Raw genomic sequence first — 140,394 nt, forward strand, 5'->3', positions numbered from 1 at the left:
TTTTACGTGCCAAAACCACTTTCTGATTATGAGGCACGCCGTAGTGGAGGACTCTGGAAATTTCAACCGCTTAGGGATCTTTAACGTGCACCTAAATCCAAGTACACGGGTGTTTTCGCATTTCGCTCCCATCGAAATGCGGCCGCCATGGTCGAGATTCGATCCCGCGACCTCGTGCTTAGCAGCCCAATACCACAGCCACTGAGCAACCACGGCGGGTGGCTGCCGCATGCACTGCGCTGCCATGAAGCCGCATTTCCGGAACTCGACATTCATGTTATCTCGGTGCGCAGGCGCTAACTGAAGCTATCTTACTGAGCTCACTGAATCGGGGACATAAGTCCTCCACTCGGTAGGCTTCCATTTTTTCAAACAAATTTTTGGGCCCTTTCGAGTTCAAATAATCAAGATCCGACTGTAAATCTCAACTTATTCTTCTCATTAGTGTCTTTTTAAGAGATCAATGGCATACAGAAGAATGAGGAACAAATTGCACAAATGACAATATGGGCATGAGATAAAGATGGTGCAGACCATTAACTGGAAGTCCCTGACAGGTCATCTCGCCCACCTCATCTCTTGCGCAATTTGTTTTCAGGTAACACCAACTGAATGCCGTCTCACCTGAAGGTGAAGGCGTTCAGCGAAAAGCTCGACAATGCCTTGCTCCTCCATGAAGATAGGCACATGGTAGATGCTAGGCACGTCATGCATGCAGAGGACCTGTCGTGGCTCAACATGGCAAAAGTTGGAAATCTTATCCTTGACAGAATTCGTGATCTCATTTTCGCTGCGGCAAACAATCTGCAATAGATTAGTCACTTGTCAAAATGCAGCCACTAGAGTTGGTAAAAAACAGAGAATGGGATTTCCCTGTGAACAGGTTTCATTCACACACAATCATAACTCTTCTAAATGTAACATCGAGGTCAACTTCGGTTAACTCAATTTCTAGATGAGGAAAATAGATCCTGCAAATTAAGCTTGACCTCATAAACTGATAAACAGAACTTATAAGGCTGCTTTTCAAGCGAAGCTTGTATTAACTCACAAGTGGCGCTGTCGCGGTCACGCAAACAGCCAGTTGCTCCCAGAGCAGAGCAGCTGCGTGAAAAGGCAGTTTGATGAGTTGACAGCTGCGCCAGAGCACGAGTCATTAGCAAGGATTCCAGATGCTTAGGTGTGCTCTCATGCCACACACGTCACCAATCAGAGCCGTTTCGCTTCAGCCGGGGAAGGAAAGAGCAGGAAAGCGTTTTGCACACGCTGCGCCAGCCTCATTTCCGTTCAGCTCAGTCTTGGAAGATGGATGGGACGGCCACGCGTTGTGCGCTGCCATGCTGGGCCACGCTGACCATTCTTTCCTCGAAGAATGGGCAGCATTTGACATGAGGCCGCGAGAACTTGCCCATGAAAGGGCTTGCCTTTGGCGCGCCGAACTAGCCGTTAGAGCCGCCCGAGCCCAGGCAATCTGACAGCAATGAAAATAAGATCCCGAGTTGAGGGAGCAGGAGGCCGACGCAATCTGTAACCGTTACCTGTTGGTTACTTAACCATGAGGAATGTCAGGTGCATGCAGGACAAGCTTCGCTTACCCCCATTATCCAGTAGGAGAAGGGTTGGTCATTTTTTTTATGTTACCTTTCATTTACCAACAGCAAACTAGCACCTCTGTGCAACCCTCCCTGGCTTTCGCACATTAAATGTTTCTGTCTTACCAAAATGTAAGGGGCACAAATCACAAGAAATTCAGCTTTGACTGCACCACTGCAAAATATGCTCTCTTATCACATTAACGCAAGCTTTCCAGCACATGGATAAAAGGTATGACTGTTAATGTTAAATTTTAAGCACTGCCGTATTAAAGGCTCCAATCTAAAAAGCAAGTGAAGCTTTGACAGCTGCTTACCAAATCCGGAGATAAGCCCAAGCCTCGCAATTCACGGACACTGGCCTGTGTTGGCTTTGTCTTATGCTCTCCAGTGCTCTTGGGCTGCAAGGATGAATTGCTGTCAGTTTTACTTATACAGAACTAGTGGACGTACCCACCGTTAGTAGGAATTGTGCAAACCCTGTTATATTTTCTCTCGTATCAATGCATTTCAAATGGAACATCATTGCAATTGTTTGCATGAAGAGATGAATGACAGTAATTGCAGGTGATCAAATGAGAGTTCACAGTGTATCTGGAAGACCGGCGTAGGATACAGATGTGGAATAGCTTCCTGCCTGACCTCTCCCTCTCCCCTTTTCGTAAGTGTTGTAATCTATGTAACAAACCATAATCTGTGGAACTGGTGGGTGCTGACATCTAGTGAATGCAGTGCGATTAAGTTTTAAAAGACAGCATGCGGTCAGTGATGTGACATGACTTGGTTCTTTGTATAGAACACATGTGAAAGACTGGATTAAAAGTGTGTTTATGCGAATCTCTGTCTGGTGGTTTAATTCTTGCTATGTGGTTAAAACAACCTCTTTATTATTGTTCAGGATGGAAAAGACATCTTTTAAAGCCAGGACCACACCTGCAACACCGCAAAGTTTCTCGTTAATCCATTCAACTAGTCTTGCGCAAGTGACAAGATGTAATTTACAGACAAGCAGGCGAGACCGAAGCTTCTTGAGGGCATTCTTTGCATCTACAGTATTCTTTAAATGAAAAAGTTGCAGATTTTTAGAATTCTCATCATCATCATCAACCTGTTTTATGTCCACTGCAGGACGAAGGCCTCTCCCTACCATCTCCAATTACCACTCTCCTGTGCCAACCGATTCCAACTAGCGACCGCAAATTTCCTAATTTCATCATTCCACCTAGTCTTCTGCTGCCCTCAACTGCGTTTCGCTTCACTTGGTACCCATTCTGTAACCCTAATGGTCCAACAGTTATATAATTGGCGCATTACATGACCTGCACGGCTCCATTTATTTCTCTTGATGTCAATTAGAATATTGTCTATTCCCGTTTGCTCTCTGATCGAAACCGCTCTTTCTGTCTCTTAACATTATGCCTAGCAATCTTCAATCTATCATTCTTTGCGTGATCCTCAACTTGTTCTCAAGCTTCTTTGTCAGTCTCCAAGTCTCTGCCCCATGTAATTCTAAAGAGTGTGCAAATAAAATTTATATTCTTTACATAGGCACCTCGTGAACACTGCAACTCCAAGCTTTTCTCACCTGTGGCACCAGGCTGACATGAACGCAGCAGAAGTTTTCTCTTTTGACACGGAACTGAAACTGTCGGAAAGCCTCCACGAAGGGCATCCCTTCAATATCACCTATCGTTCCTCCAAGCTGCAAGAACAGGTATAAAGTGAGCAGTTAAACATTATTCTGCAGCGCATTGCATTGCCATGCATTACCTCAATAATGCAAACTTCTGGTGTCTGGTTAGAGGCATTGACAGGAATAAGTGCAACTTTCTGAACCCACTCCTGAATGGCATCAGTGATGTGGGGAACAACCTGAAAAAGGTTCATAAAATTTGTAGCTTCTTCATACAGCAACACTGAAACACAACCATGCAAACAGCACACCAAATCTCATGAAAAATTAGTTTGGTGCTCACAGTACTTTCTTTAAAAGTCTATGGGATGCTGCGAACTTTACATCGTGCCTGTATTTGTTTGAAACTAAGAGCACTGCACAGGTGCTATGCGATACACCAGTGAAGTAAAAGTGCAGCACCGTAAAAGCTAGTTTAGCGTTTTAAGCAAATGAAAGTACACTTTTTTTTATTCTACAGCTAAATAAGCCAATGCAAAATACAAACACACTTACCTCGAATGGACTTTCATTTCTTTAGCAACTGGTACTAATTTTCTGGTTACAGTGCCAGGTCTATGCAAGTAACTTGGCTAGTGTTTATCTCAAAAAGGTAACATTTGCTTTTAATAGCCAGCCAGAAGTGTGCTTACATGCTTGGGTTAGGTCTAATGATAGCTTTTCTTAAACATCCCTGTGTTATTTAGTGAACTAAAAATGAATCGAGCGATTTTCCTACTTTGTAAGATATTCACTGTCAATTCACTGTAAAAATTGTTTTTAGCCAGTGTTGCAAACACATAAATTGCGTCAAGAAGACGATTATCCATGGTCACCAAGATATTTTAAAACTGTTTTTATCGCAGTTTCTGCAAGATCTGGTACAGCGTATGTCTTGAGCGAAAGTACCTGCACAGTCTTGCCAAGGTAGTCCCCCTTTCGCTCCTTGTTGATGACATGCTGATAAATTTTCCCAGTTGTTATATTATTGTCCCTGTGTAACGTGATGTCCAGAAAGCGCTCGTAGTTCCCCAAATCAAGGTCGACTTCGCCGCCGTCGTCAAGAACGTACACCTCGCCTACGAAACAAAATCAAACTTTATGTAACGCCACGAAGAAAAACAGAGCGCTTGACAGAAGAGCCATAAAGATGGCTGGGAAAGTTTTAAGTACCATGTTCGTACGGCGAGAAGGTTCCGGCATCGATGTTTATGTATGGGTCTATTTTTATTGACGTGACTTGGAGGCCGCAAGCCTTGAGGATGGTGCCCACGCTGCTGGCAATCACACCTTTGCCGATGCCGCTAATGACACCGCCGGTAACCAGAATGTACTTCATCGCGGCGACTGGAGGCTGGGGATGGGACGGGCCTTACTTTCACTGGCACAAGGAACGAACGCCTGTAGGTGTTTACGTCAAATCAGATTAGCGCGGCAAAAGACACGAGCGCTCCCGCCTGTGAAATTTCCCTCCACGCACGTGGCCTGGTGCGCACGTTTCGTTTCTCCGCGCGATCAAAAGACAGGCAGCTGTTACACACGGCAACAAAGGAAACAAGTCAAATGACACGCGCGGGAACTCGCAAGAGGCATCACGAATCGTGCTTCCGTGATGGCGTTAGCAGAACCCAACAAGAAACGAACGAGCAACAGTGTTCACGCTAATTGAGGGCAGCAAACGAGTACTGCGTGTTTACGCGTTGTACGAAGTAGTGGCCTGCGAAATATAGCACAAATAAGGACACTGTAACGCTTTTACTTACAGTGCGACTCCGTGAGACGTTGTTCTTCGCGATCAGAGTCAGATGTGACCGCACCGTCGCCGCGAGTCGCAGTGCGCGCGTCATTCATTCGCTGGGGCCTGTTGGTCTCCTTGCCCCTGCTGAGCCATGCGGCGCACATTTATATAATCGACATCGTTATCATTTTGTGCCAAACTGATGAAAGTATTGAACGAAATGTTGTCTTAAAACAATATACTAGCTTTTTTGTTAATATTGTCGAACGCTTAACGTTAGCGGTTAGAGTTGCAATCGCAACTATGGTGTTAAATAGCCATCGACAACACGGGTCAAGACGCTTACGTGATGGCGGCACTTCGCGCCGAAATACTTTAGCTGGTGCTTACTTGTGCTGTACGTTTATGTGTCACGTATGTGACGGCGTCAGTTGGAAAAGCAGCAGTCTGCCACTTCAAGAGTAAGGCAGCCGAAAATTCGCGGCAATGATCCTCCGCAACGCCATTGCCGGGAGGAAGCGTACACGACAAAGTGAGGACGATGGCACCGACCACTCGGGTCTCGACCCGGACGACTTCTTTTCCGAGTTAGACGACGGGCTTAATGAGTCGAACGATAACTCCTCAGAAGTCGAGTTCGGCACCAGGTCCCGCGGAAAGCGACGTCGGGTAGGTGAAGGCGGTCGTGGAAGAGGACGCGGGCGCGGTGGTGGCAGAGGCCGTGGAGGGAGACGCAATGCATCGGAAAGCATAACAAGTGAAGACCCAGGCACTCTTTACGACGTGGTCAGGCTTGGTCGCCACTCGCTTACCGCCGTGGTCGACGACTGGATAGAGTCGTACAAGCAAGACAGAGATGCCGCTCTTCTGGACCTAATGACTTTCTTCTTCCACTGTTCTGGGTGCAAGGGCCGCATCACACCTCAGATGCAGGTAACCATGGAGCACAATCAGATCATTAGGAAAATGACTGAAGAGTTTGACGAGGAGAGTGGTGACTACCCGCTCATTATGACGGGCCCCCAGTGGAAGAAGTTTCGGCAGACCTTCTGCGAGTTCGTGCAAATTCTGGTGCGCCAGTGTCAATACAGCATCATCTACGATCAGTTCTTAATGGACAACGTGATCTCCATACTCACTGGATTGTCCGATTCACAGGTGAGCTAAACACATCAGTTTCTTACTGTGCGCCGCAAATTAGGGCCACCATTGAATACGCACTTGCTCATATGAAAAAAGTAAAGCGTGGGAGAGGAAAGACAGTATAGTCCGGTTTGAAAAAAAAAAAAGAAACACGAGATAAACATGTGACCGAAATAAAGTATTGGAAGTGCTCTTTGCCGCGAACGTATTAACGAGAAAATCGTATGAACCGAGAGCTAGCAGGCGTGGTGCTGTTGTATTAGCAGCGACGACCTCTCTCTGTGAAGTGATTGTCATTTGTTAGTTTCATGGTGAAGTATTTTATCCTCCATGTCTGCGTAAGTATTTTTCTAGTCTGGCTGTAACCTAACCTGGCGGAAACATGCTTTCATGCAGGTTCGTGCTTTCCGGCACACATCGACACTGGCTGCAATGAAGTTGATGACGGCACTTGTTGATGTGGCTCTCAACTTGAGCATCAGCTTGGACAACACCCAACGTCAATATGAGGCAGAGCGGCAGAAGAACAAGGACAAACGTGCAACTGAGCGTCTTGAACTGCTCATGACCAAACGCCAGGACCTGGAGGAAAACATGGAAGAGATCAAGAATATGCTAACCTACATGTTCAAAAGTGTGTTTGTCCACCGCTATCGAGACACACTTCCTGAAGTGCGTTCAATTTGCATGCTGGAGATTGGCCAGTGGATGAAGCGGTTCCACCAGCACTTCCTTGATGACAGTTATCTCAAGTACCTGGGCTGGACCCTGCACGACAAAGTGGGAGATGTGAGACTGCGGTGCCTGCAAGCACTGCTTCCTCTTTATTCCTCTGAAGAGCTAACAAGTAAGATGGAGCTGTTTACCAACAAATTCAAGGACCGCATAGTTACCATGACTTTGGACAAGGAGTATGAAGTAGCTGTCCATGCCGTCAAGCTTGTCATTAGTATCCACAAGTTTCACAGGGAGATCCTAACTGATAAGGACTGTGAGCATGTCTATGAGCTTGTGTACAGCTCACACAGAGCTGTTGCTCAAGCTGCTGGAGAGTTCCTCAATGAGAGGCTTTTCCAGCCCGACGAAGCGGCGGTGCAAGGTCTGCGCACAAGACGTGGCAAGAAACGTTCAGTGAACACTCCGCTGATCCGTGACTTAGTGCAGTTTTTCATTGAGAGTGAATTGCATGAGCATGGTGCCTACCTTGTGGACAGTCTAATCGACAGTAACCCTATGATGAAAGACTGGGAATGCATGACTGACCTTCTGCTTGAAGAGCCGGGACCAGAGGAAGAGCAGCTAGATGATCGGCAAGAAACTTCCCTCATTGAGATTATGGTCTGCTGCACCAAACAGGCTGCCACGGGTGAACCACCAGTGGGAAGAGGACCCAATCGCAAACAGATGTCGAACAAGGAGATGAAGCAGGTGGCCGATGACCGTGTCAAGCTGACAGAGCACTTTATACAGGCATTGCCAAGCCTCCTCAGCAAGTACATCGCAGACCAGGAAAAAATTGCTAATCTTATGGTGTTGCCACAGTATTTTGATCTGGAGATCTACACGTCTAGCAGGCAGGAGAAGTCGCTCGACTCGCTGCTGAAACTGATACAAGAGATTGTTGAGCGTCACGACAACACAGAAGTGCTTGAAACGTGTGCCAGAACCTACGAGGCTCTGTGCAGTGAAGAACTAGCTGTTCATTCACGTTGTGCTGTGTCGAGGGGAACGCTGATTGATTCCCTTGTTGGCCGATACAAGCAGGCCCTGGCTGCTTATGCAGAAGCAGGAGAGGATGCTGATGATGATGATATCTACGCAGTACAGTCGGCACTCAAGAAAGTATCGATATTTTATGGGTGCCACAACTTGGGTCCCTGGACCATCTGGGAGGGAATCTTTGACTATTGGGTCAAAGGTGCCGGAGAGCGCAGCTTGTCTCTAGAAGGTGTCAAGCATGCCATTTCATGCTGTTCATCGGGTATCATGTGGGACCTGGCAGTGCTGGATGAAGGCAACATTCAGATGGCACATGTGCATGCCTTGAGAAATCGTCTCCGCGAGTTTATGGACACCATGGTGTATATGCTTCGCCATTGCACTGGTGCTTTGCAGGAAGAGGCCTTTGTGAGTATCTGTGACCTGCTCGTCATCTTCTGCCGGCAGCTGGGTGACAGTGAGCCCTTCAGTGCACTTGTCTATGAACCTGATCGTGCCCTGCAGGCAAACCTTGGTGAGTTCATCCAGAATAACGTTTTTGTGGAAGATGACTCAGCCGCAGATGACGAGCAAGATGAACACCGCAAGATTGAAGAGCTACACAAGCGCCGCAACTTCTTGGCCTCCTTCTGCAAGCTCGTTGTGTACAATGTCATCAGTGTACGTCAAGCTTCGGATGTTTTCAAGCACTACGTTCGCTTCTACAATGACTATGGGGACATCATCAAAGCAACACTGGGAAAAGCTCGCGAGATCAATAAGGTCAACTGTGCACGCACCATGGTACAGTCGCTCACATCTCTCTTCAATGCACTGGACCGAGACCAACTGGGAAATATTGCCCGTCAGGATGAAGGTTTTGTTGCCATCAAAGAACTGGCGAAACGGTTTGCCTTGTCCTTTGGCCTTGACCAAGTCAAGAACAGAGACTCGGTCGCAGCTCTTCATCGTGAAGGCATCATTTTCGCTTGTACGCCATTCGAGAACCCGCTGAATCCCCTGGGGCCACCGCCAAACCTTCCTTTCCTGGAGCTTCTTTGTGAGTTCACAAACAAGTTAATGAAGCTGGACAAGAAGGTCGTACTTCAGTACCTGGACAGACATGTCCAAGCCAAACTGCCAGCTTCGCGAGCTGATGACTGGCAGCCTCTGCTCCTTTACCGCACGAGCCTCGTCCATGGCGAAGCTGAGCAACCTGTGGCGAGAGCACCAGGACGTCAATACCGGGGAAGAAAGCGCCAGCGTGAAGACGATGACCACGCGGAAGAAGAGGAAATAGACCAGGACTCAGACAGGGGCTCAGAATCAGAGTTTCGGCAGTGAGCCGAAGTCATTTCTCATTGTAAACTTGTGTCAGTGTGTATTGGTCAGATCCTCTGTGTGTGACTGTGCACAAATTTGTATTATTGTTATTTTGATCCATGCACAAATTCTTGCATGATCAAGTTGTGCACAGCATGGAAATGTCAAAGATTCCCCACACTCGAGTGAGCCGCCAGTAACATTTTCACACCCATTTTGTGAAATTGAACATTTGGCATTCATGCTTTCGCACCAAGCTTATGTTAAATTATTAGTTCGTTCTGGCTCCTGCAAAATGCAACGAAATGCGGCGAGTTAGTTTCCGAAGTTCTCTTTGTTGCTTCTTGTATAAGGCACGAACTTATTTGTTTCCAATGAGTTTGGAAAGCACTGTATTTGACCATTCTATTGCACAAAATGGACGACCAAATGCGTTCCATTGCTGGCTGTGGCTATGAGAGGCCATTTAATCAGTCACTATTCTTTTTCTGGCATTAACATTGTATGCAAGGCAGTGTACATAAATACTTTATTAAAACATTCAATTTATATCAGTGTTCTGTTTCTGAGTTTAATATAATCCTGATGTATAGCACATGAATATATAGGCATGTGCAGGGTTGTTCACTCTTCGTGAGAACACCTCAGTAGTGTTCACTGTGATGAAACATCTCTGTCCACTTCTAAGCCAAAAATTAGGTTCCCATAATGGAAATTTTGATGTGCTAGATTGATTCATGGGCCTGAATTTCATATTAAGGCTTCTATGAGCACTCAAATACTAAAGATATCAGGCTCTGCCAAGGGAGGCTGAAATGAAGCAGTCACAATGCTGGCCTTCATTTTTAACTTAAAAGTGCTTTGCTCACAGGATGATAGACAAAAGGCATTGCCATGTCACAAGAAAAAAGGATGCCAACCAAAAGGTCTTGTTAACAGGTAGACATTCCAGCTTCTGTACAAAAGCCTTGTGCACTAACACTTAACTGGTCGAAATGGCAAACTTAAGTACGTTTTAGTACCCAACCTAGGCATCTTACGTATTCAGGCAGAAAATTGCCGTCGCAATTCAGCATTTTTTTCTCTGTAGTCTGGATAGCAAGGGCCTTGAGATACTGCCATGAAATCCAGCCTCTTGCCTTGGCAATAATGGAAAGCTTGTTCCCGTCAGTGTCACAATTAGAGGCTGCCACGTGTTCCACAAGCACATCAGACGAGACATTCTTTTTGGCATTGTACATACGTTGCTTCATGCACAACTCGAAATTGCAACTTTTGCTGGTGTAAGCATGGTCAGTTCGCACATGGTATTCTGTATACAACACCTGGAAACCTTTCCTTCTTTAGCCTGTCCTTCATGTGTAACAATTCATGCTGCAGCTTTCGGATAGGAACATGGGCCATAATGACTTCATAATTTCTCAGAAGAGTTGCTATTCAAAAAAGTCATTTAAGCAACATGTGTATCATGTCAAAAAGAGGAATGTCACTTCCAATGCACTTGCAGAGCACATGGCAGCCTGTAATCATGACTCTAAACAAGGCTTTCATTGTTACGAAGGAAAGAAATTGGATGTCACCGCAGTATCTCGAGTTCATTGCTATACAGAGCACAAATGAAACGCTGAATTGCAATGATGGCAATTGTCCACATGCATATGCAAGACGCCTAGGTGTCATTTCAACCCGTTAATTTTTGTGAACAAGGCTTGAGCACACAAGCTAAATGTCTAATACTTATTAAGAACAAATTTTGAATGGCATCCTTCCTCTTCGACATGAGTTTGCCACCCGACCAGACAAGATGTCAAACCATCAATTTCATTTCAAAGTGTATTACCCAACAATTTTCCCTTCCCTAACTAGCAACCCTGCTCATGGCTGCATTTCTTTGCAAGTTTATTGTCAACAATTGCCTCCATTGTAACAAATTGTTTGTAATGTTACCCTGGGAGAGTAGTTTTCCTTGTTTCTCTTTTTTTCTCACCATGAATAGTTAACAATACTGCTGAAATTTTCTCAGTAGTTCGAAGCTAGAGGTTGTTACTATCTTGTATTCCTGTGCGCTGTTTGTATTTATGACTTGTAACAACTTTGCCACAAATAAAACATCTTCGGTTTGGGCACTAAAATTCCACTATATTGAATTCAAGGTTTACACATTAGAATGAATTGATGGGGATTACATCGTAGTGGGGACTGCAGATTACTTTTAAAGTGATTGGCATTGTTTGGGAACTTCACCCAGTTTGAAGTATGTATCTAACCTCTCTAATGTACCGAGCAACCCAAGTTATCTATTAGCTTGGGCCACTAAGTATGTGCTAGCTGCTACCTTGCTGAGAAGACAATTTGGGTCATTGGGTACCAGTGGCATAGCCAGAAATTTCGCTCAGGGGCGCTCACGTTGGAGCTCAGCCTGCTCCTTACAGAATTTTGTCAAGGGATCAAATACATGAATAATAACTGCAGTGCCATTGCCAAAGATGCTGTAAACTAATTCTTGGACACTACACACTGTCAAGACAAGTAAAATATGTATCTTTCATAAAAGAAGATATCCGTATGTCCCAAAAATTGTGCCATTAACTGATGTCAACACTTCCACATTTTTATCTATTTAATAAGTAAAGAAAATATCACACAAACTTTAGAATTATATCAGTTAGAAATCAGCAAAGCAGTGCATGCCGCAGATATGATAAATGTAAAGGCCGTGAAATGAACGAGTTGAGGACAAATATTTTAATGAAACTTAGTCATTCAAGAACCTTGTTTATATTTTTGTACGTATGCAACTGCCAGGGAAAAATCTCAGTGATGCTGTCCTTCATTCCAATGTATTGCTCAGGAGCTGTCACCGGTTGTGTATTGTAATTGCACCAATATTACAATCGCAACAGAGATCACATATAAAATGCAGGAGTTCTGCAAAATATACATGAGAAATGCGAAGAGAAAGCTTGATAAAGGGCAAAAAATAGTCACTGGAAACAAAGTTCACTGTATGTATCCACAAAACCTCGCAACAAGATATTTAAATATGCGTATAAATCTCCAACAGATCTATGTATCTAAGCAAAGTCACTGTACACAAGGTGTCTCAGCTAATTTTAGCCAGTTTAAGAATATGCCAATGCACTCTAAGATGATGTGACCAAATGCATGTTGCACACTTTTGTATGTAGTGTGTCAAGCTACTTTTTGTACCTTGCTTAATTAGATTTTTAGTCGAGATTGATTAACCAACTTGTGAAGTAACGAAGTTAGGAAAAAAATTCCGATTAGAAAGTTGCAGAGCGGTTTGCAAAATGCCCGAATAAACAGTTTCTGTCTTTCTATCTATTAAGTATTAGTGTATTTCAGCTTGCTGATGATGCCCGCGAAATACAACACACCATGTGACATGCCCGCTTACACGTCGTGATTGCATTCTCCCAAACGTTCCGCGCACAAACAGCCATAGGTGCACTGCCACCTAAAAGGTGACAAGGCAGAGACGTAGGCGTTGGCTGTGCCATTTACATCACCGATGTGCTCCCCTCGTGACAGTTCGTTATAGCGATAAGCAGATGCAGCAGTTATCGCTTGTGCTGCTGGAAGCAACAAGTCCATCATTTCGCGACAGCTGTAAGCAAATTGAACATCCCTAAAAAAAAAAAAGTTTTCAGAAGGCCTAAAATGGTAGAATAAGAGTATCCTAAATGGCCAGACACCGTCTTTCACTGAATTTACGTTTATTTTTCATGTGCTTTGCCAGCAAATGCTCAAAGAGGTCACCTTCTGCAGCAATACAACACTAGGATCTTCTGAGAAGGCTTGCCGTCGCTGCCTTGAGCACCGTTGGTGAAATGCTGTGGCAGACTTCAATTATTTTCTCCTGTAAGGATTCTGCAGTCGTCCTTTCCATCATGTATATGTGATCCTTAATATAGCCCCACAAGCAAAAGTCAATAGGGCTTAGGTCGGGTGACTTTGCTGGCCACAGGACAGGCTCGTTTCTCCCTATCCATTGCCCTCGGAAGGTAACATCAAGCCATGCTCGTGCTTGACTGTAGGTGTTGGCTGGGGTCCCATCGTGCTAATACCACTTTGTGTCAAGCCGGGCTAGTGTCATGTCGCAGCAGAAGTCTTCAACCGGCCCTTTGAGGAACTCGCACACCTATTGCCAGTCAGTGTTGTTAAAAACACTGGGCCAATGACTGTGCTGTCATATATTCCACACCAGACGTTAAAAGACCACTGATATTGGTGGCGGGATCTTCCTAGCAAGTGGGTATTTCGGTCACTCCAGTAGTGTGAGTTGTGGATATTTACTTAGCAATTTCGGGAAAAATTCGCCTCGTCAGTCCAGGGTACCCTGGCGAGAAAGTCAGAATCCTGCCTCTCCTGAATCAAAATCAAATTGGCAAAGTCGAGTCTCTTTTGGAGATTCCTTGACTCCAGGCATTGATGCAACAGCAGATGATAGGGGTGCAGTCCAGCTGTTTTCAAAATTCTCCAGGTAGTTGAGTTGGACACACCGAGCTCTGCGCCACACTGCACATGCTAGCGTGTGGATTAACCGCCATGAAAGACAAAACGTTGGAGTAAACCTCATTATTTATGACTGAAGATCTCTGCCTCTTTCTTGTGAAGCTTCTGGTTTGTTAAGCGACTCGTAGGTGTTGATAATCGTCATCCGGCTGGGTCGCGTGCTCGGATGCCAGCTTCGCAATATTCTCGCAGCTCCTAGGACAAGGATCATGTCTGCTTTTTCCTTGTTAGAAAAAGGCATCACGAAATTGCTCACGCTTTAACAGCCGATGCACGATAGTCTGTTTATCGCTGCTTGAAACTATCACTTACCACCACCACCACATCCATCAGTCGTTTTATGCAGCGCAAGCGATAACGGTTGGTAGCTTAAATCGAACAGCCAACGCTTGCGTCGCTGCCCTGCCGCTTTTCTAAGCGGCAGCGCACCCATGGCTGTTTGTGCGCAGGATGCTTGGAAGCAGCGCAATCACAATGCGCATGCTACATTGTGTTTTTTTGTATTTCACGGGCATCTGCAGTAAGCTGAAAAACACTAATACTATTAATAGATAGAAAGAAACGTTATTTGGACGTTTTGCAAACTGCTCTGCAACTTTCTAATTTTAATTTCTTTCCTAGCTTCGTTGCTTCAGAAGTTGGTTAATTAATCTTCACTAATCACCTAATTAAACAAAATACAAAAAGTAGCGTGACACACTGCATACAAAAGTGAGCAACATGCATTTGGTCACGTAGTCTTTGAGTGCAACGGCATATTTTAAAACTCTGGCTAAAGTTCACTGAAACACCCCGTATAGTGCATCAAACAAGGCAAATGAACATGTTGCACAATCACAGATAACAGAATCCTAAGCCCCCCCTCCCTCCACTCGCTCTGATGCATCGCACGCGATGGAAGGCGGCATGCTTTCTCCCCGCTTTTCTCCGTTGCGCACACAAGACTGAACCACCATCGTCGGCTCAACCCCCATCCTGCGCTTTCACTCGCACATAAGGCATGCGGCGCACGGTGACGGTGTTATCGCCCCTGGACTTCATACAGAACACGACAGTGGCAGCGACGACAGGAATGCACCTTGAGTTTCCATATAATTGCTATCGCAATAAGAGTATCCGGCAACTGAAGAGTCCTGTGGCTCATTACTTTCTGCAAAAGAAGAAATAACAAAATCGACCTTTCACCATGCGACAACTAACTGCGCCGCAATGTCTTCTTTCTTTTTCTTTTGTTGGGCAGGGACACCGAAATGAAAAAACGCAAGGGAAAGCATGCTGGCCACAACTGTATGCCTACTTTGGGCACCTAATGAGGCTACCGAAGGAATATTGAAGAAAATGTGAGACGCTTCGTCCACAGAGAACCATATGCATTCTGCTCGTTATCCTACACTGGCGAGAAAAGACTTTCCGGAGAGATTGCGATAGCATCGAAATGAAGGTGATGCCCTTAAGTAAATGAGTTGCCATCCGTCGAATCCCTACAGTGGTGGTGGTGCGCGACCATTGCTTCTTTTTCTTGTCTGCTAGCCAGAAAGCGTCCAAAACTCTGCGAGGCCAAAATCCACTCGGCCAAAGAAAAATGAACGCGCCCCAAAGTGTGGCGCACGGTTGTCAGGGCAACACGTGTAAAACGCATGACCTATGACTGGCTCTGGCAGCCGCAGTTAGAACAAGAAAATTTAAAAGGCTCAATGTGTCCTCGCAAATAAAAGTAAATGTAGAAAAAATAAATAAGAACGTAGTTACCTTTGCTGGTTTTAGTGTCTTGACATGGATGCTTTGGCACAGGTGAAAAAAATGTGGATATTTTTTTCTGTGACATGACAGCACAAATGAACCATCACAATGCTTCGTTTCATCGGACGTCGCTGCGCGCTTTGTCAACTTGTCTGATAGTGTGTTGATTTGGCTTGCCTCGTTGTGTGGTTCGATGTATGACTTTAGAAAAGTCAATGCACCTTTGGCGTCAAATGTTTATATTAAACCCACAAAGACCCGCAATTGAAAAGCTAAAGCACGACTTTGGAAATGTCAGTGCACCTCTCGCATCAAAAGTTTATGTGATCTTTATACCATACAGTTTCGGAATTGAAATCCATGCGCTCCATAGATTCCACAACATCCGCGAGATGCCACGACGAGCCCGCTTGCCATCAAAATACCCTTGAAACTTTGTGCTCAGATGGGGCTCTTTGCATCATGCGACTCCAGGTGCATGGGCGTTGCCACGAAATCCAGCCCGAGTCACAATATTCGCGCCAAAATGTCTTTTCGAGCGTGAAAAATACATTCTAGACAAAATCCTGAATGATTTCCAGCACCAAGGGTTGTTTTGCATGGCAGTGCACGACAGCGCAAAAAAATTTCAGGAGGGGGTGGGTAGCTGAAGCCCCATAATCCCTCCCCCCCTCCTGCCATGGCCGAGCGTCAGACCTGTGATCCTGTGCTCTGCAGCAGAATGCCATAGCCGACAAAACGCGTATATGTACAAATATCCTCTGTTAAAGGGAATACTTGAGTGCAGAGCATGTCCGGATTTTCCTCTCTCGCGAGTATGATCGCCTAGATTTGCAGCAGATAACTTGTAGTTGGTAGCTCTGACTCCTTTCAGCACACTTGTGCAATGCAGTCACATTGATTCCTTAGCCATGCCAGCCAAGCGAAGGCAGCACATTTAATTTTTCTCTCTAACAGTGCACCGCACTGTACTCAATGACTTTGGCACATAGCGATGTAGCAAACCCTCAAGTGTTCCACTTCAATGTTTACTGTATTGTTACAAAGATAATTTTTTCTCACTGCAATTTCCAGTGCAGAAGTGAGTGCTGCAGCATATTCTAAACTAAACGGAATCACTTCATAGCAAACAAGCCAGAAAAGATATTGAGCTCAACCATACCAGACTTTTTATAAGATTCATGGCAATTTTTCAAGAAATGTACTCGCAAAATATTTACTTTGAAAAATTTTGCGGACAAATAAGATTTTAATTGCATATGTATGCCAAAGCACAGTGCACAAAATAACTGAGCAAGGAAACATACACACTGCATTACAAATCTGGAGTGGTCAGGCAAACAGCTCCAGACTACACCTGTGACATCTAGCGGCAGCTGCTGTTTGAGATCAGTTAGTAAAGAGCATAAGCAGCTTGCACGTGGCAACCTGCAGGCTCAGGCCTGCATGTTGCCTATATACAGAGAGTTGCAGCTGGGAAAAAAGTAATTGCTGAACTATCACCGCTGCCTGCCAGTAAAATGTGTGCATGCATTTTGATGAGACTAAACACACCTTACGTAAATGCTCATTATGCATTGTCAATATACTAAGTAAGATCTAGTGATCTTGGTCTAGTGATCTTGAATCCAACTACTGCTGCAGGACATCAAGTGTAGTGCAAAGCTGCTTGCTCAACCATTTCAGGCACATTTGATTAGGTCTGTACTTGTTGACAGGATCCACGTGGACTTGGCTACATTTTATGTCATAGCAACAGGCAGCAGGTCATTCTGCTGACAACAGCTGAAAGAAAAAGAGAAACTATTTCTTAACGACTTTTAGTCCAAGTCATCGCTGTGCATTTAACAAGTAAATCCACATAAAGGCACCCCTGTAGACATTTTCCCTGTTTCAATGCCCTAATCTACAACTGCTACGTGTGGTACCAAGTTGCTTAGCTAAGCATTTCATTTTTGAGAACTCAGGTTCAGGTTCCCACATTATATCTGCAGTCAAACTATTACTGCTCTGAAAAAAAAAAGTACATTGAGTAAGAGCAGTGATAACAGCTAGTGTTGCACAAGCAGGTTATAATCCTGATAAGAGGGTGTAAAGCAATGCTACACTTAAGTTAACTTTTTTTCACACAATGTGACCGACGTTTATCAGAAAGTCACCATACCAAATTATGGCAGGCTTGTATCTCCATTCAAGAAAAAAACAGATGTAAATGTGTTCATAGTGCACAAGGTTAAAAACACTCTGGGATGGCATCATTTTGCTATGACCTGGATGAGAGAATCATTAATCAGTCAGTGCACTAATACAATAAAACACAATTGTGAAGCTAATTACACCAATTTTCAACATATTACTCAAGTGTGCCTATGATGGCCTCAACAAATCAAAGATTCTAGCAGATGACATCCTGTTTTAATATGGTCATTTTTATGTGAAAGTGGCTACAACTTGTACACCAATATGAAATCCATCACCATTCTAAATATGCAGTCGAGTCAGCCAAGCTCTTTAAAAAGTAGTTGTTAATATGTGTGGGCGAAAAGAGTGCCCAGACTTGAATGAGGCCCCCAAGAATGACACTGAGACCGGAAAAAGACATTCTTTGCCGTCCTCAGCAATGCCCAGCTTGTATTGCCAGGCTGACGTTCTGAGTGCGCACCGCCAGCACTCAGGCCATCTTGCACCACATGCAGTCTTTCGTGCAATGGCCATCTAGAGGTGCCCCACATTCGAGACTCATATAAATGCTGACAGCCAACTGCAATGACATAGTAGGCAGAACATTCTTTTGGTTAGTAGAAAGACATATATGTATTAAAAGGCATGAAAAGAACAACACACATATAGACTGTCATACACAAAGCGCTACTTCCAACAAATTTATTCAGAGGTAAACAGACTATTTATACACAAGGAGCTGTCGCAGTGCATCCGCAAAGTCGTGTTCAAAAAGTGCAGTACTTCAAATGATAATGATATGAATGCTACGCTCACACCACACTCGCTTGCTTCAATAATTGTCTCAATTATCAATCCCACCCATTTATCGCAAGTTCTATCAGCAACAGAGCATGCACCAAAATTTGGCATGCACTTTTGAAATGACCTTCTCCGATGTTCCTTACCTTATTCTGGTACTACCACAGCCTATGATTCAAGCATATCTCTGTTTGACCTACATATTTCCTACTGCACAATAAAGGTATTTCACATAGCACGCCATCTTGACAAGAAACGCACTTGTTCTTTACGATGTGGTGTTTTGCAAGGACAAGGGTTGGCCATCCCCCCCGCAAAGCACCAGTCTGCATCATAAACTACTAGAGCAGTTAAGTCTCCTGTCAGGTTGGCATGGTGCTAAGAAATAACATTATTGTGCGGTAGGAAAGACATAGGTCAAACAGAGCAACATTTAAATGTTAGGCTGTGGCAGCGCCAAAACAAGGTCAGGAATGGCAGAGGTCACCTGGCAATTCACCATCAGGATTGTAAGTGCACGCAAAACTTTGGCACACGCTCTATTGTTGCTATAAGTCATGATAAGGCAGTGAGATTGATAAGTGAAACAAGAAGAATCATTGAAGCAGTCAAGCATTGTGTGAATGTAGCATCATTATTGTTGTCACCCAAAGAACTGCACTATCTAAACACGACTGCACACTGAAGCATTGTGAGAGCACCTTGTGTATAAATGGTCTGTTTTCCTCTGAATAAGTTTGTTGGAAGTGGCACTGTGTATGTGTCGGTCTAAATGTGTGTTGTCATTTTTGCACCTTTCACATAGGGCACGCAAAACCAAAATGCCCATACTTCCATCCTAAAGTAGAAAGACAGGTTCACTTCTCAAATATAAATGAACAAAAAAGCAGACGTGCGCTATATATGAAGTCAGACTTTCAGCATAAGTGGTTGCAGTTACAGTGGGTTAAATGCATTAATGTTCTAGCCAAATGATTCCACATTTTGAATAAATCAGCAACAACCTCCAGATTAAAAAAAATAGAAAAGACTCGAATCCACATAAGATGCATTTATTATTTTCCTTCTATACAGGTGGCAAGAAGTTTAACCAGATGTATTTATATTAGAATACATCATGCCAGGCCATATGAATTGAAAGGTAAAAGCATGAGTAAAAGTTTGCATTAGCACAATTAAATAAAATGGCTTAGATCTTGTTGCAAAAAATACAACATAAGTGTAGAAGGTGTAAAGATAAAGTGTGTATATAAAGCACATGTATTTGGCACTAGTATAAACATATTCATAGAGTATTGCTGCTTAAGAACTCTGAGCAGTGCACGGAATGTAGCAGAGAATGAGATTTGCAGGAACAGAGGCTTTGTGAGATCAATCCAAGGCAGGTACTACCAGTACTATATTGCTAACATCTACGTCTACATTGCTACCGCAGTACGAGAACTGCCCCTATTGAACACTCATGCATGGCAGGCCTTAACAGCAAAAGGCTGCCCATAGCTGCCATGGAGCATATGTTAGCAGGTTAACCACACAAGAAAGCTTGAAAAGCTTTTTACTCAGACTGAATGCACCATGCAAGTTAAAACAGCACTCAGAAAGCACGTAGTCCTATATGTTGTGCATACTTTGAACTGCTAGGACGGCATCACAGAAGCTAGATACATACTCGTATGCAAGGATAAACAACAACTTGAGAGGATTTGTAGACCTTAAAAGGCAATTCTCCAGCCACAAAGCAGCTGAATTCACAGCAATGCAAAGTCAAGAGCAATACCTGCATTCTTGCAAAAAGGAACTATTTCAGAGGATGCGCTTTATGAACAAGATGTTCTGATGGCATGAAGGCATAAGATTTTAAGTCAGTGCAGCTATGACAAAATAAAAGACTACGACACTGATGAAAGACTTCACAAAATTTCAAACACACAGACATGATGAACAAGCACTTAAACTAATAACACACACCAAAATATGACCTATCCACAGTGAAAACAAAATAGCACAAATCTACAAAGGCACCCCCTCTCGGACACATTATTTTACACAACAGAAGTTGTAAAATGAAAATAACACACTAGCGAAAGTTTATGTGCTTTGTAGAAGCAGCAGCATGCTGGCCATCTGCTTTGCGCTCTCCTGAACAGCCTTTGCTTGGCAGACCATTAGGTCCAGGTAGGCAGGGGTCTGCAGACCAAGCACTGTCACCTTTATCCCCTTTTCGCCCAGGTTTCCCTCTAAGACCAGGAATACCAGGCTCCCCTTGGTGACCTGGAAGGCCGTCCAGGCCAGGTATTCCCGGTTCCCCTTTGTCTCCCTTACGGCCAGGTTCACCTCGTTCTCCAACCAAACCAGGCCTTCCATCAAAACCAGATTTCCCTGTATCGCCTTTCGAACCGGCAGGTCCAGGAAGGCCCAAGGGCCCAGGGCTGCCTCCTTCCCCCTTTTCCCCTGGCTCTCCCTTCTGCCCATCTGCTCCTCTGGCCCCTTTAATACCTGGTGGCCCCTGAAGGCCAGGCTCTCCAGGCATGCCTGGTGGGCCTGGGGGCCCACCTATCATAGAAAAGTCCCTGTCGTCCATGGCACCCAAAAGAGTATGCCTTGCATACTTGGCTACTGATGATTCCCCTTTGTCACCTTTTTCTCCCTTAGGTCCCTGCCTTCCAGGAGGGCCCGAGAGCCCAGGCGGCCCCATCATTCCTTGCGGCCCATAGTCTCCTTGAATGCCTCTTTCACCCTTGGGTCCTGGATAGCCTGGAAGACCTGGGAGCCCCTGCAGCCCCATTTCTCCAGTTAAACCTATAGCACCAGGTGGTCCCACCTCTCCTGGCTCACCAGGAGGGCCTGCTTCGCCAGAACTGCCCTTTTCTCCTTTCTCACCGGGTACTCCATGCTCACCTTTCAGCCCGAGGTCACCCCTTTCGCCCTTCGCTCCTGGCTTCCCAAAAATGCCAATGCGACCCCGTTTACCTTTTTTCCCTTCATCTCCCTTTTCTCCCTTCGCTCCTAGGGGTCCTTTCAAACCCGGCTCACCTTTCTGACCAGGTGGGCCGGGTGGGCCCTGCACGAACGAAGTGGGAATCGAAACACCATCTGTTGTCACAACCGAACCAGGCTCTCCTTTATCACCTTTTTCGCCGTCCACACCGGGTGCGCCAGAGACGCCAGAGTCTCCCTTCTCACCTCGCAGCCCATCACGACCGTTCACACCGGTGTTTCCTTTTGGGCCAGGTAGACCTGGCACGCCGGGGTCTCCAGGCAGGCCGACGAAGCCGTGGTCACCCTTGTCACCCTTCGGGCCCGGAGGTCCCACTTCCCCAGGCGGTCCCGTTCGTCCGTCGAATCCGGGCAGTCCTGGAGGGCCTGGGGGACCCGGTTCGCCCGGCGCTCCTTTCATGGCTATAACTTCCGTGTATCCAAGTGTGCCGCCGTGAAGCCGCGTGACGGACCTTTTCATGCCTTTAGTAGATCGCACGACGACGCCTTCACCTTCGTCTCCCTTGTCGCCCTTCGGCCCTGCCACGCCGGGCAGTCCCATCGGACCGGGTTCGCCTTTCGGGCCGTCGATGCCGATTGCACCCGGAAAGCCTGGTTTGCCCGGGAGCCCTGGCGGACCGGGAGGACCAAGTTCTCCTATTTCGCCCTTCGCTCCGCGCCTTCCTCGCCGTCCCGGCGGACCTGGAGGACACAGGCAGGCAGGCTCGACGTCGCGCCGCCGTCTTCGCCGTCTCGCTGCGAGGAAGGCCGATGAGAGCTGGTCAGCCGCCTGGCCATCTCTCCGGACTTCGAGCTGGTACGTGCGCTCCTCCAAGCTCGCAACTTTACTTTCAAGGGCGTTCACTCTGAACAAACACAACGCAAGCATACCCAGTGCAATGACCAGTACGGCGACAAAGCTAAACGCTATCCAAGCGGGCACCAACCACACTCGGCATGGCTTCTTGACAGCACTGTCGTCGTTTCCGCAAACTTCGGCTGTGTTGGCAGTTCCCGAGTCCAATGAGGCGGTCTGTTTCATCTTGGATGAGAGTCAAGCGCTGCACAAATGACGCGTACACGTCAGTGAGTAGTAGCGTTTTGCCACACGCGACACGCATCAAACGGAGAATCAAGAGAACGACGTGAGTTGCATAGTGGACGAGGCGCAGTAGCCGATGTCCTGAGTCGACTCCACAGAGCCGCCTCACTCATTCAAGAGTGCTTTTGAAAAAACACTAACGAGCAATATCTTGAGCGTCCACATCGCGCGCCCCACTTAACGCCAACAAGCTTTGAGTGAACCCGTGCCTTGCGTGGGTCGCTCTACGTTGCACCACGGATAAACGAATTAATCAACTTGCGCGCTCTAGTTCTCGGCAGCGCCGCTAGGCGTAGCGTGGCCACCGCGTGGCCTCAGTTTAGTTGTTACGGATTGTTGTTACTTTTTTCACTGCTTACTGCATTTTCACCTCGCTATTGAGAGGCCAATAAAAGGATGGCGTGCTAGTAAACTAGTGATGCACATCAGCTAATCGCTGAACGCGTATTATTGCCTATCATAACACGATGAAAACTTGATCGACGCAGGCGCGATGCGGCAATTCAAGCTCTCCGTAGATGGCGCTACCTCTGTAGCGGTTGTTATGAACTTTGTTGTGGATACACACCGATGCAGACCGATGGTATGTGCTTGAAATGTGCGTTCAGGAGATGAATATCGCAACGTAAACTATTTTAAGATTGCATTGTTCAGCACTTAACACAAGCAAGAGAATGACGCTAAGACCTTCACCAAACGAGATCGACGAAGTCTTGAACTGCGACGAAAAATACCACGGAAGTGATTCGCACAGGAATTCGTTTGAAAAACTGAAAGCTGCCCATGTGAGGTATGTTTTGAGCACGATGTACTGGCTGACAGCAATAATTTTCTAAATGCATAAACATGACGTTTGTTTCTTCAGTCTTCAAGAGGATTATGTGAGGCTCCAAAAGGACTTGAAGAATACTTTACAGTCTCTCCACGACGTCCGATCTAATCATGCCAACATACTTCATAAAGCCGACAGGATTATTTCAGAGAAAGACTCCACAATCAGAGAGCTTCGTGTAAAGGTGAGACGTCTGTCAAGAAATTCGGGCGACAGTGGGGAGGCGTCGGTGACAGTGTGCATACATTCTTCCATTATTATTATTTTTTTTCAGTTAAGTTCCATATGTGAGGACGATCTCCGGAAGGAAATAGAAGAGGAGCTGCGTAATAATTTCGCAGTCTACACAAAGCAACTTCAAATAAACCATGAAAAATGCAAAGTATCCCTGCATGAAGCCAATGTTCAGCTCACAAACATGAAAGCTATGTTACAAAGTGCGGAAAGAAGCCACCAGAGAGGTGTACAAGAGCTGGAACTGAAGCACAGGGCTGAGGTACTGCTTAAGAGCCTTTACATTTAGACTTCTCTTAATAGTAAGTTTAACCAATTACAGCCAACCATTCTCTCTGTTTTTCATTCAATAGGTCAATCGACTCCAAGTGGAGATCCAGCATTTAAAAGCCGAGCAAAGTCCATCAGACCGAGAAGATGTTTTAATGCAACTCCTCAACACACAGAAAGATAATGCAGATTTGCAAGGCAGATTGAAATCTGTTTCTCTTGAATTAAAGGAACTGCGAAATGAAAAACACGGTCTTACTTTGGAGCACCGAGCAGCACTGCAGAAACATGCCGAAGAACTTGCACTTGCTGAGGAGTCCAACAAAATCATAGAAACAAAGCTGAAAGGTGCCTTGTCACAAAGAGAGGCACTGGAGGAGACACTGGGCAGGTATCGACAAGACATAAACCAACTTTCGCAGCAGCTTGTATCTGCTGAAGAAGAGAAGCTCAACCTGAGAAACAAAATCTCCCTGCTTGAACATAGACACAAGGCTGAAATTTTACAGCTGAAAACAGATGCTGTGCATCAAAAGGCTGACCTTGAAGCCAAATATGAGAAAGCTCTTTTGGATCTTGCAAGTGAGTTCTGCATTGTCTATGTACTACTTCAGCCTGCAACCATTTAGTAACAAGGCGGTTTCTTATTTTCCAGGTGCCAAAGCAGATGCCGAACTAGCCATTAAAGGCACCACTGACCAGAGACAGCTGCTGGCTGAGAAAGAGAAAGAACTGGAAAAGAAGCATCATGCTGCAAGGGCCAAGGACTGGGATCGCACAAGAAGACTTGAATCCGAAAAGATCCTCCTGGAAGCAAAGCTCAAAGAACTCGTCACTGCCAAATCAGCCGTGGTTGAAAGTCTTGCTGAAAGTGAAAAGCAGATCAAGCGTCTAAAACAAACACAAGACAGCCAAAGGCACGAATTTGAGGAAGAGTTGCTTGCACTGAGAGCCAAGCTTAAGGCAATATCTGGTGCAAGAGACGATACAAACAAGGTTGCTGCCGAAAATCAAGTCCTGCAGCAGCGTCTGGCTCTGGCTGAAGAAGAACTTGGGAAAAGAGATGCTGCGCTCAAGGACTCCCAAGAACAGAAGGAATTGTTCTCAAGAAAAATTGAGTGTCTGCAACTAGAACTGCAGGTAGCTAAGTGTTATTTTATTTAAGATACACTTGAAAGCCATTTTGCAGAAAAATAAGTGGTCAGAGTATCTGCAGTCATATGATTATAAAGGAAAATGAAGGCATAACTGAAGTCATCAAAGAAAAGCTCCACTTTTTTACAGTGGTAGAATCTATGTACAGTCATCTACACTACTGTCTAGAGCACTGAATCGGTGCAAAAAAATCTATGCATTGCTAGCCAGTTCAAGAGAGAATTCTTGCAAACAGTGCGTGAGATCCGCATGGTGTTCAGCCTGGTACCTTGAACCAAGCACTACTTGTTCTTTGCTCTGCAGCGCAGTGTTCCAGCGCTTTAAACAGAAGTGTGGACGTATTTACACACGCTCTTGTACCTTAATACAACTTGTCACACTTTTTATCTCACCAGGCAACTAGAAACAAATCAGTCGTCACCTGTTATTCAAACATAAATTTTGCACGCCTTTCGTTTGTGCCATTTTAGTGCAGTGAGGTCATCAAGTCTTCATATGCAGAATTGCATCACTGCTGCTACATATTGTCATCTGATGTGACCTAATTTAAGTCTCATGTCATTGAAGCATAGGTAGCAGAGGAAAAGCAGCTAATAAAGCTGTTGTGTGTGGGGGGGGTGTAACATTGCGCCACAAAAATGCAGTTCATTATATTTTATATGCTTTTTAATTAACCTTAGGATAATTATTATTGTTTCACTATCTTCCATAACCACAGGTCCATAACAGGGCTGTAAGTTTTTGGTGTGTTGAACAGTGTCACTCTCACATTCTTTAGTTGCTCTAAAGGTTGCAGGAAATGTAGCGTATTGCAGACAAGAACATACAAAGAGCATATGTACATTCAATTTTCCAACAACCAAGCTGAAATAGCAACATTACTAAAGGTTATCCATGCATAATTCCAGGCTGCTCATGTCAATACGATAAAACTCTCGGAACAAAGCGACAAGACTGGTATGCAGATGAAGCTAGCTTGGGAGCAAGAGAAGTACGACTTTGTCAAGCGAATAGAGGAACTTGAAGGTGAGCTGCGGCAAGTCCACAAAGAGTTCAACTGGAAATTGAGGGCTTTGAAGCAAGTGAGTGGCCTTTTCCTCTCTTGCATTTGTGTAAAACACTGCTGCACAATATCAAATAAGCACTAGGTCCTGTACAATTGGTCATCACATAAAACATTTGAAAATTTGCTCGCTGTACAATGTTCGGCTGTATAGCCCCATCTTTCTTTCTTGACATATTAATTCCCAGCTACAGAAAGATGTCTGCTTTTCACCAATCAGTCCAATGGACCATCATAGATTTTTAACCTAAAATGTTAGGTCATTCTGCAAATATTAGGTGTCCTTTATGTGTATAGTGCAAGCTGTTCTTCCCGAATAACCGTGACCACATTTATAAAACGCATTTTGATTTTTCACTTCATTTTCGGTAGATTGTTCAAGCTTTCCATTTTGTTATGAATGAACCAGAATCCAGAATTCCAGCAGAGTTATTACAAGCTTAGTGCTAGTTAGTTATGTTATTTAGTTATGTATGTTATGTTAGTTATGAACTAGCTAAACTATTCTGTAAACCATACTTCAAAGAACTAAATGTTCAACATATGCTCATTCTTCTGTATTTCAACTCCACCAGGAATGAAACTAGCATCCCAGATTTTTAACCTTAGGTCTCATCCAAAGATGTGCAGAAACAGGAGCACAGATACATTTGTTTTGATAGAGCAATAACGAGATAGTTATATAATTTATCAGATAAAAAATTGATTTTATTTGTGAAATATGTCTCTTGCATTCGTTATGAGAGAGAGTGAGATAACTGTTATTACATTCTTTCTTATGCTTACATTGTGAAAAAACTGAAGTATCAGAGGTCATGTGCACAAAGTTCTAGGAATACTTGGTTTGGCCTACATTTTGTTTCTGATACTTTTACATTGTTGGCTTTGTTTTTACTTGCGCATAAGTTCAAATTGCTTCAGATTAACTGCTATGGTTAAAACAGATGATGTGCTTTTGTTCATTACAAATAAAGAAGTAATAGAAATACATAAATAATTCTTATATGAAGAGAAGCTCATTGTGCAAGTTATGTTCTAAGAGCATCAAATCTAAGCACATCTGATGCAGCTACAAAATTTGTTGGCACAATATGTGCAATGCATTTGATTTTTCTGCATATCCCAAACATTTTTTTTGGCATATTGCTTTCATTTCCATGTCTTTTCTATCTTCCATCATGCAGAGAAACAAGGAGTACCAAAAGGCTATGCATTCATATCGATCAAAGATAAAAAGCCTGAAGTCAGCAAACCATGACATGCATTCTGAAGCTGTTCACCTTAAGTGAGTGAAGTACTCATCATTACAGATTCTTTTGCAGCGCACGTCTCCAACAGAATGTTCAGGCAGCAAAGAGCGGCTGCTAATGGAGCATTTTGCTGGATTCACATCACAAACGTGATCACGGACATATCAGTGGCACGACACATGACGTTCATTGGATCATTCTACAGCCAGCATTCACACGACAGCGGAGAAATGCAGACAATAAAGCATATGACCAAACCTTACTCTGTTCTATATTGCATAAGCAATAGCAGAGATGCGTTTACTCACAGCTACAAACGTAAAAGCATGAGTTAAACATTTGTTGTGTGCATTTTAATTAAATGAGCAATGTGGAGTGGATTGAAGATAGTTACTGGCAGGTGTCTAGGTATTTCTTGCCAAAAATCACAACGGTGATTTGGCTTTCAATCATATCTTAAATCGCTTCATGGAGACCGAGCGAGCAAGGCAGAAACGAGTGATATATGATCCCGTGATACACGACCTCCAAGTTCAAATCGCGATTTGCTCCATCGTGTGAATACAGCTTTTGGCGACCACCCTATTTGTTGGGCTGAGTGTCAGCAACAGAATGCCCTCCTTGTTACCTACCCTCACACCACACAGATGAGAAACATCGGCACTATGATGCCAGTTCTCGCGTTGCTACTTTGTTTAGAACATGCCACTAAATGATACTACCCTCATGTGTTGTGATGACCAATGCATAAAATAATGCTTTCTTTAGGTCCACTTACACAGGCTTTGCCAATCAGCGTGTACTGAAAGTGCAATGCAGTCACACAAGAATACACCCATTTTGAACATGGCAGTACATGATGTCTATGTTTCTGCATTTAAAGACGAGCTGCAACAAAATTTCACTTGGGCTAAATTGGTTATAAAGATTAGTAAATAGACTGAAACATTTTCGTCAAAGCTCCATGTTTAGTAATTGTCCAGTTAACTTATTCACTCTCTTTAAATAGCTCCTGAGTAGGTGACATGTGCGCCTGTTGTTTAGTGAACATAATGCAAATCCCAGACCACAGCCTACAAGGTTTTCAGCATGCGGATGGAACTGCCTAATCGATTCTTTTTATTTGAAAGGACGATGGCAGCCATAGTGAAACAATAGTTGCTTATTAGAGTTATTTCTACAGTTAAGATACAAGAAATTTGCATTGCAGGCAAAATGTACCCTTGGACATCCACAAGGAGCTTCAGGACGAGCTTAAGAAGTTAAGAAGGAAGCAACTCGAGTTTCGTTCACTGCTCGAACTGCCTTCTGCTCCACAAGGGACTGCTGGCTCTTTGTGTCACCCATACAATGTAAGTAGGGAAACGAGGCCAGCATGTTTGTAGACAATGAAATTTCACACGATGGGAATGGTATAGCGCTAGGCAAAATGCAATAAAATATGGTAAAGGAGCCAAGTGTCAGTTAAGTGATGCTATGATGTCTTTTTGATTTCTTTATATGGTAACATGCTTAACCATTCCGACGTGCACAACCTGTTTAGGAACATAAGGATAGGACAGACCTAATTGGTATTAATTTTTCAAAGCAGCACACAGGTTGACAAAAATTTTGCAGTGGAAGGATATGGATTGAGTTTATGCAACAACTCAGTAAGCAGGTATTGTGTGCAGAGTTAGAACTCAGATATAGTGACAGCTGGTAAGAATATTTCCTTTGGATTTCATAGCATCTCATCAGTGCCATCACAATGTTTCTTTGAATAAAGAACTGAGAGATAGAAAAAAAAAAATGTTACATGTCATGGGTGCATTTGAAGCTCAGCCTTATGAAGTGCAAGTTTTCTATAAAAAACACAATCTCTTGATTTCTTTTAACTTAATGTTGTTGAGACAGAGGAACCCACCTGTTAATTGTAATCTCGCCAACTCCATGCATTGCAGTGAAAGCTATGGGTCGTGCCAGTTAACCGGAAAAGAGAACTACATGACAGGCTCTTTTGATCACCCTCCACATGATGCCAACTGAATAGAAGCTTCGCAAAAGTAGTAGTAGTGGAGTGGGCGAGCCTTCCTTTCTTCTCTGGAACATGCAGCCAACTCGTTACTGATGGCTGACACGAGTCCTAACCTTCCCTGCACTGTACATAGTTTAATTCAGATTGTCAGATCTAGTATAGTTAAATTAGCCTTGATGAATTGAAAATGTTTCATGTTGGTATGATAAAATGTACCACTATGATCGAGGTTGCAGTTGGCACAGCAAAAGTTTTAGAAGCTTGTCAAGTTTAGCTTTTGGCTCTTTTAACATCTTTAATCATAAAAGATCAACTGGGCCCAAGCAAACGCCGTCAAGGCCCACAACGTCACGGCAAGCTGGTGCAGGAATTTCAGTGTGGCCATTGTCACCTATCTTTCGTTTTTGCATTTCATATCGTTTCAAAACAGGTTGCCACCTGTTTTCGTTTTCTCTCAGATAAGCCCCCCTCTGCAATAGCCCGATTGGGCTGCAGTATGTACAAATAAAGAAATAAAATAAATATAACTAATATAACTTGCTTTTCCCCTTAGAGTTGCTTGAAATCTTTTGGCTTTGCACATTCTGCCTTAATATTTACAATAATATTACATTTCCTGCCAGTGGTTGGGAGCACCGTTCTTCAATCTTAGCAGAGGTACTATTCTGGACTATGGTTCATTGTTGTAATGTTATAACAATTAGGAAGGCGAACCGTTTGATTGCCCTCGCAAGGTCGGTCAGAATCACGCTTTTGCTGATGAAGCCGCGATTGGTCAGAATCATGACAAGAGGACCTTTATCAGATTGTGTCCTAAAATAGCATCCCAGTTCACCTGGACTGTCTTGGCTATATTAATGGACATCACTAATAGTGTGTAACCTTACTTATCAGAAAAACCTTTTGTCATAGTAAAATTCTCTTTGGGAGATATTATCACAATACATGGGAATGGAGTAATTGTCTTTATCAGCATGTACTGAAGAAATTCGGATGAGTCTTGTTACATTTTAACAAAAAAGTTAAAATCTCCCGATTGTTAGAAACATTTTTATTTTGGCAATCAATATTTTTGAAGAAACTACTGAAAGGGACAAATTCCAGAAAATCAAAGCATTAAGATTATAACTCGGAAATAAATAAGTCATGCAACAATTCTGTAAACTGCATCTATAAATACATCTAAAGCAGAAAAAAAAATTGATGTGATGTTTGCTACTCTGAATTGCACAAATTTGTGAATTCTTTGAAAGTCGCATAATAATTTTGTTGTAAGCTGTAAACTATTGTCCTATTTGTCCACTTTAGACAACCGAACAAATTCAGATTACAGAATTCTGGTGTCTGTTTTTGATGCCGAGTTACGAAATTGTAAGGTTTGTGCCTAATTACATATTTGCCAATTTTCAAACATTTTTTTTTATTTTGATGCCCGAAATCGAAATTGTGCTTCCTGCAGTTGAATTAGCTTGGCATCTCCCTTAAAATGCAACAAATTTCACTGAAATTAGATCACCGGTTGTCTATGAGAGCATTTCAGAAGTTAAGTTTCCAACACTAGCTTTCATACTCAGCGACACTTTGGCATGCATCCTAGTCAACTAAATGTAACAAATTCAAACAAGACATAGCTACACACACAGATGAAAACGTGAAGTGATTAACAGTAGTAAAACAAAGAGCATCTCTGGAGCCAGTGTTTCAACCACTTTTACAAAGGCTTGAAATGTACAAAAGCGTAGAGAGTATTGTTCCGGAGCCCCTTTAATGAATGTGAAGTGACCACTCTGAAAAGGCGTTAATCCTGCGTTTCGTTCACAAACCAGGATGAATTTACAAGGCTACGGTTTCAGTGAGTCCTCCAAGACTTCGCGGACTGTAGCTACACGGAGGAAATAACAATCAAGTCCGGTGGTGGTATCAAACCTCAGTCTCCTAGCACAACAGGCTAATGCTCCAACAAGTAGGCCGCAGCTGCAGGCATACTTCTCTCGTGCCAATGCCAAGTAGCTCTTTAAGATAATTGCTGCATGCGCCATGTCTTGTACCATGTGCAAGCAGTAATGAGCATTACACTTTTCATTAGACGCACATGCTCTCGTGCAAGTGCTTTGTGGCATCTGGAGGTTCAGGTGGCTGTGGTTGGTGTTGGCATTGTGTTGTGTTTCTTTGCCCCATTGGTCAATGGTTGTGGGATGCATTCTTTGCCGAAGTCCATCACGCATTTCTTATCGAGAGGTGCCATTTCATCTTGCCAGTTTACCGAAGGTTCACTAAGGCCAATCCTTGCAGTTCATAGGATCTGTCTGGTTTTCAACTGCAAATATTTCATTCTCTGAAAGCTGCATGGCTTGCCTTTGCAGCTTCATCACGTGGATGACAGTTTTCTCTTTCATGAAATGTACAGCTTTGTGAAGCAGCCTCGAATTTTTACTTATAATGTACCTTTTTCTCTTTAGGGCTGCACATATTGTGTAGAGTGTTTACATTAAATTTCAATATGCCATAAGACAATGGAGTTGCATAATTAATTTCATAACTGCTTTCTTTTTCAGCAAAGCTTGTGGAACATGTCAGAATTGAAAGAAAAGTTGGACCGGTTAGATCTGCAGCAATGCCAACAGATGGACCAGATGATCACATTGGTGAAGAAGCTTTGTGCAGTCACACACCAAAATTCACCCAGCAGTATCGATATCTCGTCATTATCAAGACACAGTTGTAGTTCCAAATCAAGCAGCACATCAAAAGAACGCCATCATTCATCAAAATACGAGTGAAATGATACAGGGCACAGCCTTGGCATCACAGTTAATCTCTTTATCACTTTGTCTTGCAATTCATACATGAACATAAAAATAATGATTCTTCTATAAAACCCTGTGTATATGCACCTTGCACCAGTATTAAAATATATTATTTAAAACCATCGTTATATTAGCATGACATGAGCATGGGATCGAGTCTATGCATAGGTGATGCTTTCAGCATTTTGTTAATGTTTACAGCTTGCAATGTCAGCCATTAACAGGCACAGTTCTCTTCAAAAGTTCGCAAGCCATCTTTTATCTGGCCATGCAATGTGGCTGGCATTTAATGCCCAGCATTGCAATGCCTTGAAAAGAGAATTGTAACCTTGCCCTCGGTTTCCACAGCTTTGGAGGAGTGTCACGGCACCATGTAATGCGGCCTAACAGCTACTCCAGTCAGATACGGAGGGATATGAGAGCTTCCGAAAAGCACGTTGCGGTGCACTCGATGGAGGGCCTACGTACGTGGCCTTCTTTTTGGTACAAGTTAAAACGCACTAGAGACGCGAGCTATCAACCACATGACACTTAGCAATAGCCCCAGCAGAGCCACCAGCACGGTACCGCGCACCTTCCAGTGGGCCCACGAGCCCTTGAGCTGGCGAACGATGTCTTCGACCTGAGCGCGCACGCTGTCCGGGTCCCCGGTGTTGTCAATGACGAAATCGGCTAGACCGCACTTCTGCTCCAAGGGCAGTTGAGACTCGATGCGCTTCCTCGCCTCTTCTTCGGTGAAGCCGTTTCTCAGCATTAGCCGCTCGATCTGCTGCGCGGGCGTGCACTTCACGACGATCACCTTGTGCACGAAGCGCAACATCGTCTTCGTCTCGTACAGCAGCGGCACGTCGACCACGACGAACTGGCGGCCCCTGAGGAACAGCTTGAGGCTTTGGAAGGCCATTTCCTTGTGTATCTCTGGATGCGTGATCCTGTTTAGCTTGCGCCTCTTCTCGTGGTCGCCGAACACGATGCGGCCCAGTGCGGGACGGTTGAGCTGGCCATCGCTTAGCAGCACCTCCGAGCCGAACTCCCGACGAATCTGCTCCCAGGCGGGCCTTCCCGGCTCGACGACATCGCGGGCGATCTTGTCAGCGTCTATGACATCGATTCCGAGCGAAAGCAAGATGCTGGCGACCGTGCTCTTACCGGACGCGATGCCGCCGGTCAGTCCGATTAGAAACATCGCTTTCGGCGAGCACCTGCTACGGGAACAGAACCGAGGAACGAATCCGCACCGTTAGCGGTCCGACGGCGCAATAAAACCTCGGCTAGAATAGCCTCCAGATCCCGCAAGCTTGCCTCAACGGAGGAAATAGGTTGCAGGAAAAAGCGTGAAATGTAAAGTGGCGAAACGAGAACGGGAAAACCGTGAGTACACATATTAGCATGGTCGAGAAGGGGGCGAAGGGGCCGAGTAGAAAGCACCGGCTACTTGGATTGGATTGGCGCGCAAGTGAGATTACAACTCGTTCGGCTCAGTTTCGTTTCTCGCTGATATCACTGGATATCATGCCGAACTGTATCGTGACTGCATCATGTAGATCGTGTTGAGGGTTGACCAGGTTGGCTCTCCTGTGGCAGTCACAGACGGACCTTGGCAGACAAAAAAGACAGGGGTTCCTGCGGTAAGAATTCTGTCCGACATGCAGCAGACTGCAAGAACGAACCAGCATGCAGAGTGGAAAAATGCGAGAGCAGCCTATCTACAACGCCGTGTTACGCTCGTTTCTCACTTCCATCACTTTCTTGAAAGAGAGACAAAAGCAGTTTTGCAAGAGCACAGGCCGTTCTCCAACTTCCGAATGCTCTAATTTTAGCCTCTGGAAGAACGGATTGCGCGCTTGTTTACTGCGTGCACTTGTTTGCGCCCTGTTCATAAAAACAAGCACTGGTAGGTAATGGGAAACAGCTGTCAGAGCGGTGAAAGGGCAAGTAATTAATGGCAGTGTAAACTGGTAAATTGCGAAAAAAGATAGGAAACGAGTTTACGCTTATCTACAAATGAAAGCCCCGGAGAATATCGTACGACGACGCGCACAAAAGCGGGCGGAATCTCAACGAGCTCCGACCACTTTATCGTACTGCATCATCTCGTGCCTCGCGGAGCAGACACGGCGGCCTCGGCAGATTGTGCTGTAACCCGCATACGACAGCGTCAGACACCCCTGCGACAGCGGACGTCATCCCGAAAAATTCACACAAAAAAACACGTGCCGCTTGTCAGTTGCTCAAAACGTGACGTCAATAAAATCTGAGCGTCTGATTGGCTGCTGACGCACACACCTCTCCTTTGCTCGGAGCGAAAACTCCTCAGTCGCCATGGCAGGTACAGCAAGCCGATGTGTATAACCTAGTAACAGCACTGCGGAGCCTAAGACCGCGAGTCTGATGCTTCGTCAAGGACAAGAAGTGGCCTTGGAATCTCACAGGACAAGGCAAGACGCTGCTTCTATTGTTCTGTTTCCCGTTCTAGAGAACTGCGGCTTTGGGGGCAAAGCGGGTAAAAGGGCTTTTCCCGTTGTCCCCCTCCTCTCCGGCTCCGTCGGTCGGGTCGCTTTGCGAATTAATGTATGACTGCCGCAGTATTGAGCGTCGCCGGAACCTGTAGTGATATCGAAGCCCTCCTATCAAGCTTCCATTGTGTTTCCCTGTGGAGGGACAGCTTGTCACGGGTTACTCGGCTGATTCTTGGGTCCTCATCCATAGCAGCAGCGCGGCTTTCGCTGCCGATAGAATCAGCTGATATGCCGCGTCCGGACTCTCCTTTGCTGCTTCATCGCTTTGGTACGCTTGGGCAACGCTGAAACGTCCCATCGACACGAACCACTAGGCCGCGTCGCATTCCCTGTGTTTGCTGGATGCGCTTGTGTAGACGTGAAGCTGGCAACGACATTAAATTGGCCGAAGCATCTCCAACCTTGAGCTCGGGCGGCATCGGGCGACGGAGGATTGCGTAACCCGGAGACAGCTGTTTAGGCTACCATCCCGCTGTTTTTTCTGTAACTAAATGTGATCTGGCAGTATTTTGTGGCGTGTCGGTTTCGCGACACATTCCTTTGCCTGCTCGCTGCGGCGAAACAGTAGCACAGGCTGCGTAACACAATTCGATCGCCATCATTTTCTTGCCGGCAACCGCTTTGCTTGCAAGGTCGTCCGAGGTGCTCTTTAGAGCGGCGCGTTGATATATCGCTGCTGTCGTTCGTGCGAATGCCGTGTGGACACTTAATTTCTTTTTCTTGTATGTTACAATTGCAACTCCACCGCTATCAGCAGCGCATAAGAATGCACTTGCATGTTTAGATAGCTAATTATTCTTCGTCGGAATTTTGACAGCACAAAAAGATCTGAGACCATTGGCCTTTGTGCAACTTGTTCTCTCTCTCTCTCTCTTTTTTTTTGAGTCATATGTTATTTTGAAATAATCCATGCATGCATAACAGATTCCTGTCCTTTACTTCCATGTTGGTGGTATTTTTAATAAATTTCAGCTTGTACATGCCCGATGTATTTTGTTCAACGTGGATGTTTATGTAATGTCTTAACTGGCCACTGTATCAATATGCTTTGTAGGAAAGCCCTTCTTAATGTTAATTTTCTTTTATATATATATATTGCAGCCTATGAAACCTTATGCATTTGTGCTACCAGCAAGTAGACTGGCATTATGGCTCACTTTGGTCTGCTTCTCGACATTGACGGGGTCATTGTTCGAGGCCGGAAAGTGATCTCGCATGCTGTCAAGGCATTCCAGAAACTGGTGGACTCAAAAGGCAGATTCCGAGTACCAACAATATTTGTTACAAACGCTGGCAACTCTCGGCGACAAGACAAAGCTGATCAACTTACAAGATGGCTAGGAGTCCACGTAAGCGAAGCACCCAAATTTATTACCTGATTGTATGTGGTGTTCTAATGCTCTGTATGTACATACCTGTGTTAGCAAACTGCCAGCACAGAGAATACAGAATTGCCAGTGTGTGAACATACACTCATTTAACATGTTAAAGGGGCTTTTACATTGTGAGGGCTAACTCAATTGTTAGAATACTCTTGTACAAGTGCGCACTGTGTGGTCAGTTCATGTATGAGCTGTTCACCTTGTTGTGTCATAAAACTTCACTTTCTAAGCGAGCTTTGCTAGCTTTAGTCAGATCTTTCTGGATCAGTCAATGGCTTTTATTTTATTTTTATTCTGAAAAGAGGAGACTGAACTAAAAGCTGAGGTGCAGCTTGATGAGGGTCCTGCCCCCTTTTATAGTCTACAGCAGAGCATTGCAGAACATTTTCAAAACAAAGGGAGAAGTTCAAACAAAGCAATACACGAAAAGAAATACACCTTCAACAAACACACACAGACATATATATGAACCGAGTTGCCCGATATTTATTAGTTATATCATGAGAAGCCAACAAACTGGCACCAAGGACAACATAGGGGAAATTACTTGTGCTCAATAAATGAAATAAAGAAACGATAATGGATAATGGAAACGATAATGGATATGAAAGTGGATGAAAAAACAAATTGCTGCACGTGGGGAACGATCCCACAACCTTTGCATTTCGCGTGCGATGCTCTACCAATTGAGCTACCGCGGTACTGTTTCCCCATTTATTTTATTGGGTATTTATGGGTTGCTACTAGAGCTAACCTTGGGAGTGTTAGCCAGCACCACTACTCACAAACCTTGGCGGCGGATGTGGGACATCCTTTCTGCCGCCAAGGTCACTTTATTTCATTTATTGAGCACAAGTAATTTCCCCTATGTTATCCTTGGTGTCAGTGTTCGTTGGCTTCTTATGATTATATATATATATATATATGCACCTGCAATATGGCATGCTGTGTACAAAATTATATACAGTATTAGTCCTGTTCTTGTCTCTACTGACAAAATAATCCCATTGCATAAAGGATCGATCTCTGCCTTCATGAGTTCAACAAACTTTAGAACAATTGCAAGCACTCAAAGACTTTAAGTCAGTGCTTTTTGGGTAGCCAATGCTGTGTCACATGTGCTTGCATAAGTTTATCAACTCCTCACTGCTAATGTTACAACAACAACAGAAAATCCTTAGGACAGTGACTGCTTCAGACTTTTACTTTTTTTTTCGGACTGTTTAGACTTCCATTGTTCTCCCAAGGGCTTTTCTTTCTTCTTGAGAAATATTGTCTTACGAAGCAGCAATAGTTGTATTCTTGCGCTCTCATTAGGTCATCATGTGCACTGTTTGTTTGAGCACCTCCTTTTCATAAAAGCAGCGAGAATATTAAAAGGGGACAACTTCTGCACCTTCTGAATAGTCATCCATAAAGAAGAGGCCGAATTGGTTGGGACTTTCCCTTACGAACTTGATTGGGGAGGTTTTTACACCTGTTGTGTTTCACCCTGCCTGACAGATTTCTTTCAAAAATGTTTAGGTTTATGTAAGCATATTGGATGACAATAACTATTTCTTGCAGATCACGGAACAGCAGGTGGTCATGTCTCACAGTCCACTGCGCATGTTTCAGCAGTTTCATGACAAGCACTGCTTGATCTCGGGACAGGGTCCCATCGTCGACATTGCACATGGGTAAGTTTTCTTGCATTTCTGGACTCTTTTCTGCTTCCCTGTGTGGAAGCACATGGGAGAAAAAAAAAGAATTTTGGGCACAACATGAGTAATGGACCAGTCAGACTGTTTTCTCATTTGCTAATGTGAGAGGTTTCTCTTGTGTCGGCAGCGGCAGGCAAGTGGGGGCCCCCACCCAGCGAACGCGCGGCGAGTGCCGACGCAGTGAAGGAGGACACGGAGCCAACTGCTCCTGATGAACCGGACAAGGACTGGGCCGGCTTGCGGCCGTTTATTACTAAAAAGGACTTCACACGCCAGATGACTCCTCCTGATTGGTCCCAGCTCATCACATGACAGAAGAGGGGTGTGCCATCTAGCTAAACTACTACGAAACATAAATTTATGATAACACAGATCTGGCAGGGGGCGACACTATACTACAGTTTCCTTCTTTATTTTCTGTCTTTTATAACTTTGGCCCGTTCTACTGTCATGTGTAAAAGCAGTCAGTGGTCATTGCCATGCTGTTTAATAAGACACGTGCATGAGGGTTCTAGTTGTCTGTGATAGTCACAGTGCCACAGAGAGTTATGTTCAGGGATCTGGCTATAAGCCTTCGTTCCTTCTACAGTCAAACATTGGTATAACAAACACAGATATGCCAAATTATCTGATATAGCAAACTTAAAAAATTGTGATCGCCACTATCTGCATAAAACGAATATGTGTTCATAATGAATATCGGGTATAATGAAGGTGATTTCTTGTCGAGTACTACTTTCTCATATGTATGCCTGTATATCTTTCTCAATGACTGGCATAGCCTTTAGCTGTGTAGCTAGCACTAGAAGCACAAGAGTTGCAACAAAAGCGCATTTTCTGTTGTACATCCAGGAATTCATCTTTTGTGTGCCAAGGTGTTGCTTAAAAAAAGTGCAGTAAAGAAGTGTGTTCTAGCTATATTATTTATTTCAATTTCATATAGATGCGCTGGCCACTCCTCCTCACCCCACCGTGCAAGCATGCATGCACGCACGCATGCACGCGCACACACGTGCAAAAGCTCTTTTTTATTCTTTTAAATACTCTTAATGGGGCCAATCTTCTTGACTGCCGTCCTGTGTGCCTTGTTTCCAGGCTAGGCTTTACAAGAGTCTCTACGGTCGATCACTTGCGATCTCATTTTCCACTCTTGGATGCTGTAGATCATAAACGAAGACAAACTGAGGTAAATAGGAAACTTTCTCTTTATGTTGTGCCTTTAGCAAGGACTTCTATAAAGTTCCAGGAGGAGATGTGTATAATTTCGTGCTTATGTAGGTTTTAGCAGATGACTTTGTATAGCTAACGCTATTGTCCAACAAAATTCATTGGATCTTTCTCTCTTAGAGTCGGCACAAATATGCAGTGATTGATTAAGCTTAAAGCAGAGCCCCATCCTAGCGAGCCAGTAGGTACTGAGCTAACTGTATCTTATATAACTGGAAATGGTTAGCTCGGTCCCTACTGGCTCACTTGTCAATTTGGAGTCTGATTTTATACTAAAACCATTCACACCTTAATACCAGATGTCTGGCCTTTATCGCCAATGTCTGTAGTATCCGCAATAAATTTGTACTGGGATATGACAGATGTATGTTGTCCAGTGCGGGATGTTTATGTAACACCACAACTAGCCACTGTTTTGATATTATTTGCAGGAAAGCCTTTTGGGATTAGAATGTTTTTGTTACAGCCTAGGAAAACATGCATTATTGCTGCTAACAAGTAGACTGGAGGTTTATTATATTAAGTAACAGCTTGACCAGCCCCAAATACCCTTAATACAAAAAAAAATAGAAGAGAGCAGCAGAGCGGAAATATTACATATTCAAGCACTACAACATATCATGCATACGCATCACAAATCAGGCGAGGAAGAAAATACAACAAAAGCAAGATGTGAGCAAGCAAGCAAAAACACAAAATCTCACTGCACTTCAAAAGCATATAGGCATTGTACAACTGAGAGAAAAATCAAGAATATCAGAAGGAGAACAAGTTGCAATATCAATTTTATTAACAATAAGATTGTTTATGTCCTGTAATTCACAACATGTCTATTTCCACCAGCCTTCTATTGAAAGGCAGCACACACCACAATACAGTCAATTTTAATGCTCCACCCCCTTCCGTCTTGATATTCAAACTTAAGGAAATCATTTGTTATTTTTATTTTACTACGTCTAATTGGCCATGTTAAATTAGACAATTTTTCACAGCTGGTGATGATGTACTGAATGGAATGCACTTCTTTCTGATTGCTTACAGCCTTCACCCTATGAACGATACTTTCCAAGGGTTGAAGGTAAGCTCAGCACTCGACCTTCTGGCCTACGTTCACCAGCCATGGTGGCTCAGTGAATCTGGCATTCTGCTGCTAAGCTTGAGGTCATAGGTCTTATTTTCAGCCATGACAGCTGAAATCCAAGTGGGGCAAAATGAAAGAATGTTTGTGTACCAAGCTTTGGGTGCATGTTAAAGAACCCCAGGCGATAAAAATTTATCCGAAGCCCAAAATTGCTTCTTTTTGTGATCTTAAAAATCAATGAGTCAGTCTGTTCTGTATTAACGATAATACTTATGTAGTCCGTTGATGGATTGCTTGTGGCAGTCCATCTTGTTTAGCAACAGCTTGTCCGAATACAAAACTTCAGCTTTTAGAGCGCAGCTCTTTGGCGTCCGTTCCTGGGTTTCGCGTCGGCGTTGTCGTCGGCCTCGTAACCAGCTCCGCCCCCCTTTCATCCCCCCAGCGCTAGCAGCGACCGACTGATACCGCTGGATGCCGCTGACGCCGCTAGAGAGTCAAGATAACGTGACTGCATAGAACACCGTCGCCGCCATGCAGAAAGAGGAGGAAAGGGTCCCCCCCCCCCTGGTTCTTAGCGCTGCGGAAGCGAGGGTATCATATTGTTTGTGTCGGCATCGGCGGCGTTGTCCCTGAAACCAACTCCGCAGCTGGGGTTGACTCACTATCGGCGTCAGCGGCATCAGTCAGTCGCTGCTATCTCTTCCCTCCTCCCTTTATCGTGTTGTCCGCTTGCTGCACGCGCTTCTGCCCCCATCGTTTGCCGCTGGGTGTACACGCCGCCCCCCTCCCACCCCTTCCTGCGAGTCTCCGGTTGTCAAAGCGCCGGCTCCAACTTTGAAGTTGGCGAACTGTGCGCCGCAAAGTTGCCCAACGGCTTGCTGGTAGTAGCTGCCTACTTCGCCCCTACCGCACTCACGAAAGACGTCGTGCACTTCCTGCAACTCGCATTAACCGTCCATCGATCCACACCGATGTTAGCAGTGGGGGACTTTAATGTTGACATAAAGACAAACAGCAATTTCCTAACACTTATGCGGGAGAACATCCCGTTCCTCTCGCTCGTAACGCGTCCCACGGCTGTGACAACCTCGCGAGGCACTTGTATAGATCTCGTCTTTGAGAATCAAGCGTTGGTGTACCAAGTCGAACATATATCAGTCTATTTCTCCGACCACAAAGCTTCCTTCATGACTGTCAAGAACTGTTAGTGGAGTCTTTGTTAAAGGAATACCTACGTGTGAAAAATAAAAAAAAAATTCTGTGATAGCGCATACATGTGTTGCTCGATTTCTTTGCCTCAATCTATCGAAAAGGTGAAACAGCTTATTTGCTGCGCTCAAATTTCGCATTAGGAAGTAACGTAATCGTCGGTAATTTTTTTCATCTGTATCACCTTCAAGGAATACCGGGTTACTAGACATGGCCAGCAGTAACAATGCCAGTACCGACTTATTGCGTAACTTTGTGCAACAAACTGCATGTGGATGATCGTCATTGCCAACACTTTACTACAGTAGCAGCTAAGTAGAATATGGCAGCTCACTGCAATACTATTGTTCTTTATTTAATTCTGGTTAAACCCTACACCACAAGATGGCCCCACCAACACGGCTGCTCTCACGAACGTCTCTGATAGCCTGGTGTTTTGTGGACGGTAGCACATGTACAGACAGAATAAAGCTCTCTAATTAGTTGATGGTGGCTGCCTGAACCTCTGTCAAGCTTTTTCACTACAGCTTTTACCTTAAGCAGCCATCCAGGCCATTTCTGGTCTATAAAGTGAACCTTAAATAGACAACAGAAACTTGTTCCAGCAGAAGCTTGGGAGGTAGCATAAGGCCAAACACATCTATTTTCCATCATTTCCAGCTGTGGTGTTGTTTGGTGAGCCGGTGAGGTGGGAGACAAGCCTGCAGCTGATAATAGACGTGCTCATGACGAACGGTCTTCCATGCACTGCCGCACCTGCCATTCCTTACCCGCACCTGCCCATTTTGGCTTGCAACATGGACCTGCAATGGATGGCTGAGGCATGTCTTCCAAGGTGAGCATGACGAACATTTGTGCGATTGTCTTGATTTGTTGGGTTTTTTTCAGCGCTGTGGAATTGTCTTGCTGTGAAGGTGCTGGGAAAGGAAGACATAATAATGATGTAATGGACTATCGTACCATTAACCCTTTCTATGCTGCCCAATATTACAAAAATTTGCACCAAGTTTCCCAGAAATTATTCCAGTGCAAGCATTCAAATGCTCAAAAAAGTAAAAATTCACCGGCGATTGCAATACTCCATAATGCAAAATGTGAGCGCAGCTCTATACATGTTCTTATTTTGCATGTCAATATTCTATATTATGATTACATAGGTACATGGTTTATATTAGAAAGAGAACGCTGTGAGTCACGTGCTTTGTTTCCATACAGATGATGCATGCGACTTTGCCGCCATATCGTAGCAGTCGTCGCTACACAGCCTTTCTTGCATGGCACTACGCTTTTCTTCTCACGCCTTCGTTCCACCAACAACGAGAGCAGCCCTTCGTCAGGGGAAAATTGTGCCACCAGTGTCGGCGGCGACAATGCCCAAGGGAGTGTCACATGAAGCGTTACTGGTAGCCGCTTGCCAGCCATTGCCCCTTGCAGGAGCAGTGATCCCTATCGCACGCTGGTACTGTGGACTGACCTCAGCAGCTGACGCCGTGGACAAGCATAGCCCTCCCCATTTCATGCCACCCTGGCTGCCTCTCTGAAGCGCAGATGAGATTGTCCATGCGGTGGCAGATGTCGTAGTCACTGGCAACTCGGCGCGTGCGCAGGCCATTTCCCCTCTGCTCCTCCTCTACTTTCTGGCTCATACTTTCACTGTACTCTCCTCCTCCACTTTCTTTCTCGCACGCTATTTAATTTCGCGCTGTGCTCCGCATTCGCTTTCCTCTTTCGCTGTGCTCGTTTGCTCGCTTACGAGGTACAACGCCACTAAGGCATGCCGACGCTCAATGCAGGAACGGCCGCCTGAGAGCTGCACTCTAAATTAAAATGAAAGACTGCACAGTGGCCATTTAATGTCTAGAATTGCAACTGGAAGCAAACTTGTGGATGTCATCGTCATCTGCACACATGGAAGGTACTTTCACTCATGACTACTGTAGTCATCAGCACTACAGAAAGGTTAAAAAGTTGTGTTATAGCAGCAGATGAGAAATAATTCGGTGCTTTAGGTTTATAATACAGTCGAAGTCAGATATATTGTGCCCACATATATATAATGAACTATTGTGTACCTCGTACAGCTCTAAAACCCCCTTGAAAATTTTTGTATCAGTTTTTATTTTAAATGTTGAAACGCCTATATATCAAACTTTTTTTAAACTCCTTCAGATTCAATCTATTCAGGTTCCACTGTATTAGATGGCATGATGCGATTTAAGCTCGCATGTACTGCAGTGGCATAAAAAGATGAACATGTATATTGGAATCAAACCACCATAACACGAAGAGCACTTAACTGGCATGAGTGATAAACCAGGTTATATTTTTCTTAATGACTTTGCCTGGCAACACAGATTTTAAAGATTGGCGTTCGTGCGTTTACAGAGATGTATCAAGCACGGCATAAAGTTATTAATTGGTTGACCTGCTGGAACACTCGTGAATTTTGTTTTTGTGCACGAGTGTTCTGCGGAACACAACTTAATGTGTCCTGTGTACGCACATTGTAGTTCTGCATTTATTAAAATTATTTTTTGTAAATGAAAGGTGTTGATTCATGATGTGCCGCTCGCTTAAAAAGGTGCTTGGGCATAGACTTTGTGACCAGAGATGATTTGCTTCCTTGTCATGGGAAGGTAGTGACCCTCCTGGCATTCTGAAGCTGCCGTACTATTGTATCTGAAGTTTCTGATTTACAGCTTTGCTCGAACTACACTTTTCTTGTGCTGGTCTTCTGTGTCAGAAAATTGGAGGTGCAGGTGACTGTGAAGAGAGAAACAGCAGCAGCGCGAACTATCGCAACACATAGACATTACGTCTATCATCTGGAAATAATATTGACAATCAATTTGCCTTTGGTGGCACAACCGTGCTGTGGTGTGTCATAAACATGAATACGGGGAGCACCACGAAGTGGTCACGAAAGGCATATCTCATGCATGGCAATTAGGAGGTTGATGATAGTTGTTGTTTAATTAATTAACCACCTATGCTATTTATTCTCATCAGGAGGGAAAAATTTGCTCTCATCTGGCTCAAAACTTAGCTCACACATTTTTTGCATCTTCAGCATTGCTAAAAGTATGCAACAGCAAAATGTGCTTGAAATTAAGAAGCTTTCCAGTGGCTTTCATTGTTTTGTCAATTGTGGACTTCATGCCTGACTCACAAGAATATTTACCGATAGTAACTAAATGGAATATTTCACCTGTGGTATGCTTGGAAGACAGATGCACTCATGAAATTGGCCTGATTTAAGGTTGCTGTGAAAAAAAAAACAAGAAAGGACAAACTGCTCCATCACTATGTAGTGGCACTTCCAACAACCACTTGAGATTTTTTCCTTTCAGTGCATGCCTTCTAACACACTTTGCACAAAATAGCTTATTTTACAGTACATGGTTAATTAGAAGTGTTAGGAAATACTTGCATAGAACGTTTCGAATCTAGTTGCACTGATGCTTGTCATTTGAAGGTGTTATAGTGGTATGTGCCATTTCAAAGCAGTGCCAGATGTCTTTATAATGGCTACAAGTGAAGCATTTGTCTCGCTGTATGTAAAAGAACTAACCACACTTTAATTTTGACATCATCATTATATATATATAGCCCTTAAAGGGCCCCTTGTGGTGAAGGGGCGTCAGTGGTGGTGCCATTGGTAAGAAGCAGTTGGTCATAATAAAAATTACAAAGCAACTGAAAGAAACTGAAAAGCACATGGTAAAGGTCTAAACAATGGTAATAAAAGTTAAAGGAATGAAGCTAACTGATATGGAACAACGTTGAGAATTTGTATATGCTCGAAAAGGGTCTACAGAACAACGCATGGTTGTACAAACAGTGCCGACAGGCTGAAAATTTAGGCCGGGACGGCGTTTAGACCGGAAGCATAGCAGACATGTTCTGGCAGGGTCCTTAGCTGCCACGTTAAACTTATCAGTCGTCTTTTGGACCCCAGAGATAAGCTCCGTGGAAGAAAACTGTCCTCGACTCTGTGCTGATTATTGTGCCTTTTGCTTTCTTTGCATGTATTGGCTTGTGCAACAAGCACTGTGTGTTGCTAGCTGCACCTCGGAATAAGTAGCATGGTGTCACGTTATAGCAAAAAAAGAAATTAAAATTGAGGTGCAGATTTTGATTAACATATTGCTTCATAGCCATTCCTGCAGTGCTGCTGTATGTGGCCAAACGTGCCCCTTCCTTGGCTGTGGTATGGATGGAGTGGTAAAAACACATCTGAAATAAAAATAAGCAAGTAAAGGTGATATGGAAATAATACGGAGTTCTGTTATTTAACCTTTCCTAACCACGTAACTGGAAAGCACCCAAGAAAAGAGGAAAGAACATCTGTTGTGTCTTTAATCTTGCTTAGAAAGCTATCGTGCATTTATTACGGGATTGAAGTGAACATTAGTTTGTTAAAGACATACAGACACTTATTTTTGTAGTTGTAGAAAGCCTGCACAACACTTCTTGCTCCTAAGGATGTGCCACTTAGCAGGTATGATAGTTATGAAACGCCTGTAATTTAATACTAAAGTTAGTCTGGAAATGCTGGGTCTGGTGTCATTCACCAACTAGTTACTGAAACCAAAGCTCATTTGCAGAAACTAGTATTATAATTGTTAAGTGAGCTGTGACGCCCGTCGCTATTTGTTTCTAGGAAGACTTACTGCATTGGGACCCACATCTAACATAAAAAGATGGCAAGTTGTGAATGTCGTCGTACTCCTTTAAATACCTAAGCATAAGTTTAGTAAAGCTGCTTTTTAGACTTTTCTGTCTGTGCTCCCAGTATCATGTGCTTCAGCAAAAAAAAAAGGCTTATGCAGTTTGAAACGTACCTTGTTTCAACAATAGTCATCTGTCTTGCTTGCGTTTCCTTTCTTGAAAAATGCTCTGCTCGCTACTTTCCTCTCATGAACGCTATGTCACGTTGATAACATGCATGCCATTGGTGACCGGAAGATACCGAGTCTGCAACATTAAAGAAAGGGAAGGGCACGTAAGATAGATGACGGATATTGCTTGGGGACAATATGAGCCCCAGAGGTTGCAAACTTTTCTTATTGTTGTTTGCTTAAGGTGTTAAATAAATTTCTTTGTTTATTTTTCACCCAGGTTTGGTCACGGAGCCTTTCTAGTCTGTTTGGAGAATTTGTACAAGGTAATAATATCTCCCATCTTTCATACAAAACGTGCATCAGAAATGACTCGAGCATAATCGTTAAACAGCTGCATATCATCTGTCTTACTTTTTGCCGTATGTGAAAAGTGCTGTATGAGGAAGTTGAGTGTACCATACATAGTATAGAAATCTTATCCTGAGGGTGATAAATTTCAGCGAGAAACACCAGCTTGATGTGGATTAAGAACTTTAACTGCAGAATGAAATTATAAACGTCTGTCTGTTGTTCACTCGGAAATCTTCTGCTTGTGTTTTGTATTTAATGGGAATTGCTGTTTTGCAATCTTTCTTTCCCTGTGCCTATTGTAAACTGTTTTAGCACTACCCAAAAGCATGTGCACTAGATAAAACAGCATTGTCTATACTCGCAGACAACTTTCTGTGGCTATGAAGGGAAAGGTACGGGCACATGGCTGCTGCACCTATTACCGCGCCAAGTAGTTTGGCAGCATTTGACAGTGCTTTTGGTTGCTTGGAACAGACGCTGAATCAACGCAGCTTCCACATGCGAAAATTTCGCATTTCCCCAGACCCGGAAGGGAAAAGCCACAAAAGAAAGTAAATCTTTACACTTAGTGGTGTATTCGGTCTTAACTGTTGCTCATAAGGTGTTTACGTTTTGTCTTCCCTAGCCTAAATTAACCTGGATTAAAATGCGGGACTCTTCAGAAATGCTCTCACTTGTGCACGCTTTGCCTCCATAGCTTTCCCTTCATAGCCACAGGTAGTTGTCTGCAGGTATAGCACACTTTTGTTAACCATGTGCTTTACAATAGATTATGCCAAGCCCGTTGCTGTTGCATCACATTTCATTTTGCTGAAACGGATGGAAGCAAATTAGAGCATTCAAGACTAAATGGCACAGATGCACGGCTGTGCCTACCTATACATAGTCTTAAATTTCGAAGTATGCCATCAATGTGCCAGGTCAGCTTTGGGGGTGTTGGATGTTGTGTGAAATCTATACTGGATGTTTCAGTGATGACTCTGTGCAATTCTTGGGATCATCCCAGCAGAGGCAAACGAGTTTCTTTTTCAGCAACACATTATTTCTACTACCAGACAAAAATACCCTAGTTACACATAAAATTGTGCCTTGATATTTTTAACTAGAGGGCCCCTCACCAGGCTCCATAGCACATTTTGGTTACACGCTGGAGGTTGTTATGTGTCCTCTAGGGAGTGTTCTGCCGCAAAAATTGGTCAAATCGGCTCAATAATAGCCGCGATAGAAATATGTAAGTGCTGCGAATCCATGATTTCAGGAGGCGAGCTCCACTACACAGCGAGGCGCTCTCTCTACTCGCCTCGTCTAGCCTCTGCTAGCAAAATTCTTTCCCTGCGTTCTCCCATACCAGACTTGGAGGATCGCGTGACGCATACATCACGAGCCCTGCCTTCATCCCCCCCCCAGCGCTGCGCTCTTTCTTTAACGACGTTGTGCGCAAGCTGTCGTGAGGTTGTTGTAATTTTTCATGCTGTGCACAAGAAACACACATGACTAGAGGTATAATTCAGTGCTGCACGAATACTGAGGCAGAACAAGTGGATCGCAGAGCATGATCATGCGCTGGAACATGGTAGAAAATGGCATAGTTTCGGTACCTGCGCACGTGACTGCACAACCGTAGGAACAAGCAGACGAAGCGGCAGTACATCTCTTTTGCTTCAGTGCGAAGTAAAACAAAAAACATGCAGACGTTCCGTTGTGTGTTTTATTATTTCTCTAAACTTCAATTCGTCAATTCAAGCAACAGATCACACAAATAACAGATGTTGCCTTGAATAGTTCTCGAAGACGCGTGTCACCATGGGCGACGTCACACTGCGGACACAAGTACATAGGCACAGCGACACGAGTACGTCACCGTCCGACTTGGAGTGCGGTCGCTGCAAGGGAAAGGGAAAACGGTGTTTGGATTGAACTTTCAGACTCTGTCATGGCGCGTACCGATGTACCGTATTTACTCGCATAATGATCGCACTTTTTTTGTCAGAAAAATTGAAGCAAATTCAGGGGTGCGATCATTACGCGGGTTAAATTTCCCGGGAAAAAAAAAATTTTTTTTTTCGTCCGCGTTTGCTGCGGGATGCGAGATTGCGGGTGCGGGACACCAAAACAAAAATGGCGGCTAGCGGAGCGAGCCGAACGCGATTTTTTTTTTCTTCTCGTGAGTACATTACGTGCATTGAAACAGTTTCTTCCGTATTAGTGATGAATAATATCGTTACTATCGGCAAGTTTGCGGCAATAACGTAGCCATGTCCACTTTGAGGGGACAGAAATAGGTGGGCGCGCTTAGCTGCCAGTGACAGAAACACATGACGGGCATGCTGCGGAAACTGCGGCATCTGTCTTCACTACTTTCCGCTAATGGTGGGCGAATATCTTAGCTGTGTTACAAGCGTCGGCGTATGAATAGGGTACACTTTTAACGTATCAGAGTAAACGTGGCTACTATCACTGCCGCGCGCGATTTGTTGCGTGCTCACGAGTGCAAAAGCAGATGAAAAGAATCGAAATGCGCCTTTATTGTTTTTGTTGACATCAGCCATTATAAAGCCAACCCATAATAAAGGCAAGTTTGGTTGTACCTCATTTTGTCATGGAAGTGCGGAAAGTGATGAAAGTAATGAAATGAGGCATCTACTTAAGAATGTTTAGTGCGTGCAGGCCGCTTGGCTTGTCTTGAAGAGTCGTTCGCGTAGCATTCGACAGGTGGTAAGCGCGATCATTATTCGCTAGACTTAGCACACGACATATCGCTGCGGCAAGTTCGGGGTGCGATCATTACGCGGGAAATAAAAAAAATCGAATTTTGACGACAAATTTTAGGGGTGCGATCATTACGCGAGTGCGATCATTATGCGAGTAAATACGGTAATCCTTTGCAAACACTTTGCAATTCTTTGTAAGAATTGTATGCTCTGCGTTTGTCTGCTCAAAATGGCCAGATCTGGTGAGGCCAGGCCCTTTAACAAAAATGTGGTTAGCTTGTTATTACTCTAGAAACATGTTGCTTTCTTTATGAATGCCATTTGATGCTCCAAGCTTCTGCATTCAGTGGTTATCTCGAGAGTAGCACCAATTTCAGGATATCGTTTCGCAATCTTGTAGCGGAGTGCATCCGTGTTCCACTTACTTTCCCAGAGACTTCTTTACAGATTTCTGTACAAAATAATGTTGAACACGATTGTATATTTGGCTGATTTTGGCAACAAAAGCCTTCAAAAATTGAATTAACAGTGATTTTATTATCTTGCACTTTAAGAATGCCACCGGCTCAAGAAATATGTTAGTGAAGCAAATAACCTCCTTATCTTGATTGCACCAATTTTCAGAATTAACTTTCAAACAGTGCACCCAGTAAAAGCCTGAAAAAATGATGCCTTGCCACTTCATACTTGCCATATGCTGCCTCTTTAAGATTTAGAAAAACAGTGTTCAGGATAGTAGCCAGACTTGTACACATTACAAAAAGAAAGTATTCGATTACAATAACAATTACTACTTTCAAAAATGTAATTGATTATGTACTAATTACTGTCCCACAGAAGTAACTGGGCAATTACTAAAAAGCAATTTATTACTTTAATGTTATTTTCCTCCCTACTCTTCCCCAATTTTCATAACAATGCACAAATACAGTAAGTAGAACAAGCCGGTCCAGCTTTTTCAATCCATCTTCCGCAGCTTTCAGATGTTTATCTTCATTGTGAATTACATTTCAAAATTATAATTCGGTAATCTTCCCTCGTTCTTATTTGAATACTTCTGCAGCGACACTGAAAGCTTGCTAAACTTGTGTAACGATGCATGGCACTATATATAGACTGGCCACACAGTTGCCAGTCCATTTTCTATCGAGGAAGGCATTATGAGTGTCACATTTCTTAGTTTTAACAGATTGATAAATGTGACTTAGTGTGGGTATGGGAGTAACAAGATATGTTACTCCTTCAGGAAAGAAAATTTGCTACAATGTTGTTTTATTGGGGAATGAACGTTTCTTTAACACATTCCTCTTGCAGAAAGTAACCGGTAGGGACATGATCTACACAGCATTAATTGGAAAGCCCAGCGAGATAACATACCTGCACGCCGAGTCCTGTGTTCAGGAAGAAGCCCATCGGCTCGGGATCACTCACCCAGTGCGACGCCTGTTTGCCATTGGGTAAGAATTCTCATTTTATATGCTTCAAATATCTGTTTTTTTGACATTGCGCAGGATAGGCGAAGAATAAAGCTGTGCGCATTTGTGTAGCATTGTCTGAGCTCAGTCATCTGTTTCATACAAAGCGACGAAGATGGGACAGAAACTGACATTCATTTCCGTAAGTGTGCTGGACAGCCCCATTGAAGTCTAAGCACACTGGGAGACACTTCATGCTACATAGAAGCTGGTTCCTCATCATTGCTTTTGTCCTAGTCATAATTCACCAACATTTAAAAAAGCTTTTCATCTGTCAAAGCATGGACGGATCTGCCAAGATGGAAGCGACAGAGGGCCGAGGCATGTTCTCCAGCTGCTCTCAGAAATTTTATCTCAAGTTCTATGTGTTTAGCTAACTTCCCCATGGATAGGACAACAGGCTCGCAATGTTTTTTTTTTTTTTGCATGAGTTGCCTCAGGAGAGGCAGGGAGTGCACTTAAAATGCAAGATGAGTACTCATGAGTAGCAGCAAGTGTGCACGGGTAGGTCTCAGAGTTACCTTGTGTGTGGCACTGCAAGCTTAAAGAGTGAGGAAGGTGGTCTAGCTCACTACCTACATGCACGCCTGTTCATCTTTTCGTCCACATGTATCATGGATTGCCTTTGAACAATGTTTCTCAAAATGTAGTCCATGCACCCGCAGAGTCCTACAGAGGGCATTCACGGGAACATCAGAAGCCAATTTAGAGATGCATGATTTACAAGCATTGTCTCGCAAGAGGTCTAATAACAAGTTCAGTGAAGTATTTCTGGCGACCTTTGTGTATGAAGCAGCATTCCTCACTTCTTTCCCGATAAAGCGACATGTAATTAGGAATTGATTTTGAAACTGACCTTACGACTTCAACTTTCTTTGAATTTGATGATGGCGTAGCTGTTTCATCTGTGACACACAACATTTCTGGTTGATCACAGAATGTAAGCAATACATACAGTATTTGGAATGAATTCCTATAGTTGCAAATATAATGTCAATAAGTTATTGTGTCCCTAGCTTAACTTCAGTATTGCGTTTTTCTATGCTTGCCTTTTTTTTTTGTATTCACAATGTACGTGTATTCATGTGTATTCACAATGAAAGAAATGTAATTACTCTAATTGATGTAACCCACTGTTATTTGTTTTTCATTTCTGAAAGTGTTCTTTGCCGCCATTCTGCCAATATGTAAAGGGGGTCAGGGACCACTCAAGCTGCCAATAAGCAGCTGTTACCTTGGCCCCCTCCATTTGCTTGTAAATTGGCCCAAATGAAATGAAATGAAATGTAGCGAGGAAAAAAAAAGTATATTTGCCCAATGTTGGTGGTCATCTGGGTGTTAAGGAGAAACATGTTCAAAAGGTTTCTCATGCCTGAAAGATTGAAATACATTGTCTTAAAACCTTTGGCTTAGATGTGGAGATTTGGAATGTTATATATGGCCTCTGCCTATGTCACTGCATCTATCATTCGCTGTGACTAACGTGTAATTTGCTGGTGCTTGAGCTGCTTTTGCAGGTATGGCTTTCCTAACATATTCATCCAGGATACACAGTGATTATGTTTCTGCTACTGTGTAAATTAGTTGCAAAATTTTACATTCATATAAGCTTCAAGTATGCCCGATGCTGCTAGATATTCAGAATAATTTTTTTGTTCACTTAGGACTAATGCTAGTTTTCCTCTTTTTCTGTGTAAAGCGACAACATAAACACTGACATCTATGGTGCCAACCTGTACAACCGCTACCTGGAACGCCGACGAAAGGATGACTTTCCAAAGGCAATTCTGGCAGCTGGCTCTAATTCTGCCCGTCAAGCTTTGAACTCCTCCATGTCCAAAGACTCCCAGTCCACTGCTGGGGTAAGCTTTGATGCCCTAACTAAGGCAATAACCTTCATGTGGTCCTTTTATCTCAAGCCTTCAGTGTTTCCTGCAGTATCTTGAATTTACACTTTTGCATGATATGCCGTGCAGAAGCATGGTGGGCTGATGGCTTATGAGGGGCAATCAAATGTTTCTTGCAATGGTAGTTTAGTGTGCTAATGTTACGACCTATGAAAGTGCTTACCTAACTACCTTCGAAGCAGGGCCCTTACACGCACACACACTTGCTCCATTACTCCTGCCATTGTTGGAAGCAGCGTTAGAAGACTTCTTTCGGGATCTGTCGGAGGCCATTGCATTCACTGTGATGTCCTCCACAGTTGCAAAACATGTCCCCTTGAGGCCCATTTTCAGAGTAGGGAACAGCCAAAAGTCACTTGAAGCGAGATCCGGAGAGCATGGTGTGGTAGAGGGACAACCGGAATGTTATTCTCGGTGAGAAATTGCTGCATAACAAACAATGTGTGACTTGGCACATTATCGTGACATGGACGCCACTTGTCTTGCCACTTGTCCAATCACGTTCTTCGAACCGCATCGTTTTCACAAATATATCCAATAGTAGTATGAGAGCACCATGGTGTTACCATGTGCAGTTTGGATGGTGGGGGCTTGATGGAGCCGTAAAAAAGTGTGACTGATCTTTACAGAGGCAATTTGCAATCCCCATCAATTTGAGTACTATTTGGCTCGTGTGTTCACGGAAGCATTCTCTCACACCTAGTATAATTTATTTACCATGCTCAAAGAATGTTGCAGGGCCCCTTTAACACATCCTACCTGTTCTGTCACCAGTCCTTTGTCACTCTCAGGCACCACTGTCTGATGCCAACCTAGAAAGCTTCACATTAATGTATCGCAGAAAAAAAAAATAGGAAAGATGGACAAGGCATTGCTGTTGGCATTGCCCCAGGTTAGACAAAATAAGTCAAGGGGAAATGGAGAAAGCAAATATTGCTGTTATTGTTATGCCTTTGTTCATATTACATCCTTCTAAAAAATGTGTTTAGGAACGTGCTTCTTGAAATACATTGCACTCATTCCAGAATGTTGCTCAGTTCTGTGAAAAGGTATTTAATGGCACTTTTTAAAATTCTGTGTCTCCCAAGTTTACCATATCTTCTTGTGTGCTGCAGATGATGAGCAACTGCGGAGCCGTGAGCTGTACATCCGTGCTGGTGCACACAGGCGTGTACAATGAAGACCTGCACGATGATGCGTGCGAGCACACACCACGCGACTTCCTGCCCGTCGAAGTCGGCCTCAAGGAGCCGGCATATCGTGTTGACAACATCCTCTCTGCCATAGAACTAATCTTCGATCAGGAGGGCTTTTCTTGATGACAGCACAACAACCTATGACTTGAAATGAGGATTTTTCTGCGCACATCTGCTCTCTCTTCCTTTTTTTTTATGATTTTGGTTCTGTGAAGTCACCTCTCCTCTCTCTCTCTTTCTCTCTTCATTTTTCCCCATGCTGCCACCAGCGTCTTCATTCACGTTCTGTTTGCTTTATGACACATATAAACACATGAAGAATATTTGCCCATTAATCACCCGCATAGGTACTGCATTATATGTGGCGTGGAAAGCAGATGTCTGACTATTTTAACTGTGTATAATTATGTTATGCACCTGCTTTGTAGCACATAGCAGATGGCTGAGACTATCTATCTGTCTGAGTGCGTTTTGAGCTGGAAGAGGTTATTTTTTAGAAGCATTTGACAGGTTGGAGATAGCATCGTATTGCTTGCACTGTGGAAGCTTGTATCCTCTGTTGTACACCATGATGGCCGTGTTGAACACAGTTTTAAGAGCCAGGATTTCAGATGCATTTTGAGCATTTACCGCAAGTGCTAAGTGACAGCCACTCCAGAATAACATGCAGTGTCGGTTCAACACTAGCATGCTGTATAAAAATTGTCGCCACTTCTGATGCCATCAAAGCAAAAATGACGAACGCAATGCTTGCTGAATTCATTGGTACTATAACGGATGTTTCACAGTGAAAATGGAAGGTGTTGATTGTTTGTAGGTCACCTGTGGCTTAGTGGCTGTGTTTTTTACTTGTTTCATGAAGCCACTTCTCTCTGAAGCTGTTTAGTCGCATGAAAAGAAGCGTCATGTATAACTGAAGTCAGTTTGCTGATTGGGTGTGCAGTTAGCCAGGAAGTAGTAAGGCTGAGTTTGCCATGGACTTCTCGTGACCTTTTGGAATGGTTGCAGGCAGCACAACTTTAGCATATCAAACAGCAGCTACTACCCTAGTTTATAGAAGCTTAGTGCACAAGGATGGATGGCGCATTTATTTCTTAGTTTTTACTTGAGACGTAGACAGGAAGGAAGAAAAGCTTTTCAGTTGTTTGTTGCCAGAGGACTTCATGATTTCATTTTCTTCCTAACATTGTACATGTGAACCAAACTGCGACACCAGTTAGAAAAGTTTTTGTGGTTCTGTTTACGGATGCCTTACCAATTGTGCTCCACTTCTATCAGATGTTGAGCAGTCTGGGTGCAATAAATTTTTGTAGTCCAAGAAAAGGCTTAACTCAAGAATTGCTGTCTGCTATAATGTGTAAGCCTTGTTTGTATGTTCCTGCTATATATTTTTTTATGTTGCTACAATATTCCATTGATTGAATTTGTTCTGAAGCCTGGCACTTTTTGTTATGTGGAGATGTATATGTAGATGGTTTCAAATGTGTGAACTGTAATCTACACAATGTAACGTCATCTGTAGTTACATGAGGAAGTGATGTTACTACTTCTCTTGCAGTGTTTTTAGTATGTGCCCCTCTATTGCTTCAAGTGAAAGAAATGAGCGCTGAAGTTTTGATGCCCTTATTCCTTTTTATTTGAATTCTTAGGAAGCCAAGGCTGTCATAAATCCTGCAGTGTTTGTCACAGTGCTGCCACAGTTTCTTCATATTTTGTCTTATCCTTTGCATCGGCAGACACTTTCGCTACATTTATTCATAATCCGCGCTACGTTCATATTGACACCATGCACTTGATAGACAAGAGCAAAAACTCTCACGATGTCTTCATTGTCCGTAAATTTGCTCAATTTCACGATGCTTTTTACTACTGCATTATTTTCATGCTGTGGGAAGGGAGTCCGTAAGGGCAGCGCGCAGCTTGCGGCCAACACAGAGCAGCTTGCACGCTTTTTTTTCCCGGTTCCAAAGTCCTCTCACTAGGTGTTTTAAAAACTTGTGTAATGCTGTGTAAAATGTTCATTGCTTGCAGTAACATTGTGCCACTCACGCGTACTGTCATTATATCGTCACATGTGTGTATGCTTTTGAAGCTGTTGCATACTTTTGCCGCTGTAAAAACTGAAAGCTGATTGTCTAAGTTTTCCAAGTTTTGTCTATGTAAGGAAGTGAATGTGTTTCGAATTCTCTCACTCTCTCTCTTTGATACTGTAATCTCAATTATTGCTTTTGCTGTGTTTGGCAATGAGAGCTTATTCATGCTTATTGTTATAAGAAGGGTACTAGGTTGAATATTTCTTACAGCTTCTATAGATTTTCTTCCTTTTTCTTTTTTTTCTCCCTGGAAACTTATATTGGAGAGGTTTAATTCTGTTCTTTCGAGTAGGCACTGCTGAACTGTATTCCATTACTGAAAACATGTTGCAGTACTGTAGTAGAAAAGAAATTACCTACCTTGGTCTCTTTAGAATCGTGGTTTACATTTGAAGGCTGTATAGCCAAACTTCAATATAATGAATACAGATGTAGCAACTTATTGGATATAATCGCATAAATCTAAAATGTTTGTCATTGATATTAATTGCAAATATATGCCTATAATGAATATTGGATTTAACGAAGGTATTTTTGTGTCATATATGACTTCATTATATCAAGGTTCAGCTATATATTTAGTACTGCGAAGCATGATGCATGGTTATGTGTGAGGTTTATGACCTCTTGTTTCTCCATGTCCCATGCAATTTTTCTTGTCGTCCTCTAAGACCACATTTGTTTGTACGTAATGTTTCTTAGGTGCATGCTAGAGTATGCCTGTCGTTATGCTTGTTTGGTAACAACAAAGGCAGAAATTACAGTAGCCACTGCATGCTATAAATAGTTGTTGTGTTTTGAAGTGCCTTTTGTAGCCTCAGCCGAGACCAGGTTCTGCATAGCATTTCCATCAGCATGTCACTTTAAACAAACACTCGATGTTCAATTGAAACGCCGTTGCATGGACTTTTATATACATCTTTCAATATCTGTTTCTTGGTGAAGATAGCAATAGCATGTTCTTGAACAAATGTGACTGAGTAGACCTCCCTTTTAGTATACTTGATAGAATGTCTGTAGGTATTAACTTACAAGAAAGTCAGCCCTACTACATCAGATGCCTATTTATGAATAAATTGCTGATATTGAAGCCCTACATGTTGTGTACCTTCACGTAGCATATATCTGTAGAATGTACTAAAAGTATTAAATGCTGAAGCATCTGAAAGCATCCCTGTAACACCTTGTAATGTAGGCCATCTGCAAGGACATGGTTTTCGACAACCTGACACGGAATGCATTGCATAATTTAGAGGGCAGGCTGGCCTGAACCTGCCCGCTCGAGCCTACTACTGTGCTCTGCGGGAATAACCAGTCAGTTGGAGTAAAAACCACGGTGCTTAGTGTAGTATACACAGTAAGTGTAATAAACGAGTTGAAATAATCGCGCAGAAAGTCGTCTGCGTGTTCTCCAACTAATGTGTACGCATTATGACATGTGGTAGCTTCGATGGGGCAGCCGGACGGGAGACCTACGGCGTGAACCGCGTGAGTATGTACGCGACTCGGCAAAGAGGTTTGCTGCATTACTACCAGCGAATGCCCCCATAGAATGTAGTCGTACGTAGGTAGTACCCGGTAATACTACAGAGGCTAGAAGGTTTTGAAAACCTTCCAGCCTCTGACATCGGAACGGTAATATCAACGGCTGAAGCTAGCGATACTAGCGACACCTGCATTAGCCGCAATCGTAGCCACCGAAGTCGATGCCGCATCCACATCCGACGTTTGGGCCATTTGAGGTCGAGCGGGGTCAGTAGCATGAGCGCAAAAGCAGCCGCAACAAGGAAGCGCTGGCAACGCGCAGCAACATCGCAACGGCAGGCCAACGGTTTCGGCATGTGTTTCGGCGTCGGTGTTTTTTGTCATCGGCAGCGGGGCCATGAAAGCGTTGGCGACGTCCGTTAGTGCGCGCGTAGAGTTGTGAGCATCCCTTTTTCAATTGTTGCATTGTGCTGCTGATAAAATGGGGAAAAAACGATTGGCTATCACTTATCCAGGGTATGAGCCAGAGTACGCTCGTTCAAGTAAGTCCAGTGCGCCGCATTGCAGCAATATTTAATACCCACGTTACGATGCACCCGCTCCGTATATCTTTGCTTACTTTGCAGACTCGGTGCCAAAAAAGCGCTTGGCGATTACTGATACCGGACACGAGCGGAATGGAAAGCTGATGACGAAGAAATGCTCCCGTGAGTAACATAATATGCGCCGCTAGTGTGTTCTTGCAACTTGGAAAAGATTAGTTGCCGGCGTTGTCTGAAAAAAGCCTGTTGTTGTCTATACATGCAGGAGATATCTACCGCCATAGAGAAACAGCGTCATCATCGGAATGTTTAGACAGACAGTGGATCTGTATGAACAGTTTTTGGCAGGCCAAGTGGAGTACGATTCCGAAAAGATTCGTCACGCGCTACATACCCGTCGTCTGGTCGTTCCTACAAGCCTGCGTCTCGCTAGGTTGCCTTTTCCTGGTGTTCCTCTTCTTTCACCCGCAATGCCTCGACTCCAGTGAGCTGCAGGTTGGTGAAAGCCTTGCACATGCGAAGTGCAACTTGAACAGATACGCACTGCATGCTAGGCGCGCAGGAGTGCATGGTCGTTGTCAATCTTCAACAAACAATCTGATTATGAAATGACGTCTGGTGGAGATGTGTGAAAATAATATCTTTCTGCTGCGTTATGGGTGCATGTAATTTGCGCACCTGTCGAAACGTGGCCTCTTTGACTGTAAATGAAAGTGGTGACGTGGTGCACCGTTGAAAAGGCTACATATATAGGTACAGAGTCACGCTGGTTGTATATGATGCACTTGCGTAAGTTTAGTGTAACGAAATGAAAAGTACTCAAACCTCCACTTAGCAAATTGCAGGCGTGCTCAGCTTAGTGTCCTAATTTCGTTGAACTACATGCACAGATGTCTAATTAAAAGTGCTTTTTTTTTGTCCAGCGTTCAAGCTTTGAGACACACGCCTTTGAAATTACATTGCACATGGTAGTACAACTGCCTAAGGGATAGTTCAACATCAGCCTAAACTGCTCTGTCATATTTTCTCTTTTCTGTTACAGGTGGAGGCACTTAACCTCACACTTCAGCAGCATCTTGTTGGCCAGAATATTGCCATAAACCGGACAGTGACTGCCATAGCACGCTATTTGAATAGCAGTGAATCTGCAGCATCAGTTCCACTTGTGCTTGTGTACGTTGGCTGCTCCGGGTGTGGAAAGACATACGCACTGTCACTAATAGCCAAGCACTATCCACATACTGAGGCTCTGGTTGCATCGCACAAGATAGCACTTGCACGCAAAACAGGAAACGACCTGTTACACTGGCTGCGGTACTCCTTGTCATCATGGCGGCCAAACCTTATTGTCATCGATGATGTCGACCTTGGGCTTGACACAGTGCGGCCTAGTCCACTGGATGATTCATTCAGCACACAGCTGGAGGCTGTTCTTTCAACTTGGGAAAAGGCAAGAGTGCAGAGAGGTCAAGCAGTGATCTTCGTTCTGTCACTGAGTGGCGGAGGTAATGTGGCAGAGGGCTTTGCGTTGAAGCAGATTGCTGATGTGCGCAAGCAGGAAACTGCAGAAGACATTGAAAAGCTTATTGAGGCATATCGTGGCATGTTTCCGCCGTGGTTAAGAAATGCAGAAATTGTGCCTTTTTTGCCCCTGACCAAGGCTCATGTAAAAGAATGCCTACTGAGGCAACTGGCAGAGCAAACACCAAAATCCCGAACCAAAGTACTGGCACTCTCTGGTGGTGTTGACAGTCTATTGGAAGGATTTACGTTGTACCCAGTGGACAATCCTGTCTTCTCAAAATCCGGTTGCAAGGAAGTGCCTATCAAGATTGCTTTGGGTGTACTCTGAAAACTTGACTGTAGCAGGAATGCTATGCTGTCAGTGAATGATATGAACAGGGAATGTGCTCAAAGAAATGCTTGGTGGCAAGTTACTGCATTTTGAGCATTCTTGACTGTGATAAGGGAAAACGGTTGTAGTAGGCCAAAGGTGTACTTTATTCATGGTGCCAGTTGCAGCACCACTCTTATTTCTATTATTTTGGTTGTACAATAGGTCAATAGAAGGTACAATAGAATTTGCACTGCAGATTACAGTGCGAATTCTTACAGGAAACATTTTTTTTTTATGCAGAAGTTGAATTTTATTCAACTGTTTCTTTTAAAAAAAAATGGATTAAGTATGCACCAGAAACAAATTTTATGTGCGATCTTTTACTAATAAATTGCTCTGTACACTGGGCAACAAATGAAATGTGAGAATAGGGTCTTGGGAACACTGTTGTGTGTTGGTACACTGGGAGACCTTTCATGCATCAGTAGTTCAAGGCAAAACAGGGGAGAGTGCCTATACTAATGCATATGTTTAATTACGATGCTTTTATTTTTCATGTCCATGATGGCAAAACTGGATGGATGCTCAAATTAAAAGCAAATATTCAATGTCTGCAAAAACAAACTATCATATACTTATAAAAAAAAACTGAGCTCAAAATAGACCGGCCAGTGTTCGTTCAAATGTAATGTAAATACTATAATTTACAATATAAATGACCGTTCGCTAGCACTATAGACTAGTTATAGACTAGTTCAATGTCACTTGCACCACTGTTCAAGTTCTGCATCTGTTGCTGTTATTGCACTATAACAAAGTTACATGTTCCTCTTAGCCTCCTATCGAGGCCACTTCATCATTAGGGCAGTTTGTATCGGTGTTCTGTGATTAGGGTCTGTGGGACCTCTAAATTTCTTAATCGAACTCTGGCACCGAGACTATAAGCAGCAAGGCAGCCAGAAAATTTGAGCAGATATGTCTTAGGATAAGGGTGGGGTTAGTACACAAACATTACTTGGTGTCCCAGCTAACGCAGAGTAAGTGCAAAAAGTCATGAAAAAGGAAACCTGTGTTTGTGCTTAAAGGGTCACTAAGGGCAAATACTAAGTCAGGCTAAAGTGATAGATAAGTGCTCGAGAATCTCTAACACGTCAATATTATCGCGAACAGAGCCTTAATAATTGAAAAATATAGATAAATGCTGGACATGAGTAGAGACTCCCCAGGACATTCAAGCACTTGCCCAATGACAAAAGCACTCATCAGTTAAATTCTGTTACTAGTACTCAACTATTCGTTGCAAAAACATCCTTGTATTGTTTTATAATATGAAATAAAATGCTACTTGTGCAGTTCCATTTCTTGTTTAGAAAAAAGAACTCATTGGAACTACGGTTGACAACGACGCGGGCGGTCGAAAGGTTTCGTTCTCGCTCGACTCTGCGCCGCCCACTCTTTCGCGTTTCGGTACTTTCCTGATCGCCTAGTGCTGTGCTGGTTTTGCTGGCTCGTGAAACTCGCACAAACTGCAAGTAGCAGAGAATTCAACTTCCATGTGATGTCGCGGGATGCCCAAACGGTCTACGCCACTTGACCAAAAAGCAGCTGCAGCGGCAAATCCGCCGATCTGTCTTGGCTCGGTGCCGTCGTCTGTCGGGCGCCGTTTTGCTCACCGACGGCAGCAAAGGGTGGTGATGGCGTATGCAACGTCACCGCTCCCCCGGTTGGGTGGCGGGAGATTTGAATTTCGAAAAAGGTATTCGGACCCTTTAGTTACAATTTTCTCGTAAAGTAAGTCTTGGCACGAAACAAGCGTTGCGAGGTTTCTGCAATGGTATTTAAAGAATTCACGTAGACTTAGTATTTGCCTTTAGTGTCCCTTTAAGACCAACTGTACGTTACTGGCCATATTTTGTGCTCTCATTAGTAGAGTGGTTAGTAGTGATTGAAAAACTTAACTTTATGGATACAATGTAAATAAAGGTTTGTAGAGCGTATTTGAAAAAAGTGTGGCAAAAAAGCTATGCAAAAGCTAGCTCATCGTAAACAACTGAAAGTGAGGTTTAAGAGTGTGTTCTAGAAACGTTCTATTGATGTTGCATCCATAAAGTAAATTCAAAAAAGTTTGTTAATTACTAATAATCAATATACTAATAACAAATTATGCTAGAGACTTCTCTAGAGACTAACAACATGCAGTTGGTTCCATAGGCACTGAATGCATCGCTTTTATTAAAAAAATTCTCTATGTTAGCTGCTGAGACACTCTATGGCCCTGTGGCGTCAAAAAGCTTCATTTTTCACAGTAATAGCTGTGATATGCTCTTTCTCTCAACTCGGAATGATGTTGGTGGTCGCAGTAATGTTAAATGCTTCTCTATGTTAATTGTTGCACTGATCCTCTGGTGTGTCGCAGCACAGAATCGTACAGCCATTTCCTTTTTCTTAATGTTTTGCCTGTTAAGGTGAAGGCGAACCAATCATTTGTATTCCACCCTTTTTCCCATGGCCACCACACCATCCTCATTTTATTCCGGGTGTATCAAAATGCAGAGTTATTCCAGATCGTTTCTAAACTAGGTGATACTCGTACAGATATTGAATAAAAAACGTTGCATGAACATTTATAGTTTTATTGAGATTGTTATTTTTTTCTTGTAGATCTGTCAAACAGAGGCCCCAGTGCCATCATTCTATCGTATCTGATAAAGAGGATAAATTATGACAAAGACGGAAAGATCAGGCTATATGATCTAGTACGTTAGAGCCTGCTACAAAGCACAGTCGGCGTTAAAAATGTACTTGCAGCAGGATCTGAGAAAAATAAATATTTCCGCAGCTTCAGCAGGCAGCTAGGTATTCAAATTTCCAGCTGCTATTATATAGTACGTGTATGAAAACAACATGTGTTGTGTGGTTTCACTTGCTACACTCAGAAACTGCCAGGAAATGAAGCGTTTTTCTCAGATCCGCACGGTCCCTAGACTGTTGCTCCAGCTGCACTTTTAAGATGCTTAAAGGTTTGGTAGGATGCCCCGGTCTCGCGGTGACCACAGCATGCATTCAAGCTGTACTGTATTTTGTGTTTTCGTTGTACGTTCTGTTTCTGCGACTACCGCTCCGCTTGGTGTCGTAATTTAGAAACAAACGTTGGCCCGAGCGGGAATGAACTAAAGTGATGAAGAAGAAGAAGAAGAAGAAGAAGGCTCGTGCGTTGCTGCGGGTGCAGTCGGAGATTGGAACGCGAACCGCCTGAACCATAACTTGGGTTTGCAAGACACGACTGAAGGTCTCCCACTCTCGATGGATGTGCTGAGAGCTGTAAGCCTGCGCCTCTCCCATCTCTTATGGCATCGCGCGAAACGGCAAACAGTGCCGGGTCACAAACGAGGCCGAGGCCACTGCTCGTTATATTACGGATGCCTAGCTGTCGCGTTAGCGTGATGAACAAAGTCGGATCACAGCTGCGGAGTTACATGTAGCGGTATGGAATCCAACCCTTATTTCCCTCTATAGTAAACGCCGTGTCTGAGTCCCCGCGGCCAAGCTCTGCAGTGGGTATAGTGCAGTAATCTGGAGCAGCAGGTTCCGTTCACTTGTGGTTTTACTTTCAAACGAAACGGCAGGGTCATACACACGGGTCGTGTCTCCGATTCAGCCTATTTTACGCCCGCGAAACGCGCCGCTAGATACCTTGTTTGGCGCCCCTTTGACACCCCGTTTGAAACCCTGTTCATACATGCGCCTTGCTGGTCGCCCTACTTGCACCCTATTATACACCCCACTTGAAAACCGGCCAAACTCCATCTCGCACAACTCTCTTTAAAAAATTTACACCTTTTGGGCTTACCTTGTCCCACAACAATAACCATCTGTCTTGCCCGCATTTCCTTTCGCTGCGAGCCCGGTACACTCTTGAAGCAGTTGCACCCTTTGGGGTGTATATTTGTCCCACAACAATAATCGTTATCTGCCTTGCTTGCGTTTCCTTTCTTGAAAACTCGGCGCTCGCTACTTTCCTGTCGAGAATGATACGTAACACTGATAACGCGCGTGCCGTTCATGACTGGGAAGTACCGGGCTCGCAGCGTTAAAGAAATGAAATGCGGGCAAGACAGATGGCGATTACCGTTGTGGGACAGGATACGCCCCAGAGAGTGTTAACTTTTTTGAGAGTATACTTCCAAGTAACGAACGGCTTGCGCGTTATCAGCGTGACACAGCATCCTCGACAGGAAAGTAGCGAGCGCCGAGCTTTCAAGGAAACGCAAGCAAGGCAGATGACGATTATTGTTGTGGCACAAATATACACCCCAAAGGGTGCAACAGTTTTAAGAGTACACGGTCCAGTGGATCTGTGGAGTGAAAGCTATGGGTCGTGTCAGCTCAACACTTCCTAGGACAGGTTGGTCAGCCAACCGGAAAAGGAACCAGAAGTAAGGATTTATCCATTGTTCGCCTCTTATCGCCATCCGCTTGATGCCTACTAAACGAAGATTCACGGAAGGATAGCAGTGAGCACAACCAGCGAGCCTTCCTAGCTCCTTTCTCGGGAACACGCAGCCTTGGCTGGCACGAACACTAGCCTTCGCAGTTTAAATTTAAAGTAGTCTTGGCTGCGAAACTACGGACGCCGGCTGAGATTTTTGAGTCAGGAGTTTTTGGGTCAGGTAAGCGTACGGGAGGCAAAGATTTGGAGATGTGCCTTCTGTGCGCCTGAAAAAAAAAATGGAAATGAACTGGCGGGACAGGACAGTCCCACGGCAGATGCCTAATGCTTGGCGAGACTTGACGTGCGTCAAGGAGACATCTTTGCACGCACGTCATAAACAACGAGTTGATCGAAGCTTGCTGCTGCACTCAAGCACTGAACACGTATAGTCATGACCATTACATGACAGGGAACGCAGAATTTGTTTTTAAGCAACTGACGCGCGGCTTTAAATATGACGTATGCGTATATGTTAACAAGTAGCTTTCCAGTCGAACATACTTTTGTGTGGGACATGTGTCCTTAAGCCGCCATATTGCACGGCCTCTTGAAAGCAATGTGGCTTTCCCCCTGTCATATTACTCGAAGGGAGTCCCGGCGCAGGTCTCGTCCATCCACTGCCACAAAAACCAAAACGACGAGGCAGCTGACGTGGACGTCAGCGCCCGCCGACGGCTCATCTGCGCCAGCATTCTCTGCCTCACCTTCATGCTCTTCGAGCTCGTCGGTGAGTATACACTCCCTCTCATTAATTATTAGTGCACGTGCGCGTCATTTTCGAATTGTAACACAAATGAGCAAGCGAAAAACGCACAAAAATATATAGGTTTCGCCCGAATTCAGAAAGCGCTGACGGCGGTAGCAAGGTAAATTAGTGCAGCGCTTGAACTTCTCGGACGGCGTTCTTATACTATATACGCAGGTGCGCCGAAATTTCTGGCACCCTTTTTAAAGCTTTAAACGCCGTGTATGCTCTTTAATGACATCACATAGACGCCTCTACGCTGCCCGTGGCGTCAGTTAAATTACATCACTCCAATCGTACTTTCTAATGTCCCAGAAAACTTCAGATAAAGGGCATGCGATGTTAACGATATGTTCACGACTTTTGTTTGCGCGCTGCAGTTCTAAAATATTCTGAGGAATAATTCAGGCCACGACGTAAAACCTGGTTTGAGCAATTTTGGCGGTTGAGTAACATGGTATCTATACCTTGCACACACGACAAAGATAAACGCGAGTGTATAGCATACGTATACTTACGTATTTACTACATATACTTAAGTATCTACGGATCACAGCTTAAATTGTCTGATTGCTATCGCAATAACACCGCAACAAAAATAGGTGTATGTCAGAACATGTACCGTATTCATTAGAATAGAAGTTGGTCGCAATAGTACGTGGACAATGGAAGTGTATCTATAGGCATGTAGCTTGAAATTAGCGGGTGGGGATCGCACACGTTGTGTACGTTCAGGATGCACTTAACATTTACTGCCCCCTAAAAGGCAAAAGAAATTCAGTCGTTTAGAGACTCCCTCTCGCCGCCCCCAAACTCCTGACCCTGCATACGCATATGCTTTCTCGGCAGTGGACACGTTGTAATGGCAAACGTGTCTCTCTTCGTGCAGGTGGCATTTTGGCGAACAGCCTGGCGATAGCGACGGATGCGGCTCACCTCTTAACAGACTTCGCCAGCTTCATGATAAGCCTGTTCTCTTTGTGGATGGGCGCCAGGCCTGCCACGAAACGCCTCAGTTTTGGTTGGTACCGTGCAGGTACGCAGGTGACTCGAGTTTCTTTCGCGTGGATCCGACACGCGAGCGGGTCGAGTGGCCGACGAGGCAGGGCCGCCGAGTAGGGGAAAACACAGCGCGCGACCACCGCGCGTATATCTTCGTATCTGGTTGTGAACCGCCAATCAACACCCCTCTATGGTGGCTAGAAGCCACCATAACCCGTCTCCTTTTACAAAGGGTGTTTCTGCGAAGACGTTATGTAATATTTTAGTATAACCGTGACAGATACACAGTTCTAATCGTTGCGAACTCGCCGGCCACAATTCATTCGTAAATTGAAATATGTGCCAAAAAGTAATTATTGAGAAAGTTAATTATTGTAATTATGCTAATTATTCAATTAAGCATTCTGATTTTTGGTAGAAGCAATGGTTACTTAATCTATAGTTATATTGCTTAAGGGTTATAAAGGTGCTGTCTGCCACAGGCAACTTTTGAAAAATTCGGTGCAGCAAATAAGAAAAAAATATTTGGTATAACCTTTCAAACGGTCACCATATAGCTGCCCCTGCAAAATCATTTGCACGTTGTGCGTGGAGATTCCCAGGAAGACGCAGCAGCCGCGATTAAGTATACAATTTTAACTCCAGATATATACGTTATACAAGAACACCCGAGTACCTACACTTCCGGGTGATCGAAAAAACCTGGAGCCCTTCGCTTTGGTCTTGTACAGATTTAACCCTACCGAGCTGTAGTTACGGTCACATACCATGTTGTTCACGTTAAAGATCGTAAGATGGTCGAAATAATCCCGAGCCTTGCACTTAGATCCAGGTTTACCGCCTCCCACATTTGACCCCGGCGAGATATCCGTATAACTATGGTGACGGACCATTTCTTGGTGGAATAATTGACTATCTGTAATCACACGCGTTACTTCTTGACAGTCGTACAGTGTCAGCAATCAGTATTCAAACACTCACGCCAGTTCAAATTTTCCACAAAGGCGTACAGGTTGAACTATGTTTAAGGAGTAATATTAACCGCTTATTTCATAGAGTATAGAATAAATGTTGAAGCAGTGCGTGATTGAGCATTGTAGATCTGTTTCCCTTAAAAGTGGATCGTACTGTACACTTCGTAGATGCTTGAACGCTTACGTAGTTAAGGGTGATGTTCCTTTGGTCCGGCTTCAACGCAGACGTCAATAATATCGCTGGTATTTGCTCAGCAACTTCAGTTACTGACATTTCACTTTCCGTTCCACCAGATAATTCCATTGAACGCTTACCACGCAAAACACCCCGCCAATTACTACACTGCACCATATTGCACTACTGCAGAGGTGATCGGCGCGCTGACATCTGTGATTATGATCTGGGCCGTCACCGGCGTGCTGGTTTACATGGCGATCCAGAGGATGATCAACAAGGAGTACAACATCGACGCCACCATCATGCTTATCTCCGCCTCCGTCGGCGTCGTGGTCAACATAATGTGAGCGGCCAACTTGTTTTTCCAATCGATCGAGCATCCTAATTAACGCGTACCAATTGCTTTCACGTTTCAGTCTGAATTTTCGTCGGACACGATAAAGCATCTTGCACATCGCGTAACAGATAGCGAACGAATCGATGTTATCCGCCGTAGCTGTGCCTCGTAAGCTTTTGTTCCCGAGTGCACGTCAGCGCATGCGCCTTGTTCGGAATACATCTAACCCTCATTTTTGAACGGCTTCTCCACGTGTTCAGGTGTCACGTACAATGCGGTTTACTCTTACAGTATGCACGACAGTGACAACTGGTAATTAAGGCGATGTGAGCGCAGCATTTCTTCGACCTTAAAGGGAAAAAAACTGGTTGGTATCATGCGTTAATAAAGCAGGCAAACAAGCACGAAAAAAATATATATATAGTAACCTGCGAAGCACCCATACATGCAGTCGACAAGGGAATGCTAATTCGGCGTTCCCATTAAAAGAGTGGACCGCGAAGTAATTGCACGTTGATCGTGCTTGGAAACGGGCGTGGCTGATCGGCGCTGCATGCGGACGCGCGCAGCATGGGCCTGGCGCTGCAGATCCACCCGACGGGCCCGCTGGGCCACAGCCACGGGTCAGAGGAGTCGGCGCGCCGCTTCGAGCTGCTCTCGACCGAGCCGTTCGTGCCGCACGGTGCCACCGCCAGCGAGATGGACTCGTCGCGACGGTGCAGCCGCCTCGACGTCTTCCGCGGCGTCGACCCCCGCGTAGCGCTCGCCACTGGTTCGTTGAAGGTCTCATAGAACGGCCCCTCGGACATTATTCATTATGCGCACGAAGTCAAGCATACATAGTATGCACGTACGTCATTCAATGATATTTCACGACTTCCGGTTTACGGCAGCGCCATCTTGGGGAACCTGTAGGACTATACGCGCGCCTGTTCATAAGGTACCCAAAGATGGCGGAAGCAGACGACAGCAGCGGATGTGACATCACGTGCATACTATGTATAAAGCGCCGTCCGGGGAGCCTTCTGCCGCGATAACTTTTGAAAACGGTTTAGTAATGACGGATGTAGAAACAGATGATATGTTACGAAAAGGCGAGCTACGTCGCATCCTGCTACATCTCCGTTCATAATTCGCGTGCGACCACTCGTGAAACGCCGTGGCAGCTGCGCAAGAAGTCCGGTCACTGAAATGTGTCACTGCGCACGTTCCCTCTATGCTGGGCTGCGCGCCAACGGGTGTTTGCTCGCACGAGCATGCACTTGGTGCTGCCGCGACGGGCTGCAACCCCCCTCTCCCCCACAAATAAATAAATAAATAAATAAATAAATAAATAAATAAATAAATAAATAATCTACAGCAACGTATTGGTAGTAATACAAACGCAGAGCTTGTTACTTAAATTTCTTTCCACCTAATATTGAATCTAAATGAAGAACAGCCTGGCAGTACACCGAACTATTTGTTCATGCGAACGCAGCCACTGCCGAAAGTCTCTCAAGCCTCTGCCGCGTTGCACGTGAAGTATGAAACGCAGTACAGTGGTGTGAAAATATTCGAAACTTTCGAATAACTAATCAAGCATTGCCCTTTTCGATTCGGTCCTAGAAAGTCCGGCGACCATATAACATGCCGTTTTTTGGTGGAGCACACTGCGTCGTTCAGGAAGCCAGGCAACCGTTATCATTCGCACTCACCTATGAGTCCCAAGTACGCGAATAAACGGCATATTTGCTCATAATACTGCATTTCTGTTTTTAATAAACAACACTTCATGATGTGCACTGTAACGAGAGAAACTTTCTAACGTTGTGAATACCAGATTTTAAATATCATTCTTTATTAACGGTGAAGGCAGCTGCTCATTAGTCAAACGCTATTCGAAAAATATTCGACATCCGATTCAATTCGCTTCTGGTGCTTTTCCATTCGTATTCAATTTGTTCTCAAAAATTACTATTCGCACACCCCACTTCCTGTAGCAGAGGACCCTTTAAAGGGAGCTTCGCCCCATAATGTTCCTTATTGAGGAAAAGACAGCTTTAGGAGCGTTTATGAGTGATTAACGTATGCACGAATGCACTTCAGCAGCAGGGACAGTTCTTGAGGCTCTTTGCAAGTTAAATGCGCCAATACGCTTTCGCTGCCTACTTAACGCTTGTCAACAGCGGCCATGGTCACACTCCACTTTGGCACGAAGTTGTTTTCGGGAGCTGTCTGGCCTCTACTGTGTGTTGGACCACCACGGACTGTCACTTCGTTGTAACCAATGTCCTGAAGAAGAAGAAGAAGAAGAAGAAGAAGAAGAAGAAGAAGAAGAAGAAGAAGAAGAAGAAGAAGAAGAAGAAGAGACACTTGTTTCCTAACATGCAAGCCACGACGCTGTTTAGATTTCGCGCAATTGTTTCAAAGCCCAGAGAGAGAATACACTGTTTTTTTATGGAAGCAACTGTGCCAGCTGTTCTCGGACGTCCTCTACAACTTTTCAAACAAGCATCTCAGCCTATTGTGAAGATGAAAGAAGCCTTAATAAGCTAAGGGCGCTGCAAAAAACAATTCGGGTACACAGCTCAACACAGCTGCCCTGACAATTACATGCGCCTTTGATCCCATCCGACTACGAAGTAGAACCTTTCTTTCTTTCTTTCTTTCTTTCTTTCTTTCTTTCTTTCTTTCTTTCTTTCTTTCTTTCTTTCTTTCTTTCTTTCTTTCTTTCTTTCTTTCTTTCTTTAAAGCTTGGTTCAAGTTACCTAATATACTCGGTGTAGCGGGCTGGCTAATTATAATTTCATTACAGTAAAAGCAGATTATAACAAGGTCAACAGTACGTTCATCGTACACACGTAATAAGTTTTCTCGGCTGCTGCATTTCAACTCTGTGCATCCGTGAAAAACTTACTAGGGGGCCGTCTGTATTTGTAAATGTGTGTGCGCGCGCGCGCGCGCGTGTGTGTGTGTGTGTGTGTGTGTGTGTGTGTGTGTGTGTGTGTGTGTGTGTGTGTGTGAGTGAGAGAGAGAGAGAGAGAGAGAGAGAGAGAGAGAGAGAGAGAGAGAGAGAGAGAGAGAGAGAGAGAGAGAGAGAGAGAGGAATGGAGTGAGGAAAGGTACCATGGCGAGTGGGCTGCCTGTATCGTCCCTGCTGCAGGCAGCCTGCAAGCCATGGGTCCACAGCACGTATCCGAAGTTGGCCCGAGTGGTCACAGCGCCAGCGCACCGTCCATGTCGTCGCCGCCGTACAATCCGCCCGGCCCGGAAACGCCGTTGTCGCACTACACCGAGGCACCCGATGGCGTCGACACCGAAGCCATGACGCCGCATCAAGACGCGACCGAACAACGGGGCGCGCCGCTGGACGCAGTGGGCCCACCACCGGGAAGCCAACGGGTGCGCACGAAAGTTATAACGAAGCCTTTGCCTATCGATCGTTAATCGATTTACAGTGATTGCTGTTAAAGGGTATTTTCTCCATTTATTTGTCGGTTTACAGTGACCGTGTTTAAAAGGTTATTTTCTCCGACATTTGTGGTGTCTGTCGCTGGCATGGTAATACGTTATCTGAAGAGGAACTATAGACCGCTGCGCGCAGCTAGCTTCACATGCGTATCACGCCTAAGAGCAACTAATAACTCTGATGTCATTGTAATGTATTGATACTAAGCGTTGTGGGCATCACGTGTTCTTTAATCAACGAGCATGATTTACGATGCTTGGACAGAGTATTAACTACAAGGCCGTGTGGCAAAGCTTGCGCGATCAGATGAGTCATTGAACCGTTTAATTAACAGGGCGTGCAATGTACAGTATATGTTGATTGCGGGCCCGCAATTTGTTACGCTGTTGCGGCACGAGATGAACCGGCGATAATCACATAGTTGTGTATTTGTAACTGCGTAAACTTTTTTTGTACTTCGCACTGTGGGCTTTATATGTCTGCTCACATCATTTTGCCCCCTCACTGCATGCGTTCAGGCAAAGTCGTCGACAAGCCCAGAAGGCAGTGGCGCGTTAGACTTCGCAGCAATTGGCTCCGGGGCAAATCGGCACCTCCCTGGCATTGTCAGTGCCAGTGGAAACGTCTCGGAAAACGCCGCGGGCACACCAGGAACTGCCACGGGTGCTGCGCCCGTCCACGGACAGCCCGGAGTCTCCCAGCACGATCCGAGAACGTCGCCGGATGGTCAAACTGTACGTTTCAAGCGCGAAACGAGCACGAGCGTTCGCCTCGATGCTTTCCACAGCAACCTATTTTCGAGTGATGCGTTCGTTAATTTCAGTTATTGCTTGCAGCGCGCTTCGATCGAGTTGTCGATCAATTCGGCCTCACGATGCATCTCTTCTAAAGCCCCTGGTTAGTTCAGGTGCAAGAGCGACTGCATGCTCCGAAAACGAAGTATAGATCAGGGCGCGATCGGTCGGGTTCACGTATAACAACGAACTTTCCTTAAATGAACGAAGTTTGCTTTCTTTTTCCTTTGCACCTTATATGTCCTGCTACATTCAGGCGGATCGCAACAATTTCCCTACGTGGTGAAGTCTGTGTTGTATAGTTAAGTCGCCGTGTGTAGGAATGTTTAGACACCAAAGAAAAGTACAACGCGCACTAATGTTTCGTGGAGGCACAATTGAACAGTACTAGGCGAACGAGGATGCGGACGGCATTGGAGGTGACGGGTCTGAACAAGTGCGCGTGGCATGACTCTGCCGGCGCGGCGATGACGGCGCAGAGGTCGCCGGACGACCGTCACACGAGCTCCGGGAGCCTGGCGCACACGCCGCCTCAGCAACCCGGCGCGGGCGCCGCGCCGGCACCCGCTGCTGGCAGCGCCAGCGCGAGCCCCGACCCACCGCCGCCGCGAAGCAGCCAGGAGAGTCGGGGCGTGATGAACATCAACGTGCGCGCCGCCTTCATCCACGTGCTGGGCGACCTGATCCAGAGCGTGGGCGTGCTGGTCGCGGCCATCGTCATCTACTTCTGCCCGAGCTGCGGCGTCGTGGACCCGGTGTGCACGCTCATGTTCTCGGTCATCGTTCTGGTCACCACGCTGGCCATCCTGCGCGAGGCGCTCAACGTGCTCATGGAGGGCATCCCGCACAGCGTCGACTACCACGAGGTCAAGCGGCTCCTGCTGTCCGTCGACGGCGTGGCGCGCGTGCACGACCTGCACATCTGGGCGCTGAGCCTCGACAAGCTCGCCGTCTCCGCGCACGTCGTGCTCGGTGAGCGATGCGGGCGGCGACGCGGCTCCTCTCGTCCCTCACTTTGAAGGATGTACAGTAAAGAGAAGCGCTGCGCCAGTTAAACTATCCTTTCGAAGCTATTTTCTAGTTAACTTCGCGGCAACAGGTTATTGACTGTTAGAAGAGAAAATTAGTTACAGTTTTCTGTTTCGAATTTCGCGCCTACACGTTGTGCAACGTTACGGATTTTAATTCGTCTTCTTGTTCGTCTTTTTTTTTTTATGTATGCGCCGTTGTGGCTCGATAATAAGTGTGCTAAGTTGAGCCTTTGACTTTTTAAGAATGCAATGCAGTCGATCTGTACCAATAAAAACGTCACGGCACGCTGGTACAGTGAACTGCTGTAACGTGTGGGGCTCTCATCCCTGCTCTTGGGTCAAAGGAACGACGACACAGTAGTGCAAACAATCACAAGTACATTTATTGCACCTTTCATTGACTAATACTTGCTAGCCGAGTTGCTATCCACAAAACATGCCGATGGGCGCGCGACAAATCGCGGAATTCCGACTCACTGCGACAGGATAACGAGCAAATTGTTCGTCCCATGCTGCACATCAACGCCTAGTCGTTCGCGCTTACGGTCACGCGAACGGTGGCGCGTTTGAACGATCGTGTTCGTCCATTCCGGGGTAAGCTTCGCGAGACGGTCTCGCAGAAGTATGGATCGACGCACTCCGAGCCAAAGAGGAAGAGCCACGTAGGTATTCTGTGGAAGAGCCGAAGCAAATTTGTTTCTCTATGGCCGAAGAGCCTTCTCCTTTTTGCGCCCAAGTAATCCCGCCGTTAGGTGGCGTTAGCAGCGTAACACTCGCGCCATCTCTCGTACTGCGCTTCAACCAGACCGACTGCCGCGGGCACCAGGCCTCGCGGCGAAGCCGGATTACAGGAGACGGGAGCTATGCGAAAACAACATATCAGGGGACGCGTGAGAATCGCGCATCCCCACAAGCGGTGCGAGAACTCCAATGTGGTGCGCGTCGCCACCCTCTTTTTGTATTTTTATGTTTTCAGCTGTTACGGTGCCCTAAAGTGTTATGGTGCTCTTAAGTTCCGCCTAAGGTGCCCTAAGCTACGTGGAACTCCGTCGAACATTTACGAAAATATACACGCTGGAGCTGGACCTCAAATGGACACTGTCTTGCTACAAGGTTTTCGGTCCTCCATGATTTCGGTCGATCCATTCAAATAATGTTTGAAGAGGTTTTATGCCCTAGAACTGCGCAGTTGGCCATGAGGCGAGCTTTAGTGGATCGCCCAGGAACCATTTTGACTTCAGGGGATGCACGAGTGCTTTTTCAATACGCCCCTAGTGGAATGCGGCCGGGTACCGAACCCGCGACCTCGTGCTCAGTCGCCTCTACAAATCGCGTATCTAAATATACGTTAGCGGTCAGCAAAGACTGCAGTGGGGCTAGTTGGTATGTCATGTGACAAACTTGTTGCTGATACTGCTTACTTTATGGTGGGAGACATACATGTGCACATATGCAAAGTGCACATTTGTTGTAGCAATGAGAATTGGTCAGCATTATTCTCGATGTATCGGACGCAATGACCGGTAACATAACCATTAGCGGCTAGGCTAATGGTCATCTTTTTTAGAGGTGGGCGAATATAAGCATTTTTGCATATTCATTGAATTGTAATTATCAAGTAGTTAAATGCAGACGCATCGTATTACAACTGCAATATTTATTTCAGTATAGCCTTATAGGCACCGCACTTGTACGGACTAGTAAAAAGAGACAGCTAAGAGTAACGGATAATAAGGATCAGTTTTAAACGGAAGATCACTATTTGTCATTATAAGAACTAGTGTGCAAATAGCCTCTTAAGATCTTTAGAGCATGGTTGCAAACAAGCTTTCCTAGACTGAATGGCTGGTTCATGACAAGCTTTCCAAAAATGCTAAATAAATGGTCAATCGAAAAAGATCAGAAGTAGTGGGAAAAAAATTCCGCTGAAGAACCCGTGTGCCATAGGCACAGTAAAAGGGCTCATTGCAAGGAAAATATCACTGGTAGTGTGATAAATAAAACTGCTACATAACTAGACTGCAAGGAACACTAACTGACAGACTACAAGCAAAAATTATTGGTTCTCATGCATGTTTCTGCTGCGAAACCGAAAGCAAACTCCCATTTTGTTTCGCGATTGCTTCAAAAGCTTTTGTCATTGCATTACTTCTAGTAAGTTACGATACTTTCTTTGACAAACGGAGAATGTCACCGGACTTTAACACTGAGCTGTTGCAAAATATTTGGTTCGTTTTGATATTCTAATATACCAAATAGTTCATTTTCGAATATGAACAGTTAGTGCCCGATATTAGATTCAACTTTGAAACTTCGTATATTCGCACACTCCTAGTTCTTGTTAAGGCTGCTTATAGGTCTTTGCTAAATATTTAGTGATAATGTTGCGGTTATTTGATGTGGCAAACACACTGCTGTGACCCATGGTCATTATATCTTCTTACACCCAAACTTTATTTTCATTTCTCAACAGGTCTCAATGTCAATTGCACTTACTCGCATTGAAGTTTTTCAGGCTTATGAGTGGGCCGAAATCGTCCTGTACAGCACATTTCTCTGTGCACAACAGTGTCATGTGGTTGTAAACGGTGTCACAAGTGTCACGCCATAGACGAGTAACACGTTTCACTCACTCATTACAATTATGGAGCTTCCATGCATACTTTACTCTCTCATTAACGATGCATCCATTGAACATATAAAAAAATGGGGTTTTACGTGCCAAAACCACTTTCTGATTATGAGGCACGCCGTAGTGGAGGACTCCGGAAATTTCGACCACCTAGGGTTCTTTAACGTGCACCTAAATCTAAGCACATGGGTGTTTCCGCATTTCGCCCCCACCGAAATGCGGCCGCCGTGGCCGGGATTCGATCCCGCGACCTCGTGCTCAGCAGCCCAACACCATAGCCACTGAGCAACCATGGCGGGTCATGGAACATTTTCTGCAATGCCTCCCCACAATGTTGGGGATGTTTAATAGCTCAAAATTACACTGTCACCTGGATAAACAAACAGGGAACAAAGGGAGTGTAGGCAAAGAGTGAGGCAGTGACCTGCAGGGATACCGGCCAATGTCATAGGTCTGTGGAAGGCAACTCCGTGCAGTTCCAGTCAGTTGGCCTTCAGGTCTCACTGTTATATCAATGCAAGGTGCCCTCTAACATGCATCTTTACATTTTGTATACAGTTCCTGGTGCGGATGCCATGTCCGTGCGGCGCAGTGCCTCCAGGACGATTCGCCGCAACTTCGACGTCTTCAAGCTGACTCTGCAGATGGAAGAGTTTGAAGAAGGCATTCGCCAACACTGTCGCCGCTGCAGCGAGCCCAGCTGAGATGCATGGCACATGGTTTCGAGCGTGGTGCTTGTTCTGTGCCGCCACCACATGACACTCACTTGAGCTGTTATATGTTACTTGAATTACTTCTGTTTACAAGTACAAATGCGTTTTCATGGACAAGATTATTGTGCGTCACCTGTAAAAAATGATTATTCTATTTGGACAAAATATATATTCGAAACATATGGTGCCAGTTGGGCATGACCTGTTTCCGACTGTAGGTACTGAATTTGGCACCTCTGATGCTGTGTCGGTCGTGGCTCTCCATACAGTGTATAACAAATCAATTTGTACATAATAAGCATTGCTTTAAATTTTTCATGCAAGAATGGTTATTGGCTCATCAGTCATCATCATCATCAGCCTATTTTATGTCCACTGCAGGACGAAGGCCTCTCCCTGCGATCTCCAATTTCCATCAGTACAGCATGTATAAATTATAAAGACAGCCTTGCGGGGTTTTGCCACACACCAGTAGTTGAATAAAGCAGACAAAAATGAAAACGTACAAGTTGCCTGCCAAACAACTTCGTTGAGGCATCTGCACAATCCCAAAGGCATATAGGCTTCTACTCGGCATAAAATACTGAAAACATTTCACACAACCAAAACTTTAAGTGCAGGTGAAAATTTGTAAATTCTTGTAGCAGGTGTGGATCCAGGGCAGCCTCCAAGGGGGAGCGGGGAGAGAGGCTTGCTGCATGCTTAGTACCACGATCACTAAGTTCCGCATCCTCAGGGGGTCCGGATTCAGCCAGTGTCCTGTAGACTATCATGCCCTGCAAGTGAGGTGGCCTCCCTGCTTGGCAGCTACTTTCTAACCCTGACCTTTAAATCTTGAACTGACAACTCGCACATGAAGGAGCATACACGTGTGGCCATAACCACGCGCAATAAGCATGTACAAGGAACCTCCTAATGCACAAAAAAAAAGAGTTCTCTACTGGTACAAGTGGAGATGACGTTAAGAGAAAATCTTGATGTAATAAGCAACAAACACAGACAGCAACGTGTACACATAGCCAGGAACCATATAACAAAGTTCGCAATATTTATATGGCAAAACAATAGAATGATGCATTGCTGAAAACGCATATTCCTGTGCTTATATGAATGCCAAATGTTTACATTTGCTGCAGCCAGAAACTTTATGCTTTCAGAACATAGTATTAACGATTAGCCAGAGATGATACATGTGTGTCTTGAGGTTTTAAGGTGAATAGAGCCACATAAATGCTGTAGTTTGTGACATTCAAAGTGTTTAGCTATGGTGATGGAAGCTACTGCCAGTGAAAAGTGCTTTTACAACGAGTGCACAACGGTCAGCATTTATTCAGGCAAAATGGCAAAACAAGTAGCAAGAAAGCAAAATTGTTCTCTTAAAATACGAGTTTTCATTTAATTTATTTTGTAAAGCCCGTTGTATGTATTCATAATGTATATAAAGAAAAAAAAAAGCCACTGTATGCATAGCTCTTACAGGGACATCTGGAAGCAAATGATGACAGCAGACTGAAGAGAAAGCACACCAAAGTAGTGTGGAATACCCACCTTGCTTCTGTACTGCACACAACAAGCATTGCTCCCTGCAACTCGGGAAGTACATGACACCATACTCCACAACTTACTGCTAACAGGAACTACATAGCTGACTGGAGGGATTTCATTCCTATCAAAACTACTTAAAACTTCGCTGGTCCACTGAATCCATTTGCAGAATGAATTAAGAAAATGCAGTCAACAATGCGACTTAGTTGTAATTCATTAAGGAAGGCAGTAGTCAGTCATCAAGAGCCTTTGAAAAAAGCCGCCAAAAGTGGAACAGTCACTGCAAGGGCGCCGTACACTAGCGCTACCATGGCAAGCGAGTTTATCTTCATCTTCCACTCCAACTGCCGCTGTGAGTCAGCCACAATGTCTCTGACGTCTTCGCCAATGTACACTGCTGCTCTCCTGACATCTCCTTCAGCTTCTTCCAAAGCCCTGTCGGCGGCTAGCAGTGCTTTTATTTCTTTTGTCTCCCTCTCTAATAATTGCTGTTGCTGCTTTACCAGCACTACTACTTCCCTCATCTGAAGCTCAAGGTCCGAGTCAGCCTGAACATTATTTCCGGCTTTGGTCATCATTACTGGTACCACAGCTGCACGGTCCGTCGCGGCGACTATTGGTGCAGCACCAAGGAGCTCTCGGATGTCGGACACAAACTCCACGATCTGGTCTCTGTGCCGTTTGAACTCGTCCGAGAGGCTGTAGACCAGGCGTTGTACCTCCGGTTGGCTGGACGAACGTTCCACAAGGTCTCTTAGCTGGTTTAGGCGTATCCGGTTGTTGACAGTGGCCCCGATAATGCCTATGACAGCACCGCACACGGAACCAATAATGGACCAGTACTTGGTGCGCTCCCCCTGGGCACGCTCTTTCTCGTGGCTCTCCCGAAGTGCCAAGGAGAGAGAGGCGAAGTAATCCCGCTCTGCTTTCTCCAAGTTCTTGAACTGCTCAAGCAAGGAACGTTCTTCCTTGATGACGGCGTGCTCCTGCAAGAGTCAAGTGTGACAAGTCCATAACAGTCGTCAACTATAGCGCATAGTTCACATAAAACGAGTGCACAGAACTCTTACCAACAGTATAAACAGCGTAACATTTCTCATTCAAGCAATACTGTGTAACTCTCACCTGTCTGGACAGCGTGATCTATCCTGCTGGTCACGAAGCAGTAATTCAGCCCCAGAGGGAGCTTCTAGTTTTCACTTTGAAGCTACAATGGGGTTTCATTCCTTGGAGTTCAGTACCTGCACACGTTTGTGTGTAAAGCTACCAGTAATCTATACGCGCAGGCGTACCTGAGTTATGAGGGTAAGGTAGCGATCCTCTCCCCGGTGCGTCTTGTCAAGTTCTGCGTGGATTTCCTTCAGCTGGCTCTGAAGTTGTAAAATCCGTTGCTGCTTCTCTCGCCGTTGCTCTTGGGTCGTCACGAACTTTTGTTCAGCCTGGCAAGCAAAACGTGTACCAACGTTATGGCACCCTGTACCGATGTGCAGTTAAATGTCGTAATGAAGCACGTACTTAACAAGCGACGGAAAGATCTAAGTGCTGCTATCAAGCAGCTTTATTGAAAGATTCAGCGACTCGTGCCTCACCTCCAACACCTTGGTTTGGGCTGCCTTTACTTCGGTGAGGCCGACGACATCTTCATAAACACGAAATATACTGAACACTTTCGCCGCCAAAGGGTGAGTGTGTTGGCACCTTTCGGTCAAAAGTAGCGGCGAGTTTTGCAGTGACAACAGAGGGCTGCACAACCGTTGCGAAATAGTGAGAAATTTGATCGGCGACATCGTCAAGCAGCCGAAAGTAGTAACAATAATTATGCTCCCCGCGGCAGCCCTTTTTAGAGTATGTTGGCAGCCGCTATGTGAGGGTCATCCCACGCGCTGTTTCTGCCCGCTATCAAGCCTACGTTACGTTGGTCTCGTCCGTTTAACGTAAGTAATCTAAGCACTATAATATATATAGGGTGGTAACATCGCTGTACAGCCGGCCATGAGGTTCGTTCGCTTTCCCACATAACACCAATACGTCAATTCAGCTAAGCCGCTACGTCGAACTCTGAGCAAAACATGCACGTAATGTATGTATAATTGACAATTATAATAAATATTATATAAATATGTAAAAATAAATGTAACCTAAAGAAAATGTATCTGAGCAAGAAACAACAGAACAACAATAAGTTACAAAACTAGATTGACATATCCGACACAAGTCTACAAAAAAGACACTAAACGAGACAAGAAGTTGTGTCGTCTTCGCGCACGTGGATAAGCGTCGGGTAACGTGTGAACTACAAGATGGGTAAGAAAACAAAGACAGGAAAGCAGCGCAAGGACAAGTTTTACCATTTGGCCAAAGAGACAGGCTTCCGGTCCAGAGCAGCGTTCAAGCTTATTCAACTAAACCGCAAGTTCGACTTCCTGCAGAGGTCCCGCGTGTTGATCGATCTGTGCGCAGCGCCTGGAGGATGGCTTCAAGTTGCTCAGAAGTATATGCCAGTGTCCAGCGTCATTATCGGTGTCGACCTGGTGCCAATAAGACCAATTCCGAACGTCATCGCCATCCAGGATGACATTACGACGGGTAGCTGCCGCACGAAGCTAAAGAAGGAACTGAAGACCTGGAAGGCCGACATCGTTCTCAACGACGGTGCGCCGAACGTAGGTAAGAGCTGGGACCACGACGCCTACGGCCAGAATGTCCTAACTCTGCACGCCGTCAAGCTGGCCACAGAGTTCCTCAACAAGGGAGGCTGGTTCATTACCAAGGTGTTCCGTTCCAAGGACTATCAGGCCTTGATGTGGGTGCTCAAGAAGCTCTTCAAGAAGATTTCTGCAACCAAGCCGCAGGCGTCGCGTCACGAATCTGCAGAGATATTCGTTGTGTGCCAGTCGTACATTGCACCCGACAAGATCGACCCGAGGTTCCTGGACCCGGCTCACCTTTTCAGCGATGTCGACACCGGAGAAGTAGCCAAGCTGAACCCGGCGCATCCCGAGAAGCAGAAGCCGAAAGCTGAGGGGTACCCCGAAAATGATTACACTCTATACCACACGGTGCCTGTGATGGACTTTATAAAGTGTGAAAACCACCTAGAAGTGTTGGGTCAGTGCAGTGAAGTGGTGATAGATAATGATGAGGTGCTGGCGCACCCACTCACAACACAAGAAATCAAGGAGTGTTGCAAGGACATCAAGGTTTTGGGCCGCGGAGACATAAAAAACTTGTTGACGTGGAGAAAGAAGCTGAAGGCATGGCTCGAAGAGAAGGGAAAGAAAGAAGGTGAAGAAACTGAAGAAGCAGGAATGGAAGAAGTCGAAGAAGAAACTGATGATGAGGAGCTTCAGCTGCTCAAACACGCGGAGGAAGTAACAGCTGAACAAGCCAGGGAGTTAAAGAAGAAAAAGAAGAAAGTACTCAAACAGAGGAATAAGCTTAGAGAGCGCATGAACTTGCAAATGGTCCTGAAGAATGATCAAGCTATTGTGGAAGAAGATTTGGATCTATTCAAACTGAAGGCTATCAAGAATGAAAAACAGTTGTCAAATGTAGACGAAGTTGACGTTGGAACACTTGACCCTGTGCAACCACTTGAAGATGACGAAGAGGAATTGGATCATCGGAGAAAGCTTGTTTCTTACAAGAAGAATGTCATGAATGAAGATTGGTATGCTGAGGAGGGGGAAGAAAATGGTGAAGATGATGATTCTGATGATGACGAGCATGAGGAATTGGTGTTTGAGAGTGATGCTGAAGAAGATGCAAATCACGATGAAGAAGAAGATAACGTACCCGAGGATGATGAGAATCCCTTGCTTGTTGATGTGGCTTATGGTAGCCTTAAAAACAAGCGCAAGGAAATGGGAAAATTGTGGTTTGAAAAAGAAGCATTTGCAGACATTGATGACGAGAAGGAACTGCTAGAGTTGGAGATGATGTCTGAAGGAAAGGAAAAAAGTACAGCAACACCTTCAAAGGCATCAGCGGGCAAGCAAAAAGTCAGTAAATTGGAAAAAAAATCCCAAAAAGTCACATTTGCAGATGCTGTAGAGGTAGACGCAACAGACAAAAGTGGGACCACTTCAACTGGTGGCTCAAAGAAGAAGAAAAGCACAATAAAAACTAGCAGTGAGCCACCAAAAAAGAAACAAAAAAGAGTAAAGCTGGATCCAGAGGGTTTGGCTATCGGCACAATGATGATTAGGTCCCAGAAAGCAAAACGTGACATCATAGATGCCGGGTTTAACAGGTATGCTTTCAACGATGACAATCTGCCAAAGTGGTTTGTGGAGGAAGAACAGAAGCATAGCAAAAAGATGATGCCAGAGACTGCTGAGATGGTTGCAGAGTACAAAGCACAATTGAAAGCTGTCAATGCACGACCCATCAAAAAAGTTGCAGAGGCTAAAGCTCGCAAGAAATTGCGTGCTGCCCGAAAGCTTGAGAAGGCTCGCAAGAGAGCTGAAACTATCACAGAGAAGCTAGACATGACAGATGCAGAAAAAGCACAGCAGATACGGCAGATTTACAAGAAGGTCCTTGGCAAGAAAGAGAATGACAAAGTGACGTACTTGGTAGCCAAGAAAGCAACAGGGCGCAAAGTGAGGCGGCCACCTGGAGTTAAGGGCCGGTTTAAAGTTGTTGATCCACGCATGAAAAAGGACTTGAGAAAGAAAAAGGCAGAGATGAAGAAAAAGCGGTAGTCATTGAGCTACTGCGCTGTAGGAAGCTGTCAAGTGGTGTTCTGTACAGGCAATGGGAATTGCTGATGTGTACTGAAGTGTGCGTATAGCCTGAGCATTGTTACCATCAAGTCCGACTAGAACCTTGCCACTTAAACTGTGGTGTGTTCTTCTGATGTCCTAACTGTGGCTGTTCGTTATGGTATTACCATTGTACTATAAAGCAGAAATGTATAAAAATAAATTTGCTATTTGTGCCTAAATATTGTAGAAAAGCTTTACTCATCCTTGGAGCTACCATTATAATAGTTTGGCGAAGTGTATTCTTCAGATATAACTTTCATGTCTACACAAATATTAGAAAACTCACAGTAAATAAGCTGCAGCACAGACACCATACCATGCATTTCAAAACTTGTGATGCAGCATTCAGTTAAAGAAACACAAGTAAGGTATTTAAGCTAATGTAAATAATGTTCATCACTGTCGGCTTAATTTGTCCAGCAATTCTTGCGGCTATCCAAGAACACATCAGGCACCATATCGCTTTGCATGTATACAAAGCCACTAGCAACCCTAGTAAATATGGCTTATTTTCCTGGCTGAGAGTTTATGCAGACTGTGCAGATGCTAGAAAGCAAGTATGAGACCACTTTTGTGTGGTCTCGCTCTAAATGGGCCCTATAGAGTACATAGCATTTGACATGTTCAAACTCTGCAATGGACTTCACATGAGGCATCAACAAAAATTGATATGCTTTCTGTTTTAGTATGGTGACCTTGTCTAATATTTAGTGCTGTGTCAGTAATCATTATTTGAAACTTCAAATACAAATTCAATAGTCTTTGCTAACTTTTATTCGGTTTGAGAATTTGCTCTCCGAATATTTGTTCCTTTCGAATACTATAAACGACAATGACAATTCTTGCAGTCTATGAGGAGAAAGACTGGTGCAAACGGATACTTGTCGCAATGATTCTGATGCCGGATGACCATGGTTGCTGGGAAGGTGATCCCTTCCCTGACAAAATACATAGACGAGGTCACTTAAGCACATTTATCAGCTGTTGAATAAGCACGTCTCGCCTTGGGCTACCTACAATTGTATTGCCTCCATTTAGGCAGAGCGATTTATTATTTGTCCAATTTAGCCACATTTAGTTTACTTCAAAATGATGTAGGGTGCTGTAGTAATGCTCTTACCTCCTTCAATGAGCACTAAACTCTACTACATGCATCTGGAATAGGTGCCGTTCCTTTTTTTTTATTGTTGTCGTCATTGTGCACCATATATGATCATACCTAAATCCTTTGTTTCTTGTTTGCAAGCTTCTCAGTTGAATTGACATGCAGTTAATGGTATTAGTGTATCAAATGATGTAAACAGACCTTTTGCTGCCAAACAGACTCTACACAACTTTATTTCACAGTATATTTTTTTTTGAAATTTGGAATATTCAAATGTCATTTCTTCCATATATTTGTCTTAAAAATTAGGCTGTTTGAACACCCCTGCTATTACTTGGGCAAAATATGCCTCTGCTGACCTGTAGCACAGAGTGACTTGAAAGTAATTAAATGCTACAGAGCGTAGCCTACATTATGGTTTGAAATGTTAGTTGCATTAATATCTACTATCTCCCTGCCTTTCCTTTTCATCTCTCTCTATCCCTTTAGTAAGACTAGTGACACAGCATGAATGACATTGTGCAGAGCACATTTGCAGGAAGTGTTCAGAATCTTAGGTTGGGAAGAATTAGGTGGTAGAAATCAACTAAATATTCATCTGTGGTTTACAGATGACACTGTCTTGGTCATTAAGTAGGAAGCCTGCACCTGATTAGGCAAATATAACATAGGCTTGAATGATGCAATGACTTGCAACAAATTATTTATGTCCTTAACCAACATTGTCTAAGAGTGGGTTTGAAGATTGGTGTGCAGAAAACTAAAGTGGTGCCTGGCAAGGGAGCAATAAGTTGTGATAGATAATTTCTAGAATCTGTACATGAGCACATATATGTAGGCCAGTTAGTCACACGAAACCCGGATTCTGAGAAGGAAATCTACAGGGGAATAAAGATGTGTTGGAGGCATAACCAAGACATGTCCAGCAGCCAACTGCTATCCTAGTACAATCATTGCATTCTACTGGTACTAACATAAGTGGCAGAAATGTGGAGGTTAACAAAGATGCTTAAGAAGAAGCGAAGGCTGCTTAAAAAGTGATGGAATAAAAAATTCTAGATGCAGCATTAAGAGACAGGAAGACAGTGGTTTGGATTAGAGAAAAAACAGGACTAGCTGATATTCTAGTTCAGATTAAGAGGAAGAAACGGGGTTCAGCACGCCTTGCAATGTGCTGAACAGATAACTGTTGTGTAATGAAGCAGATGCACCCCTGTGTATGTGCCGATCGAAGAGGAAGATGAAGGACCATGCCATGATCGCGAGTGAGCCTCGTTCTATAAAAAGCCCTTGCAGTGCCTTCCTATACCTAGCGTTCCAGCAACATTGTCAATGACAATAAACCTCGTCGCATCATCGCAGCAACCTCCACCAGATGTGATGAAGTTTATTGTCATTGACAACATTGCTGGAACGCTAGGTATAGGGAGGCACTGCAAGAGCTGTCTGTAGCACAGTTCCTCGCACGGTTCTTCGTCTTCCTCTTAAGTCGGCACAGATGCAGGGGCATGTCTGCTTCACTACAATTGGTCTAATAGAGCTCCAGAACGGGTGCCAAGCAAAGGGAAGCATAGTCGAGGACGTCGAAGAACTAGATGGTGCAATGAAATTAGGAAATTTCCAGGCATCAGGTGGACTCTGCCAACACAAGACAGAAGTTGGAGGTGGCTGGGATAGGCCTGTATCCTGCAGTGGACATAAAGTGGGCTGCTGCTGATGATGGCATAGCCTTGATGCAAAACAGACGCAATGGGATGGGTGCCATATGTATTCAAATGTCGGTGTGTGTCTTCATTGTCCATGTCTGTTTTGAACCGTTGATTTTCTGAGGCTTGTTGGTAATCTGAAGAAAACTAAATGATGGTCAGCAATCAGGCAAAGAGCAGAGATAGCAGTTGGCAAATATAAACTGGAAGTACCAAGTGAGCAAAATTATCTTGGACAAATAGTTGTGGTAGGCCTGCAGACACTACAGATCCTTTGATATGCTTTTTATGAGCTTTGAACAATATGAGAGCCAGGAAAATGTAGGAACAGGAAACTGCCACAATGAAGGAAGAGTTGTTTGAAAAATTTAAAAATGCCTTATCAAAGCTGGCTTTTAAGTCTGAGGATATTGAAGTGATGTTGCTTGAGATATAAATCCTTATTGTGACAGACGGTCACGTGCTTCTCATTTTTCCTTGCATTGGGTGCTCAAAGTGCCATTTAGTCACAGGTTAAGAATGCAGCACTAAGTGTACAGTTAGTCACCTGGGCTTGGGGATTGACAAAAATCGACCAGGGAACATGCCCCCAAGTGCTCAGCTCCTGTGGCAGTGCCAGAAGTTCAACGCTTGCTTTGGCTGTGCCCTGGAATGTGGGCAATCAGACTTTAGAGCTTAAGAAAGGCTGGCCTGATGCAAGGTGGACAATTCAGTTACAGTTGCTGCACAGTTAAGTTACATAAGATTTTATTTTATTCAATTCTGCCTTCCAACAGATCGTCCCAAAAATAAAAATCAATACTTTGGATTCTCCCTTTCCTTTGTCCTTGGCATATATGTCGAGCCTTTTTCAAGCCTGCATTTTGCCTTGCTCGGGTGCTGTAGTGTCTTATTAGAACTTTTTACGCTGCTAGGAGAGCTTTTTGTTCTACGCACTGTGAGTGATGCCATGTCTTTACACAGAGAAGTCAGCCAGGCTATTTGGCATTTGTGCATTCTTCTTGGCTGTTGTATGCCTCAGCACAATTAAAAGACTACTGACATGACATTTCCAACTTCCTGTGATATATAGGGGCCCAAACCCTCTAAGCCTGATTAAAATACTGTCAAGTGTCAGAGTGCCCTGAACAATTTACGATACCACTTATTTCTAGGAACCAGTTTCGGTACCACGGAGGTAGGCAGATCAAGACATCATGATACACTGGCATGTTTCATTCTGCAATCGCTGCGGCTGTCACTCGTGAGCACAGCTGGAATAAATGGATTCAGTGCTCTTGTTAGCTTTTTGATAAGCAACATCATAATTCCTAGCCTTACTGCTAGATGATGGCAGAAAGTTTTGCTCTAGGTTATAACGTGACAATGTCAGTGGTGCCAAGTACAATACTTAGTCTCTTCCTCTAGGTTCCGGTTCCATATGCAAGAGAACTATTTACTGAAATGTGTAGGGATGAAATGGAGCTGCGTAACTTATTTTTGGCAAAAGCTTTTCTTGCACTTTTAATGGCACATTAAAAAAAATTTAGCTGTTAAGTAAATTTAACTTCTACAATACCAAAAGAGCCACCCTCACCAAAAGAAAAGGCTTGATAAGTCAGACAAGACAAAAGATAAAATACAGCTCTGGCAACGACACCTTCAATACAGGAGCTCGCCATGTCATGGATGGCATCTGCTCAGGCTTCATTAATCTTTTATTGGTAAAGAAGGGCTATACTGCATCCTAAAAGAGCCAACTACTGAACTTCGCAAGTTTCAAGAGCCTTTACTGAGACACAATAGCAAAAATATGAAAAACAAAAGCAAAAAGAAACAATAGAACTTTTGAAATTTATGACCATTGTGCTTCAGTCAAAAAGAAAAAATGGCTTAAACCAGTTGGAAATTTCCATTTGGAACTAATTGGATATTTAAAAAAAAATGATGGTGTTTTACGTGCCAAAACCACTTTCTGATTTTGAGGCACGTCGTAGTGGAGGACTCCGGAAGTTTCGACCACCTGGGGTTCTTTAACGTGCACCTAAATCTAAGTACACGGGTGTTTTCGCATTTCACCCCCATCGAAATGCGGCCACCGTGGCCGGGATTCGATACCGCGACCTCGTGTTCAGCAGCCCAACACCATAGCCACTGAGCAACCATGGCGGGTGAATTGGATATTTCCAATTGTGTTTTGGGACACCCAGTGGAAAAATCCAACGTGTCCAATTGGACCAATTGCTTTTTTGAACACAAGTGAACCCACTTGGTCTCTGAATGAGACTTTGGACCAACATGAAAACTGAAGGAAAAAAAAAAAAGCCTAGATAGGCCCTAACCTTGATGTGACAGATATACTTTCGAGAAGCATACTCATACATGAACACACTACGGCAATTCTCTTCATTGACATACCCAACACTCACCACTTCGATGTATGAGAGATGCACGTCAGGTGCTGTATATGTGAGCAAAATTTGGTTGACCAAGCAGTGCCAGTGGTTCATGAGAAATTGGTAAAATTTCAAGATAAATATTTAACTTGACAGAAAGCTGAATGCTTTTCGCCATTGATCACACCAAAATACAAGGATCTTTTACTTTAAAGCTAACATTATAATTGGGCTAGTGTTGTTATCAACTACTCCGAGGTTTTGCGAGATTACTCATCAACTTTCGATTGGGTCCATTTGTGACCAATTGGCATACCAAGCTTCAGCACTGTCCAACTGGAAACAACTGGACTTCTCATGATGCCCAATTGGAACGTGGGCCTCCAATGGTGTCCAATTGGAACCAGTCGGTTCCCACTGAAAAATCCAACTGAACTCAATGTCTTTTTTTAACTGGGCTGGCATACCAGCGATGAGGTGTCTATGCAAAATTATTTTTAAAATGGAACTTTAAATATTTTTTCTTTTTTAATAATTAACCTATTACCGCAAAATTAATTAAGCTAGAGCATTAAAAGAAAGTTTTATCAGTATCAACTGATTTACAGCTTCTCTTAAGTGTCTATTGACACATACACACATTTGGGCTTCTTACAGTGAAGCTGTCTATGGCTAGGATCTGGAAAAAAAAAAGACCGAGATGTTGGCAAAAAGAAATCATCATGTGGGCCGATCCTTGTGATAGTGAAAAAGGGGTGCAAGCTCTATCGCACATACCCCTGTGTGCTCTGGGACCAGTAACGCGCCCTTGAACTACCCTTGTCACAGCTGGGATACAAAGAGGTCCCAGGCACAAGGGTAAGAACAGATGTTTTTGAAAAAATGTGTTGTACAACCTTTTTAGAAAGGACTGTAAAAAAATTATCTGCGCCAACCACACAAACACACTAGTGCCACTGCTCACGTCTTCGTTGTCTTCTTCTACAGCTGGCTCCGTTGTTAAAAAAACTATCATCATCAGCAATGGCTGGAGCGTTGTCATTTTGCACAGCTGGCTTTGTTGCCGCCCGTTATTCCAGTATAGAATTTCACTTCTCATCTGTCGTTCTAATGGGAAGGCTGTGTTTACGGTGGTATGAGCGATTGCTTAAGGGGGTATGAGCCATTCATTGTCTTACGTGACGGACACATTTAGCAACAGAGGTGATACGTAAATGTGTGTGCCAATCTATATCGTCACGATGACCACAGATTACGACAATAAATATGTTCATGCCTTTGTTGAATATTCTGGGTCACCTTTATGTCTTGCGCTAATCAGCTTCACTGGTCACCCACCTTCACAGAGTTGAATGACACTGAATTTTTTTTAACCATTTTGAACACGTTTAATATCCTCAGAATCAATAAGAGCAATTGAAGCAAAATTGCTTAATATCACCTATGCATCATTCCTTAGGAGGTCCATCAATCCTCGACACTACAGTCTTCTTTTAGAGGTCTCTTTTCAGCTTCCTTGACCTTCACAAAACACAGTCCGTGTTGAGTCACTTGAGTGTCCACGTCCACTGAGCCTTCTAAGAACACAACAAACAGACATGCCTTCCTGCAACTGCGATAGATCTTTCTTAAAAGTTTGTCCACTTCTGCGGCCTTTTCCCTGGTAACTTGTCCATTGCTGTCCTGTGCTTGAAGCCCAGCCATGACGATCTGGTTTGTTTCCATAAGAGACCTCACGCTTCGTGCGACTTCTTTGTTGCTGTCCACTTCAGTGTGAGGAGTGGTTTTGAGCACAAACTTGGGGTAGTTGCCAAGGACTTCCTTCTTGCCAACAAGATGCACTAACCTCCTGTTCTCCCTTTTATTAAGGTAGTAAAACAGGTTGCTCACAGCGCCCCGGAAATCGGTTTGGAGCTGTTTCCGACATTTAGCCCACACCGTTAATTCTTTTTGCTTGCTCGGCGATTCTTGCGGCTTGGTGGGAGTTTTGGCTACTGTGGTGGACTCCAACTCTGCCTCATCATAGACATAAACTCCGATAGGCTCATATTCTTCCTTTTCCTTGCCGGCACCTCCAAATCCCATTTGATCCTCATCATAGACAAAGACATTGAACTGTTTTTTACAATTGTATATTTCAAATGCCCTGTCCATGATTTTCTTTTGCATTTCTTTAAGAACGGCATCCCCATAAAAGAGGCCCTGTTTGAGCCTATGCTTGACAAGGCGAAGACTTGCGATGGCGTCCTCTGCGGAACAGTGGCCGTCGCTGCCCGTTTGAATTTCCTCGCCAAGAAAAGTGCTTGTCAGTGTCTTGAGCTTCGTCTTGATTCGCCGGTTTCCCGTTACGTTGTAGATGACACTGGAGTCAATCACATATGGATGTATCAAATGTAGCGCGTGCAAGTCACAGTTCAGCGATTGTCCCACGAGGATGGCATCGCTGGGCAAAAGGTCGGATATTGCTTTCTGGACATCTTCAATGCGTGTCCACACTGGATCCAGCATTTCTTTTGTTATGCCACTGAACTGTGTGAGGTAGTTAATTATGCGGTTGCGAGGTTTGACCAGTTCGTCAAGCAGCACATTTTCCTCTTCGTCCACCATGGTGACACGGGTGAGCTCGTTGACCCTGGCTGTTGTCAAGCACATCTCACAATCTAATCCGAACAAGCGGGAGCTGCAAAGAGAAAGGTGGGAAACGGCAGATGTAGATCATAGACATGCTAGAGCAGCGAGTTCAGTGGTTATCTTGTGATAAAGGCAAACTTTGGAGCGGGTGAACCTTTTCAGCAGCTCAGGGGCCCCAGAAATCTATTTTGTGTGTGTGTGTGCAGCAACCAGGATTCATTTTGCCCTGCATACTTTAACTTGTTATTGCAAAACCCAGGCTTGCATAGTTAGAGTGGGGCCAACCTTCAAGGCTGGAGAGAGGGAGCACTCACCCTACTGCACCCCCCCCTCATCTCCAGTTTCAGAGACCTTGCTGTAAAACATTCCTTTTCTTTTTTAAAGTCCTTTATCCTCATCAGGCTTGTAACCACACCTCTTGAATTTATTGCCAGCGAGATATACTGTTCAGTGCAATTACATATGCAATTATATTGTATGTACACGTCAATATACTCATTATATGTTTATACTATCGTATGTCAGCAATGTGCCTGATTCACATGTGAAAGTAAGCAAAAGAAATTTTTTGAAATGGCCACCATTGTTTCTGCAAAACCGTTCCCGAAAATAATTCCTTGGTACAGCCCTGCTCACAATCCACACACTACCAAAATTCTGCACACATTCATTGAAAGGTTTATGCTGATTTGTCACCGGGCCAGCCAAAGGAAGTAAAGAACAAATACAGAACTCAGCCTTTTCGGTCATAGTTGCCAGTCAATCTGCCAAGGACTTACTACCAGCATATTTTGAGGAAGCGGTGGCACAATGAAATTTAGATCACCCATTTGTAGCTATATCATAAGAAGCCAACAAACACTGACATCAAGGACAACAAAGGGGAAATTACTTGTGCTTAATAAATGAAATAAAGAAATGATAAATTAATGGAAATGAAAGTTCCCCACCTGCGGCAAGTTGTTTTTCCATCCACTTTCATTTCCATGAATTTAGCATTTATTTCATTTATTAGGCACAAGTAATTTCCCCTATGTTGTCCTTGGTGTCAGTGTTTGTTGGCTTCTTATGATATTACTAATAAGAATCGAGCCCCTCAGTTAATTCCCTTTCTTCTCGTTCAATACATAATGAGGGTCTCGCATCCGGCAATATTGATGCTTTCAGGTAGCATGTGTGGGTTTATTGACCAGTTGGTTGCCTTCACTCAAAAAGATCATGTTCTCGTGACGCCTGTGGCAGAAACGATGTGCCACATCCGCCACCAAGGTCCCTGAGTGGTGGCGCTGGCTAACACTCCGAGGGTTCTACTACAAAACATATTACCCAAAAAAAGTGGGTGGGAAAATGGCACCAAGGTAGCTCAAATGGTAGAGCATCGCACACGAAATCCGAAGGTTGTGGGATCGTTTCCAACCTGCAGCAAGTTGTTCTTTCATCCACATTCATTTCTATTATTTATTGTTTCCCTATTTCATTTATTCAGCACAAGTAATTTCCCCCATGTTGTTCTTGGTGTCAGTGTTTGTTGGCTTCTTATGATAACAAATACAAACCGGGCCCCTCAGTTAACACCCTTTCTTCTCATCCATTTGTAGCTAGCAGCATGGGTAAATGCTTTTGGTATAAAGGCTTCGGAGCTTAACATCACTGCTCACTTTCATGAAACTATGGCTGGCTTTTGTTTTCATGAGGCCAAAAATGTAGTATTGTTAGTTTTCCCAATTTGTTCTAATTTCTAATTATGTTCAGCCTCCTGTATGTGCCGTCCTTTAAACATCTATGTCACAGCCAATTCAGTATTGCCCGATTTATTGCACTTTCATTTAAAATAATCTGATATCTCCACAGTCTTCTTGCTGCGGTGTCTCAGTTTGACAAACATGACTACACATTTCTTACATGCAGGGAACATGGTGCCTTTCAATAACGTTAGACAAGACTGCATTCTGGTCACGCTTCCTTGCAGACCTTAGGTGTTTCATTGTTGATGCTCCTAGGGAGAAAGGGCTACACTTCCCGAAAGGCAGAAGTGTGCAATTCTGCTGATTTGATCGGAACCATCTGCAGTACACATGTAAGTCCTTATTGATGGGGAGTTCAGCACTTCCCAAGGCAAGCATGCACGGTGCATCACCTATTGCATAGTTGCTGCCATGCATACACAGTCACATAGTCTATCACGGGTTATTTCCTTTACCGCTTCTACATAAAGAACAGCATAGTCAATAATACACTTTAAATTCTTTTCGATTGATGTCTTAAACTGTGTGAATATCAGTTACCTTACACTGCTGGCTGGCAACAGCTGAGAAGTGAACGCTTTTGTAGTTTAGTAAGAATGCCTTCATTCGATGGGTACTTGAAATTACAAAAGTGCAAGAAAATGTTCCTATAACTACACAAAAATTCTGGTGCTAGACACACACACGCAAAGAAAAACATCAGAGCCCCACACATGTGTGAGAACCTAATACAGCAACAACAATACGGCAGCAATGTAGTTCCACACTGGCATTCTGCATGGCTGCAGCAGCAGTGCACAGCTTAACAGAACTGCAGCCCATCAACTCGCCATACTTACTTATGATTTACTGGTGTGTAGCTTGACTTTGTGTAGACATAGTCTCGTGTGTTGTTTGCTCTGATCAGTGGATAGCCTTCAGTCAGCATCTGAACTGGGCTCAACAGAAAAAATGTACGGGGCACCTCAAAAGTGGCAATGTCTTCATCTTCAGTTGGCACTTCTTTTGCCGGAAGCCTTTCTGGCAGCTTACTGTCAAGCGGCTGTGTCTTACTACTTTTCATTGCCACCGTCTGGTTCAGTACTGGCGGATCAGCAGCCGTCACATCGTTGGTCTTTGGAACGCTTGGTTTGTCGGACGGCTCCGGTTCTTCGTTTTTCCCACTGGTTTCTTTATCGTCAGGCTTCTCGATGGGCACAAACGCTCCGTAACACCTGTAGACCGCACCAGCAGACTCGGCGGCCTCCAGTGAGCCAAAGAAGCACCGCAGTTTCATGCCGCTGGTGAGACTGATTGGCACTTGCGTAAGTTCAGATTCGGTTGTGGCGCCGTAACGCGCAGAGGGAACGACACGGACTCCGCCGTCGGGAAATATGTTCCTGAGCTTCGGGAACTGTTCGGCACTCGCACTAAGGTCCTTCGCCGAGAGTCCGCTCACAGTGATTACGACAATGTGGCTGGTTTTTTCGTTTCGTAGGTACCGGCACCAACGCGTCAAGATTGGGGTCTTCTGGCCCATTAAGGCTACAAGGAGCAGGGCCTGGATATCTTGAAGGTAAAGAACGGCCTTGTCCTCCACGACGTCCTCGGAGTCGTCGTTGTCGGCACTGGCATCGGTTTCTGGCCACGCCCAGGCAGCTTCGGTGCCATCATCGGTCAGAAAAAACTTGGGCATTTGTTTCCACGCACTAGGAAAGGGACGCTTCCGGGCTCGAAGCTGCACCAATTCCTCGCCGATTGTCTTGGCCGCGTCTGAAATGTCCGCTGTCTTTCTCTCTGAAACAGACGTTTTTTCGTGCGCCCAAGTTTTGTCCGAGTTTTGACGCTTCTTAGTTGCAGTGGCCGATTCTGGGCTGACCGATGACTTGTCCTCGCACAACTGCAAGAAGGCTTCAATCTTCCTCTTCTTGGATTCCATGCGCTTCATCTTCTTAGAACTCAAACCGATTCGCTTCTCGGCTTTTCTGTTGACAGTTGCCATCACGCTAGCGCGTCAGATTTACGCAGTACCACAGCAGGTGGCCAGGAACACGTGGAGTGAAGCTTACCAATCGGGCAATGCGACTGATCAAACGCGCTTACGATTCGCAAGTCCATTCCATCTTGCCGGGGAAATTGTGTACTCGCGAATAAGCGCGAGGGTACAGTCTGCCGGAACACAGAGAGGTGTTGTTCTGGCGCAACTTACGCTTCAGGATTTGTTTACATGCATAGACATACATGATAATTCACTGCAGCTCTCAACGCACATGCGCTTCCTACCATGCGGCCGCTGTAATGTTTTTTTTTTTTTCACTGCACGACTGCAACATTGTGCGCAGACGCCGCTCAAAAAGCCCCAAGTACAGTGAGATGAACAATACAAATAATAAAATTTGATTTTGCCGCAAGAATTGAGCAAGAAAAAAGCAATGGTATTTGTAATTTATTTAATTTTGTTAAGAAAAAACACAGAAAAATGTAACTTTTAAAATGTGGCGTTGATAAGAGCTTTCGGTGGTCTGTAAACAAAAGCATGGCCTCCGGGATTAATACGTTCTTACCGTGAGTTGTTGCTGGAAATCACGGAGGAAGTTTTCTTCCTCCGTGCTGGGAATGCAATCAGGATCTCACGTATTTACATTGTGAAAATATACGTGATTTTTTATAATTTTATAAATAGGAGAGCTGTGTTTTAATTTATTGGGATAAACAAACGCAGCCATCTTTAGCCAATCTTTCGACCGACTTCCCGTCACACGCGTCATGCGAGTCCATGTTACAGTGTAGAGCACTGTATCCATGTGCTCAAGCACATCACGTTGCCTGCACATTTCAAAATCTTTAACGTTCTAGTGTACAATTTGCGTTATTGATACTTTGATGGTGTTTACTACGTCATGAGTAAGTGTGCTGATATGGAAATTCTCGAAGAGATCGAGCGGACTGTCATTCTTGGACGAGAATTTTGCAATGTGCTTGAAGGCGCATGTGGTCTTTCTGATCAAGATGAGTTCGATTTCTTGCGATTCCTCGTAGACTGCATTGTCCGAGGCGACTACGTGAGTGTGTTCACAGACGATCGGACGAAGATATTACTGCGCGTGTCATCTTACTCTAGTTGTTTACGTGAAATAATTGAGAAATGCAAGAACTATGTGGACGGCGGTCGCTACATTCGGCAATTGTCTGTGCTCCTTGTCGGTGTGGCTGCTTTGAAGCTGTTTGTCCAGTGCAACTGGACGGGACCAGCTGTAGAAGTTGTTAATGACATTTTCCCCAACTCGGAATCCGACGAGTGCCAGCGCGCGTGTCTGAAAGTTCTCGAAGTATGCGGAGAGCCGCCATACCACCTGATAGAGCAAGTCCCTTTTCTCATCATCGCCGAGGCCTTGCTTGTGCGCTGTAATGAAATGCTTCACAGCTGTTGGTCCGCTGACTGGTGGGCTTGGAGGTGCGCGTACATGCATCAGTTAGTTATGCTGGATCGATCACAAGAACTGTACAGCGAGATTTGCGACCGAATCGCCAAGGTTGAAAAGAATCTACCTAACCCCGATGAAGGTGACGAGCAGAGAAAGCTAAGAATGATGTTTTGCATCGAAGCAGCGCTGTCCTATGTGCATTACTTCGAAGTGAAAAATAGCCGTTCGTACTTGGACGTGGCGAAAAGTGTTTCAAATATCGAGTTTCAGCTGACCGGAGCGCTTGGCAAAAGGACTTACCATCAGGAAAATGAGCTCCCGCAATTGCTGCTCGAAGTGCGGCACAAAGAAGACGGTGACGTCGGTACTGCGTCGTTGGAACGGGCGAATCATTTGCCGAAAAATGCACCGCTTAAAGACGACACCGTCATGAATGAGATAAAGTTTAGTGCCAGTACAGCTGCAGATGTTAGCCTGACGCAAGAGGAAGGCTGTTTGCTTCTAGCCGTGTGCATCCTGAGCAAGAGCATCAGTGCACCAGATGCTCTTAGAGATGAAAAAGTCATGGCATACATTGAGCGAGTGCTCTCAGTGCCTTGCTCTTGGTCGGTCCAGTTCAGTGCACTCTTTCAGCGATGCACACTGGAAAGGAAAAATAGCCGCCGAGTTGAGCGATCTATGACTCAACTGCAGTGCCTTGTCGACGCTGTTAAATCCCCTGAACCTAGTGCTGGTGCCAGGCAAGAGCACTTCTTCTCTCTAGCTATACCATCCATCTGGGAAGTTGAAAAGGAGCTGGGCAACCTCTTCTTTGCACTGGGTGCCACAAAGAGCGCACTCGACATTTTCATCAAATACGAGCTTTGGGAGGATGTTATAAACTGTTACACCAAGATAGGGCGCCGTGACAGAGCAGAAAATGTTGTCAGGAAGCTGCTCGAAGAAGAAGAAACTGCACACCTGTACTGTTTGCTGGGCGACGCTACGCAGGACCCTGAGCACTACACGAAGGCCTGGGAGATATCAGGCCATACCAGTGCAAGAGCTCAGCGTTCGCTTGGCTTGTTCTATTATAACAAGAAGGAGTTTCAAGAGGCCATTCCGTATCTTGAAAAGTCGTTGGAACTTAATGGAATACAGATGAACGTTTGGTTTGCCCTTGGTTACTCCGCCATGCAGGTTGAGAACTATGCTCTGTCTGTGAAGGCATATAAGCGTGTTGTGAATTTGGACCCTGAGAGCTTCGAAGCATGGAACAACATGGCCAGTGCATATATCCACATGGGAGACAAGCAGAAAGCCTGGAAAGTTCTACAGGAGGCACTTAAGTGCAGTTACGACAATTGGAGAGTGTGGGAAAACTACCTGCTAGTGTGCATGGACGTTGGAGCTTTCGAGGAGTGCATCACTTCTTGGCACAGACTGATCGACATTAAGGGAAAGCACTCTGATGGCAAAGTGGCTAGACTCTTGGTTAAGGTTGTAGCTGAAGGAATTCCTGACATCTATGGCAAGCCGGGAACTCACCTGAAGTCCAAGCTGCTTGAGCTGTTTGGCAGAGTGACGTCTGGTGTCACTAACGATGCTGACATTTGGTACTCATACGGGTCTCTCTATCAGCTTTCAAATGAAGATTCAGGTACAACTGTGGAAGACACAGAACGAATGCTACAATTCTTTCAGAAATCATTTCGCTGTCATAATCAAAAGTCAAATTGGGAGAAAGAAGTGGCAGCTTGCAGAGAGCATCTAATACGTTCGAAGGACCTTTTGGATATTTACATTTCTGCAACAAAACGTTTAAGTGACAAAGCTCGCAAACACCAGCTCTTATCATCTGCTAGAATCACAGTGAAAGGTACGCTGTCAATTGTTGAGAACTACAAAGTAAACTATACATCAGAAATTCTTGATGAACTGACACCTGCAATTAATAGTGTTGCGGTGAAATTAGAAGAAATTGCTTCACTTATCAATTCCCTTGGTTAAGCCATCACAGGACCCATCTTGTTGCTGGTTGTATATTTGTGTTGCTCCGTTTCGTACAACATATTTGGGGTTTATTACATTAACATGCATTCTTGTATATTCTCTGGCAGTTTTTACCATTGTGAAAATGCACATATTGAACAATACAATATCCTATTTCTTACTATTATCTGATGTTTTACTCACCTCGTGCCATGTGTTCGACACTGATATCATTGTTTTCTGGGTATTGTTCTTTATTATAACATGTCAAGCTGGGAAACATTTTAGTAATTATACATTTGATCAACATCGTGTGTGAATGCTTAAGGTACAGGCTTCATGAAGCAAAACATTGAATCACTGGTGCTCTAAACAAGAGACATATTGTGTCTATAACCTAAGAACTTGGTGAGAAACGGGGAGGGGGGTCCTACACAAAGGTAATTTGCGTAGTTGCATTGTTTTCGCCAATTTACGTGACGTCATGGCTTCGACCAAATTCATTTCATACAACTATAATGATTCAGTCAGCATCTCTCGGGAACGATGTTTCGTAGCCTGGAAGCACAAAGGGAAGACAAAGCGCTGTTCTGTGGACGGAAACTATATTTTAAGATTGTCCCCACCTGTACTTGGTGTGGGGCAAACCTAGTCAGCCACCAGGTCTTTCTCTTTTATGCAGTGCTTAATTAAATATTGCCGTCAGGCCTGGCACAGGTCATGACGATCCTCGACTTTCGTTCATTGTAGTGTGTATGCTTCAAAATGCATTACGTAAAACAATTTTTAGTCATAGTACTGACAGTTCCTTGTAAGGCCGGAGGGTCCAGTTATACATTCCCGTACGTGTGATAAGCCCGCAGCCGTGTTCCGACGCACGTCTGGTGATAGCAGGAGCCCCAACTATTTTGCCGCCTCCCTCAATCAAACGCGGAGGCATTGCAGTGGTCGGCACGGGAGTCCTCTTTTCGCAGAAAATGTTCGCCATATGCGTCGTTCGTTCGAGCGCGCCGCGACAGGCGGCAGCACACGTACCGCGCGTCTGCTTGGCGCTCCACCGTGACGCATGCGGCGGCCCTGCAGCGGCAACAAATGGCAGGAGGGGAACGGAGGGACCGCAAGGTCACATGACTAGTCGCAAGAGATCATTCAGCGGTGTGCAGAAGCTTTTTTGGGAGAGGGGCGACGTTTGTGTGCACTGGTTGAATCTATTTATAGTGTGATCAATACTGGAAAATTTGGGAATACATCGGGACGACAAGCAAAAAACCGGGTAAGTGCCGACAATTTTCTCGCCTACTGGCTGGTCAAGAGTCCTCGGATGCGTTTCACGGCTAAACCGACGTCGTCCGCCGCGCTTCGCCATGGTTTCGCGTCGCGCCGCTCGCCTGCTTCGCCGGCAGGGCTCGACCGGCGAGGGGAGCGCGCTAGCTGTTGAATTTTTGCCTTGCTCGAGTGCGTCGGCATCTTTTTGCATAACCTACCCACCCTGCCGCGTTATAGCGGTCGGATATGCTGGTACCAGACTTCTAGTCCGGCAAATCACGCTTAGCTAAGCGAAGGTGGCCGGCCGTGTAATAAGCGTGCCTTTCGGTTCTTCCGATGCGCGCGACCGGCTGGTTGCAGCACAACCCGATATCCAGAGCTCTGCTGCTAGGATCGAGTTCTTCGCTGCATGTGAGTAGCTGTGCTGCCAGTCATTGCAGATTCCGTGATAATGTTATCGCTTAGCACCGGCAGCACGCGTGCTATCCGCGGAGAATTACATTTCCTGCCCCGCTATAAATAAGGAGAGTGTGTTGCCCAGTGTGACTCTCGGTTTACTTGCAGCTACGATGTGATGACCCTGTTGTCTTAAATAGACCTGCCTGTGCCTCCTTGTAAAGAGTATTCGCTCTCTCACTCTCTCTCTCTCGTTTCTAAAAAAAAAAAAAAAACCCGTACGAAAATACTCTGGAAATGTCTACTGGTTGCGCTCGGAACGAATAAGTCGCCTGAAATAGTCTTGCATACGATGTAGGTCTAGCAAAGCAAAAGTCTGCTTTCGCTGGTACAAACGCCCAGGCCGGCTTTGTGTTCCGCACGTGGCAAACGGCGTTCCAGCAGTCCAGGAAGGCACGCCTCCGGAGAGCGGGCTCCTGCCTAGGCGGCTATGGCGTCAGGCTGCGTTAGGTCAGGTTCGATCGTGGCGCGCGCTCTTCCTCGACCGCGTTGCGCTCTTGGGGGCAGGGCGCCCAGGCAGTCGTGTCTGCCCACTTTTTCGCTACATAACCGTTACAGAACTGTGAAAATTGTATTGTCTGCGCTGGTCGCACCGCTGTGTAGAAGGAGACTGCTGAAACCAAAGGCTTTCTGAACGGGGTTTCATGCCAGTTTCTTCGCGCCCGAGGCGTGTGGGTAACTGTACAGTCTAGCGCGATTTGAAGGTTATCGCGCGAACGTCGACCGGCCTAGCGGCCCGTCTCGGAGTAGTGAAAATCAAGATTTCGCAGTCTTCTCTCTTTCGTTTGCTTCTCCACCGCGATGTACTCGCCACCATTTCTCTCTCTATATAAACATCAAAGAATACGTTGCGCGCAATACCATCTCTGCATGATACCTCCCTCTCGTCGAAAGAGGATTCTGGGCCGTGGCGCTGTTCTTGGTAGACGCTCGCGCGATAACGTTCCTATAGCGCTAGACTGTACACTTTGCTAATGGAGGGATATTTGCAGCGGCCACTGGAGTTCAGTAATTGCACATGTGTTACGCACATGAATGTATGCGAATATCATTGTCTTGCGCTGGTATGATTCTATCCTCCGAACTATGTACGAGCGAATCGATTGTTCGTGACCTTCGGACAAGCACGCGATGATGCTGATTAATTAAATGCAGAACGGCATCTCACATTGCGCCAGGCCTTCCTCGCGCATGGCAACGCTCTCTACGCCTGCAAATGTGAAACTCTCATTAATGGCCGAGTTAGCCGAGTTGTCAGTTGAGTGAATTCCAGCCTGACTGGCCTCTCGCCGAGGGAGTCGTGATATTCCTCTTAGTAACCGGTCAGCACGTTTGCATACGCCGTTGCGCCATATCGCTTCTCTATTCGCATACAAAGGCCCACATTTTCATTCTCCTGCGAAACAAACATATGTGTGCTCCGTCGTCGCGCGCTGGCGGCCCTGGAAAAATAAAATAAAAAGGGTTGTCCTTATTGTTTCCTCCCTCGCTCATCTCGGCTCAGAAACGCGTGCGCGCGCGCGTTCGCAGTCGCAGCTCGTCCTTCGCATTCACGGCAGGAGCGGATAGACTACCGCCTACAAGGCACGAGAAGCAAGGCTCGAAGCAACAGCAACAGCTACTTCTGGAAAACAAGAAGAAGCCGTCTGTTTCTTCTGCCTGCGCCATCGCTGACGTTAGACGCGTCGGTGTTCGAGCGTACGAATCCGGTATTTTTTTTTTTTCTTCAGATGTGTCTGTGCGGTACGGCATGTGGTGGCGGTTGCTGACGCTATTGCGAACGTTTACTGTAGTAACGTTGGTTACCGCCGTGTGCTCCGATGACATTATGTGAAGTGCACAGAAGAACGACTCATGCGTTCGACAGACGACAGGCGGGTTAGGTTTGTCTGTCAATTTGCAGTGTTCACGTGGATGGGAGGCGACAGTTAACATGCCTCTCGTAAGAAACGCCGTTACGACACCATCCCTGCTTGCTTATTAAGCTTGGGTGATGTGTCGCACTCTCTCGTACATTACACCACTGTGAATAATGTCTGTATACCTCTACCTTTCCATCTCATCGCTGAGCGTTAGTGCTCCGAGCTGACGTCAGTGTATAATTCTGAAGTAATGCGACACTTTGCGCGAGAACTCGGCGTGTGTCTAGCTAGAGTATTCCAGCATACTCTAGATTGCTTAGGCCCATAGAGAAAGACATTCAACAAGAGCGGACGCCCCCATGGTGGTTACTCCCATTAGAGCTCAGCGACCGAATTGGCTGTAGCGCACCAAGCGGCTGGTGTGAAAACCTGAACCACACTTCCGATTTCGGTTTTGGGCGCGCGCATTTTGAACAGAAGCTGGTACGCTTTACACCGGCTGCGCTTGTCGGTACGGCATTGGCGCGCTGTCTAAGCGAGGAATCTTTTTTTTTAATTATTTATTTAGTAAAATAAATATGCTTTTGAGCGATCTTTACAAGCCTCCATCGAATATGTCCTCTCTGCAACGTGCAGTTTCATAATGTAGACGAACGACGCCTCGTGAAATGAGGAAATGTTTATTTTGCTCTATATAAATGCTCGTTCCAGGCTTTTGGTGCGTTCATGCAATGTTGTGGCACCAGATAAGCAGCAATAGTTGCCGTCCGAAGCTCCAACGGACCGCATCAGCTGAAACAAAAAAGAAGTAAATTACAAGCATGTGCCATTTCGGTATTTAGACCTTATAGGAAAACTGCATGTAAAGGCGAAACATCCGAAAGCGGTGAATGGGCGACATGACGGACAAAAAATCAATTCGCTTTCACGAGTATGGCGTAGAAAATGCCCGACTCAACCCAAACAGTACCATATTAAAATATGACGAAAACATCCGATTTCCAAGCATTCCCCCATTCCCGGGCCTTATCTTCTGCGCTTTAAGAGCACAAATACACGGGTGACTGCACGTGTTCGACGCAACCTGGCTTCAGCCTACGCGATGGTACGCCACAAACACAGAGGTGGCCATAACCTAGGCTCCCTACCAGACCATATACGGCAGAATGCCTTCTACTCGCACTCAAGACAATCGCATGGGTGCAAATCCTGTTTTCAGGCGTTCAGAAGACGGAATTTTCGAGTTGAACTTCTTAGTTTTTGAGCTCCTCGGCGTTACTTCTTGCGCGTTCTGCCGGCGCAAGTAACACACTCCCATGTTATTACTCTTGGCAATCGCTCGTCGCATTTTCGACAAGCGTGAGTACCCAAAGAAGGTACTTTTGTTGGGGGACCATAAAAAGCGTCACAAACTTGCTCCCGTAAAATTCAGCCAACGCGAAACTAACCAACGTTAAACTGCGCCACAGCAGCCGACCTGTATTTAGCTACATGTCTGTAGCTAACTGCATCACAACACCCTGTGAGGTCAGCGTGCTCGAAAAGTACCACAAAAAGTACCGAAATAAGTTACAGTAATGTTGGAGCCCATAGAAAGCGTCACAAACATGTCCAAGTAAGGTTGAGTAGACAGGAAACTACGTCACAATGGCCGAGCTGCTTTTCGCTAACTGCGTCACAACGCCGGGTGCGGTCAACGTGTCCCAAAAAGTACCGAAATAAGTTACAGTAATGTTGGTGCCCATATAAAGCGTCGCAAACATGTTCCAGTAAGATTCAGATGAACGCTAAACTAATTGCGCCACAACGGCCGAGTTGTTTTTCGCTAACTGCGTCACAACGACCGGTGCGACCGCGTGAGGCCTAAATTGCTTGAAACGCAGCGCAGACTGTTGAACGAAATTTCTCACCTTCCGTATATCCCAATAGCCCAGTGGCGCCGTGCCGAAATGCAGAAGGAACGCAGAATACGCCAAGAGCCCAACAGACCACAGCTACATAAAAAAAAAAGACAAACGGGGCGTCGAACAGGCGAACGCTCACATGCGCAGCCGACCTCGCTTCTGGCGTGCCATTGGCTTGTCGCTAGGTAACGCAAATGCGTCTCTAAGTACAAGTTCAGTTATACACAAAACTTTTTCAGTTTTAGCGGGAAAGGATAAAAAAAAAAAACATTGTCTGTTAACTTCCATTTCACATTCTTTTTTTTCCAACGCTCCCGTCAGTTAGCGACTGGTGTGAATACTAGCGTGACGCATTTCCTGTTGTCAGTTTTCGCCAAGTCTCCACTCTTGCTGAATTTTTCTCTGTGTTAGCCCTGCGTATCGGTGCCTTAAAAGACGATACCTCTGCGTCCATTTGCTCGTTTTATTTGTTATGTAGCGCGGTATCCTACAGCCGTGCTGAATGGCGCCGACTGGCAGCTTGAAGTGGTCGGTTAGAAAAAAGAAAGAAAGAAAAAAAAAATTATAAGAAAACTTGCGACAACGCACGACTCAGTGGAAAGGTAGCGCTCCTTTCGACGTTTACGCTCTTACTATAGGAAAGCCGCTACATTTTACATTCCGCACGCTCAGATCTCTGCTACGTGCGCGGATGTTTGCGAGGACGCTTTTCGGCTGCGACCGTTCGTCGAAAGGTGGTCGCCACGACGAATGCAGCCATTGGCATTCACCGCTGTTGCACTCCCGTCGATCACGTGCCGATTAAATCACGGGGCGAACCTTCGCACGGCTCACTCACGGCGTTGTTCGTCTCGCTTCCTGAGCAAACCGCCTTAGCGTACAGTAATTATAGGGCAATACTATTTTACGTATAACCGTCGAAGTGCAGCCATGATCATGGCCGTTTTCTAACTGTATAACAAACAATGCGCGGCGCTATACGTATAAACTGACGATGTATTTGCGTTGACATGATTGTAGAGACACGTTTGGTGGCTATGGCCATGTTAACTGGACGCCACTGCGCACAAAGTTGTTAAAGTGCTCTCATGATAGCTCGAGATGGCGGCGTTCATGATCTGTAAGGATAGGACAGTCTAGAAAGCTGCACAACTTGACGCTACGAATTAAAAGGCAACGCCGCCGCAGGCCGTTTCGCGCCACTTTATATGGAAAATGCAATTGACAAAATCTACAGTAGTTGATTTTTGCGGCAGGCAAGGTTAATAGACGTGGCCAAGTCCACACTGCAGCGTTCACGAACAACGAATTACACAAGTGCGAACGTGTATAGCCGTCTGCACTTCTTGCCTGTACCAATTCCTGCTTGTTTACAAACAGGCAAGCGTGGGGTATGAGGAGTAACGAACGCTGTAACAGCGCAGTAGTATACCTCTCATATACGGTATGCACAATATCCGAACACTGTTACCGAACTTTCGGTAATCGACGCATAATTTAGCATCCGTAGGCATGTCTGAGGTGTTGAACGTCGTCTGCCCTGGGCAGCGGGCGTGTCTTTAATTTGTTTCTTTCGCCTATTTACGGCCAAAACTACGACTGCTGTTCTAGCCTTGTCTGTGTTCGCTCGCGATCGGCAAGACGGGTTTGGTGGAGCGGGAATGCCGAGGGGGACCTCGGAAGCGCCATGTGTCTATAGCTATTTTCATGCGGTATATTCGTTTTCTTGTCAAATTACTCACAGAGGGACTGTTGATTTCACTAGTCACTGCTCGAAGTGAGAGAGTGAGACGTTATAGTGTAATTTAGTAAAGCAACATAGCGTCATGCCTGTTTGGGAACGATGCCATAATAGGGGCGGGTCACTTCCTGGTGCTATGTCAAATCGTTCTCGAGGAATATAATATAGGTCCTGCAATGTTTCAAACAAACAAACAAACAAACAAACAAACAAACAAACAAACAAACAAACAAACAAACAAACAAACAAACAAACAAACAAGCAAAAAGTAATGTTGCACAGCGCTTGTAGGAAGACCCCGTGTGACAGTGAAGCAGCAGCTTACATCCTAGCGTTTTCCCTCCTTTAACTGGGTGAAATGTTGGTCGAATTTCCTCCCTGCCTTTCCTTCTCCCTCCCCCTCTCTCTCTCGTCATTCTTTGGGGATTGATATGGTCAATATGTCTCGTTATGACGGCACATGCATCATTTCCCTATAAGCATTTTCCCTTAATAATGTCTGTCAAAGTATACAGCGGTGTATACTGATATAACGAGCGGATATTCTATCTTTGTCAGTCACACTGCAAGAGGGTTGCATGCTTTGGTACTAAGACCATTACACCCTTTGCGGGTGTAACGGTGGGAGCTATGGACCCATTTGAACTCTTTAGGGACTCTAGAGGATGTAAATCGGTTTACATTGTGAGAGTTATCACCCTGTATGGAAGGTTCTGGTAGTCTTGTTTGCCCCTGCCCGAACTTTACCCAAGGCTTGACGAACAGTTTGCAATATCCGATGCAATTAGTTCGCTATACCCAAGTATAGCGAACGCCTAATTCTCTTAAGCAGATACACCATATAGTGCTTCGGTACCCACCGCTTTATCCGGCTCGTGTTCTTGTATGCTGCGCCGGCTCTATACTATAGGCAGGCTCCGCTCTGTGCAGTGCGCCTTGTTACGTCTCAACACCACAAAGGTGTTAATTGAACGATAGTCACGTGTCAAAACCACCACCCCTCCTACCCAGACGATAACGCAGCGTGGACACTGACCATTGAAGGGTCCTGCGAAGGGCGCTCACCCCGCCATTACCTAGAACCCTGAGCAAAGGATGAAAAGGAGGTAAGAACAACGACGACGATTTGGGAGTCACATTTAATTAGACGTTTAATAAAAGTCAAGTCAGCACCCGCTACTCAGCTCTTATCCAAACGTGAACGCAGCATGGACACCGACTGCTGCAGGGTTCCACGAAAGGCCCTGACCCCGCCCTTTACCTGGTAACCTGAGCGAAGAAGGGGGCCAACGAGAAACAGGTGTCGCCGGATGATTTCTTTCCACAGATTCCAAACCAGTCTCTTCGGAGGCGGAGTTACTGCGGGTTATTTCCAGCATGGGCGTGGTATCGGAACGGAGTCGACGAGGGTGATTTACTGTTGGGCAGTCTTCAGATTCCCTAGTCGACTCGCCTAGGGAAAACGACGGTATTAAAAATGGTGGCTTTTCGAGACTGAGGGCACAGAAGGTCTTGATGTGAACCGAGACGTTTAACTTGCTCCTGCATGGAGTGGGCTTCCGTACTGGAGCCGTGTAACTAAGCTAAATGAACTCTTTTTCCTTCGTTTGCTACAACTACACGTGCTATTAGTCGACGGGCTTGGTGGATTCCATGCCCTGAACGCCACCCTAGCCGGAGCAGCCTGTACGTGCCTTCTCGATGCCGACCACGCCGTGACACGTTGGCGCCGAACGAAAATTTTCGTGGAGTAACTCTCCTATGTACAAGTTTGATAATTATATATCAGGAAATTATTGAGACACTTTTGCTGTAGTCGTGAAGGCATCGCTCTGCGCCGTTATACGGGTGGCAGGTATAGTGTAACCTGTGCTAAAGGCGAAGCTTCGTCTGAGCGGTGTTCTCCAAATGCGGTGTGCGCGGGCTCTGGAATGCATGCATGCGCAAGTGTCTGTAAGGCTCAGATGCATACCTCGATGTATTCCCCGGAGGCACCCGCACCCGTAGACCACAATGCTGTTAGCACTGCTGAAATTGAGGTCGTGGGCTCGATCCCTATAGCCACGGTGGCCGGATTTCAATGTGGGTGAAATGAAAAAGAAGGAGAAGCTAGTGTAGTTAGATTCAGGTGCACGTTAAGCAACTCTAAGTGGTCAAAATTATGGATGGGGTGGATTGGTACATCCGCCCTATAGCCTCGTCGTTTAAGCGGATCAGTAGACTGCGGGGCGAAGCAGAGGCGCTATTGAAAGCAAGTGCGGGCTGTCGAAGCTGCGTATAGGCAGCATGTCGAGGTAAAGCTTGAAAATGAGACAGTCGATTTTCGGAGGTATAAACGTACTACGTTACAAAATTTCGAAAGTGTGCCGCGTGTTATCAAAAGCAAATTCGAAGATAACAAGAATTAGTAAAGGAGAACTATAAAGCGAAGGCGCGCGAAGGAAGTTAAAATTGGCGGCCGCTTGTTTTCCACTTCAGTGTCACATAGCTGCGAAGGAACCAAGGATCTTTTGCTCTTGCATCACTTCACTTTTCAGTTGCGTGTATACTATGCAAATTATCCGCCCATGTCATACTCGAGCGCTCACTTACAAATGCGGTACGTCTTCATAAGAATTCGCACACGACATAGCGTGCTATATAACAACGACTTTGTGATTTCAGATCGAGAGATAAGCGCGCCATCGTTCATTACAAGCTGTTGTTTAACGCCGATGGCGGGGTGACTAATTACGAACTCTGTTCACGGTAGCTACACTTCACGTTAATAACTTATCACTGACACATTTCTCTACATCGCTACCTGCGTGATTCATCGCGCAACAATACATACTGTCACTCCACTCGTCCGCGTATGACTCGCGCTGAGTGTGTGCGTAATATATATCACCCAAACAAAGATTCGAAGTAACTTCAAGCTGCATGTGAGTAAGCATCGTTGTGTGTGTGTGTGTGTGTGTGTGTTTGTGTGTGTATATATATATATATATATATATATATATATATATATATATATATATATATATATATATATATATATATATATATATAGAGAGAGAGAGAGAGAGAGAGAGAGAGAGAGAGAGAGGGTCGAGAGAGAGAGAGAATAACACGGGACGAGCGAAGAAAGGACGAAAAAACAGACGAGTCTGTAAAACCCTAGCACCCTTTCTTCTTCTCATCTCCTTAGATCGTTGTTTCTTTTTCAGCGAGGACAATGTTTAGTCTCTCTTAACTGCGAGGGCAGCTCAGTGTCTATGAGACTGTCTGGATACGCCACTACGGCGTGTACATAGTCAGTTCGTGGTGTTTGCTCGTAAAACCCCAGAATTTTATTTTCCAATGTTTAGTCTCACTGGAACCAGCTGTATAGCCCGACTCAGCTTTTCACTCTTCAAACTGCAGCAGTGTTGCTCAAGAGGCCAAGCGACGGATTTTGTCGAACTGTACTCGTAGTAACGTTTGCTGAAGGGGATATGTCACGTTGAAAACATTACTGCATTGCTAACACCACCGCCGCCGCCGCCGCCGTCCTCTTTCGTGTCCACTGTCATGAAGAAAGCCTCTTCCAGCTATTTTTACGAATCACCCTTGTCTTGCTTCTCTGCTGACTGGCCCGAAAATTTCTTAATCTCGTCACATTTGCTTGTTATCAAATACGTGTTCCTCATTACCTCGAGGAGCTTGTTTGGTTACCGTATCTGTTCGAGCAACGCACTCCCTGCGTGCTCTCTGACCTGACCCAAGGAAATATACTAGAACATTACCAAAAAAGGAAATTATTTTCGGGGTGTCGGAAGGTTCTGCTTTCAGACATCACGTTAAGTCTGGATTCGGTTGAAGTTCGGAGATCACCGAGATTAACGCGGCTTAACCGAATCGCGCTTCGCAAACAGTAAATAAAACATCTTCACGAACTTGCATCACACTGGATACTATAGCGAACAACTTCACCCGGCACCGGATTGCGTGACGCCGGGCGATATGCCACGGACGCCGGCTTGATGCCCGGGAAAAGAAAATAAAAGAAAGAAAAGAAAGACAGTGTCATGGCCGGTTGGCACTGAAGAAGCGTGTGCAAAGTGCTGTTCGTGCAATCGTGTATCTCGCGTGTCACTTCTTTTTCTCTCTCTCTCTTTTTTTTTCTTGTCGGAGAGAACTAGGCGAGCAGTGAGCCGCGCCACTATATCATTTGGTACGTTTGACAGCCCTATAGGAGTGTTTCATCGTGCCGCACAGTGAAATTAATTGTTCTGCCAGCATTTTAGTCACGCTGCAAGAGATCGCGATGGCTTGTAGGGCACGCAACGCACCCATGAGCGCACGCGAATGCAATTTTGGTGCAGTTTGTTTTCTTTCAGAACTCCACCCGTGTCCAGGGGCGTAGCCAGGGGGAGGGCTTATGGGGCTTCAGCCCCCCCCGAAATTTTTTCGCGCGGTACATGCACCGCCGACCAAAGCGACCCCCGGCGCCGGAAATCACTCTGGATTTTGTCTAGAATGTCTTTTTGACGCTCGAAAAGACATTTAACCGCGAAGATTGCAAACTCGGGCTGGATTTCGTGGCAACGCCCATACACCAGGAATCACATAACGCCAAGCAGTCCCATCCGAGCACAACGTTTCAAGGGCGCTTTGATAGTGAGCGGGCTCGCCGGGGCATCTCACTGAGGCCATGGAATCTATGGAGCGCATGGATATCAATTGCAAACTTTATGGGTATAAATCTCATAAGCTCTTGATGTGAAAGGTGCATTGACATTTCCAAAGTTGTGCTTTAGATTTTCAATTGCGGAACTTTGTGGGTTTAATGTTGTTGTAAACATTTGACGCCAAGGTCTATTGACTTTTCTAAAGTCTTACATCAGAACATACAACGAGACCAGCCAAATCAACACACTAGCAGACGAGTTGACAAAGCAGGCAGCGAGGTCCAATGAGACGAAGGGTTGGGGTGGTTCATTTGTGCCATCATGTCACATAAAAAAATATCAACATTTTTTTTTAACCTACGCCAGAACATCCATGTCAAGACACTGAAGACAGCCAAAGTACCTACGTTCTTATTTATTTTTTCTACTTTGAATTTTATTCGCGAGGACACATTGAGCCTCTTCAATTTTTTTTTTGTTCTCGCTACCCTACCCGCGGGCTGCCAGAGCCAGCCAGAGCGCATACGTTTTTCTCGTATGGCCCCGACCACCGTGCGGTGCACTTCGGTGCACGTTCGCTTTGCTCTGGCCGAGTGGATTTTCACCTGACAGAGTTTTGGACGCTTTCTGGCTAGCAGACGAAAAAAAAAATAGTCGCTCGCCGCCATCACTGTGGGGACTCGTAGGATTGCACCGCATTCCTTGAGCGGAACCTTTCCGGAAAGTCTTGTTTCGCCGTTGTAGGATACTGAGCAGTATGCGTATGGTTCTCAGTGGACCAAGCGTCTCATGTTTTCTTCGGTATTCCTTCCGTAGCCCCATTAGGTGCTCGAAGTAGGCATTCGATTCTGGCCAACATACTTTCCTATGCGTTTTTTTTTTTCATTTCGGTGCCTCCGCGTCACAGAAAAAAAATACACTGTTGCGGCGCAGCGATTTGTCGCATGGTGAAAGTTCGATTTTGATACTTCTTTTGCGGAAAGTAATGGGTGACGGGAAGCTTCAGTTGCCGGATACGTTTATTATATTATTGCGAAAGCAATTACATGGACACTCCAGGCGCATTCCTGCCGTCGCCCATTAGGCCGTCGCCCATTCCTGCCTCATGTTTCGTATAAAGTCCAAGGGTGATAACATCGTGACCACGCGCTGCATGCTGTATGTGCGAGTGAAAGCGTAGGAGGGGAGGTGGAATGGGTGAGCCGACGATGGTGGCTCAAGTCTTGTGTGTGCAAAGGTGAAAAGCGGGGAGCAAGCGCGCCGCCTTCCGTCGCGCGGAATACATCGGGGGGAGCGGATGGAATGGGGGCGGAATCTAGGATTCTGTGAATCTATGATTGTGCAACATGTTTATTTGCCTTATTTGACGCATTACATACAGTTACTTTTTCTTACATACGTAGACTCATTGGAGACTTATACGTATTCTTAAACATCTTGTTGCGAGGTTTTGTGTATACATGCAGTGAACTTTGTTTCCAGTGACACTTTTTTGTCCTTTATCAAGCCGTATTTTCACATTTGTATATCCCATTGTATCTTTGCATTTCTAATGTACGAGGGCGAGTCAAATGAAAGTGAGCCTACCCTAACCGCACAATAATGGTTCGGTTCATTATCTGCGAGGCATGCGCGTAGGAGAACGGCATGTCTCATTTACAAAAGTGACACGCAGGTGTGAAGATAAATGTTCGTTAATGCTCTCATACACTGGGTTGAATATGGTTGCGTCACATAATGGACACTTCAAAAGTTGAACAGCTCGGTGTCACGAAGTTTTTGACAGCTGAAGGTGTTTCCAAAACAGAAATTAATCACCATATGACTGCCGTGTACATTGAACACTTCCTTTCATTGACCACTGCGAAGCGTTGGAGCAAACGGTTCAAAGGACGTTGCAAAGACATTCCAAGACCGGGCCAAAACCATCGTTTTGATGGTTTTGGCCCGGTCTGATGGTTTTGAAATCGAAGGTAAATCCTAGTGTCTGTTGGAAACAGAACTTCGATTTAGGGCCTGAATTTTGTTAAAAATATTTTGAAAAATTCGAAAGCTTGAAAAAATAGAAGCACGACGTTTACAAACTAATAGCTATGCATGAAGAACAGATATTGTGGTTCCGTAAACGGCATCTATTATAACAGTCAAAGCGGACAAGTTTGCTATGTCAATTTGTATCTTACGTGAATTGGTTACGTTGTGTGCAACGGTTCTGCAAAAGCCGTATTTCCGCAATACTAATTTTTTTTTGAGATTCATGTGTAGCATATCTATTTTGTCCGCTGTAGATGTACTATTAGATGCAATTCACAGAATTGTGATATCATTTTTCATTGTTGAGTCACGGAGTTTTAAACTTGATAGTTTCGTTTTCTGAAAATTTTCAGTTTTGGCCAATTTTTAAAAAATAATTGACCACCTAAATGAAGAATTCGAAACTAGTAGTCACTAGAATTAAACTTTTTCTTTTAAATGCAACAAACCTCCTCAAATTTGGTGATGTGGTTGCAGGGAAAAACGAATTCCCCTTCTACATGTACTTAAATAGGAGCACCCGAGCTAGAGCTTCCTCTTAAGGAGGAGGCTGAGCTGCAACGTGCAGCTATATATATGGATATATAATATATATAATATATTATATATATTATATATATATAATATATATACAAATAAATAAAAAATAAACAAATAATATATATATATATATATATATATATATATATATATATATATATATATATATATATATATATATATATATATATATATATATATATATATATATATATATATATATATATATATATGTTGGGCCAGTGGCATAGCCCCCCCCGAACAGAATTTCTGGCTACGCCACTGCCCGTGTCCTACTATTAAAAAAGGCTCCTTCATATGAAATGTTTTGATTGAGATGAACGCAAGCAACATTAAACTAGCTGTAAATTCTCGAACATTTTTCCAAGCTTTTCTTGCTGTGAACGCTGTGCGCGGGTACTGTGCGCGCTGTGTGCATGATTTCAATTCCCAGAATTTTTCTTGACTTACGTGCACGTCTGAGTGCATTCGACCGCCCCAGGGCACTCGACGGTTTCACTAACCGCCGTGCGCCAGGGCCCTGGAGTTTTGTCCAGGTGATGGTCGCTACGAATAGTAAGTTGGTGCATGCAGCTATAGATCATTTAGAAATAACTTATGTGCTGGCCGTAGGAAGAATGGATGTTCCTTGCGAGCGAACGATAGTAGAGGGCAGAACTGTGTGGAGCGCCTTACATATGTTTAGTGTTCCATATTCTCGGTTTAGGATATATTTTCGCGAAACTGGGCCATGCGCCCCTGAATACGAGAATTAAATGTGCGTTCACACTATCCTACAGGCTTTAGTGATCTGACTCATATTGCGGGGGAAGCGAGGCGCATCAATCAATCAATCAATCAATCAATCAATCAATCAATCAATCAATCAATCAATCAATCAATCAATCAATCAATCAATCAATCAATCAATCAATCAATCATTCATTTTTTATTCAATTGATTAATTAGTCAATTAATTAATTAGTCAATGAATTTTGATAGGTCTGCCGAACGGCCGTTTATTTACGCAGCCGCGTAAGTTGCGGTTGACTTTCACTGCGGGCCTGAACCGTTGCGAGCCATGGAATTAGTCGAACAGTCAATAAATCGATCGATGCCGACGTGTTGCCACTGGCTGAAACGCACAGTGATGTCGTGCCTCGTGCCACAAACACTATGTGTTATACAAAATACGTGAATCATGGTCGACAATCTGACCTACAAGTCATGCCCACGAGCCTTGCATGTGGAATGTGAATAGCCGTTTCCTACCTCGTCCGGTATCGTTTAAGCTATGTCTACTGTTTATTTGAAACCATTACGATTCAGAGGTACTAAAAGCTGCACAAACAAGATTTAATGGACTTTGCGAGGCCTGCATACCTTAGCTTTTTAGGTGGGGTTATTTGTTCGCATTAGCAGCCAGCTTTAATAGCTTGCTGAAAAAAGAAAGCATTGAAACAGACACATTAAAACATGCTATTTTTGTAGTCATTCGTTTTAATGGCAGCATGTGAGCCTTTGGTGTGACCTGCTAGATGGCCAGCCGCAACAGGATAGTTCTCTAGTTTTTGAGCGGACGTTGTGAGAATTACGCAAGCATTCCTTTTGCTCGAATCTATCCCTTCCTTGTCGCCCACGCTCATAACCGGCTGAACATGGAGATAACATGGGCAGAACCCGGTTGGGACCACTCACAGAGCCTGAAAAGGAACAGCATTAGAACAGGATCGATTCATTATCTTGGCCATAAATCTTTGTGCATCACCGAAATTCCAGGGGTGACGTCGTTGTGGAATACACTTGTAAAGGGATAGCTGGTTTGCCTTAATACTGGCACATGCAACAAACGCCATGGTTCAATTCAAAGTGCGCTCCAAAAGGTGCCTTGGTGCGTTAAATTCGATCGCGCTTGAATTCAGTACTTCAAGGTGCGTTGGGATGTATAGTTTGAATACTTGTATGTATGTATGTATGAGTATGAATATAGTATGTATGAATATGTATGAATACTCCAAAGGTAGATTTGGGCGTACTTCATAGCGCGCTTTAACGTATGAAAGGTTCTATCTATACCTGTCTATACTGCTCGGTAGCCGAACGTGATCGCCGCTGCCGTATCGCAAAGGCACGTGACCGGGGTTGTCCCTGCACGGGCAGCGCGGTTTCTACTCCTTTGCGAAAGTTGCTACAGAAATCTATTGTATTTCTGTGGACTTTCTGTTGCCATTAATCGACATTCTCTTGTGATGCGACATAATATTATGCACGATTTTCGCGAAAGAGCGTTCAAGGAGCAGAAATTCCTTATTTCTGAATGAAACACACACACAAAAGAAGGAACTATAGTTTAGACCTTGAACAGACGGGACAAAAGTACTGCTCAGTAAGGCGTTCATGAACCGCAATCATGAATCTCTCTCTATCGTTCACCGAGTGCTTCTCCTCTGAAATTTGTTTGCCTTCTGCCGCATTGTTCACTCTTGTGAGTGAGTCTTAACTGATAACTTTTTTTTTCTTTTTTATGGTGTACTAGTGATGAAAGAAACCGCAGCACCCTGACCTTGCGCGAGAAGCGATTGCGAATAGCGTAATAATTTAGGCGGATAAATTTCTTTCTTCTTTTTGTCAGGTAACGGTCATGTAAGGTGCAATCCTCTAGACACCGCAACGCCAGCGCAGCAAGTCAAACCAGTTCGGTGACCGAAGTTCACCGCCGATCGGTGTTGCAGCGGTGAGCAGACGCTGTGTCGTATTCGCGTGCAACGTCGCTTACGCACAGCACGACAGCTCACTCAGCAATCGTTCACTGTTTGCCAGGCTGCCATAAATAGTGCCTGTCGCACGTCAGCAGACCGCGGGGGCAGGGGGAGGGGGGGGGGGGTGTGCATGCACGCCTGAGTCGTGCGCCCCAGTGCGCATGCTCGGAGGAATCAACCGATTGCGGGGTAAGCATTGCAGAGACGGGCAGTATCGAGGGGGACCGATTTACGTCGCGTTATGTGGAAGAGAAACAGATCAATTAATCATTCATTAAAAAAAAGAAGAAAGCAGTGCACACCATATGATAATACCGTAGGATCATATATATATATATATATATATATATATATATATATATATATATATATATATATATATATATATATATATATATATATATATATATATGGGAGACGGCGGCTTATTGTACTACAAGTCCCGTATGATTGTGCATATTGTGCATATGCGTGTTTCTTCAATAAGGAGCAGTCAGTCGCGATAAGCCATAACGAACAGATTTGTAACATACTTTCTCCCAAATATTTCGGTTACGAAATTACGGTTTTATGCTACACGTGATCCTCATGATGACACGGGATCATAGGAATGTGACATATATGTATGTTTATTTTTATACTACTCAATAATGAGGAACTACTTATAACGAAAAAAGTCGTCATACACGGCCATTCCTATATGTTGGATAAAGTAATTAGCTTAGAAGGTTCATTAGTGAAATATCTTGCAATTAGTTGAATATGCATTTTGATTTCCAGTGCAAGTAATGTGCGGCTCTTCGAGTAGTCCAGCTCAATGAGTGGATTTGCGCTATATGACACGGACGACTTTTGAAAATTCCGTTAGCGTACCTTAAATGTATTAAAAGAAAAGGTCATTAAATAGATATCACGATGCGTATTTGAAGCAGAGGCAGGGCCCAGCTATATAGCTGACTTACGGAAGCCTCGCACGTAAAGGTTAATAATGAGTTCAATGCTTTGTTCATTGTTAGAGCGTGACGTCATGACGTACGAAATCACGTCACCTCGCACGGAAATGCGCCGGACCAAACGCGTGCCACGATAAGCGCCGGCCGATGACGCCCTGTGGCGTCTTTCCCGGACTTCGACCACGGCTTAACAATACGCGCACACGCATATAACCTCGCGTTAAGTTTGTTTCCTTCAGCGAAGCCGTTGAAATGACGCGAAAATTACTCAGTCGAACTGCTTATACATGAATTCCATTGCAACTTTAATGCTTATCCGTCATTAGGTGTACAGTTGAACAAAGATTGATTTCCACCGCGTTTCTTTTTCCCCTTAGGTTCGTATGATTATGGAGCCCGTCTCGGTTCTCCGTGATCTCGCGCATTCGACTATAGCGTAATACGCCGTTTTTTTATGCGTTGCATATTGCAATCACTCAGTTCAGCCCTTGGGCGCGGCCGGGCAGCCACCATTGACCTTTAGCGCAACCACGTGACGTGACGTCACGACAGCCGGAGGAAAAGCTGGGCCCCAACTCGCGCAATATGCAACGCATTCTTGGCTTAACCAAGCTAAGCCTGGCCATTTTTTTTGTGTGTGCGTTTTATTTTACGGCACTTTCGGCGCATGTCCCACGTTACACTCAGTTCGACGCGCGCACACCGGGAACCGCGCGCTATCGCAGGTGTCAGCCCCGTTGGCGGTCCCGTCGGTGCTGGAGGGGAGTCTGTTCCTGGCCGCGGCGCACGCGTTCTTGCGTGCCACGCCGTGTGTGTGTGTGTGTGTGTGTGTGTGTGTGTGTGTGTGTGTGTGTGTGTGTGTGTGTGTGTGTGTGTGTGTGTGTGTGTGTGTGTGTGTGTGTGTGTGTGTGTGTGTGTGTGTGTGTGTCTACGTGCGCCGGCGCTGCCTTGACGCGCGTGATCCACACGCGCCGCTCGCTGCAGCTGGACGGAGTCGGCCGTCATTCGTGCCTAACATGCTCTTTTCCCACTCTCTCTTTTTCTTTTTCTCCCTGTTTACCCGCGCGTGTCGTTTGCGCGCCGCCCCTACGGCCGCGGCAGTACAGCCTCCCAACCCCCTCTCTTTACAGTCGGTGCTGCATAGAGCACCCACCAGCCGAGAGCGCGCGCGCACGCACGCACGCACGTACACACACAACACGCACAAATAGAGAGCTTTAGTTTAGGGGACGCAAGCGGCTCGCGTACGCAAGAACTAGGGGCGACGGTACTGCGCATGCGTAGACGCTGACGTAGTGGTCTGCGCATGCGCATAACCGTCGCCCCTAGTTCTTGCGTAGGCAAGCCGCTTGCGTCCCCTAGCTCTCTAATGTTTACGGTAAAACCGCTCGCACGGGCTGACGCCGCCCAGTCGTCATGTTGGTCATACGCCATGAGCGAAGGCGGCCGGCCAATGACAGAATGCTCTTACGAACGAATGACTTCGTGAATTTGAGCCCCGGATTATTTGAGGGACTAGCAAGCAGGCATAAGCGAGATGCCGGTCTTCACTGTGTGTGAATGCTGCTGTCGCAATAAATGTGTCCGGAGCCGAAGGAAACGCTGAAGTATTGCCGCGTTTCAATTTTTTTTTCTTTCTTAACTACCTGCATTGACGTCTCGCCAACCGACTTACGGTACACACACAGCCAGGTATGAAGTCGTTTATATGTCCCAGTTATATATTGGTGGCAGCCCGCTATAGGCTAACGTAATGATGAAGCACCTTCATGCGTTTAAGTGACTCAAATGAGACATTGCGTGTAGCCGCTATCTAGGGCTCCCAACAAACAAACAAACAAACAAACATTTCGTTCGTCGCGTCACGCAGTACGTGCAGTGTCAGTTACGCATGCCTAATTTTCACCCTGCCATGACGACCTCGACAAAAAAAATGCGCTCTGGACGGCTGTTATTATTATTATTATTATTATTATTATTATTATTATTATTATTATTATTATTATTATTATTATTATTATTTGTTTTGAACACATATACACAGGTAACAGGAAAGGGAAAGCGAGGAGCAGGCTGGCAGCTGCCACCGGAAGGGGCACAACGCCTGCCTACTCTTCAGAAGGGAGGCGACAGCAACACAGAAATGGAAGATAGGAAGGAGGGGCTGTTAGCCAATCGTAACAACGCGCACTTTTCCTCGTGCAACCCAGACATTCGTCGCCTGTAGCGAGTGGATCATTCTTACAAGCTCTTCTTAACCGTTCCTCGCGGCCTGATACTGCAGTTTCGCATGTTTCCTGATGCAAATCCCCTCATCCATTTTATCGGGTTCGAAGTTGCGTCGTTGCGTATACATAAGGTATCCGTTTGTATCGCATATGTCATTCAGCTGTGCCCTGTTACACGTGCTGCCTTTCATGGGCGAAAGTAAAACATTTTCTGTTGAGCTGTCGCAAGTCTGAGCAACACAGACGTGCTTTGATGTCCGCAGTGAATCGCATTGGTAATCGTCCTTTCAGTGTATACAGAAACGTTGCTTGGGCCTTTCAGTAGCACGTTAATTTAGCCGCATAAAAGCCTTAATAATATGCTTTAATGAGGGTGATGTTAACACGTATCATATTATTGTATATTTTATGTTTATTTTGATGTATTAGATTCATTTGATCGATTTATTGTCGGCTCGTCGGAGAAATTGTAGAAGAGGTATAGATGAGGCAGGGTATTAGGATGACGACGATGGATCGGTACTGATCAGGATGACAATGATGACAGCTGTGCGGATGGTGAGGATGAAATAACTGCGCAATAATGCACCTAGGTCCGTATTCACACACACACACACAAAAATATTAATTTTCTAGAACTGTTTCTAAGAGCCAGGTACAAGCCAACTATCATGTTGGACACATTAGCAAGGGTAGCCGGCCGGCCATTGGTAAACGGATCTTAGGAACAAAAGGCTTCGTGAATTCGGATTCTCTTTATTTAGTGTGTAAGGGAAGCACCAGAATGTATGTTTCATTGATTGGTTGATTGATTTCGTTTAACTTCTCGAAGTAACCCTTGAGCTAAGGAGACAAGACATATTTGAGGGCCCGGGATCAATTTTGACCATCTGCAGTTCCACCACGAAGAAATTTTCTTTATTTCTCTCTCTCTCTGTGCTCTACTCCTCCATCAGAATGCGGCGGGGCCGGGTATCGAGCCCGCGACCTCGTTCACAGCACAGCAGAACTCCGTGTAGCCAGAGCAGGTAATTCCTTCATCATCATCATCATCAGCAGCAGCAGCAGCAGCCTGGTTACGCCCACTGCAGGGCAAAGGCCTCTCCCATATTTCTCCAACAACCCCGGTCATGTACTAATTGCGGCCATGTCGTCCCTGCAAACTTCTTAATCTCATCCGCCCACCTAACTTTCTGCTGCCCCCTGCTACGCCTCCCTTCCCTTGGAATCCAGTCCGTAACCCTTAATGACCATCGGTTATCTTCCCTCCTCATTACATATGTCCTGCCCATGCCCATTTCTTTTTCTTGATTTCAACTAAGATGTCATTAACTCGCGTTTGTTCCCTCACCCAATCTGCTCTTTTCTTATCCCTTAACATTACACCTATCATTCTTCTTTCGATAGCTCGTTGCGTCGTCCTCAATTTGAGTAGAACCCTTTTCGTAAGCCTCCAGGTTTCTGCCCCGTAGGTGAGTACTGGTAAGACACAGCTGTGATTCCTTCAGGTGATTGCAACTCCCTGCGAAGGCACGCAGGGCAGAGAAGGTGGAGGGGGACTGCCACCGTGCGAAGCGGTGGGTGCTTGCGCGCCGGAATTTTTCAGCCGCAGCTTATAAACGTTCCCAGGAACAAGCGTGCTGCCCCCGGCGGCCAGTGTAAACAAACTCGCCCCTCTACCACGGACGTGACTGCTCCCGGCCGGCTCTACTCGAACCTCCGCTCTGAAGGCGAAGATAGATAAAGAGAGAGAGAGAGAGAGAGAGAGAGAGAGAGAGAGAAAGGAGGGGCTTTACGAGTCCTGGGGATCGTCCATAAACAAGGCCGTAAATATGATCGTACGTAAAGAAAGAAAGAAAGAAAGAAAGAACGCAGGAAAGAAGGGGGGCAATGTATCTCGGGAGGAAGACGCTCCTGAACGCCTCTCGAGGTTCACCTTTTTGATGAGATCGCGGTCAGTTCGAGAAGTCGCACGTTTCCTTCCTTATTTGCCGTGCTTACGACGAGCACTGGCGGTGCGCTCTCCGCCTTTGGCGGATCGAGGGGTTTTGGGGAGCCCAGGGGGGTTGCGGTCGTAAGCTAATTGAGCCCTCGAAGCCTCACCTTGCGCCTTTGAACTTCTTAAGGGCTTACTGCCCTCGGCACCTCCCGCCCCCGTCGACGCTGTATCACCGGTAGTCTGCCGTACCGTATACTATCGGCGTATAGTAATACCGGATGAGGAATTCGCGTGGTTGCGAGAGAACTCTTGTTGGAGAGTCTTGATTCGTGGCTTGTGCACGCTTGGGGTTGTGCCGGCTCTCGACACAACGCGGCCTCGTCATTGCCTTCGGGCTGCAGTTTTCGCTCTTTTTGTTTAGTTGTGCGTAGGCGGTGGTAAGAGGCGTCACTATACGAGTTTAGAAACCTGACATTACCGCGGCCTGGAAAAAAAAAGGGGGGGGGAGGGGGAATATTAAATTCCAATAAGTTATGCTCATTCACTGGCGTTATGTCGATACGAAAACTGGCGTAGATAATTGAATGATGCACCTTTCTCTCTCTCTCTCTGTCCTTCTTTTTTTTTTCGTCAGTAAACAGGTAATAAAACTGGCGTGACACAAGCAATCGCTAAAATTTGAAAAGCAGGGCACACGTATTCACGAACAAGTTGTTATGCTAAAATCGTTGCTAAAACAAGCAGGTGCGAGCCAATCGTGCTGTTGCACATATTATTAGCGAAGGCGTATCCAACCAGTGGGAAAGAGCACTTACGAACAAATAGATTTTTTTTTTAATTCTGACCCGGATAATTTTCTTCCTCCTTTGTCGACTGTCGTGTACTGGATCGCTAGCTACGCGCTGCTACGATCTGTACTGCGTGGCCACCACAATATCGGCAATTAGAGAAAAGGCGATTTGGCTACATTGTAGATACGATATTATGGAACCACAAGCAAACATTCAGTGATGATGCAGTGATGGGCTAAAGAAACGAGTACAATTTATGAGATGATAAGACGCAACTATGCGCCTGACCAGCATCAGAAAATTGCGCAGACCACCGGGGAAACGAGGAAAGAAAACTAGAAACCATGAGGAAATACGATCCTGCACTTTAACGTTGTAAGGCGACAGGCTGTCGTGCGCAGGATGCCTCGGCTATCGTGTCTTGTTCCGCACCTTTATTTCTTTCATTTGTGAGTAACCGATCATAGTTAATCGAGCGTCCGCGTGCCCCTGTCGATCACGTGACACACCCTCGAGTATCGGAAACCAGCGTGTCGCATAATACGGAAATCGTTCCCGGTTCAGCGGTGTGCTGAAACATCTACGCGTCGAGACGGACAGCTGTTTCCTTTATGCTAATTGCTGCGTAGCGTTCGTGTGCAAGGCATAAAAAGAGCCGTGAGTAACGGATGTTATGTTGGACAACGTTATATTTAAGCCTAATTTTGCTCATGCGACGAAGAATAGAAAGTGTCATGCTTTGTAGGAAACACGAATTTACGTTGACGTATGCAATAAAAGAAAAATTTTATTTTTTTTAAACAGTGAGAAAGTTGGCGGTACACCTATCTTTTGGAGATGATGGGCGAGGTTAATGTGATTATCAGTAATTCTTATATCGGGCGCGTAATTAGTGATGATATGTTTTATATGTCATGACGACTAGTAATGATGATTATTGCAAAAATTACGATGATGGTAGTAAATAGAGAGAGACAGAGTTGTGATATATATGTACAAGTGCAGAACGTTTATAATGAAGAACTTCACGAAGCACGTGAGGTGCCGGGCTCTTTTCTCGCGCGTGAAATTTTTCATTCCCGATCTCAGTAACGAAACTCTTTTCACTTTTACGCCAGTTGTAGGTAATAAATTGCGCGTCCAACATTTTTCTTCTTTTTTTTTTTGAACGCAAATCACTTTCGCTGTCGACTTTGTCTAACAAAGGTCATTGCAGATACGCGCACAGCATGAATCGAACGCGGTGTTGTTTTCCATTTGTATTCGCCTACGCGAGGTTGCAAGGTAGAATAATGAGCTGCGTTCGTAGGGTAACACACCTGACCCTGTTCTAGTTTGCCTGAGTGGTCTCTGTGCGTGTGTGTTGAACTTCACGAGTTATTTACGACATATACGTTGAGCTACCTTTAGTGTCGTAAAAAAGGACGACCTATAAATTCGTTCAGCAGCTGCTGCCAGTGATTTCTTTGTTGAATTTACTGATGAAGCCAACTGTTCAAACAGCTTGAATGCATCGACCTTGCCGCATTTTCTGACCGTTAGATCCCCGTGCTCCACAATGTTTCGTTCACAATGCTCCGTTCATCTAGCTTGAGTGTAATTTTGTTCGTTAGAAGAAGAAGAAGCAAGAAGGAAGGAAGGAAGGAAGGAAGGAAGGAAGGAAGGAAGGAGAGAGAGAGAGAGAGAGAGAGAGAGAGAGAGAGAGAGAGTGGAAGTGGTGATGTACACCGCGTGTTCAGCATCGTCGCAGTTTAAGGTGAACACTCACGCTTCGGTTTGCGCGATAGGTAACAACTTTAATAGACCACGAATGCCTACAGAACTATATTATATGTGTAGATGTCCTATACCTGACGAGCCAGATTATCCACTTCTTTCTCTATAAAGTTGAAGAAACGTTGCTGTGGTATCGGCTTTATTGTCATTTATGTTAAGTTAGGTTTGGTTATGCTGTACCGTGGCTAAACCTAATGATGAGTTGTTTTGGTTTCGTTTTTTTCTTGAGGGGGGGGGGAGGCAGCCCAGCTGGTGCACAAGATGGAGACATGCGAAGTAATATGTGTGCCGCCATCTCGTTTCTGTTGTATGCAGAACTTGAGATTGGAAAGCATCATATATATATATATATATATATATATATATATATATATATATAATTTGCAATACCTTAAGTATACACTGCGTGGCACAGCGGTTGGCTCAAGTATAAAACAACACCTGCGCTAGCTCGTAGCAGAAAGTGAAGGCCTCTTAAGTTTCTCGGCGAAGCCGCGTTGCAGTTGGAGAACGTGTCGCAGTAAATATAGAACGCGTAGCGCGTTTCTGTCTCCGCAGATTGCGCCGCACTCGCGCGATAAGAGGATAACGCGCTCCGAGAGCTTGCCGCGCTCTTAACCACATATATGACTCTTATCTCCGTACCTTCGGAGACAAGGGAAGAGCGTGTTTCTTTCGCGGACGCACAAACAAGCGCTTGACATTTTTTTGGCCTACCAAGAGAGAGAGAGAGAGAACAAGCGCTTGACATTTTCTGGCCGTCCACGAGAGAGAGAGAGAGAGAGAGAGAGAGAGAGAGAGAGAGAGAGAGAGAGAGAGAGAGAGAGAGAGGCACGGACAGCTTTAGGAGTCGACGACGAACGCAAGCGCGAAAGACACCCCGCCGAGCCTGGACGGGAAACGACCAGTTGAAATGCACAGCCGGCGATAGCTCGCACAAATAGCTGGCTGCCGAGTCGGCGAGTCCTTATCGAAACGAAACGAGTGCAGTGACTTTGGTTTCACTTTTGGCGAACAGCCTTCGCTTACGGTGCAGGTATAACGAACAAGAAGAAGGAGAGATAACGAGTACAAGTATACGGCGAGAACTGGGTGAGCGTCAGAAAATTGCTCTGAATATTAACAACGGGGAAGCAGGAAACAGAACTAAAAAACAATGAGGAAATATGATTCTGCAGTTTAATGTTGTGAGGCGATATCCTGTCGCGTGCAGGATGCCTCGCATTCGGCTATTATGTCTCGGTGCGCATCCTTATTTCTTTAGTATTTGAGTAACAACTTAGTTAATCGAAGCTCCACGCGCGTGCCTGTCGATCACGTGACGCGCCGTCGAGTATCGAAAACTTGCGTACAGCTTAAGCAAGGAGATGATGAGGTTTAATGTGAGAAAAGAGGGAGAGGTTGGCCGGAGGGGCACGCCTCTGACCTGCTAATCCATTCGGCGATAGATATAGGAGAGGCGAGAAAAACAAAAGCGGGGGAAGTTGAGACGCTTGTATGGAGTAGGCGAGGCACTTTGTACCTGATTCGCTCCACAACAATTAACCGTGTATAACGAAACAGAGCAGACTGACGAACGGAGGTGAAATAATGCAGTGTACTGAGCACCTTGGCCCGTATTCACAAAAAAAAAAAAAGCTCTTACGCTATAGAATTGTTCGCAAGAGCAAATTTAAGCCAATACTGACGCTGAACACGTTATTAATGAAGTTGGCCAGCCAGTCGCAATGAACGCTACACGGACAACAGACGGCGAGTTCCTTCCCTGGGCCCATACTCGCAAGAAGCCCTTAGGCTTGAATTGTTCGTAAGAGCAAAGTTCGGAGAATCCGGAGGGTGGATATACATTACTAGCGAAGACGACCAGTTAATGGCAATGAATACTTACGAACGAGAAGCTTTGCTAATTCGACCCCTGTTGTCCGATGTGGCACAGGCGCAGTGTCATCGACTTTCTGTAGCCGAAGTGTTCTCGTTCACGCCTCGCACTGATACGTTTATGGGATATGGTTGCAAACATCCATCTCACTGCTGGCCGGTTGATATCTCGAGACCTGCAATATCGCAGAATCCGGCCTTTCTTTTCTTTGTTTTTTGTTTGTCTGTATAGTTTCGTTATTGCGCAAAATTTTCCGTTCCGTGAAATGCTTTTCACATTCTCTCCCCGCTTTTCTGTTCGATCGAGGTTCGTGTTTCCGTGCCAGAACGCTGTGTGTGAACGACACCGGCCCCGTCTTTGCTCTGTGTGCGTCCTTAGTGAATCTAATTCACCTCTCGGTGCCTTTCTCGGGTGCGCTCGGTCTCCGACCCGCCGTGAAGCAGTTTCGAATTGATAAACCTTGCAGGCGCCGTCTTCGACGATCGCTTCCACCAGGGGGCGACGTTGGAGTGCTCGCCGTGCCGTGTGGGTCGATCAAATTCATCTCAGCATCGCATAAGAAGGCGGGCGGGTCAATTCGGCTGCGCCCTTTTCCGAGCGCTGGTCATTATACTGTGAGCCACATTTTTTGCCGGTAGTAGGAAAGACACGCGGTCTCTGATTCTGCGTAGGAAAAAGAAACGATTTGGTCAAAATGTACTCCGCAATGGCAACAAAAAAAGAATAACTAAGTAACTGTGATTACAGAAAATAAGACCTTAATGGTGCTGCCAACCATTAGGCCACGTAGGTATATACACCTTAGAGTCATCACAGCAGGTACATCGCTTTGCTTTGCGGCTTCGTTCGAGGCCCTGAGCGCAACTTACAAAAAACAAACAGTAACGAACAAATAATCCATGCTATACTCTGTGAACGAGTTGCAGCACTGTATCGCGTAAACGTTCAAGCAAGGGAAAAGTGTGAGGCAGTAGTCGAACTCGATCGTTGCGAAACAAGGCACCGTCTTTATTTACATTTATATGTATACATGTGTTAATATTTAGATATCACTATCTCTCGCTGCTATAGAGCAATTAATCGCGCGAGTCGTCTAACTTGCAAAGTTTCGTAGCTACCAAATTCCGAAAAGCACTTTGAGTATGCTACTAAATACTTCCGAGATGCTATAGTTATCGTGAAAGTTCTATTGACTCGCAGCAGCGTCTGTTTCTCGAAGTGAGTTCCCGACATTCCGCCTAGCCTCTCAGCAAATTCTCGCCTGTATCTCGAATAGTGAATGCAAGTTATGCTTGGAAAAGCAGGTTCGACTAGCAAGCTTAACCCTCCCGAGTTATTTGCAAGCTACCAGATAACAGAGTGACACGTATTTAGTATACAGTAACAACGAGTGGAGCGTCGTGTGGAAGTCGGCGCCCGGCAGAGGAGACGAGCGAAAGAGACGCCAGAGGGGGCGCGAACCCCGTCTCACGTAAAGCCCCTTTAGTCTCACGCCACTGTGTCCCTTGTTTGCGCATTCCAGCGTCCATTGTTGATGGGCTGGGTGAGGGTGGAAGGCATGGTGTGGTGGAAGGGAACTCGCGGCCTCGGCAGCGGCCAAGCGAGTATATGCAGCGTGCGCAGCAGCAACAACAAACACTAACGGTGTGCGTGAGTGTTGCAGGAGAAGCATGCACTAGCGGCGGCGGCGGCGGCGGCGATGGCCTGTTGCTCGCCTCTGGGCCGCTCGCATAACCCAAACGATCCCGCACATAAACGCGCCCGCGCGCGCCCTGCGTATAAAAAAAAGGAAGATGCGGTGCATGATGCATTCAGCGCGGCGGCCCGGGATGCGCTTCGGAAAGGTGCCTCGTCGGGACCCGAGGTGCTCGCCGCTGTCTTGTCGGGCACCGTTCCAGCTGGCAGGTCAGATCGTCGCCGCCGCCACCGTTGCCTCCGCCGTCGGTGCCGTGGTAATGGCTGGAGGAAATGGTGGCGGTGGTGGCGCGAGGAAAAGGGGGTTGGGGAGGGGCAGGGTGTGTGCGGTGGCGCTGGCCCCGGAATGCAAACGCCCGCTCCGCATGCGTTGCTGCCGCTGCTCGCGCCGCCGCAGAAGCCCTGCAATGTCGTGGAAGCTGTACGCTTGCGAGAAATGCTTTGTTGGCCCGAAAGGGTCTGTGCACTCATTCATCTGTAAAGTCCGTAGATTTCTGTGGACTGCCTATGTAAAGACGCTATATACTTTCCCTCGATGCTCCAAATGCTGGCCGCTGCATCTGCTTGCAGATGTTGCCGAGGCCACAAGCATAGGCCCTGCCTGTCTTTTTTTTTTCTCACTTTACGCCGTTGGGAACTTATGTATACTGCGTGACCCCATTAGCATATCTGAAATAGATGTGGGATTTCTTATTCATTAATTCATTTTTTAATGGTCTATTGTTTTCTGTTTCGTCTTTCTTTCACGTTATCTAAAGCAGCTCGGGAATACGAGCTTCGGGATCCTTCGTGAATATGGGCCCCGATTAACTGACGCGAGGTCGATTCACGATTAGCCGGCATCCGCGCTCTAAATGTCCTTTACGTGATTTGTCAAGCAGTAATTACCATGGGTCATGGGTACACTTCCTTTGTTTAACACTCTGGGCTCGCTGTACTTTCATGTAAAGAATGCTATGTCACGCTATATATGGTAATACGCGCATGCTGTTCTGCATCTGAAAGAACTGGGTACTGTTACGATCGGCCAGCGGGGGTAGTGACCTTCTAGCCTCTCCTGCCCCACTGCGACGAATCGTTCCGGGAAGCTAACAGCGCGTCACCCTCGGACAAAGCTTCGGCGCCCGGAAGGCGAGACACTTTTGGCGGACCGACTATTTTGTTGGTTCACTGTCGCCTTCAGGGACCAGTGGGAGCATGAAAACTCCTGGAAAAGAGTAGCCTAAGGCATTCCCTTGCGGACTCCGGTAACCGCCAATGTCGTTTGACAGACGCTCCACCTAACTGCCAGGTCATCGCAGGAACCAAGATACATGAGCTTGAGTCAAGCGTGACAATCCCAGTCTACGAAGCTCTCCTCTTTTCTGCGTGTTCAGTGAACAAAGGTACAGGAGTGATTGTGTGAGCCCTCGCCCACAACGCGGGTCCTTCCACGACTTTGGACGCTCCGATTTAACGATGGAGGGCGAGAGTTTTCCCTGGCCTAGATAGAGATCTAGGGATGACAGAGGGGGTTGAAGCGAACTTTTTTGGCTCCGCGGAGTGTTCCACTTCAGTCATGCTAGAATCATGAGATGTAACGTTTATTGTAAATAAACCCAGTACTCCTCGTTCTCGATGAGATCATGTTCCTCCCTTCAACAAGGTCCTTACCGTGGATGAGTTGGACCACGGCACGCGCCAGCTACCCCTTTTGACATGCCCGAATTAACTCTTACAATGCGCAGAGTTACAGAAACGATACGCACGGTTGATAATAGATGATGATTATTTTTGGAGGTCGTGAAACTGTTGGAGGACTTGGAGGAACTGTTGTCCTCAAAAGATGGCAACAGTTCTAGTAGTCTCCGCTGTAAACCGTGCCGTACACCTGTCACAAATCGCTGTCAAAGCGGCACTGAAGGACAACACTAAGTTTAGCCTTATGAGGCATTTATAAAAGCTTGATTTCTATTTATTTCGTACGTAAACGATGTTTACCAGTGGAGGAAATTACGGGTGCAAGTTTCCCTTCATGAATTTCGCGCCGTTACCGCAGCGCCGTTATGGGAGCGTGACGTCACTGATGTCAAGGTATATTCAAATGTCCGTACCGTTTTTTGTTGGGAGAAATTTCAGAAAACATTTTAAGCGAAGTCACTATTCCTCTACCAACTATAGATAAACTGTTCACTAGTCCAGCTAGATCCTGTCTCACTCTGATGACGTCACGAAGAGCTAGAGCGGAAACTTAAAAGCCCGTTTTCAGGGCATTATTCACAAAGCTTTCCTTTCGTAAGTGTTTTTCAGTGGGCGGCCGCCTTCGCTAATGATATGTCCCCTGTCAGGACTGGCTGAATGTTTTTTTTTTTTCTTACGAACAGTTCTGTAGCGTAAGTGCTTTTTTTTTTAATGACTACTCGCCCAGTTCTACCGCATCATTTCAGGTTTTATACCATGACTCTGCTCACCGTAGGACGTACCTTTACAGCATTCCAGAACCGCAATTTACTACTGCTCTTTAACTTGACATTCCTTTGAAAGCGTTTTCTCTTTAGTGAATCCTAAGCCCAAACATGTAGAGTTTTGTAAGCATAATTGCCTTTTGGTTATAACTTAATCCGGACTTGAATGAATTTGTTGACTCGGCGACATCCTATACAGAACGAACTAGATAGCCTCGGCTACGCTGGCTTGTGTTGTTCTCTGGGCTTGCCGCTTGAGAGGATCGAGCGCCACGCCGGATGCGCGTGGCTTACGTATACCGGCGCACACACCACACAACGACCTCGGCTTCCGTCTCGTAAACACGCAGAGGCGCGCACCGTGGGAATTTGCAGTGTTGCATTACGCGGTGAACAAAGCGCGTACTACGGGACAGCCGCGTATCGTGTGTCGTATTAGGGATGGCAAAGTTTGTGATAGCGGCGCGCCTGACGAACCACGTGACGTCATTTTATCGCTAACTACATCTTCGCTCGTGCGAGTAGGTTGTGACAGTCTGTATAGACGTCTTATCGGTTCATTTCTCTCCTCGTGTATTCTTCCTTAAGGGGTGACTTTTATAGACGCTACACATAACCTTCACAACTACCGTAGTCTGACCGTGGCTACACATGCGTCTCATGCATAGGAAACAGCGTACGAAAAAAGAAAGAAAAAAGCTTCGTCTGCATAAGAATTACTTGTCATTAACCAGTTCATTGGCTTTGTGCCCGCCGTATGAATCCGTGGCGCCATTCTTAGGAACCATTCCAAGAAATGCTTTCTGAGTTTTGGCACAGTTGAATAAACGCATGTATAACGCTGTGCGTCAGTTTATGGTGGAAATCATTGTCTTCAGTGTACACCATCTCTCAACGTGGGTGTAGTATGAGCTTGTTCTCTCGTACGGTTAGATATTTGGGGCTCCAAGAGTAAGGTTGTTAGCCACAGCATAAACTAGCACCATGCTGCTAATGCACGAAGATGGGCGGTGACCCTATTCCAGACAGCCTAGCCCTGTTCACCAGCCATAGCTGGCCCTCAGGTCTTGGGCTTCTCAGCTGGACCTCCCCACTGGTCTTCTGTTAGTTCTTGGATAGGCGTTGTCCGCAGTTTCTTTTTGCATTCCCAGACCATATGATAAAGGGTGCTTGGAGTATTGCAGAATTGGCAGTCTCTTCTATATGTAAAGGGGTACATCGATCACGTGTAGTCGGGTGCTGTGGAGCTAATTGCGGCTTCTTCTCCGTTAAGTTTGCAGCGCAGGGTGCAAATTATAAACAAATGATATAGACATTACACTTGAATGCACACACAATTTCTTGCAGGCTGGCTTATATATAGCATCGGGCGATCTGGCCCTCGTAGCGGCAGCTCCGCAGTGGTTCTGGCGCGACGGGTGCTATTCCATGCAGCGACGTATACGCTACGCACACTGCATCCTTTATAACCGGTGTGTAGTAATTCTTGCAGCTCGCCGACGGAAGCGGTATGTCCTCTGACTGCGTTGCTCGCACGCGCATGCGTGCTGCAGTTTATTCGCGGAGGCAGGCGCACTATTCCGGACGCTGGCGTACGGCGTGGCCTTAGACTTATTTTTGCCTGTGTGTAGACATTTTATTGACATTTACTGGCGGATTTCGCCGAATTTTAGTCGACAGTATGTCCGCTGGTGGGTTTGTAGGCCTGTAGCTGTGGCCGTGGACTTTTGGTTGACCCTTACCTGCCAGGTCTTCACAAGTTACCTTCGCCATTAACGAGAAAATAAAATAAGGATGACGTCAAACAAAGGAAAAGCATTGAATATATTTTGAAGGTGTCTGGCGTAAATTAGCTAGCGTGCGCAAATGTGAAACGTGGTCGGGATGGTATAGCTACAGCGATGATCGGTAACGTAACGTTGAAATGCAACACATACTGGTGTCCATGAAAAGGGTCATGGTACTGCTGGCGCGAAAAGGATCCGCCTGTTTGAAAGCTGTTTTCAGTGCCTGTCAATGGGGTTGAACAACTTTCCTGTCGTTGGCTTTTAATGGCAGGGTGCCCGGAATTCGCTTGGAGCGAAGGCTAAGTAGTTGTAACTCACTCACTCTCCGGTGGCTTTTAGCGGCTGCAAGAATCTCGGCTCGCAGATACTGACGCCGCTTGTTAGACACGTTTACCACTTCCAAGTTATAGTGTGCCGTACACCTTAGCCAAGACGGATGGTGGCCTTGGCAGTGCGCTCTTAGATGACAATGTCTGATACTTCTGCTGCGCTACACGGAGGTTAAATTGCACTCTACGCTTGATGTCTTTCTTTAGAGCTGTGCTCAGACGTTCCCTGAAAGCGGCAAGTGGCAGCATGACAAATATATATACACGCAGGATCCGACGTGACACATGCAGGAAAGAGATGCCGAACTTTTTGGAAGTACGATGTGCTTACGTAACGTTTTCGGCTGGTGGACCAGCCTTCGCACGAAGGCTGGTCCACCAGCCGAAAAGGTTAAGTAAACACTTCTTACTTCCAGAAAGTTCGTTGTCCAAAAAGTTCGGCGTTCCGCAAGAACGCGTCCGCTTCACGAACAAAGACGATGTCTACTGCTCTATACTGGTACACGAGGTAAGGAAGAGAACGGCTCGAGAACTAACGTAACCAAACAACTGATAACAACGACAATAGCAGCTCTGGTTTTGCGTCCTGAAGCTTGTGGGGATCGCACGCGCATCCCGATATCTCCGGAGCGGCCACGCGGTTATCACGCGATAATCACGTGCTCGCTCGCGGAGGGTAGCTGGGAGAGGGCACCTTCGCCGCTCCCGCTGCTCTTCGCGCCTGGCCGCGACGCTGCAGCCAAGGCACCCCGTGCCCTCCTTTCCCTTTCTTGGAACCGGGGAGACCCCTCTCCGCCGCTCGGGAGAAGCGCTATTCCCCCGACGGATCTTTGTCTCACGGCGGAAGAGCTAGCGAACGGCCGCATCTCAAATCAGCCGCTGAGACCGCCGCACGCCGTCCCCCTGTGGCGCCCGGACCTTGGTGTGCGACTCACCGCCCCAGGGCCCGAGCGCGGATCCACTTTTGGGTGAGCTGAACTCTTATCAGCCTCTTTTGTGGTTCCCACATTGTGCGGTTTGTTTCGCCCCAGACGTGCGGAATGCTCCGCCGCTGAGGTTTTGTGTTGTGTTGTGTTGTGTTTGTGTGTGTTGTGGCTGTTGCTGTCTGTTGGAATCTTTGTACTCTAAGGTGAATAAACACCTTAGGTCGAGACTCACCCTGTCCCCACTGGCCTGAACCCGCCGTGGTCGCAACTCACTGCGAACCGCGGGTTAGGGGTCACAGCTCTGACTGCTAGGGCTGCTGCGAAAGTGCTAGGGAGCGACTGCCGCTCCGCCGGCGCTGTGCGATCCAGAGAAGGGTCAGGTGCGCACGCGCGAGCCTGAGTAATACCCCTATATTTGGCGCCCAACGTGGGGCCAGAGGTGTGACAGGTTGAGTCTGTTTGTGTAAGTGATTGCCACGACACAAACGAACCATGGCAGCATACGGGGCTGATTTACAGCCGTTGTATACGCTGTCGCAGGTTGCTACCAACAGGCAACAATTCGAAGCGGCGGTAACTGCTACCGCTCAGTCATGCCCTGCGGCGAACACTAGCCCTGGGAATTTGATAAGCTTCGAAGAGGGTAGCGCGACACATGAGGCGCTCTCTCCGGCAGGATGTACCCTTGAAGGCGTGAGGCACATTACGCCGAACCCTTCACCAGTGTTTGCGGAGAGCATGGAGCCACTGCGGCATACTTGCTCGACGCGTTCTGCTCCTGTGCCAGGCATTACTGGCCAGAGCGAGCCTCGTACCCTTGAAGGCGTGAGGCACATTACGCCGAACCCTTCGCCAGTGTTTGCGGAGAGCATGGAGCCACTGCGGCATACTTGCTCGACGCGTTCTGCTCCTGTGCCAGGCATTACTGGCCAGAGCGAGCCTCGTACCCTTGAAGGCGTGAGGCACATTACGCCGAACCCTTCGCCAGTGTTTGCGGAGAGCATGGAGCCACTGCGGCATACTTGCTCGACGCGTTCTGCTCCTGTGCCAGGCATTACTGGCCAGAGCGAGCCTCGTACCCTTGAAGGCGTGAGGCACATTACGCCGAACCCTTCGCCAGTGTTTGCGGAGAGCATGGAGCCACTGCGGCATACTTGCTCGACGCGTTCTGCTCCTGTGCCAGGCATTACTGGCCAGAGCGAGCCTCAACAGGCGCTGTTGCAGGATGCGATGCGCTTGATTGAGAGGTTGACAGGTGCCGTGCAGAACACTCTGCTGACATCTGCTGCCGCTGCTAGACCGAGAGTGAGGGTGGACTTACCCACCTACAGCGGGTATCATGATACAGTTAGCGTCAACGAATACCTCGATCGCGTGCTGACTTACCAGCGCGCAACGGGGCTGTCCGATGGCGAGATACTGGAACGCGTCGTACCAGTGTCGTTAACTGATCACGCTGCCCGCTGGTTCCGGCTTACTGGCTACCGGTCTAGCACGCTGGCTGAGTTCCGAGCGGGATTACGCGAGGAATTCCTGCCCGCAGATTACGAGCGTCGTCTGCGGCGCGAGTTGGAGCTACGTACTCAGCATCCGGACGAATCCTTGCTCGAGTACGTCAGGGCGATGGACGAACTTTATCGTACCGCTGACCCTACCGCTCCGAACTGCGATAAGGTGGAGAGAGTCACACGACAAGCTCATCCCACCTTCGCAGCGTACCTAAGAGGCAGCAAGTTCAGGGATTTGGATGAGCTGGCCTCGGAGGCAAAGCGCATACAGGCGGACATACTCGCCTTGCGCTCATACCGACCTCCACCCCCAGCGTCGAGGGCACTTGAGCCGCGATGCGCGTGGAACGGGGACACTTTTCGCACTCGTTCCGGTGGAGATGGTGTGGTTGCTTTCAGTGACGGACAACTGAGAAACGGTTGGGGCTTATCTGACCGGGCTCTCGATCCGTACACTTATGCCATGCGTGCAGCATGCGCTGCCGATGGCCGAGGTATGCAGAATCGTGGTCGATATGCCGGCTCGATGATGCGAGAGCAGAGCGTACCTGCAAGGGAGCAGTCGATACAGAGGAATAACGGTCAAACGGCGCGAGGCACTGGACGCCAAGCCCGTCAAAGGCCGGCTCTCCTCTGTTATCGGTGCAACCAGCCGGGGCACTACGCCCGGGATTGCAGACAGCCTGCGAACCGAGAGCACGCGCTTTCGGGAAACGAGCGGGGCCGCCGCTGAGCAGTGCTGCATGGCCGGCGGCGGTTACAGCGGTGCGAAGTGAGACACACGAACTCCTTGCCCCGCTGGCTTGTCGTTTTGGATTGCCCAGCGACACGCCAGTCCCGCTCATAGAGGTTACAGTCGCCCGGCGCAGGTTTTTTGCGCTGTTAGACACAGGAGCAAGCGCTTCACTATTTGGCGACGAGGTGTGTGAACATCTCCGTCGGAACGCTATCCGACTGAGAGAGAGTAATGTGACCTTCCGACTGGCCAGCGGCACGGCACACGCGAGCTGTGCTGCTAGGCTTGTGGTGCGGTGGGAGAAGCGGGTGAGGCGACAGCGCCTAGCTCACCTTCCCGGCCTGTCGGTTCCTATAATTCTTGGTAGAGATTTCCTCGCCAAGACGGGCATTGTTATTGACGTCTGCAACGGAGGATATAGGGAGCGAGCATGTGGCACCCTGAAACCTTTCGTTTCATTTCAAAAAGCGTCAGAGACAACTTCGTTCGATGATGCTTCGCGCGCAGACCGACCAAACGATTGCCCGAAAAGGTCCCTCAGAACGGTTGCGGCCGGGTCGAAATGCCGTCCGGCCAACCGCGCTGAGAAAAGAGGCGCGGAGGGGAACTGCTCCCCTCCCGCAAAGCCCATAACCCCCGCTGCGGTGGCAGACTGTGCCGCAGTGAGGGGCGAACGATACCACCCGCTGCTGGACGACTCAAGCAGTTTGTCGGGGGAAGAAAAGGCTCGCCTCTCAGCGCTTCTGACTGAATATGATGCCGTATTCACAGAGCGGCCTGGTTGCACTACGCTATACAGGCACAAAATTGAGACAGGCGACGCCTCTCCGTGGAAGTGTAATCCTCGGCCGGTAAGTTTGGCTAAGAGGAAAGCACTAGACAGCGCTCTGGACGAACTGCTCGATACAGGCGTTGTTGAAAGATCGGACAGCCCATGGGGTTTTCCTGTGGTGTTGGTTCCTAAAAAGGATGGGACGCCCCGCCTTTGTGTTGACTATCGCCGCCTGAACGAGGTGACACGCAAGGACGCATATCCGCTTCCTAGCATTCCCTCGATCGTATCCAACGTTGGCGGAGCGAAGTACTTCACTACGCTCGATGCAAGCAGAGGATACTTTCAGGTGGAGGTAGATCCCTGTGACCGAGAGAAGACTGCCTTCACGTGTCACAGGGGACTTTTCCAGTTTACCCGTATGCCATTCGGACTTGTCGGTGCGCCTGCGACTTACCAGCGCCTGATGGACCGTGTCTTGGGTGACGCAAGGTGGCACCACGCTCTTGCTTACCTGGACGATGTTGTGGTATACTCGCGTACCTTTGATGGGCACTTACGCCATCTCAGGGACGTGTTGGAGCGTCTGAGGTCTGCGGGGATAACGCTAAACCCGACCAAGACCCAGATTGCGGCAACCCGAGTAACGCTACTGGGGTTTAAACTGGATAACGGACGCCTTCTACCGTGTGATGACAAGGTTCAGGCATTATTGAACTACCCGTCACCGGAAGACATAGGCGGACTGAGACGCTTTTTGGGGCTGGCGAATTTCTATCGACAGTTCATCCCAAACTGCGCTGCACTGCAAGCCCCCTTGACATTGCTGTTGAGGAAAGGTGAGCAGTGGAGGTGGGGTCTCGAGCAAGAGGAGGCACTGCGCAACCTCGTAAACGCGCTCGTGGAAACCACCGAGTTAAGGCTACCAGATTTGAACAAAGAATTTGTCATTCATACGGACGCCAGCGACCTTGGCCTAGGAGCGGTTTTGCTCCAACAGCACGAAGGTAGCTTGCGCCCGGTAGCTTTTGCCAGCCGCTCTTTGACTGCCGCAGAGAAAAATTACTCCGTGACCGAAAAGGAATGTCTGGCGATCATTTTCGCTATCAAAAAGTTTGATTACTATATTGATGGAGTCCCATTCATAATTGAGACCGATCATATGGCATTAACTTGGCTTAGGCGCTTAGGAGAGCCGAGCGGCCGGCTCGCGCGATGGGCACTTCTCCTGCAGCGATACGATATTACCGTTCGCTACAGGAGAGGAAAGAACAACGTTGTGGCGGACGCACTTTCGCGCGCGCCCGTTGACTGTGAGAAGAGTGATATTACTACTCAACTCACCTCGCCCGAAACTGAGCTTGTGAGCGGACTAACCGCTGCGACGACTGAGGTTGTCAGGAGGGGTAATATTAATACCCATCGTGACCCCTCAGTGACTCAGCCTAAGAGCAGAGTAACTGCTACAATGCTCGACGGCGCTGGTCCCGAAGGAAGGGCGGATGAACCCCCTTCTCAGGACGAAAGCGTGAACCACTTGGACTGCGTCAGTTCTGTGGGGAGCGTGTTCGGCAGAAAGGAGCTGTTAGAGGCACAGCGGGAGGATCCGTTATGTAAAAAAGTGTTTGAGGGGCTCCGGGAGCCCGGCGGCGCGGCCGCGGCGCACATGGACGCAGCTGGTATTGCTGTGGGTGCGCGGCGCTCCGAAACAGCTGGTAATGCTGTGAGCGCGTTGGATTCCTACCTGCTGGACTCTGACGGCGTCCTGCTGAGATATATTCCCGCGGAGAAGGATACACACGAGTCCTTCAAAGCGGTGATTCCACGCACGCTGAGAGGAGCACTTTTACGCTACTTTCACGATACGTGCATCGCCGGGCATGCAAGTGGCCCTAAGACTTATCTAAAGTTGTGCCGCTTTGCTACCTGGCCTGGAATGAAGCGGGAGGTGATGCGCTACGCCCGCTCTTGTAACGTGTGCCAACGCGTGAAGCCGCGTGGTGGACGCCCACCCGGGCTCATGCAGCCGATCAATAGCCGAACACCGTGGCAAATTGCGGCATGTGACGTCATGGGGCCTTACCCCAGGACACCGAGCGGGAACCGATTCCTTCTCGTAGTCACAGACCATTTCAGCAAGTGGGCGGAATTGTTCCCCCTACGGAAGCTGACGGCACGCGTTATCATGGGAAAGCTGATCGAGGTGTTTACACGATTCGGCTATCCTGAGCAGCTGATAACGGACAATGCGTCCTACTTCACTGCCAAACTCTTCGTGGACTCTTGTGCAGCTCTCGGCATTAAGCACAGGAGAACAACCACGTACCATGCCCAGGCGAATCCCACTGAGCGTGTGAACCGCAACATCAAGCACATGCTAGTTGCATTTGCGGGGACGCACAATGAGTGGGACGCTTGTCTTCCTGAAATTGGATTTGCTATCAGGTCGACAGTGAATCGATCGACTGGGTATACCCCCGCCACCCTCAACCTTGGGAGGGAGCTGTTGAATCCGGTAGAACTTACTCTACAGGAACGATGCAGCACGGAACTGGTTGTTTCGTCGGCACGCGCCGATTATGCGACTGGGCTGCGCGCGAAGGTAACGGAGGCTTTACGAAAAGCGCGACGGAACCTGAGCACTGCACGTGCCGAGCAGAAAGCGCAGTACGACCGCTCTCATCGGGAAGTTCACTACAAAGTGGGCGACCTGGTGTTGAGACGGAATCACGTCCTGAGCGACGCCAGTAAGAAATTCTCAGCTTCTCTGGCGCCGAAATGGACAGGACCGTACCGGGTGCGAGAGACTGTCTCTTCGCTCGTGTACAGGCTGGCGGACTTGAAGCTAAGACCGATCAGCCGACCGGTGCATGTCTGCGATCTCAAACCCTACTATGACAGAGGGAACGAGTGGCCCGAGGAGAATGCTCTCCCGCGCCCGCAGGCAGCGGCATCGGGTGGCACGGCTCGACGTTCGAGCCCGGTGCGGTATTATAACTTGCGATCTCGGCAGAACTAACTCTGTCCGGTTCGCGGAGGCTATTTTATTGTGCGCGATATCGGACGGAATGCTCCTCCGATGTCTAGCATGCAGGCTTCCAGAGCGAGCACGCGCTTTCTCTTTGGAAGAAGCGAGAGGGGCTAACAGAATTGTCGCAGCAGCAGACCGCCCGTCGGGAGCCGTGAAACAACCACCAAGCAAAAAGGAAAGACCATCTCCACTGCCGGTGGGGACGAGCAGGCCGTAAGCAGTCAGCAGCCCAGTGCAGGCAACAGGCGGCGAGAAAACATCCTCCGGCGGCTAACAGCGAGGTGAGAGGTGCAGCGGGCGACTTCCGGTCCGGAATGGTCGCAGCGGCGCAGAATTCGCCGAACCACGCCGCAGAACCCCGCCACCGAGTTGCGAGCCCCGCAACCAAGCACCCAGCCTCAAGGTCGAACGAAAGACTTCGCCCGCAAGGACAGAGTGGACCCCTGCTGCGCAGCGAGGTGCAAGCCATCGTCAGGGGTGGGTCGGCGCGCCTTTGCCGATCTTGCCTGCCGAAACCCGCGAGGGTGCGCCAATACCAGAGGGCAACGACCTCCGAGAACATCAAAAGAGCTGTCCTGCGCCATCTCGAGGCTGGCTGGTAATCGAGGCAGCCAAGAAACATCCAGGGACCCTTTCGCCACCACGGACCCGGCACGTCCGACTGGGCAGGTGACGCCGCCGAGACGCAAGGTGACCCGGACCCAGCAGCCTTCTTGCCTCCTGCTGCGTCCCGTTACTGCCAAGCTGCTCCGTTGCATCGTTCAACGTTCCGGCCTGGCTCGCGACCACCTACACGGCGACAACGACGGTCTGCAGCTAGAGCTGCTCCCTCACCAACCTGGACTCAAACCGTGTTGCTGTCGGAGTAGCATGTCCCTCTCGCAGGAAAGCCTCAGGTGACGGCGGCCTCTTAGCGGCTAAAGGGTTATTTTAAGGAGGGGGGGATGTGGGGATCGCACGCGCATCCCGATATCTCCGGAGCGGCCACGCGGTTATCACGCGATAATCACGTGCTCGCTCGCGGAGGGTAGCTGGGAGAGGGCACCTTCGCCGCTCCCGCTGCTCTTCGCGCCTGGCCGCGACGCTGCAGCCAAGGCACCCCGTGCCCTCCTTTCCCTTTCTTGGAACCGGGGAGACCCCTCTCCGCCGCTCGGGAGAAGCGCTATTCCCCCGACGGATCTTTGTCTCACGGCGGAAGAGCTAGCGAACGGCCGCATCTCAAATCAGCCGCTGAGACCGCCGCACGCCGTCCCCCTGTGGCGCCCGGACCTTGGTGTGCGACTCACCGCCCCAGGGCCCGAGCGCGGATCCACTTTTGGGTGAGCTGAACTCTTATCAGCCTCTTTTGTGGTTCCCACATTGTGCGGTTTGTTTCGCCCCAGACGTGCGGAATGCTCCGCCGCTGAGGTTTTGTGTTGTGTTGTGTTGTGTTTGTGTGTGTTGTGGCTGTTGTTGTCTGTTGGAACATTTGTACTCTAAGGTGAATAAACACCTTAGGTCGAGACTCACCCTGTCCCCACTGGCCTGAACCCGCCGTGGTCGCAACTCACTGCGAACCGCGGGTTAGGGGTCACAGCTCTGACTGCTAGGGCTGCTGCGAAAGTGCTAGGGAGCGACTGCCGCTCCGCCGGCGCTGTGCGATCCAGAGAAGGGTCAGGTGCGCACGCGCGAGCCTGAGTAATACCCCTATAAGCTTCGCTACGAATTGCGAGGTATGCGTCGAATCGAAGGAACGCAACAGATTAATCTCGCCACGTGGGGAGCGCTATAGCGCTCACCAACGTCGAAGCACGCGAGCGTTTCTTCCATTCCGGCTTCGTCTCGGTGCGCGCCCTCCCAGGAGTCCGGGAATAGAAGCTCCGCGTTCAATACGAGAACAGCATAATGCGTCCACCGCGCCGTCGCCGCGGCGGCTAACGTAACAAAATGCAACGCGCTGTATATGCATTGGGTGACTCACTACGGGCAGGCTTACAACTTCTGGTGCGCCATGTAGTCGTTTTATATATCGTCACGCGCGGGATGCACGTACACCTACAGACTGGCGAGTGCACGATCCACCACGCTGGCGCGAGAGCTGGTCCGCTTCTCCGGCAAAGACCGGACGTCCTATACGCTGTTCTGTACTCGTACACGACGACGGCGGCGACGCTGCTTTCGATCTCCTGTGTACACACACGTCACATCGGGCTATACGCAACCGAATAGAGCGGCCTTGGCGGCGGCTGAGTGGGGGGGGGGGGGGGGACGCGCGTATAACATACATACACAAGTGCGTACGTGCTCCACGGTAGCGCGACACCGCAAAGAAAACGCGCCCTCGCAAGTCTACCCTGTAGATATACAGAAGGAAGGCGAGGGAGAAGGTGGCAAGGGGGGGAGCGGGTTGATGTGGGTAAATGGTGTGTGCGGCTTTCTCGATCGAGCGAGCACAACGAGACATCTATACGCCGGGTCCCGGCGTGTGCGAACTCGCACGAACGCACGCACGCACGCGCGAGCGCAGTCTCCGGAGGAAATTGCCTCCGACAAAATCGGACTTTCCACTCGGGCTAACCCGTCGCGTCGGGCTTCGTATATGCGACGGGACGGTATAAGAGTGGGGCGAGCTTTCGGGGCGCCTGCATTAGCGCCAGCGCGCGCGTGAGACAATCGGATCTTCTTTCCGTGCGCCCCCCCCCCCCCCCCCCTCCCGCTCTGTCGAGGCGAGTCGGTTGCTCGAATTGGGTGTGCACACACACACGCGAGAACGCGCTCTCTCCTTTTTTCTTCCTTTCTTTTTTTTTGCACTCGTGGCTTATCCTTCTTGCGTTGCTCCGTGCTGTCGTGCTATAGTTTATTGCGGTGCCCCCGGTTTGCTGTGTGTTCGGTTCCTGCAGAGACGTGTCCGGGAGCGTTGTTTGTCTCCGATATTCGGCCCGTTTCCTGGAGCTGAATCTGAGAAAATGCGCTTCGTGGTGGAATTGGAGATTGTGCCAATTCGAGGGCAAAGCCGATATCCAAGGCTGGCCTTCCATCTCATGAGTGGCATGTACGGGCGACGTATACTCCTTACCGCAAAGCATTACAATTACACTGCGATATAGAACTATAT

The 140,394-nt window shown here is 46.1% G+C and overlaps 13 protein-coding genes across 26 annotated transcripts in view; 8 read left to right on the forward strand and 5 right to left on the reverse strand.

Annotated features, from left to right (window-relative positions):
• Positions 1 to 5,176, reverse strand: part of Ctps (CTP synthase) — a 27,976-nt gene extending 22,800 nt beyond the window's left edge. For 2 of the 3 annotated variants that reach the window (XM_065441176.1, XM_065441175.1), the window contains exons 1-7: positions 5,028 to 5,175; positions 4,438 to 4,618; positions 4,174 to 4,343; positions 3,363 to 3,464; positions 3,178 to 3,294; positions 1,910 to 1,993; positions 625 to 804 (exon numbers count right to left, since the gene is read on the reverse strand). In XM_065441176.1, the coding sequence (XP_065297248.1) occupies positions 625 to 804; positions 1,910 to 1,993; positions 3,178 to 3,294; positions 3,363 to 3,464; positions 4,174 to 4,343; positions 4,438 to 4,618; positions 5,028 to 5,111 (918 nt within the window). In that variant the 5' untranslated portion in view covers positions 5,112 to 5,175. Of the gene's footprint in view, positions 1 to 624; positions 805 to 1,909; positions 1,994 to 3,177; positions 3,295 to 3,362; positions 3,465 to 4,173; positions 4,344 to 4,437; positions 4,666 to 5,027 lie in introns of all 3 variants that reach the window. The other variant, XM_065441177.1, reaches the window with a different exon arrangement.
• Positions 5,177 to 5,301: 125 nt separating this feature from the next.
• SA1 (stromal antigen) lies at positions 5,302 to 9,717 on the forward strand. Its single transcript, XM_065441174.1, has 2 exons — positions 5,302 to 6,160; positions 6,542 to 9,717. The coding sequence occupies exons 1-2, from the start codon at positions 5,489 to 5,491 to the stop codon at positions 9,185 to 9,187; spliced, it is 3,318 nt and encodes a 1,105-aa protein (XP_065297246.1). The 5' UTR covers positions 5,302 to 5,488; the 3' UTR covers positions 9,188 to 9,717.
• Positions 9,718 to 19,460: 9,743 nt separating this feature from the next.
• On the reverse strand, positions 19,461 to 22,746 carry LOC135909272 (collagen alpha chain CG42342-like). Its single transcript, XM_065441179.1, has one exon. It carries the CDS (start codon positions 22,440 to 22,442, stop codon positions 20,502 to 20,504), a length of 1,941 nt encoding a protein of 646 aa, XP_065297251.1. The 5' UTR covers positions 22,443 to 22,746; the 3' UTR covers positions 19,461 to 20,501.
• Positions 22,747 to 22,994: 248 nt separating this feature from the next.
• LOC135909270 (centrosomal protein of 83 kDa-like) lies at positions 22,995 to 32,252 on the forward strand. Its single transcript, XM_065441178.1, has 9 exons — positions 22,995 to 23,292; positions 23,368 to 23,518; positions 23,609 to 23,830; positions 23,922 to 24,420; positions 24,494 to 24,978; positions 25,902 to 26,075; positions 27,241 to 27,341; positions 28,517 to 28,658; positions 31,879 to 32,252. The coding sequence occupies exons 1-9, from the start codon at positions 23,177 to 23,179 to the stop codon at positions 32,101 to 32,103; spliced, it is 2,115 nt and encodes a 704-aa protein (XP_065297250.1). The 5' UTR covers positions 22,995 to 23,176; the 3' UTR covers positions 32,104 to 32,252.
• Dpck (Dephospho-CoA kinase) lies at positions 32,123 to 34,280 on the reverse strand. Its single transcript, XM_065441181.1, has one exon. The coding sequence runs from the start codon at positions 33,314 to 33,316 to the stop codon at positions 32,621 to 32,623; it is 696 nt and encodes a 231-aa protein (XP_065297253.1). The 5' UTR covers positions 33,317 to 34,280; the 3' UTR covers positions 32,123 to 32,620.
• A 136-nt stretch (positions 34,281 to 34,416) lies between these two features.
• LOC135909273 (haloacid dehalogenase-like hydrolase domain-containing 5) lies at positions 34,417 to 56,924 on the forward strand. The gene is made up of 10 exons (XM_065441180.1): positions 34,417 to 34,568; positions 35,751 to 35,998; positions 37,598 to 37,710; positions 38,830 to 38,920; positions 40,003 to 40,039; positions 41,912 to 42,086; positions 46,373 to 46,418; positions 50,472 to 50,614; positions 52,332 to 52,494; positions 53,655 to 56,924. Exons 2-10 carry the CDS (start codon positions 35,798 to 35,800, stop codon positions 53,856 to 53,858), a joined length of 1,173 nt encoding a protein of 390 aa, XP_065297252.1. The 5' UTR covers positions 34,417 to 34,568; positions 35,751 to 35,797; the 3' UTR covers positions 53,859 to 56,924.
• A 644-nt stretch (positions 56,925 to 57,568) lies between these two features.
• LOC135909275 (torsin-2A-like) lies at positions 57,569 to 61,050 on the forward strand. Of its 2 annotated transcripts, none has more exons than XM_065441184.1 (4): positions 57,569 to 57,751; positions 57,940 to 58,020; positions 58,121 to 58,350; positions 58,898 to 61,050. In XM_065441184.1, exons 2-4 carry the CDS (start codon positions 58,002 to 58,004, stop codon positions 59,705 to 59,707), a joined length of 1,059 nt encoding a protein of 352 aa, XP_065297256.1. In that variant the 5' UTR covers positions 57,569 to 57,751; positions 57,940 to 58,001; the 3' UTR covers positions 59,708 to 61,050. The 2 variants fall into 2 exon arrangements, with proteins under 2 accessions (XP_065297256.1, XP_065297255.1); XM_065441183.1 differs by having other exon boundaries at positions 57,570 to 57,855.
• A 1,786-nt stretch (positions 61,051 to 62,836) lies between these two features.
• LOC135909277 (proton-coupled zinc antiporter SLC30A2-like) lies at positions 62,837 to 76,223 on the forward strand. Of its 2 annotated transcripts, none has more exons than XM_065441186.1 (9): positions 62,837 to 63,013; positions 64,773 to 64,911; positions 65,819 to 65,965; positions 67,273 to 67,426; positions 67,990 to 68,192; positions 70,566 to 70,804; positions 71,390 to 71,605; positions 72,145 to 72,637; positions 75,887 to 76,223. In XM_065441186.1, exons 1-9 carry the CDS (start codon positions 62,996 to 62,998, stop codon positions 76,030 to 76,032), a joined length of 1,755 nt encoding a protein of 584 aa, XP_065297258.1. In that variant the 5' UTR covers positions 62,837 to 62,995; the 3' UTR covers positions 76,033 to 76,223. The 2 variants fall into 2 exon arrangements, with proteins under 2 accessions (XP_065297258.1, XP_065297259.1); XM_065441187.1 differs by having other exon boundaries at positions 62,839 to 63,013; positions 64,788 to 64,911.
• Positions 76,224 to 77,350: 1,127 nt separating this feature from the next.
• Positions 77,351 to 79,621, reverse strand: LOC135909278 (mitochondrial potassium channel-like). The gene is made up of 3 exons (XM_065441188.2): positions 79,176 to 79,621; positions 78,879 to 79,025; positions 77,351 to 78,572 (listed from the first exon to the last, which is right to left on the reverse strand). Exons 1-3 carry the CDS (start codon positions 79,371 to 79,373, stop codon positions 77,826 to 77,828), a joined length of 1,092 nt encoding a protein of 363 aa, XP_065297260.1. The 5' UTR covers positions 79,374 to 79,621; the 3' UTR covers positions 77,351 to 77,825.
• A 182-nt stretch (positions 79,622 to 79,803) lies between these two features.
• On the forward strand, positions 79,804 to 82,534 carry LOC135909276 (pre-rRNA 2'-O-ribose RNA methyltransferase FTSJ3). The gene has a single exon (XM_065441185.1). The coding sequence runs from the start codon at positions 79,887 to 79,889 to the stop codon at positions 82,290 to 82,292; it is 2,406 nt and encodes an 801-aa protein (XP_065297257.1). The 5' UTR covers positions 79,804 to 79,886; the 3' UTR covers positions 82,293 to 82,534.
• A 6,370-nt stretch (positions 82,535 to 88,904) lies between these two features.
• Rexo5 (RNA exonuclease 5) lies at positions 88,905 to 94,207 on the reverse strand. Its single transcript, XM_065441189.1, has 2 exons — positions 92,757 to 94,207; positions 88,905 to 90,221 (listed from the first exon to the last, which is right to left on the reverse strand). The coding sequence occupies exons 1-2, from the start codon at positions 93,896 to 93,898 to the stop codon at positions 89,009 to 89,011; spliced, it is 2,355 nt and encodes a 784-aa protein (XP_065297261.1). The 5' UTR covers positions 93,899 to 94,207; the 3' UTR covers positions 88,905 to 89,008.
• Positions 94,208 to 94,663: 456 nt separating this feature from the next.
• LOC135909280 (tetratricopeptide repeat protein 27) lies at positions 94,664 to 97,479 on the forward strand. The gene has a single exon (XM_065441191.1). The coding sequence runs from the start codon at positions 94,797 to 94,799 to the stop codon at positions 97,308 to 97,310; it is 2,514 nt and encodes an 837-aa protein (XP_065297263.1). The 5' UTR covers positions 94,664 to 94,796; the 3' UTR covers positions 97,311 to 97,479.
• A 928-nt stretch (positions 97,480 to 98,407) lies between these two features.
• Positions 98,408 to 140,394, forward strand: part of PMCA (plasma membrane calcium-transporting ATPase 3) — a 359,676-nt gene continuing 317,689 nt past the window's right edge. For 4 of the 10 annotated variants that reach the window (XM_065441193.1, XM_065441192.1, XM_065441203.1 and 1 more), the window contains exon 1: positions 98,408 to 98,565. The gene's annotated coding sequence lies outside the window, so the exon portion shown is untranslated. The remainder of the gene's footprint in view (positions 98,566 to 140,394) is intronic. The other 6 variants (XM_065441205.1, XM_065441206.1, XM_065441204.1 and 3 more) reach the window with 2 other exon arrangements.

This window comes from Dermacentor albipictus, chromosome 5, assembly GCF_038994185.2.
Source record: "Dermacentor albipictus isolate Rhodes 1998 colony chromosome 5, USDA_Dalb.pri_finalv2, whole genome shotgun sequence".
NCBI lineage: Eukaryota > Metazoa > Arthropoda > Arachnida > Ixodida > Ixodidae > Dermacentor > Dermacentor albipictus.

Excerpts from the sequence above, each read along its gene's own strand:
- LOC135909277 (XM_065441186.1), top strand. Across the intron at positions 64,912-65,818 it reads CATGCTCTTCGAGCTCGTCG|GTGGCATTTTGGCGAACAGC; the intron begins GTGAGTATACAC and ends CTCTTCGTGCAG. Across the intron at positions 67,427-67,989 it reads GGCGTCGTGGTCAACATAAT|CATGGGCCTGGCGCTGCAGA; the intron begins GTGAGCGGCCAA and ends GGACGCGCGCAG.
- Dpck (XM_065441181.1), bottom strand. The coding sequence starts at position 33,316 with ATGTTTCTAATCGGACTGACCGGCGGCATCGCGTCCGGTAAGAGCACG.
- LOC135909270 (XM_065441178.1), top strand. The coding sequence starts at position 23,177 with ATGACGCTAAGACCTTCACCAAACGAGATCGACGAAGTCTTGAACTGC. Across the intron at positions 23,293-23,367 it reads CTGAAAGCTGCCCATGTGAG|TCTTCAAGAGGATTATGTGA; the intron begins GTATGTTTTGAG and ends TTGTTTCTTCAG. Across the intron at positions 23,519-23,608 it reads TCAGAGAGCTTCGTGTAAAG|TTAAGTTCCATATGTGAGGA; the intron begins GTGAGACGTCTG and ends ATTTTTTTTCAG.
- LOC135909272 (XM_065441179.1), bottom strand. The coding sequence starts at position 22,442 with ATGAAACAGACCGCCTCATTGGACTCGGGAACTGCCAACACAGCCGAA.
- LOC135909280 (XM_065441191.1), top strand. The coding sequence starts at position 94,797 with ATGAGTAAGTGTGCTGATATGGAAATTCTCGAAGAGATCGAGCGGACT.
- LOC135909278 (XM_065441188.2), bottom strand. The coding sequence starts at position 79,373 with ATGTCGCCGATCAAATTTCTCACTATTTCGCAACGGTTGTGCAGCCCT. Across the intron at positions 79,026-79,175 it reads CCCAAACCAAGGTGTTGGAG|GCTGAACAAAAGTTCGTGAC; the intron begins GTGAGGCACGAG and ends TTTGCTTGCCAG. Across the intron at positions 78,573-78,878 it reads ACCTTACCCTCATAACTCAG|GAGCACGCCGTCATCAAGGA; the intron begins GTACGCCTGCGC and ends TGACTCTTGCAG.
- SA1 (XM_065441174.1), top strand. The coding sequence starts at position 5,489 with ATGATCCTCCGCAACGCCATTGCCGGGAGGAAGCGTACACGACAAAGT. Across the intron at positions 6,161-6,541 it reads CTGGATTGTCCGATTCACAG|GTTCGTGCTTTCCGGCACAC; the intron begins GTGAGCTAAACA and ends GCTTTCATGCAG.
- LOC135909275 (XM_065441183.1), top strand. The coding sequence starts at position 57,795 with ATGGGGAAAAAACGATTGGCTATCACTTATCCAGGGTATGAGCCAGAG. Across the intron at positions 58,021-58,120 it reads GATGACGAAGAAATGCTCCC|GAGATATCTACCGCCATAGA; the intron begins GTGAGTAACATA and ends CTATACATGCAG. Across the intron at positions 58,351-58,897 it reads TCGACTCCAGTGAGCTGCAG|GTGGAGGCACTTAACCTCAC; the intron begins GTTGGTGAAAGC and ends TTTCTGTTACAG.
- Rexo5 (XM_065441189.1), bottom strand. The coding sequence starts at position 93,898 with ATGGCAACTGTCAACAGAAAAGCCGAGAAGCGAATCGGTTTGAGTTCT. Across the intron at positions 90,222-92,756 it reads TACACACCAGTAAATCATAA|CTCCCGCTTGTTCGGATTAG; the intron begins GTAAGTATGGCG and ends TTCTCTTTGCAG.
- LOC135909276 (XM_065441185.1), top strand. The coding sequence starts at position 79,887 with ATGGGTAAGAAAACAAAGACAGGAAAGCAGCGCAAGGACAAGTTTTAC.
- LOC135909273 (XM_065441180.1), top strand. The coding sequence starts at position 35,798 with ATGGCTCACTTTGGTCTGCTTCTCGACATTGACGGGGTCATTGTTCGA. Across the intron at positions 38,921-40,002 it reads ATAAACGAAGACAAACTGAG|CCTTCACCCTATGAACGATA; the intron begins GTAAATAGGAAA and ends GATTGCTTACAG. Across the intron at positions 52,495-53,654 it reads ACTCCCAGTCCACTGCTGGG|ATGATGAGCAACTGCGGAGC; the intron begins GTAAGCTTTGAT and ends TGTGTGCTGCAG.